Source organism: Aedes albopictus, chromosome 3 (genome assembly GCF_035046485.1).
Source record: "Aedes albopictus strain Foshan chromosome 3, AalbF5, whole genome shotgun sequence".
NCBI classification, from domain to species: Eukaryota; Metazoa; Arthropoda; class Insecta; order Diptera; family Culicidae; genus Aedes; species Aedes albopictus.
The window spans coordinates 222,592,795-222,736,973 of record NC_085138.1 but is presented as its reverse complement, the minus strand read 5'-3'; the positions used below and the strand labels follow the sequence as shown (position 1 = coordinate 222,736,973).

The following is a 144,179-nucleotide window of genomic DNA, read 5'->3' as shown; positions in this document are numbered from 1 at the left end:
GCCTTTGAATAACCCGCGAGCACCATGTGGATATAGTCCACAAGCAACGCGCGAAGGAAAATGGAAATTCCAGCACCAGTTACCATCAGTTCGAATCGCGATCGTGGCCCTCAAAGTTAAAAAAAAAATCTTTCAGCACAAAAACAAACACAACCTGTCGTTACGAACCTCGACCTCGCTTTGACAGCAGTGGAAACTGCAGGGGTGTATTTTTTTCAAAGTCGATTAAGTAGAGTTTTGAAATATTTCATATTTGTTTTTATTATTCGGTGAATCGTCAAATAAATGATAAAGTGATTGTAACACGAATAATTTGGTTAATTTTTTGTTCGTGAAAAAAGCCATTTTTTAATGGTAACTATACTTAACAACCCATTCGGTCTATCATTCAAATTCCGAATATGATAACTCTAATCATTGATATGATTCACGTTTATAATATTGTATGATTCATTTTATGTTACCCTGTATAATCAAAAAACGATACGCTTAATCACAACTTTATGATACCGTTTTATTCGGGAGCTCTTGTCCGGGACCGGGTTTGTCTCACGTTAGACTGAAGGCTCATCTCTATTCCGGTTAAAATCTTTGAGAAATCTGTGGCGAAGAGGGTTTTCGGAAATCCTGCAGCAGAAACTCACTTGTTGTGGGAGTTTAATCAGCTCAAAGCTGCAAGTAATGCATTTAATAAGTTAAAGTTCATCATATAAATTTCAAGCAAACTACTCACATTTTAGTATCCGATAGTATTTCTAACACAATTCGCCCACAGTAATCTATATAATTCTTACAATAGCTACAATAAAGTTCAATTTAAATTAACTGTAAATACATTTGTTTCAATAATTCTACCTTGCAAATTCACAATTTTCACGTTTTCCAGTCAATCCAGTATCTTCAAACCAAAACAATCTTCTTCTCAATCTCATCTTCGTCTATCGATGATCGCCTGTCCAGTTGTCCGTCAGGTAGTGGCTCACCATCTAGACAGTGGGCTGATGCGGCGAACAGATAGCAACCCGACTAAAATGGTTCTCGAGAGTCATCCGACCGGTACAAGAAGACGTGGGGCGCAGCGAGCTAGGTGGGTCGACCAAGTGGAGGACTATCTGCGGACCCTACGCAGAGTGCGGAACTGGAGACAAACTGCCATGGACCGAGTGGAATGGAGGCGGCTACTATGTACAGCAGAGGCCACCCCGGCCTTAGCCTGATTGGTAAGGTAAGTAAGGTATGTATGTCGCTTTTGCGGCACAGATACAGAAGGCTGGGAGCATTTGTTGTGTCGTTGTCCGGCAATTGCAGCTAAAAGAATAAGGTTCTTCGACTAGGTCTGGTAGTACAGTTCATCCGAACTGTAGCACCGGTTTGGGATCACTCTAACAGTCAAGGTTTGATTATTGCTAATACCAATGGTGGTATGTCAACTTGACATAGCAAAATGAAACTTGGGCATTTGCCACAATAGATGTGAAACTGGTCGCAGTGACTTATATACCCAACAAGGAATAAAAAAAAACTAGGAGTGGGTAATGTCTGAGACATAACCGCAATGTTGACGTAGGACAAAGGCTGGAACGACTTTTACAATACAATGTTTGTTGTTATGATAATACAAATGGGTGGACTGATGTGTTGAGTAAAGTTGTTGTGTGATCGATCGCTTTCCCTGAACGCATTCATAACCCAATAATCATTTTTGCTGTATAAGAGTAAAACAAATCACTCTTAAGCTAACTTAAGCTCAAGAAGCTGTTATTCAGCTTGTTCGGTTACTTGGGAAGATTTTGACTAGTTCAAGAGTTATTTCGTTTTGAAGAGAAATGATCAATTTACTCTTCTACGAGAGAATTTTCATCGAGCGGATAAAATTATTAGATAATTGAACGGCGTTAGATAGATCCTTTTAATTGAAGATTAACGTGAAACTCTTTTAATAATACGTTGTTTTCATCTGGGAAGAACATATTAGTGGGCGACTTCACTATTGCTGAACTACCAAGCTTTCAGTCTGTCGCTTTTAATTACCGAAACATAACTCTTGAGAAATCATTTTCGCTGATCCTGAAAAAGACCGTTTATAAAACGGAAGATTTTTGTAATTATTGCATGAATTCATCACGCAATGCGAGTTGATTTTACTCATACTGAATGCGGCCGTTTGCTGTCGTGGATGAGATTTCTGGTGCTGCCACCACGATAGCCGAGAGTCATCGCTGAGTTTGTGTGCAGCTGCCTAGCTGGGAGGTGACATCTCCCTTCTCCTTGACTGATCCAAGGAAAATGACGAAAGTTAACAGAGGAAACAGCTGTTATGCCCCTAGATTAGCAGATGCAGCTCCTCCCATTCGGCGGGCTTTCCAGTTTATTCCGTTTGCATGACCCGCCCACATTGTGTCAGACGCTTTAAACGACTAATCAACCGTTCTTTGAGACAATTTCTAATCGAACGGATGAACTAACCGAAGTATTGAAAAGTTAAGATCATTTTAATTCGATAAATATTAGAACGAAACAATGTTTCAGGCACAATTTGTCCGAATAAGATACTAGAACAATTAGAGCAATTAGAGGCCGGCTATACTGTTGCTAAGTTTTCAGTCTGTCGCTTTTAATTATCCGATTCATAATTCTGGAGGAATCATTTTCGATGGTCCTGAAAAAGACCTTTTAAATAATAGAAGATTTCGGCAAGAAAATTGAAAATTATCCGCACTGAATGCTGGAAGCCGTCGAAAACTGCCATCGCTTACTGCTGTGGATGAGATTCCTGGTTCTATCAGCTAAATAGCCGAGAGTCTTCGCAGGATTGGTGCGCAGCTGCGGAGGTGACATTCACTCCCTTTGACTGATCCTACGAAAATGACGGAAGAAAACAGAGGTCACTGCTTTTATTCCCCTTGATTAGCAGATAAGGCTCCTCCCATTTGGCTGGCTTTCCAGGTTATTTCGTTTGCATGACCCGTCTCGAATGCTCCAGACGCATCAAGTAACTAATCAACCGAGATATGAGCAAATTTTCATTGAACGGATAGAGTAACCAAAATATTGGATAGGTAATTTGGATCAGTTTAATTCGAAAAATGTTCAAACTAATTTTAATTAAACAATGTTTCACGCAAAATAGTCCGGATAGAATAATGCGCTGTTAAATTCCGGGTGGAACCATTAGGCCATTAGTGACCGGCTTCATCATTATTGCTGGGCCACCAAGTATTCAATCTTTCACTTTTCAGTTGCACTACACTTTTCTCGTTCGATGGAATGAAATAAGCTGATTCACAAACTCTTAAGGAATAATTAACGGTGGTCCTGAACATGACCACCTGAACATTTGACGAGTTTAGGAACGAAATGGCATGAATTTACCATGCCACGCAATGCGTGTTGGTTTTCTCCGTGCTGAATGATAAACGCCACCGAAAACTGGCCCGCCGCTTGCTGCCGTGGATTAGAATAATGACCAGTTTCACTATTGCTGGCAACGATGCTCTGTCTTTTGCTTTTTGGTTGCACTACATCTCGATTGATGTTGGAAATTATCCAATTAACTCTTGAAGAATCATTTTCGATGATCCTGAAAAGAACCGGTTTGAATAATGGACGATTTTAATTCATTCACCATGCCACGCAATGCGTGTTGGTTTTCTCTGCGGAATGCGGAGAATGCTGGACACCGTCGAAAATTGGCCCACCGCGCCGCTGCCATGGATGCGATTCCAAGTGCTATCATCAGCACGATAGCCGAGAGTAGTCGCTGGGTTGTTGTGCTGCTGCCTTGCTGGAGGTGACATCCACCTCCAATATCCTTGACTGATCCAACGAAAATGACGAAAGAAAACAGAGAACAATGCTTTTATACCCCTAGATTAGCAGATGAAGCACCTCCCATTTGGCTGGCTTTGCAGTTTATTCCGTTTGCATGCTACAGACGCTTCAAACGATTAATCAACCAAGAAATGAGAAAATTTTCATTGAACGGCTGAAGTAACCAAAATATTGGATGGTTGAACCACACTTTTCTCGTTCGATGGAATGAAATTATCTGATTCACAACTCTTGAGGAATAATCTTTGGTGTTTCTGTAAAAGACCGTTTGACTAATTGACGATTTTAGGGAAGAAGTGGCATGAATTAACCATGCCACGCAAGGTGTGTTGGTTTTCTCAGTGCTGAATGATGAACGCCACCTGAAACTGCCCCGCCACTTGCTGCCGTGGATGAGATTAATCACCGGCTTCACTCTTGCTGGCAACGAAGTACACCTTTCTCGATCGAGGGTGGAAATTTCTCCAATTAACTCTTGAGGAATCACTTTCGATGGTCCTGAAAAGGACCGTTTGAATAATGAACGAATTTGATGAATTCATCATGCCACGCAATGCGTGTTGGATTTCTTCGCGTCGAAAACTCGCCCGCCGCTTGCTGCCGTGGATTAGATTCAACCGAGAGTCATCGCAGTCGATGTGCGGCTGCTTGCTAGAGATGACATCCTACCTCCTTGGCCGATCCAACGTAAATGAAGACAGAAAACAGAGGACACAGCTTTTACACCCCTAGATTAGCATATGAAGCTCCTCCCATTCGGCTGGCTTTTCAGTTAATTTCGATTGCATGACCCGCCCCTCATGCTCCAGACGCATCAAACGATTACTCAACCGAGAAATGAGAAAATTTCCATTGAACGGATAAAGTAACCAAAATATTAGATGATTTAGATCATTTTAATTTGAAAAATGTTAAAATTGAAAAACTTTTCACGCAAAATGGTCCGGATATGATAATGCGTTGCCAAAGTCCGGGTGGAACAATTAGGCGTCATAATTGTTGCTGACTGAGTCACCAAGCATTCAATAATTCACTTTTCGGTTATACTACACTTTTCCCGTTCGTTGGAATGAAATTATCCGATTCACAGCTCTCGAAAAATCATTTTCGATGGTCCTTAAAAGGACCGTTTGGATAATGAATAATTCTAGGAAGAAAATTAAACGAATTCACTATGCCACTATGCGTGTTTGTTTTCTCCGCACTAAATGCTGAACGCCGTCGAAAACTGCCCCCCGCTTGCTGCCGTGGATGTGATTGATGACCGGCTTCACTCTTGCTGAGAAACGATGCTCTGTCCTTGCTTTGCACTACACCTTTCTCGATCGAGGGTGGAAACTTATCCAATTAACTCTTGAGAAATCATTTTCGATGGTCCTGAAAAGGACCGTTTGAATAATGGACGATTTTGATGAATTTACAATGCCACGCAATTCGTGTTGGCTTTCTCCGCGCTCAACGCTAGACGCCATCGAAAACTGGCCCGCCGCTTGCTGCCGTGAATGAGATTCCCGGTGCTATCAATACGATAGCCGAGTGTCGTCGCTGAGTCGATGTGCCGCTGCCCAGCTCGAGGTGTCACCTCGACGGTGGTCGAAATGGAACTGACGAACAGCTCTCGCATGATCGCATTCCTTCCTGCATCGTAGGTAGTTGCCCCCACGATGCGCACCAATCAGAGAGCGTTGGTAGACTGAACGAGAAAATTAGTCCGCTACCCATATTTATAGATTTCAGCGATTTCAATGTCTAACTTTAAAACAACTTTTCAACTATTTATCAATGATTTTTAGGTTCACCGAATATTATAAATTGAACGTGGGAGTTTCATCTCTCGGATAACGGGATTTGTTTATCATTTCATTCAGTGGGAAAGATACTGTGAGCGTTTAAAATCTTTCACTCAAACGTAACGCTCTTGGTTTCATAAATTTTGAAATGACACCGGGTATAGAAAACAGAGACGTAGTCCTACGTCAAAAATGTACGAATGATTTCGGCTCCTTTATGCCAATGAGGCGCCCGTGCCTTACAAATAAAACGAGTAAGTAAAAATCATAATGATTTCGGAAGTAGTTACTTATAGATCAATAATCTAAGAAACTCACTCCAACCGAATGGAGATCAAATTCCTCGAATATGAAACGTAATGCGAAACATCCTTCCCACCAGTTGTCATATAGCCGATTGTGCGATATTTGCCAGAAAACCGTTCGCCAGAAAACCATTCGCCAGAATGACAAACGCCAGAAAACCATTTGCCAGAAAGTACCATTTGCCAGAATACTATTTGCCCGAAAGTACCATTTGCCAGAATGTACCAATCCCCAGAATTTAATATTAAATATTAAGTTGTACCAATCCCCAGAATTTAATATTAAATATTAAGTTCTGGGGATTGGTACATTCTGGCAAAGGGTACTTTCGGGCAAATAGAAATTTTCTCTGTTTTCTAAGAATTAATTGAAACTAAAGATGTGATTGTGAGAATTTGGTGGATATAATTCAGTCCATTTAAATAAAAAAATGTCATAAGTTTCAATCGTTTACAATAATTCAATATAATCACTGCTAGGACACAGATAACAGACATCCAAGTCCAGTTCCGAAACTGTGTAAGGAATTTAACGGCCATTTGAAATCGGCAACACAAGTGGCAATAGCGTGGCGCTGCAATCGGTTAATTTCCCATACTAATTTAATTCACCACTTGAAATGTTTCAATTCACCACTGACTGTGGCGATTTGGTGTTTGGTGGCGTTAGTGTTGTCATCGTGTATTGGTTTGCAACCTTACTCAAGTAAAGATTCAAATCCTTACACAACTTTCCGAATGAAATTTGTTCTAGCCTAGATGTCTGTTCTCTGTGGCTAGGATGATCTCTTGGTTTGTTCCGAGAAAGGACGACTAGGGCTAGAACAACGAAAACAACAGGAAATGATTCACCGGTAGTTCTTGAGCAAAGAGAAAATCGATGAAGAGAAATCGATCATAGCAGATACGCCTGTATGATACTAAGCGCGAGACTTCGATGTAACTAGGCTATAAGTGCATATGTCCACAAATATCTGGTATGGTCAAAATACTGCTGACCGAAGTCCATTAGGCCGAATGTTCAATAGGTAGAATGGTGATCACGAATCGCAATTCAGTGATTATGGAACAGGAATTGGAACGGTTTCTTAAATTTGTTCGTTTTTCCAATAATTAGCTGATACTTATACAATATTAATATTGCCTTATTGTTTTACTGCAATCAGCAATTTATGCCAAAAACTAGTCTTACGATGAAACTAGAAAGAACAGCCTATGTTCAAAAGAAGGCAAAATTCACCAGTTGAACATCAACGGTTTCGGTGCAAAAAACTATTTTTCTACAATGAAACTATTCTCTCTAGTTCAAATAGTGAATCTTTCCTTCTTCTGAACACAGGCTGTTCTTTCTAGTTTCATCTAGTCTAGTTTTTGGCATAAATTGTTGATTATATTAGAATCGTAAAGCAATATTGATATTGCGGAACAAATAGTTAAATTATTGAAAAAAAAATAACAGATCTTAAACCCGTATATTGTTCCTATATTTAAAAGAAGGAAAGATTCATGGGTAAAATTCAGTAGCTCTAACTTCAACAATTGTTTTGACAGCATAAAAGAAGATAACGAAAAAAAAATATGGCCATTCGGCAAAATAACTTTTTGACTCAATGACATTCGACCCAATGGCCTTCAGCCGAATGCCCTTACACCATTGATAGTAAGATTCTATAACAGTAGCCGGAGCGCCATTAGATAAGCCCAAATATGTTAAGCTCACATGTTACAATCACCGTTATAAGGGAATATATTGGTTAGAAATGGCGCACATAAACTAAGAAGTTCATCTAGAAAGAACAGCAGATGATTAAAAGAAGGAATAAACTGCTGGAAATATTAGAATCAATTTCCTCAAGAACAAGCTTTTTAGGCCATATATTCGGCCTAATGGTACATTCAAGCTTGTGATATTGGGGGTACTGGCTTTCGGGCAGTGACAGTCAGGCTAATGGTATAGGTAAAACCGTCACTTAAGTTATTATTTCTGTGTATTTTACTTGTTGCTTCTATAAGGTTTTTGTGTATGGTATTCGATTGACTTCAGTGTGTGATCAACAATTCCGGGTAATTTTGCTGTTTGGCACCAAAATTATTATTTAAAGTGATCATGTTATTTTTATTGTCAAAAATAAGCTTTAAAATTACTATCAATTGAAAGAAGGGAATCTTTGAAAAATGTTAGTTATGCCAAAAATTCCATATCAGTAAAAGCTGGAAAGAACATCCTACGTGTTGAAGAAAGGAAAATTCTTCTATTGATCAAATTCCATCAAAATAATATTTGATCAATTGGATCCACATCCTGATCAACTTGTCCACAAAACAAATTTGTGGAAATGTTCTGGCTGTTGTTCGCAATAAAATATTAAATAACGTAAGAGATTTAATGTATTGTAAAGTTTGAAAGGTTTGAGTTCACATCAATTTATTGTTTCAGAGTGATTTGCCCTTCTTCAAACTATAGGCTTTTCTTTAAAAGTTACTCTAAAATTATTTAATGTTTGCTCTTACATCAGTTCCAATAATTTATTTAACTTTCGCATATAAATCTGAACAAAATTAAAATTTTACATTTTTACAATCGTTATTGTGGGCTAATCGGTCCAAAACAAATAAAAAACACGATTTATTTTTTCAATAAGAATGCTTTAAATTATCATTAGATTGCGACCACTTCTGAATTGAGAACTTCGGAAAATTTCTGGGAAATGGTACTTTCTGGAGAATGGTACATTCTGGCAAATGGTTTTCTGGGAAATGGTTCTTTCTGGCAAACGGTTTTCTGGGAAATGGTATTTTCTGGCAAATGTCATTCTGGCCAGTGGCATTCTGGCGAATGGTTTTCTGGCAAATATCGCACAATCCATATAGCCCTTTCGCAAAGATTTCTTATTCTGTAAAAGTTTCTCCAAACATCACAGCTCATCAATTTTACCAAGTGTTTGTATCGGTGCGCTTCAGTCCCTTCATAGTTTGCCGCTTATTATTATTCCATTGGGAGCTTCGCGTTTTCCCGATAAATGTAGATGGAGTATAAAATGTAATCCACACATCCATTCAACATCTGCCTGGAGTCACATGAAACTGATGGTGCACAGCAGCAGTCTCCTTTTATTGCAAAGAAGCTAACCGTTCTGTATTCGATCGGTGCACCTTCTAAGGAAGGCTGTCGTTGCATTTTAGGGTAGAGTAGTACATCGTTGACTTCTTTCGTTAAAGGTGATACATGGTTTCTTTGCACAGTTAATTAATCTTTCACTTAAATTTGTGCACAAAAATTAAGATTATGTAAATGTAAATTATGATTATAGGTCGCCCCTCCATCTGTGTGATTGTCTGATACTCACCACCTTCCAATGATGGCATGCAGGGTTGGAAAACGAGCAGGCATGATTCCTTGTTTAGGATGCAGAATATGTCCCATGGTTGCCGTAACCGGTGAGTTTGACTGGGGTTGGCCGGTGAGCTCAACTGGAAGATTTTTACTGTCCAGTCAGCGTGGCAGCCATGGTTATTGTTTATGTAGGTAGGTGTACAAGACAACACGAGAAGCCAGACACAGAACGGAATGGTAGTGTGGTGTTCGTTCCAAATTCAAAACATGTGCACCCCATGCATGGTTTATGGTACTATTGTCTTATCAAATATTTAAATAAAATGTATGGGTAAAGTCGAAGTGATCGTGGTGATGATTTAAGAGTGCAGTTCAACCTACAGCGAATTCAGTTGAAACTGATGAATGCTGTGTCGTACGATTTAATTTGCTAAAAATTGAAGAATCTATACGTGATTCAGAGACTACTAGAATAGATCAGAAATAAATCGTATTAAAAATGACTTATGTCGAATGCGTGTATGAACATGGGAAAGAATTGGATTAGTGAAAAAATGTGTGAACGAGCATACATCAAACAGATTTGGGAACATTAAAAAATTACGTCCAACATTTAGGGGAGGGAGGGGGTCTAGAAAAGTGTGACAGTACGTGTATTGGGTATAGGGAAATTGCGTGACAGAGGGGGGAGGGGGGGGTCTACAAATCCCGAAAAACGGTGGACGTAATTTTTGAATCATCCCTTTACAGACGAACCTGGATCAGATAAGAATTGTGCTGTGATCTGATAAAGTTCATACACAGATTTCTCCCAAAGTTCTTCTATGAATTTATCTGTTACTTATAGGATTTTTTTTTTGAGATTTACCAAGTCAGCATCGTGTTCGGGTCGCGCACGGTCGTTGGGATAGTTCCGATGGAAAAAGTACTTTTTTTTTTACTACAGTGCCAGCAGCAGCATGGCCATCGATTCGCCATCGCGTTCGGATCGATTGCAGTCGTTGGGAATGTTCGCGAATGTGTGATAGTATGGCTGCTAGAAAAGAGGAGACCAAGTGAGTGGTTTGAACGAGTGAACATGCAGTCGATAGTGAACACGAAGAGTGAGCTGAATGGGATCATCCGGTGAGTTTGTTCCTTGTTGTTTCCTTTTTGTATGTGAACTCCATTTTTATTAGTTGATTTACCATAGATGATAGCCTGTGTCTTTATTTTTAGTACATGTGTGTAATGTATCGTTCAATATTCTTTCACCGAATTTGTGTAGTTCATCACCATGAGTGTTGACTTAGGTTTTGGTTTTGTCATTGTCCAAGATTGCATCTAACAAATTATCTTCCACGGTATCTTTTTGTATATACTACCTATACCAATCTTTCGTGTATTTACGCAACAAGCATTTCAAAGTTCGTCACTTCGAGTGTCGGCCTAAATACAGCCCGCCACTATAAGCTGCTAGTCACAGTATTTTGTTTTAAGGTATGTTACAGTATTTTCCCCTAATTTGCGCGGTCTGACATAGATGGTTTCGGCACATATATTTGTTACAATATAGGGTAGCGAACTACTTGGGCAGCGGCCGGTATTTTGGGCACTCTTCGCTATAACTCAGTCAATTCCAAATCATTGACTTGAAATTTTGTACATGGCTGGATACTATACGCATCTCATCGCGTTCCAAAAATTGTGTCAATTGATTCAGAATTGGCATAGTTATAGCAGAAAAGTGCCCAAAATAGGACCCCTGCCGAGATGGTTCCACTTCCCTATCGAGTTCAAGGTACAAAAAGCGAGTACATAACATTGCACGTTGGTTCACCAGTCCTCTTAATTGCGAGGTGACGCAATATCTCTTTCGTTTCATAAGACAATATCTAAATTCCTACTTAGAGGTTTCAAGGTCTCACCATTCATCCAAACTGTGAGGTGGCACAATTGAATGTATGTGTTTTGTGTATGCTCACGGTTACATGGATCGCATCGCTTACCAAAGTGAACCCTGATCTATGTAACGATCCCACCCTACTATCAGAACTTCTTTCCCGTGACAACTGTGGAGGGTCCAGTAGTACATACAACCTCTAGAGCAACGGTTGTCAAACTAACATTCCTTCCCTTCCCCGGTTGACCGTAAGGACGTGACCGGCGCCGTTATTGACCCATAAAACATTGAGTTCTCGGAACGTGTACAACATTGAGGAAGGTGTGCTAATGCCAAGCCCCATACGTTGGTTCTCTGTGCAATTCCGCCAGCTCTGGTCAATCACGGAGTAGCAACTATGAAGTGCACGGTCACCAATGCTCATGGTCATGTTATTTAAGGATTTTTTTAGGTTTACGTTACCTTCCTCTGCTGTACATAGTAGACGACTCCGTTCTACCCAATCCATGGCTGTGTATCTCCAGTTCCGCACTCTGAGAAGGGTCCGCAAATCGTCCTCCACTTGATCGACCCATCAGCTCGCTGCGCACCTCGTCTTTTTGAAGGAAAAATTCCATCAAAAACTAAAGAAAGAATCATGTGAGACATCGCGCTAAGTTGTTACTATTTTTGGTTGTATGTGTCCATTTGTTGTAACGTTGTCCATTTATTCAAATCATAGTGCCGTTATAGTTATCCTTCTCTATAAAACAGGTTGCTCTTACGAGTTATACTGTAGTCATTCGTCTTAACCTGTAATATTTCAATCGGATAGTTTTGCTCTCGACGCATACTAATTAGACACCAGCAAAACAAACTGCCTGGTGGCTAGGTATGCGGAGTGCGAGAGTAAGTCTCAGCTTCATATAAATAATTCGCTCGCACTTGTAGTTAGTGGGCACAAACAGGAGTGTTGTGGATTGGCATTTAAGCCGAAAAGAGAGATGAGTTTGTGAAATAGGAATGTTCACGATGCGACTTCAGAGTCAGTTTGGCTTTCTATTCCGCAGAACCATTACCTGTTCTGTGGCTTAGTTGGTTAAAGCGCCGGTCTAGCGAATACGGAGTCGTGGGTTCGAATCCCACCAGAGCGCGATTTTTTTCGAAAAATTTCATCTCTCAATTTGTCAATTAGCAACATGTCGTGCCTTCTAATATTTACAAGTTTTCCAGATAGTTTCTATCTCCTTAGATTATGTTGTTTTTATTTCTTATTCAGTTGGGCTGATGACATTCAGAGCACTGACATTTAGGGTATTGATCGGCATTGTGTAATTCAACTCTTTAGTAGGGTCTTGTACCATTTGGGCAGGTGTATCTATTTTGGGCACTTGCCGCTATAACTATGTCAATTCCAAACCAATTGATTTGAATTTTTGTATAGTGTTAGGTACGTACAGAATCTAACTCTGTACAAGAATTCAAATCAATCGGTTTGAAATTGACTTAGTTATAGCGGAAAGTGCCCAAAATAGGTACACCTGCCCAAATGGTACAAGACCCTACTATAGGTTAAATTTCATTTCGATCATACATCCTTCTGCCAAACGTCTATTAGACCAAACATAACTAAACGAAACGCCGCTATGTAAAATGTGCTATAATAGTATTTTACCCATATTTAATAGTTTCTTTACATCCTGGAAAGTACTAGGTTGACCAAAATGTCATGGATGACAGCTCTTCAAGTCTCTAATTCATGTGGGTGTTCTGCAAGCCAGAGCGCTTATTCTCTAGGAGGAGTTCTTGATGTTAGGGGCAGCTGATCAAAGTCCGAGTACCAATGAAGGGCTGCTCTAAGCTTAACTTTACGCCATGGTTCTCCGCAAATAGGCTTTAACTATGACACCAGGTCCGCTCCGCAAGCACGAAGATACTCTATGCTCAATAAAGTAAAGGTAATTTACATTACGAAAAGTTCGTGAACCGATCGGGAATCGAACCCATCATGGACGAATGTACGGCTTATGCTGAAAAAGGCATCATTTTGCAACGCGGAAATATAACTTTAACATCTGGCATGGCTAGCAAAAGCACCACACAAAAATTTAAGCAATCGAACAATGAATCTGCCCGTTCGATGCCTCTTTTGTTCATTTTTCTCATTCCCCGCTGCAACGACTGCGATTGACAACTGAAAGTGCATCGGTGAACGGAAAGTGCACATAGATAATCTGCATACGGCAGAGACGACGAGTTTTAAAATCAGTTTTGTCAGCCACACTGCGAGTATTCTAGCAGTTCTGGTCGTTTCAAAACGCTCGACTGGTTCCTCCCCAACAGGGAGAAAAATCTATATGTATTGCACAATCGTTGAGTCTTACAACTCCGCAGTTCCGCAACGGGCGATGCAAAAAATTAAATCAAAGCTTTTCAACGTTTTTGTCAGATAAGAGTATTTTGTTTGTCGAAATATTATATATGTTCATTTATTTATTTTATTTTTTATCATTGATGGCATTTTATATCATATATTCATAAAACTGTAAACCATTACGGTACGAGCAGTTTGAGAAACAAATATTTGGAGCAGCAATAGCAATAGGGTTGAGGACCCCTTCGCAACCTTGGCCAGTAAAAAAAAGTCAGAGCACGGAACGGAACGATCTACGTGAAAGACGAAAATCAACCGCCCCAAATTGATGTGAACGCCTTTTGCATGTACCTTTCCTCCGGAAGTATTTTATTCAAGAATGTTTTCGCAAGTTAACACTTGAACTCCGAAATCGTCGTAATTCAATTCAAAACTGCTTGCTACTAGTCACGGTGCCACTGATGAGGGTGCTTCTTGGCAGTTTTTCGGTCTGGAAAATTAGTGCCTGTGCTGGATGTGTACGGGGTCTTCTGACGGTGGAGAATATTCACTGTCGCCACTTCAGTAGCGCTGTTAATAATGCCCATACTAATTATAGTTCGTTGTACATGAAGAATCTCTACGACCCCTTTGCTTAACAGTGGCCAATTTAAATTATTCAAAATGAACCTGTCGTTTTGGCTTCTCATTTATACCACATTTTGATGTATACTGAGCTACTTGACTTCACTGACCATTAACCGATGCTTCACCACGTCTACCGTCAGATAGTCACCACCGAGGATCTCCAAGGCGCTTAATGGACCGTGTATCTCGGAATGGCTCCAAAGAAGTGGGTCAACTATCATACAACAACAACAACTATAAGCATCCAATATAGCTCTGACCCTCACAATTCTTACTTCTGCTTCCTCGAGTCAGTCGATGCCAGTTTAAGGGATTATATATGTTGAGGTCGAGCACAAAATCGATTTTTTATTCTTTTATCTCCAAATATGGGTTCTTAAGTATGCTGTGTCAAATTTTAATAGAGATCCAAGCAGTACAAGCAAGGATATAGCGTTAAGTACTGTTCCTTTGAATTCCACTAAAAATTTGCATCCTTTGACAGATACGTATTTCGACCTCAACTGTAAGGTCGTCTTCAGTGTCTTGTACTTGACTCGACTGAAGACACTGAAGACGACCTTACAGTTGAGGTCGAAATACGTATCTGTCAAAGGATGCAAATTCTTAGTGGAATTTAAAGGAACAGTACTTAACGCGATTTTCTTTTTATTTACAGATATTCCCCTAACAAGCCCAGGTTAATCATCATCAAAGATATAGCGTTTTGCGCCTCGCTCCCTTACGGGCGCGTAGTGCAAACTTGAAGATTTAAACGCGATTATCTCGGAATTATTTTATTCCAAAAACGTCGATGCGGTGACTACGAATGCGAAAACAGTTCTCAAATGATTTGAACCAATTTTTTTGTTTAACGATCAATATTTTTAAAAAATCATATCAGTGTTATGATTTTTTTTTTATACATTTTTTTGCATAAAAAAGTGATTTTTTGGATAAAATCGTCCCCGTTTGAAAACTAAAAACATGTTTTAATATTCTGATCGTTCAAGGGCACCACAAGGTCCTCTAGTAACGGTTTTCTTTTGGATTTGTGCTTTCAATTGAGCCTTTAGACTGTAATCAGTCACAGCAAACCTCTTTAAAGAAAACACGTTTGACAGAAAATGTTATAACTTTGGTAAATAGTACTATTTTTCATGTTCTCAAGCTGATTTTATACATTAAATTTTGTACTATGTATGTGCTTAGCTCGTATGGGGCTCTTCATAAAGCACGTAGGGGCACAGTGGCTGGAAGCCGCGGACAAAACCTCAAAACTCGACTTCGATTTTTTTTTTTTCTTCCATTACTTCAACTATCTTTCATTGGTTTTGATCACCGTTTACTTTATTTGTTGGTTTTAATTGGTTTTTCTCGGTGATGTTGAATATCATTTATAAAACCATTTAACGTTTCAACCTACTTTTTTATTTTTTCGATCATCATCAGAAACTATTATAAACACATGAGAAAAAAAAAATCACACAACACTTACAATTCCGCCGCCCGTTCGTCTTCCACGGCGGTGTTCTTAATTCTAATTATCTAATCTATGTCACTTCTCTGTGAAGTGACATAGATTAGATAATTAGAATTAAGAACACCGCCGTGGAAGACGTACGGGCGGCAGAATTGTAAGTGTTGTGTGTTTCTTGTCAACTGTTTTGTGTTAATTTTTGAAATTTGAATTTGTTTGTAATTTTTGATTTTTTTTTTCATGTGGTCCTCATGTGATGACCGAAAAAATAAAAAGTAGGTTGAAACGTTAAATGGTTTTTTAAATGACATTCAACATCACCGAGAAAAACCAATTAAAACCAACAAAAAAAATACTTCAACTAAGAAAAACCGAAATTATCAAGTCATTTGGTAAAAATTGAGTCTTGTAGAAAGTTGAGGTTTTGTGTGGTACTTTACTAATGTTTATTGCCTTTACTTTATGAGCTTTCTTCTTGAGCTCGTTGTAAAACTAAGGAAGATTTGGTTAATGTGACAACATTTTTGGTTTTTTTTTTTGGTATGAATAACCGTTGCATTTCAGGATTTGTTTGGAATCCAATCACAAAATTATTATGTTTTTACAACATGCAAAAATATTGACTTTTATGAAATTTTGGAGAAAAACTTCGTATATTAGAGATCCAGTTTGTTTAGGAAACATCAGAAAACGACGCCGTGTCCCGGATCTGACGTGCAATTTTGTCTAATTTTTGGCTATATAGGTCACTGTTTGCGATAAGCGCGAAAAAAAGTTCTTTCTGTCAAGTTACAATGGAGCCGCATGGTTGTGGAGGAAGTGATATTGTTTGAAGATTAAATTTTATCTTAACATAATTCAAATGGATTTAAGAATATTAACAATTTAATGTAATCCTTATTCAAATATAAGAGGCCTTCACTAAGTCACGTGGGCATAGGGGGTGGGCAAGCGGAATGAGAGGAGGGGGGTTGATAACGTTATGGCCACAGCTCTAATTTTATTTTATTTTGTTTACAATATTATTTTTTTGACAGAAATCACAATAAGATGCTCCAGTTAAAAATACAGTGAGCTGGACTGGAGAGGAAGGGAGTGAGCATTGTTAAAGATGATGCTACTTCACCAAACACAACTAACTGTTTTAACTTCAAAAATAAAATAAAGACAAAAACAATCGTGAACAACATGTAACAATAGCTACAAACCATTGCTCATTGGTTTTCTAAAACTGGTCATTTCTTTGATTCATCCTAATCGTTAAAACTGCTCAAAAAGCTTGGGAGCAATCTATTCACTTTATTCAATTTATTTAAATTCAACTGACTTCGTATGTGTCTTATTAAATACCTTACTCTAATAATATACCACATTTCAATACAAACTATATCACATTCCATTACACAACAATCAACATATTTCGATTACACAAATCTATGTATTACAAATTATTTAATTAAACAGAGTTAATGATGAGTCATTCGAATGTTAGGCTTCCAAGTATCAGATTTTCGCAAAAATTCTCTAAACCGCACATTTTTTGGCCATTGGAAATGTTATAAGTTCGTTAGTGGAAAATGATCGTTTTAGCTAAGAAATGATCGTGTCAAAATTTGAAGTCCATTTCTCAAGGCTAAGTGGTCCCTCAAGGGGCCTAAAGTTGTCAAAAATGGTATGGGACCAAAAAATATGAAATTTTCTTCGACGACGCTATTCTACTAAAACCGGTGATTTTAGGATCCTCAAGGTCCGAAAATGTGCTTAGAATTGCGATATCTATACTCGTTTTTGAGTTATTGAACAAAATAGGGTAGGTTTTCTTCGGGATCTACTAAAAATGGTAAAAAATGCTGATTTTTCGGTTGTTTTTTGTCAATAACTCAGAAACGAGCCGAGATATCGAAAATCTAAGTACATTTTTGGCCCTTTAGGGTCCTAAAATCGCCGGTTTTTGTAGAATAGCGTATTTTTTCGTCGAAAAAAAATTCATGTTTTTTTGGACCCATACCATTTTTGACAACTTAAGGCCCCTTGAGGGACCACATAGCCTTGAGATATGGACTTCAAATTTTGACACGGTCATTTCTTAGCTAAAATGATCATTTTTCACTAACGAACTTATAACATTTCTATTTTTTGCAAAATAAGGGACGGCCTACTGCTCAGTGTTGTTGGTCGGTGATAAAGATAGGTACGGTTTTTGTCATCGAAGCAATATGGTGTCCATTATTCTAGCGACTGCGATCTTCAGTTCGCTCACATCTTTCCAGGCTCACATCAGCTTCGATCGATTTCGTTTTCTCAGCAGTCGAAGCTTAGGATGAGCTACCGTTCTTTGTACTAATGAAACTTGCCATGCAACAGACGCACATCCAGATGAGATTTCCTGTTAAATCGTTCATAGCCTTTCAATGCATACCTCGAATGCCAACACAGCTGCAATGGAATATACCAGCACATATTCCTTGCAGATGATGTAGTACTCGTCATTCGCTTCGACTCTCTTAGAGCATTTTTTGCACATTCTTTCACTTTCCATAGTTAAAGGCGAGAATGGTTACCGCAGCGGAAATTATCTTCGACAGCAGGATGATATTTTCACACGAAATATTCACTACTTGCCGAAACGACTGGGTTTTCTGATGCGCTTGATACGATTATCACGCTTTCACGGATCAATAAAACTACGTGGAGCTTCTATATGAAGAACGTAACAACACTTTATTCATATTCAAATATCGAGCACAAACAACGACGTGTATCTAATCGATACACAACTACCAACACTACCAATTCTTTTATAAAATACCTATAAAAGAAACTCAATAAACGGCGTAAAACGCTACGTTAAATCTTTTCTGTGTTAAGAACGCGATCACCAAGGCAATCTCCGATTATTTTAATCGGAATATTATGAAACGAAAATTTTACGCTTTTTAGTAAAACCCTTCATATTTTCATTTCAAGTTGAAGTTTTATTGTATGTTATTCATGCGTTTTAATAGAACACATTACCTAGGATCCTAGCACATTACTACTGAACAACACACAGAGTGATAAAAATTTTGAATATATTTTCAGGAGCTCGACTGTTCATCAATATGATTACCGATCTCTGATGATCGTTTATCAACAACTCCCGTCAATGTTGCGAATATGTATTGCCAAATCCTTATATATAGGGTTGCTTTGGTTACTTCGACAAGTAATAACAGAGATCACTGTATATTACAACCCAAACTCGGACGGGCATACACTGCCGTTCTACGCTCAAGTGTCCCATGTGGGAATCCCATATAACATGGGTCAATTATACATAGAATGGCAATATATGAAGTCGTTGAAACGAGTTTGATAAAAAGCAGTTCAAATTTTACGAAGCTTTCTCAAGGAGACTATCTAACCCCATTTTAAATCGTGGACTCACCTCCGTGAACCCACCATAAAACGTTACGTGGTCTATGGACGGTCCCTGAGAATAGACCACATCAACATTGGTGTGTATCTGAATTGATCCATTGAAAGAAACCGTAGGTAATCGATTTTTTTCCAATGATTTATGTAGTCTTAAATATTTTGGACCACCATAACAGCAAAAAATACTCAATTATAATAAATTCAATACCAATACATAGTTTAAGAACCCCCAAATTGAAAGGGATATCAAAATCAACGTTCAAAAACACATAGCAATTATTATTGATTACTTTTTACATGCTTCCCATAATCAGTAGATTTCAAAATTTTGAACCACCCTAATATAGTAAAATCAAAATCAAGCCTTTACCAAACACCGTATGTAACATATGGGTGATTCTCGCTGAGACCGGCCCACTATTTACACCTTGTCTTCAAAAATGTTTAAGGTGCCGATTTTCTGAAAGCCCTCGCCTAAAAAGAAAGAAAAATGCATTTGGTTACTCAAATTGATGGACCCCAGTTAGTTAGAGCCACAACAATTTTTGCAGACCCCTCGATTTTGGTCAAATGATGGCTCACTTAAACCGTTATAACTCGAAAGTTTCTCCAACAACCACCTCAAAACGAATTGTTGTTGAAAAGAGGATAGACAGAGCTACTATTTACAATAATAAAAAAATGGGTCGGCCATATTGGTTTTGGCCGCCATCTTGGATTTTTATACCAAAACATTTTTTTCACCATGAAGGCAACCACCGATTTTCAAAATTTTTGCATCAATTGAAAGCTGGTACATTTATACATAACATATAAAAAAATTAGAGATGTCTTTTTCTTCTTTCTGAAGTTATCTGCAGTTTTGTAAATTAAGCCACGTTTTCTCCATACATTTCCATGCGCACCGGCAACGACATGCAACAACATCCGAGTTTACGCCTGCATGTATACACAAAGGCGCGTGCCGCAAAATTTGGCCAAATCGGAGGTTCGTTTCCGTTTTTGACTGTTTCTCAATGATGCGGGCATTATTTTATAACTTTTTTAGTGTTTTGAAAAGCTTAAACATTCCGTTTTTCATTAGTGGGTTCAGAGTTTAAATTCGTGTTCGTAAACACTGCGAAATAACGCTGCATTTATGTAAACGGCCAGCACCGGGCCCAGTGCGCAAAAGTGGCATGATTTACAAAACGGCAGATAACTTTTGAAAGAAGAAAAATACATCTCTAATTTTTTGATATGTTATGTATAAATGTCGCAGCTTTAAATTGATGCAATAGTTTTGAAAATCGGTGGTTGCCCTCATGGTGAAAAAAATGTTTTGGTATAAAAATCCAAGATGGCGGCCAAAATCAATATGGCCGACCCACAAATTTCCCGAATGGAGGAGAACGTGCCTCTAGAGCCGACCTACTGATATGGCCGACCCAACTATTTATTATTGTAAATAGTAGCTCTATCTTTCCTCTTTTCAACAACAATTCGTTTTGAGGTGGTTGTTGGAGAAACTTTCGAGTTATAACGGTTTAAGTGAGCCACCATTTGACCCAAAATTGAGGGATCTGCAAAAACTGTTGTGGCTCTAACTAACGGGGGGTATATCAACTTGAGTAACCAAATGCATTTTTCTTTCTTTTTAGGCGAGGGCTTTCAGAAAATCGGCACCTTAAACATTTTTGAAGACAAGGTGTAAATAGTGGGCCGGTCTCAGCGAGAATTACCCATATGTTAACAAAACGCCTCATGTGAAAGAGACGCTGAATCTCGTTAAGGGCTACTTGTATCACTCATCTTTGGGGATGATTTGTGAAGCAATATCTGGATTTTTCACGTTCCAAAAAGGCTCAATAAATGAGTTGCTATGGGAACAGCGAACTTCCCCTCCGTTTTTCTCCGTTCGTGAATTTTGTTAGATACGATGTTTGGTAAAGTTAGGCTTGAAATATATGAAAAGTTGCATAGGGGACTAAAATCATCATAACCATGTTAATTTTAGCCAATTTGGTTAACATTTGAGGTTTTGTCCGACCTTTGTATGCAGGCCCGCCACTGTGGCGAGGGGGTCTGGCCAAAGTCTACGCTCCATACAAATTTTAAAATTTTTGTATGGAAAAAAGTCTACGGGGGGTTCTGAGATGGCCAAAATTTGGTCTACGTGGTTTATGAACAGCCCCTATTATGAGCGCCCATCAGCTGAAGTTCAGCAGCAAGACACTGCAAGCGTGCGTTAACTTCAGCGACACAGTATGCAAAAAAGTTCTTATCTTTACAGTTGTAAATTTATGATCTGAAATGCTGTGTTAAAACCAAAATTGCAAGAAAACGATAAAAGCTAGAAGTTTAATGTCATAAAGAATTGAAGTGCGAATCAGGAGCCACAACTTTGCTTAAGAAACCATTTTAATTTATTACGCATTTTCCAAACATAATTGATAAAAACAGCTTGAGCTTGAAAACCAGAATCACCAGAAAACCTTAATTGCAAGCACGAAAAACCGGAAGTTTCCAATTTTCATTGGGTGACCTAGCTTCTAGAAGAATGTTCGATGCAAACATATCTTGACACCATTCACCTATAGTAATGATCAAGTCCCATTCAGAAATGATTTTATGAGCTGGGTCATTTTACCCCATCTTGGCATTTTGGGCTCTGTTCCCCTACCATAAAAACCTCCCAAAATTTGACAAGTGTGCAAAGCGTTCGTTCAAATATTACATAACGCTAAAGGGGGAGGGAGGGGATCTAGCGCTGGCTGTTACGCTTCATACAAAATTCAAAAAATTCTCGTACAAGAGTTATGTAGGGTAGTATGCAATAATTGGTAAATCACAGTTTTTTTATGAAACGTTAGTTTCAAAACATCACAGTTCAGAATCGCACCACCCGAAATGTTATTGTATTTTCCAGTACGATTGGGGCATGGAAACGTGGATATTCCAGCCCGTCGAGGTTTTCCGCTACACGCATTGCACCCGGGGGTAGGGAACTGCTATTGCTTCTGGTTACACCGGTTTCTGCCACGGGAAATTCTATTCAACACGCTTGGGAAATAAAGTTGCTCTTTGCTTCGCTCCCAATAGCACAGTTCATTTATGGCAAAGTAGTGCGCATTATTTGCTTCTTTTGTACAGAAGCGGGAAATTTACCCGTGTCAAAAGTTTCCCTTACGATGCTAATGATGTGGGAGCGTAAAAACGGAGAAAACTCACGTTTCCCGCTCGCTCTGTGGCTCAGTCAGCGGCGTACAGACAGACACAGTCCAACCTACTCCAAACTAGAGCGACCCGGCATTCTGTTCCCCCTCTAGTTTGATTTGCCTGTGCATCCGCACAGAACACTTGGGACACGCAATCAGTCCTTCAAGGCATTTTCCCAATACAAAACTTCTTCAGTTTTTCCTGTACCGTGTCTGCTTACCGATTCGCAGCAACGGGCCAAGCAGAGAGCGATCATTGGATGGGCACCTTCGTATTTATACCGTCAGTTATCACCCCATAATTGGATTTGGATCTTAGTTCTATCATTTGTCAACAACATTCAAGTTTAGTGACAACACCTACAAATAAAATAAGACGAGGGAAAGTATATAACACGCCACCTTGTTCGGTGCTGAAGCTGAAGCAAGAATTCGTTGTCCTCTTCTCGTCATTGGCCTTGACTTGACTGTTTGAGTGCCGGAGCCAAGCCAGGTCACGCTGGCTGGTTGGCTGGCTGGTGATGAGATAGTGGGTAGTAGCTACCTACAAGTAGAAATGAGTAGGTCCTGTGTAGCTAGCAGCATGTCAGCGCAACCAACCTGATGAGAGAAGACGAAGGACGACGCACAATCAACCGTAGAAAGCGGAACCGTCTTATTCTTTGAGCAAATTGATTAATCCCCGCTTGTATTTGCTCAGTTCAATGGGGGCACTCTTATTGGATTACGGAAATGTTGATGAAGTTTACTATCATCGAAACGAGATTCACTCCCAACCAACAGCACTGTGTCTCTCTGGAAAAACGTTACGTTGTCCGCAGAAATCCAGTTACGTACTCGTCAGGTATCGATTACTTCGGACTGTGGAATTTAATGCCGTGGAACTTCATCAGATTAACAGAGTCATTTAAAATGAAATTGTTAACTGTTTTGTACAGGTAAACTGTTGCCTAAAAATATAAATCAATTCTTTTTCCTATCGTGAAGTTGTTCCAATTGAAACTAATCCTGTTTCTCAGCTTAGGCAGCACTTGCACAGTTATTAACTGACCTAACCTGAGCCAGAACTGACCCTGAATTGCAATGACCAACCGAACGAAAACGGATCCAGATCCGATCCCAAACTAGTAAATATGTAAACATTATGAAATTCAGCCCTACTTTAAGTTGCGTATTTTCTTTAAATTCTTTCTTGTAGTGATTATTTCAATGTTAAAATGTTATGTTAACACGCTAAGTATTTACCGACAGGTAACAAAATATGGAACTATTTTTTTGTGCACATCCATATTGTCGTGTATGTGGGAGTTTTCCGGTAGAAATAAGACGTCGCGAATTTACTTTCGATCGCGATTACATTTATTAAACGTTTAAAACAATTGCGAGATAAAAGAGTTTCTGTGTTTTCCTAACACGGCGGATGAAAACTGAACTTATCTTATTTAGATGTTTCATCTAGATCAGTAGTACACTGATATAAAAAGCTACATGAATATTAAGGATATCATACATAACACGTATCCCAGTAGTTAGCAAACCAAATTTCACCTAATGAGAACTCGAACCAGGCGAATACATTAGCTCCGCATTTTTAACTTCTTCCGGTTCCGTTTTGTTCCCAGATTGGCTATGAGTACCATGTCTTTGTAGCGAGTTCTCTCAGAACCCAGACAAGATAGCAACATTCTGTCTTCGGCGAAGTTGTTCGAAACAATTACCACTTCCTGGTGATGGATTTCATAGTTCCGAATTTCGCCACCACGTGGCGCTAATGTCCATAGTTACTTCTGGTACGACTTTGGCGAGATATAACACGAGATTGAAGCCAGATAGGAAGGTACGATTTTCGGCAAATTTGTCCAGGACTATGAGTACTCATGTACATCATGAAGAGCATTGTTCCGAATTTCACTATACCACGTGGCGCTAGTGTACATAGTGACTTCCGGTAGTTTTTTTTTTAGTTTTTTTGTATTTGTGAATTTTAACTTAATGCTAATTGACCATTTTACCCTTTGATTGCTTAAAAAATATATTTCCATGCCTTATGGCATGCAATCAAAAAAGCCCATAATCGCATATTTTGCGCTATAAATTGAGGTATAGCTCAAAATTGTGACGTGCTGGAGCAAATCTGAGCCCGGATTCGGATTCAGCGGCCCAAAATCTGTCGGAGACACATAAGTTTGCTCTTGAGACAGACCAATAGTAGATTTCCATGAGAAATTGGAATCACTGGGAGGATTCCCAAAGAAATATCTTGTGGAGTTTCCGAAGGGATCCCTAAAGGAATTCTCGATGAATATTTACAGAAATCCTTGGATGAGGAAATTCGTGAACGATATTTTGAACAATTCCTGAAAATTTTCCGGAGGACTTCCTCAAGACATAAGGCAGTTACAAATATTTATTTCACTTTTTGTCCTACCACTCTTTGGCTGGTCGATGGGGGGGATAAAAATAATAAAACATTTTATCTGAAAAAATACTAAAAGCTCATCGGATTTGTTAAAGAATTTTTGGCAAGACCCGATGTTTTGATAAATATTTTTTACCTGCCCCCTCAACATGCAAAATCCAGCCAAAATTTTTTAAAGGGGGGAGGGACAAAAAGTCGAAATAAAATATGTATCAGCCTAATGGGTAAATTCCAGAAGAATTCAGGAATAAATTACCCTAGTTTACAAAATAAAACGAAAGTCGTGAACTTCTGTCAACGACCAAAATTTTTGAAGCATAATTTAGCGCTGATTTCGAAACCGTGCTTTTGGGGACGATCTTCTTAAATTTCAGCAAAATTTTCAAAAATATATGAAGAAATGTATTTTTTTCAATGAGATAAAAACAATTTAAAAATTCTTTCTCAACGTTTATTTGACATATCATATGTAGGCGAGTTACAGTAAAAAAATTAGCTCAATCGGATCATTGATTACGGAGAATGAGATGCTTGAAGAGAGCGACATTGCTTAAAAATAGAACAACAATCGATTTCAAATCATCAACCTTGTATGGAAAGTCGAAAAAATTTCCGCTCTACTGTAATTTTTTTTCCTTCGCGTTTTCGAATTCGGGGCATGATTCTACACCAAAAACGATCATCAACTTACCGAGTTCAAAAATGCTGTAAACTAGTGTTATTGAAAAAGAACCCTAGGCCAAACCATGAGGGAATTCCCTGTAGGAATTTCTGTGAGAAACTCCCACAGAAATAGCTGGATAAATTGTCAGAGGAATCCTTCGAGTGAGTCAGAGAAGTCCCTATCTGGCCTGAATATCACTAGTATGTCTCACCAAAACCGTGCCTGGAGTTACTTTGTACACTGTCACGTGGTGGTGAAATTCGAAACCCGGTAAGTGCACGTAGTCCTGAACAATTTTGCTTTCCTACCAGACTTGAAGTTCGTGCAATATCTCAACAAATTCGTACCGGAAGTAGTGATGTTCACTAGAGCCGCGTTGTGATGACGTCCGGAACTGAAAGTACTCGTAGTCCTGAACAAATTTGGCGAAGACCGTATTATCTTATCTGGCTTCAATATCGTGCTATATCTCACCAAAGTCGTAACGGAAGTCACTATGTACACTGGCGCCACGTGGAGGTGAAATTCGGAACTATGCTCTTCATGACCTAGAAGTACTCGTAGTCCTGAATAACTTTGCCGATGATCGTACCTTCTTATCTGCCTCCAATTTCTTGATATATCTCTCCAAAGTCATACTGGAAGTAAATATGTACACTAGCGCCACGTGGTAGTAAAATTCGGAGCTATCCTCTTCTGAAAGTACTCATCATCACCTGGAAGTACTGCGAAGCTATGGAAGAGCTGTACCGCGCTAAGGAAACACGGATGTTCTACGTGAAGCTAAACTGCTCGCGCTGATGCTTCTACAGCGGAGCACTTGCCTTGTCTTTCGTCCCGTTCTTTCTCGTGTTTATCAAGGGGACTTAGTGAAAAACAAATAAAATGGCGTACACTAGTGTTCATGAATTAACGCGCACGACCGACCAGATGTTCGCCATCCACCAGGTGTTGCAAAAATGCCGCGAATACAAAGTGCCCACATAATAGTTGTATCACAGACAAACAGACGTATAGGGTGTCCCAGAAAGTATGGGCACAACTTTGCAGCTCTGCCATTTTGGAATGGATGCATAAACAAACTTTATTTTCACACATATCCTGCCTTAATATGTCAAAATCAAATGCCAATCATCAAAATTTGCATTTCACACTTCGTTTGATTGCGGTAGAACATTTCCTGAAGGACCTTTTAAAGCTTCTGCACAAATTGCTATATTTTTCAATAACATCGCTTAACAAATTGTTTTCCACGCATGAAATTAAGCTCGATAAAAATTTCAAAAAATATATCCGTGTATTTCTACATGCGCATCTATTATACAACCCTAAGTTCGAATTGAAAACATATACTTTTGAACCTGAAAAATGAATTGAAACACCAAAATCGATATCTTTGAAAACCTGTTTTTCTAATAGTAGAAAACAAGTTTCTGAATATATATCACAATATGCAGAATATTACATTTTTATTTCACTATAAGTTCAATAAATGCTCCATCTTTATAAAGCGTAGATTGAATTGTTTTTATGCTCGTCAAAACATGTTTTAAAACTCGAATGTCTGTGGGCATGTCTAATCCAGAAATAGAAAAGGCGAATTTTTCAGTTTTCTCAAAATTATGATTTGCCCGTATGCACAATCAAAACATATTTTTATAGAAAATTTCAATCAACCATCTGAGGAAACATGTTTTCGAATGTATCATGTGAAAAAAATTCGAAAAAAATGTTTTGAATTTGGATATTTGGCAAAACCGTAAAAAAGTAGTTTGTGCAGAAGTTTTAAAAGATGTTTTTCCATTTTAATCATTCTGCATATAGAAACCATTTTTAATGTATAAACTCTTCACAGGTATCAATTAAAATACTCTGAATAAAAATACAAAAATATAAAAATTGTTGTTTGTTAAGAAAAAGATTGTATTTTCGCTATACAAAGTTGTGCCCATACTTTCTGGGACACCCTATAACTCTTAGAGGAAATTCCTCAAAAACTTTTGCCCGGTATCATTTTCATGAGCACACTGTCACCTGTTGGTACAACCGGGCGCGACACTGTCGGCCATGATGGATTTTGATTTGACATTTTGCTGAGACGCACACTACTACACAAATTGCCTGTAATTTTCATTTGCATCATTCAGCAACGTGTACACTGGCAAACGTCAAAGCGATCGAACACTAACTCCTCTGGTGGAACAATCGCGCAAATCAAATTAAATGCATGTGCCAAGCCATTTTGAAGAGTGCTACGTCTGTTTGTCTGTGGTTGTATCGATTGTAAATCGGCATTTGATATAATCAATCGAAATCAGCTATGGCAGATTTTGCACGAACACGGATTCCCGGATATACTGACACGATAGATCAAGGCGATGATGGAGCGAGCGGAGTGCGTTATTCGAGTACCAGGGACCAGTGTCGGCAATCGTCAAATTGCGGTCGTCTGCACCAACACCAAGTGGCGCCAGCGTCGTTGATTTGTTTTTGTTTCGATAGTCGTCTTGACAACCCGAGCGGCATTCTCAGAAATGTGTGCTTTCAAAATTCTTTTGACTCGCTGTCTGCTGATCATCAACCACCTACTGATATTCAAAGTCAGTATTTTCAATTACAACTAATTCGATTTAATTAAGCACGGTGCAGAAGCAAAAAGTGCGATTGTTTTGCATCCTACTCACCAAAAGTAACTATAATGCATTGAATTAAGGTAACACCTTATCTAAGGATATTTGTAGGGCGCCCTCCACAGTATGTAGCCCTTACTGCGCTAACCGGAGCAATGGTGCAGTGGACCTTGTGTTTCTCCGAGACAATCAGCTACCCTTCTTTAGTCTCACTTGAGGCTAAATAAGGGTGGGATTATGAAGATGTTGTTAATTAGTTTAAATTTTCACCTATATGGTTTCGCATTATGCGATTTACACAGTGTAATCTGTGTATCCTCGCCTTTGGCGTTTTCCAATCGATACCGATTTGGTTTTATTGTTGCTGTTCTTTGTTGTGCTGTTGTTGCGAAGAGTTTAATCTTACCTAGTTTGGGTAGTGGCTACGGTTAAGATAGCTCAGATCAATCTTCAGCATAAAAGAACAGCAACGATCAATCTTTGCAGACTTATGCAAAATGGTACAGCCCAAGTGGCCTTGGTACAAGAACCTTACTTTCGTAAGGGAAATTTATATCTAGGAAACCTTGTGAACCCGGTGTTTGCCACTTTCAGTAAACATGAAATGGCAAACTCGCGTGTCATGCCTCGAGCCTGTGTACTTGTCAACAACGCAATAGTTGCTACACTCATCTCTGAACTAACCATCAGAGATGTATGTCCTATAACAATTGATGTATCTGTTGGAAACCTCAACAGGAAATACGTCTATTGTTCTGTGTATTTACCGCATGATGAACCATCCCCTACGGATGCTTTCAAACAAGTCATCGCATACTGCACTTCAAAAGGCCTTCCGCTAATTGTTGGCAGTGATGCTAATGCTCACCATATCATCTGGGGCAGCTCAGACATTAACTTGAGAGGCTCCAGTTTGATGGAGTACTTAAGTAGTACAGATCTTGCATTACTTAACATAGGCAACCGCCCAACCTTCATGGTATCTGCTAGAGAGGAAGTGTTAGATATGGGTCATTCCACGCCAAGTGACCGACCGCTTGCAACCGACCATCACGGATTTGAACCAAATTTGGCTGAAACATTTGTTTAGATGGAAAAAGAAAAAAATCCAAATTTTGGTGCCGATCGGATCACCCCTCGGCCCGTGGCAGCACCCCTCGTTTTGGCCGATATGAAAATTATCCTCTCTTTCTTTTATTTTTATCATTGAAACGATTGCACCTACACATTTTCAACCTTCGGCTTTTTTAAAGGAAATCGTTCAGGGAATCCAGAAAAAATATTATTTTTTTGGTACAGTGTTGCCAGATATCATATTTTTTAATTTTAAAACTAAAAATCGATTTTTCTCAAAATACGTATATTTTGATTTTAAAAATTTTGATTCCATCGTGTTTATCAGACGTTTTTCTATCGAAAAAGCTTAACTCCCCAAAGTAATTTGCGTCGTTCCTGAGATATAGCGTTTTTAAGAAAAAATATTCATTTTTTTCATATAAAGTATCATATAAAATCAGGTGCAGTTTATAAAATTCGTAAGAAAAACATTGTTCGATGCCATATAATCACGTTTTGTGCTGATTTGAACAATATCGAGTATAAAAAGGATTAAAAAATTGTAACAGTATTGCCAGTTTACCTTTTTTATTATACCTTGAAACCTAACCTTCAAGTGTTTGACAATGTACAGGTTATTCTGAAAATGCGCACCATGTGTGTTGCAAAATGTGTGAACAGGATAAAAACAATACACATCTTCTCTAACGACCCTGCTGTTGACATTTTCTTCACAGACAAACAGACGTAACACCTAGAAAAATTTTCGCGAAAATCCATCGCCTAGTTCACACTAGGTGAAACGTCTAACGCTTAGAAAAATGATGTGCGCACTGCAATTTTTTCCAATGTTACGTCTGTTTATCTGTGTTTTCTTGTTTATGGTCCTATCTGACAAAATGACCCGATAATTGACAGTTATTGTTAGTTTGATAGTTAGCATTAAAAAATCTGGTTTATTGGAAAAGATGAGGATAAATTGTTAAAATATAAAATGTATCTATTGTGAAATTCATTTCAATTGTCATTTTATTCATTTCAACGATGTTGTAGATGGAAGTGTTGCCACACATGCCATTTTTATTGTAAACATCTAATTTACACAAAAGCTTTCGGAAATAGATAACACCAAATAAAAACAAATGATTTCTATTTTTATACATAACGAGCACATTTGGCAACACTGCATGAGTATTAGCATAGATGGCAACACAATTCATAATTGCTACTCCATGATTAATCGCAGCGAACGATTGTCGCTTTAGTTTGTGTGTTTGCTTATCAGCGACGACAGCAGCCACTTCGATCACTCACCAGCATTCTTCACCATTCGCCATTCATTCATTCGCTTGCGATCAAAACTGCGACGAACGGCAACGAACATCCATGTCAAGCAACTTGCGCATGGCTTTCCACTGGTGATGGGGTTACGTGCTTGATCATGACAATCCGTTTGCTGCATCTTTCTCGATTCGATTCAGCAAAAAGGAGTGAATATGAATGGAGTGAGGCGAATATACCGATCCTTAATATGATACTATACATTGTCGATCTGGGAGTCATCTATAATTGATCGAACAATCGATTTGATTTATCGGAATTAACATTCGCGTACAACCGATCTCTTTTCCATGCAAAAAAAGCCTAAGAAAAGTAGGCTCTAGGGAGCAAACGCCACTAATCCATTTCGCCACGAAGAACAAACAAAAAGTCATACCATATGCAATCACATCAATAGACAACACAATACCCAACACTGTTCTTCACTTCTCTGCCTGGGACAATAAAAGACATGATCTATTATTCGGCAATCCAGTAAGAGTAAACGCAATACCCGCACCTATTGTTTGCGTTTTCGCTAATTACTAGCATACTTGGCAACACTGCCGTAAAAATCAATCAAAAGATATTTTTACAGGGATTTTTATAAGGAGTTGGACCTTCGAATATAAAATAAAAATACTGAAGTCTGAGCTACCAGTTGCGCGACGATGCGTAGTATCTAATATTATCTAATTCCAAAGGATATCATACTTTATATTTTATCATATTCCATATTTTCAGGTTCAGCTTCTGAAATTAGCTGTGAGTCATTGAATGTAGTTATATCGAAATTACATTTTCAGCACTGTTGCTTATAAATACACTCATCAAATGTTTTCCTGAATATATTTTACGTCGATGTTGCCAAATGTACTAAACCTAAATAAAAAAATAATACTTTTGGCTTGTTAATTAGATTTCATACTAGTGTTCTAGTAAAATTAAGATTTCTACAATAAATATTACATATTTGGCAGCACTTCTGTTCAGATAATGTTAAAATATATGAAATTTGTTTAGAATTGATGATCTCAATCTCAGATACATTTTTTTTAGTTCAACAGGTTATGCTTGTCCATTACGATAGACTCATAATTGATGAACTGGCAACACTGTAACATTTTTTTAATCCTTTTTATACTTGATATTGTTCAAATCAACATGTATGGCACCGAACATTTTTTTTTTCCGAAATTCATAAACTGCACCTGATTTTATATGATACTTTATATGAAAAAAATGAATATTTTTTTCTTAAAAACGCTATATCTCAGGAACGATGCAAATTACTTTGGGGAGTTAAGCTTTTTCGATAGAAAAACGTCTGATAAACACGATGGAATCAAAATTTTTAAAATCAAAATATACGTGTTTTGAGAAAAATCGATTTTTAGTTTTAAAATTAAAAAATATGATATCTGGCAACACTGTACCAAAAAATTAATATTTTTTCTGGATTCCCTGAACGATTTCCTTTAAAAAAGCCGAAGGTCGAAAATGTGTAGGTGCAATCGTTTCAATGATAAAAATGAAAGAAAGAGAGGATAATTTTCATATCGGCCAAAACGAGGGGTGCTGCCACGGGCCGAGGGGTGATCCGATCGGCACCAAAATTTGGATTTTTTCTTTTTCCATCTAAACAAATGTTTCAACCAAATTTGGTTCAAATCCGTGATGGTCGGTTGCAAGTTTTCACATTTTCTCGGTCACTTCATATGGAATGACCCATATAACGCTTTGCTCTAGCAGAATTAGTCACGAGCTGACCAATTGGCATGTGTCAGATGAAGAATCTCTATCTGACCATCGCTACATCTTTTTTGAACATTTAAATGTTACTTCGCAAACATTGCGTTTCAGGAATCCTCGGTCAACAAACTGGGATCTTTATACTGATTTGGTTGCAGCCAAATTTCATGGATACTCACCATCCATTGACACTCCAAGTGATTTAGATGATGCCGTTGATACTACAACGACCTTCATCATGGAAGCTTTTGAAGAAGCATGCCCTCTACGGTCTGTGAAGATCTTTCACTCCAAAAATTATGAAAATTGATCAATATTTCGAAAAGTTATGACAAAATGTTGGTTTTTGGTCAAAAAATTGTAACATCCGATGGCCCTTCCAACGCATGGAATGAAATTTTAATCAAATCGAATTCGATATTTTATTTTGGGGCGTAACTAGGTATATTTTGAAGATGCTCTAGCATGTATAACTTTTTGCAAAAAAGATTTGGAAATCGTATTTTACACATAGTGGGGCAAAAGTTCGAATTGTGGGGCAAAAGTTCGAGTCATGTGGCAACTTAGGGTATAAACCTAAAATTCTGCAAAGTGTACATATTATCTCTAAGAGTGATGGAATTAGTAAGAAAATTCGATTGAAGTTGAAAAAAAAGTTGTTTTATCTGAATTTGGCGGAAAACTACTAATTTTTGGTGTAGTAAATTTAACCCTGAATTGGGTAAAATCGAAATCGAATTTTAAAGTGTATTCCAGTTCTAACATCAAATATTAAGTGGTTCCAGGTATTCCTATTACCAAAGTGTCAAAATAGTGTGCTACGGTTAGCGAAATTCCACAAACACTAGATTCGAACTTTTGCCCCAGTGGTTGGGCAAGAGTTCGAATAAAACACACACATTCAAAAAGTGTTGTAACTCAAAATTGAAAAGACACTTGGCGTAACTTTGTTCAGCAAAATTTTAGCTCATGGATGGTAGAATCACCACACGGTATTTATTTGTTTTTATCTGTTTCGATTTTTTGAAATAGGTTGAATTTTCAACTAAGGCCGAACTTTTGCCCCACCTTACTCTATTCAGCACACACTTCCCTGGATGTGTAGATATTACATCTTCGGATGATCCTGATGTCTTTTCTTGTAGTTATGATTCTTTAGTTTCGGCTCGGAGTATTGTAACTATAGAATCGATTGAGTGGGCTCTTAATAGCTTTGCTCCTTTCAAATCTCCTGGGGCAGATGGGATTTATCCTATTTTGCTTCAGAAGGGATTTGATTATTTCAAACATGTTTTGAAAAAACTACTTGTTTGCAGTTTTGCTACAGGGTATATTCCCAAATCCTGGAGGGATATTACTGTAAAGTTTATTCCGAAAGTTGATCGTGCGTCGTATGAAGAAGCAAAAAGTTTCAGACCTATCAGTTTGACCTCTTTTCTTCTGAAATGCTTAGAACGCATTGTGGATCATCACATTCGTGATGTTCATCTGGCCAACGTGCCTCTTCATGTGAACCAACATGCCTACCAATCTGGTAAGTCCACTGTGACTCTTTTACACAAGGTTGTTTACGATATCGAGAAAGCATTCGCTCAAAAGCAATCTTGTTTGGGTGTTTTCTTAGATATCGAGGGTGCCTTTGACAACGTGCCTTTCGATGCCATATTGGAAGCCGCACGGAGTCATGGTATATCTCCAATGATTTCCAATTGGATTCACCAAATGCTCATAAACCGATATCTCTTCTCGACATTGCGTCTAGCAGGGATTAGGAAATTGAGTGTTTGTGGAATCTCATAGCAGATACGCTATTGAGGCAACTCAATAATAGCGGTTTTCCTACTTATGGTTTTGCCGACGACTACCTAACATTGTTAGTTGGTATGTGCATCAGCACCCTTTTCGACCTGATGCAAAACGCCGTTCAGGTAGTTGAGGGTTGGTGTCGCCAATATGGCCTTTCGGTTAATCCGGGTAAAACATCTATTGTTCTTTTCACGGAAAGGCGAACCCGTAATGGCGTTCGACCTTTGCGTCTCTTTGATTCTGAAATCGATGTGACTGAACAGGTAAAGTACGTTGGAGTCATTCTTGATTCCAAGCTTTCCTGGACACCTCACATTGAGTTCAGAATCAAGAAAGCTTGTATGGCCTTCGGGCAATGCCGGCGAACCTTTGGTACAACTTGGGGTCTAAAACCCAAGTATATCAAATTGATCTTCACAACTGTGGTTCGGCCAATATTGGCTTATGGATGTCTTGTGTGGTGGCAAAAGGGTGAAGTGAGAACGGTCCAATCAAAATTAGGCCATCTCCAAAGGATGTGCTTAATGGCGATGTCTGGAGCGTTCTCTTCAACTCCCACGGCAGCGCTCGAAGTTCTCTTTGACGTTGCCCCACTACACATTCATCTTAAACAAGAAGCACTTTCTTGCACTTACCGTCTATGGGTACTCGGTCTACTAGAGGAAACTCCTGTGAACCGCACATCAACACACACCTCGTTGTTTCCACTTTTGGTAAATTGAGACAAAATTGTGCTTGCTCCAAGTGATCTTGCAATTGCTTCTAATTTTCCATATAGGACATTTCCCACGAAATTCCCTTCCCGGGAAAAGTGGACATCTGGTTATCTAGAGAGAAGTATTTCAGACGGCATCGTATGTTATACTGATGGCTCCCTTCTCGAAGGTCGAACAAGTGCTGGTGTTAATTCTCGGGAGCTAAGGCTGTATCAGTCTTACTCACTTGGTAGACACTGCACCGTTTTTCAGGCTGAAATCTTTGCTCTTATGTGCGGAGTGCAATCAGCACTTCAGCAGCACGTAATGGGCAAAGTAATATACTTCTGTTCAGATAGCCAGGCTGCTATTAAAGCACTTGCTTCGGCCAACTCCAGGTCGAAAATAGTTATCGCTTGTCGAACTCAAATCGAGGAGCTGAATTCAGCAAACGCTGTTCACCTTGTATGGGTACCTGGCCATTCTTCCATCGCTGGAAATGAATTGGCTGATGAGTTAGCTCGCACTGGAGCATCACATGACTTCATTGGCCCTGAGCCAGCTATTCCGGTATCCAAGTGTTGGGTAAAGCTTCAGATTGACACCTGGGCTGCCACTCAGCACAAACAATACTGGAATAGTTTGGAGTCATGTCGTCAAACCAAATTGTATAGTGCTGAGCCATCTCTACGGGTGGCGAAGTATCTAACTAATCTGTCTAAGCAGAATTGCAGCATGTTGGTCAAAGCATTGACTGGCCACTGCCGACTCAGCTATCACATGGCGAATATTCAGCAAGCTGATTCATTTGCCTGTGATAGCTGTGAATCCGATTATGGAACTTCGTATCATTTGATATGTAACTGTCTAGTTTTCGCGCAACTGCGTTTCCGAGTATTCGGTAAACACTTATTAAGTGAAACTGACTTCAGAAACCTGAATATTCAGGATATTCTGTTGTTCTTAACCCGCTGTGGTAAAGAGCTATAGACTCTCTTTCGCTTTATGCGTTATTACAGTGCCCTTTTCAGGGCGCTGTTTGAACCCATTGTGGTACGCTTGTGCGTTAGTACCCTCTTCCAGGGTATTTTTCCTATTTCCCTACCTGTCCCTATCCCCATCCAAATCCTTTTTCCTTCCTTTTCCCTCAGGTAGATGATGAAATAGGCTGTTATTTTGGCGATGGCACAACTGTCCCAAATGGAGGATAACGTGCCTCTGGAGCCGGCCTTCTGATACCTGATACACTGGCAAACGTCAAAGCGATCGAACACTAACTCCTCTGGTGGAACAATCGCGCAAATCAAATTAAATGCATGTGCCAAGCCATTTTGAAGAGTGCTACGTCTGTTTGTCTGTGGTTGTATCGATTGTAAATTTGGCATTTGATATAATCAATCGAAATCAGCTATGGCAGATTTTGCACGAACACGGATTCCCGGATATACTGACACGATAGATCAAGGCGATGATGGAGCGAGCGGAGTGCGTTATTCGAGTACCAGGGACCAGTGTCGGCAATCGTCAAATTGCGGTCGTCTGCACCAACACCAAGTGGCGCCAGCGTCGTTGATTTGTTTTTGTTTCGATAGTCGTCTTGACAACCCGAGCGGCATTCTCAGAAATGTGTGCTTTCAAAATTCTTTTGACTCGCTGTCTGCTGATCATCAACCACCTACTGATATTCAAAGTCAGTATTTTCAATTACAACTAATTCGATTTAATTAAGCACGGTGCAGAAGCAAAACGTGCATCCTACTCACCAAAAGTAACTATAATGCATTGAATTAAGGTAACACCTTATCTAAGGATATCGGTATTTGCATGCCTAAAACCATAATAAGTCAATTCCAAATTGAAATATTTAGTTCAGCTGAACTGAACTGAAGCTACAGTGGATGCACATCTGTCACACTCCCTCGGGATTCTGCGTCGTACGTATTGATGACGGAGAGTTTTGAGCGAAGCTTGAGCATAACCAAGCAGTGATCAGATTTGCTGTTAGCGCTACGATAAATTATGACGTCCTATAATCTCGTAGAAGTGTCGTCAATCAACACTAATAATGGCCGTGGTCTTGGAGGTAACGAAATCCAAGGCGAAATCAATAAGTTATATGCCGTTTGGGGCTGTCCATAAACCACGTGGTCTTGAAGGGGGGTGGGGGGGTGGCGGGAGTTCGGCCAATGACCATTTTGTATGGACAAATAAAAATTTTTGTATGGACTAATGACCACGCGGGGGGGGGGGGGGGTTGAAAAGTCCCAAAAAATGACCACGTGGTTTATGGACAGCCCCTTTTCGCTTATCTTCCGTAGTGTAATTCTCCTTCTTTCTCCTGGTCTATCTGAGAATTTAGATCTCGTATCTTGACGGTGTGACTTGGTGCGTGGTTGTATTTGCATTCGAACTGGACATAGGATGCGTATTTCTCATCATATGTATGTTCCTATTCAGTGTGGGTTATACATGTTGATTACGCTAAAGTTGAAGAATCGACACTTGACTCATCGCCTGCAACTGACCTCATGTCTCTGTATATCGTCCATCATTATATATAAGGGATGGCCAAAATGTTTGGGATAGGCAACTTTTTTTCTTCCACAAAAAAATTCAACATGCTGTAACTTTTCATAGAGTGCATCAAAAAATCTCAAATTTTGACTGTTTGTCAACCTATTATATGTGCATCATTGGTACAAATTTGGGCTTGATTGATTAATATTTCGTGAAGTTAGAACCGTTCGGGTAAAACACTATTTTTCAGGCAACTCATTTTTGAGCTGTCATATCTCGGAAACCAGTGTACCGAATTGAATGATTTTTTTAACGTTTATCAACAATATACTAATACTTAATACGACGTTATAAAATGTAATATTTCCTCATGGCGAATTAAGTTATACCGGGTTGAATTTTTTACCCATATAGAAGAAAACAAGTCAAATTTACAATACCACACAAAAATTATCAAATGTGTTCTTCCTTCAATCTAAATAGGCTCTAATATATCTGATTAGAGATAATTTGAGAACAGAAAAGGAAAATCTTTGGATATCAACACTAAAATTTATTGACATTGATGTAAAAAACATACATTTTTTCGAGAAAAATCCAAAAAGTGTCAATCCATGATAACTTTTTTCAACGTTTAAAAAGTACCTATGTTTTAATAGTTTGTAAAGCATTTACATATTTTTAGTGTACGTTCAAAATTTCATTCAATTCGGTTCACTGGTTTCCGAGATATGACAGCTCAAAAATGAGTTGTCTGAAAAATAGTGTTTTACCCGAACGGTTCTAACTTTGCGAAAGATTAATCAATCGAGCCCAAATTTGTACCAATGATGCACATATAATAGGGTGACAAACAGTCAAAATTTGAGATTTTTTTTATGCACTCTATGAAAAGTTATAGCCTGTTGAACTTTTTTGTGATAGAAAAAAAGTTGCCTATCCCAAACATTTTGGCCATCCCCTGTAATACTTATGACACACATGTGATACAAGAATCACTGTAATTGCGCTTGAAATGAGTGCCATACTGAAAATTCCTTCAGTTCAAGTCAGTCTTGTCAAAATTTTCTTGACACTGCGTACCGTTGTACAGGAATCACACTCGTTTCACATGTCTGTCCGGGGTATAAGATGTTCCAGGCATACGTAATGATGCGGCATCCCTGATAGATAGCATGGAAACACAATGTATCCTATCCAACACAACTCCTCCATGCAGCATGCCAAACCCACGAATACATCGGCGAGTATGCCTCTCGACGAAATTGGAATAAAAGCAGTTCCAAGTACAGGACTTCCAATTGCAAGTCCTTTTTCGTAGCTGAGGTCGTCGCTATTGGTTTCGATTCGTTGTGCCTTGTTGAGTTTCCGTTACAATTGTTGCAGCCATCTCTAACACTGCACTGTTGTGGAGCCACTTTTAATATGGAGAACTAACACTCAGGTTTGCAGATCAAAAGTTTCCCTCGGAGTTGATTAATCAATCTTCCTGACTAGTTTCACTTCACGACAAGTACGGGATATGATTAGCTGGTCAAGAGTGAAAAGACCTCAATAGGGTCATTATTTTATTTCATTCAGATACGCGAAGTGGTACCATAATTTTAGGTGTACTATGCATAAGTATTGAATGCTTCGTATTTGTTTGAGGCTTCTTAGGCGCCGTCCACAAATTACGTAACGCTCTAGGGGGAGGGGGGAGTATGGCCGAGCGTTATGGTCCATACAACATTTTTAGGATTTTCATACAAAAATGCGTAACGGAGGGGGGAGGGGGTCTAAAAATATCGATTTTAGCGTTACGTAATAAATGGATGCTGCCTTATACAAATTAAACCATTCCCACTTCCACTGAATCACTGCGTGAATCCATTCAACTTCAGCATGTTCGTGCTTTGTCAATTACATGGATATCGTGCTGCTCATACCTTGAATTCAGTTTACTAAGGGTTCATCACTGGAGGAGCTACTCCGTACACAAAATGAGAATTATCTGCATTACGATGGAAAATTGAAGTTGCAATCCATAGTCGGTATGAACCATCTGAAACTAACTTGAATCGTCTAGAAGCGTTTCTCATCTACACCGTCATCTCCTGCATATGCTACGTTGAGGAACGAATAGGACGAAACCAAGAAACACAATTTAATCAAAGCATATCACTCACGTGGGATACGAGAAGTTATTTAGCAATGAAACCCACAGCGGGAGAATGGCAATGATGGCAAATACGGCGCCGTTGTCCGTTAGAGGTTTCACCACGCAAGACACCCTGGCGAAAATATCCACAACAAGCACGTTCCTGCTACTGGGACAGGCACTTATAAAACAACAACCGAAATAGGTACCACCGTTGCAGCGCACATGGTGTCGATTGAATTATGTGGAAATATGGTTATGCTACACACGATAGATGAAATTACAATTATTAAATTTTCTGCGAGTATTATTGTTGCCGCAGCACCGGATAGTTTCTCTCCGGCAATGCTTCTGCCAACAACGGGCGAAGCCAGATTCGATTGTTGTACTGTCCAGATATCGAATGTTGGCTGTACACGAATAAATTGAGGTTTATGGCTAATTTGGTATCAAGTGGATTTCGGCTTCTCAGTCTGCGATGGTGAATCGGTAAACCATGCTTACTCATGTATTACGAACAGTCCAAAACACGAAAAATATGCCATTTTTTGACTCGATATTTTTCAATTTGAATGAGATTTTGTTTATAATCTGGATTTTGTGAATTATTTACTTTTGCATCAGCACACCCTCTTCGAATGAGTGTAATCTGTCTACTTACTACTTACTTTCAGACCTGAGCCGTTAGCACCTATGGTGGTGCATAGGGCCGAATTTAAAGATCGCCATCCTGGGCGATTGCCAGCCTTCGCCTTCCCTGTGGCCAGATCAAATTTCTGTCGACTTTTATTACTTCCTTCTTGAGGCTGCGCCGCCATGAGCCTCGTGGTCTGCCTTTGCTGCGATGTCCTGCTGGGTTCCAATCTAACGCTTGCTTACAGATTTCGTTCCCGCCCCTGCGTAGAGTGTGGCGGCCGCTCCCGAAATTCTGTAGCTATCGGCTTTTGATGACATCGACGATGGAGCTCCACGTTGAAGATCCAATTGTAAGCCCACCATGCACGAAATGAAGTTGAGTGTTCTCCGCTGATACACACCAAGTTTCACTGGCGCACAGCAGCACAGATTTCACGTTCGAGTTGAAACTTCAGAATTTGGTGTGACGACTGATCTGATTGTTTTCCATACATTTTTTAAACTCGCAAAGGCAGTCCTCGCCTTCTTGATCAGTGCGCCTATGTTGATCTTGATGCCACCATTGGCCCCCATTTGGCTACCAAGATATTGGAAGCTTTCAACATTCTCCACTGCTTGCCCAGCTACCGTGAAGCTAGAATGATTGACCGTGTTTACATCCAACGATTTGGTCTTGTTGATGTTGATGGTGAGACATGCTGCCGAGGAGCGATCGGCACGATCATCGAGCTTACTTTGCATATCAGAGCGCCGTTGAGCTAAGAGTGCAACAGTATCAGTTAGAAGTCATTTAGGTGCTCCAAGGTAATGGGCTACCACAGCAACCCACGATTTGGTTCACGGTCAATCGCACCTACCAGGATCTCGTCGATTACGATGAGAAATAGTAGCGGTAGGGTGCCTGTACCAATTATGGCACTACCTAAGGAAAATTATTTGTATAAAAATAACAAGAAGACCAACGAATGTTATCAATATGTTAAAAGATAGCTTAGTTTCAATACTTTACAAGAAAAATATAGAAACCGACCCAAAACTACTTTTAGTATTTATTACAGCGTGTGCCAATGATAGGAACCCTGTACCAGTTATGGCTACGTTTTTTAACTTCGGTTCCTTTTCGCACTATTTGCATGCATTTCTTATGGGATTAGCCATAACACTAGTTTACAGCATTTTTGAACTCGGTAAGCTGATGATCATTTTTGGTGTAGAATCATGCCCTGAGTTCGAAAACGCGAAAGAAAAAAATTACAGTAGAGCGATTTTTTTTTCGACTTTCCATACAAGGCTGCCGATTTGAAATCGATTTTTGTTCTATTTTTAAGCAAAGTTGCTCACTTCACACATCTCATTCTCCGTAATCAATGCTCCGATTGTGCTGAATTTTTTACTGTAACTCGCCTACATATGGTGTGTCAAATAAACGGTGAGAAAGAATTTTTAAATTGTTTCTATCTTATTGAAAAAAATACATTTCTTCATATATTTTTGGAAGTTTTGCTAAAATTTTAGGAGATCGTCCCTCAAACTCGACAATATCTTGAATTTCATCAATCTGACGCAAAACCTGCATTCAGATGGTCGAATGGTATTGTATTCAGCTTCAAATTCATGGAAAAAGATTTAAAATTGGTTGAACAAAACGCAAGATATTCGAATTTCAATAAATTCCATATTTTAAAAAGTTGTATAATTCCATATTGAGCTGAACCTCAAAAACTGTTCTACTTAAATTTTTTTGAAGGTCGGTTTCGAAATCAGCGCTAAATTGTGCTTCAAAAATTTTGGTCGTTGACAGAAGTTCACGACTTTCGTTTTATTTTGTAAACTAGTGTAATTGGTACACTATGGCGAAAAAGGGTGCAAGGAAGCCGAAATTTTAAGGAAAATGATTTATTTCTACAATTTTTTGAGCAAAATGTGGAGTTTAAATGAATGCAACCATCTTTTGTGAACGTGATCTGTTGTTCCCAATTTTTTTTAATTGTTGATTTACATTGTTAAGGGGTGATAATCAACTATGGCGAATAATTGGTACTATAGCCATAATTGGTACACTTACCCTAATAGGGTACATCCTTCCCTCACTCCAGCAACGACCCGGATGAGATCGGATTATACACCGTTGTGCAGTACTCTGCACGAAAATGCCCCGTACTGTGCTACAACGAGGCCGATATTTTTCTCAGGGACAGGCTTGCGCATAAGGGCTCCCCTCATGTTTTCGTGATTGAGATGGTCGAAAGCTTTTCATTGTCTAGTCTAGTCTAGTCTAGTCTAGTCTACACTTACACAGCCATTCATTGAAAGAATCCTGGAAAATGATAGAATCGACTAATTCTACTATTTTTCTTGTCATTATTAATGTTTGCAGTACATTGGAAATGCATTACAAGCATTAAAGCGGCCAGGCCTACTGTGCAGCGTTATTGTTTTTACAATAAAGCCATTAAGTGGGGACATCTCGTACCAACCACTCAGCTTTTGAGAAAGCAAAATAAGTGAAAATCGATGGGGGTGACGATGCTAAGAAGGTTAATGTCACCCCTTGGTCCTTCGCTTCCTGGGATGGAACACAGGTATTTGGTCCGTGTCCTGGCCCTGATGCCTAGGCTTAAGCGCCTTTACTCGCTCTCTGAAACGAAACAAACTGGGTGCGAGGGAAACGTTGCGTAACTGAAAATTAGTTTTCGAAGTTTATAAATACCCCCTTAAGGAAAAAAAAAGAAAAATGTAGTTTGAAACGGTCTCACCGATTTATCTGAAAACTGCTGTTCCTCGGTGTTAAGGGGAATGTTATTACAGCGTAGTCAGGCTTGCTCCTCGTCTCACCACCGTCGCGCACGCAGTCAGTCATCATTGGAACACAAATCAGCACCGCGCCCGTCGAAACACAAATTCTCACACGATGATAAATATCCCAATTTTGAAGTAGTTTCACTTTAAGAACAACTCTCCCGGACAACTGAATTCAACACCGCTCAAACACGATAAATACAGAAAATGAAAAAGATTTGCAGGATTTTGGCACGAATAAACTTAATACTATCACGAATTATTCTTTTCAAAACGATACCCAAATCGACAGTCCAGACAAATGTCACGCGTACTTTCCAAACGAAACACTTCCGGATGGCGTAGCTCTACCAGTCCCCTACCACACGCGGAAAACGCGAACTTTTCGAAACTTTTACTTGTGGCACCGGAACTGCAATCACAGTATCTACGCAAACACGACTCGTAAACCTCGCCGGATGGCGTAGCACCACCAGCCGTTTCACGATTCGGAAGGGCAATTCCAAATAACGCGGAACCGAGAAAAACACGACAGACGGTTCGAAAACACAACCGCCCGCACCAGATGGTCGAAAGCTTTTCATTGATCAATAAACTCCAGATAGAGAGATTCTTGGAAATAATTAATTTGCTTCAAGATGATACGGAGCGTGACAATATGGTCCACACAGGATCGTCCGGCACGGAATCCTGCCTGCTGCCGCCAGAAAGATGCGTCAGTCTTCTCCAGTATCCGGTGAGGTTCATTCGCAGTCTCACATCTGTAAAGCACAATCGTAAAGCAAAGCGACGCGACCTGGTTTATCTCGGATTGGAAAGCAGTGTTTATGTGTAGTGATATAGAAACGTGTAGCGCTTCTTAATACAGCAAGCTGATATTTTTTGTATTGTTTTCTTACAGAAACTGGTAGAGAACCATAATGATATTATCTCAATTCTTGATAGGATTTCTTATTTTGGATGATACAATCTTGTCCAGAGGATGTGTAGAGGCGTGTTTGGTTGGAACACCGCTTAATCGACTATTGCCCATATCGTCTCAAAACTATAGAAATGATGTGATGCGTGGACTCGAGAAGTGACCATAGGTCAGCCTAAAGTTGTATGAAATTTAGTTATCGTGGATAACAGATATGGGGTCTCCAGTTAGCCTAGTGGTCAAGGCTATGGTTCGATTCCCGTTCCGGTCGGGAAAATTTTCTCGACTCCCTGGGCATAGTGTATCATTATACTTGCCTCACAAATCACAATATACAAATTCATGTAATGACAGGCAAAGAAAGCTCTTCAATTAATAACTGTGGAAGTGCTCAAAGAACACTAAGTTGAAGCGAGGCAGGCCAAGTCCCAGTGGAGACGTCGAGCCATAAAGAAGAAGAAGAAGAAGAAAAGAATAACAGATAGCATCATTAATTCTACCGGTTTTCTCACTGCGTCAGTTGCGTGTGTGTTGTATAAAAATAATTCGGATTCAGAAGCGTATTTTTTTTTTTGTTTTCAGGACTTTTCTCAGTTGGTTTGCTTTGCGGATGACATGAACAGTACGTCTCTAAATTGATTGATATAGCGATAGGTGGTAGTGGCTAAAGCTGTGTAACTCCGTCAGGTGGTATAAAAAATATTCATATTACCATTCTTCATCTTCTAGAGAAATGAGTCACAGAGTTCTATAACCTCATGGCCATATTTTTTCATTATCAACACCACCGTCAGCTGCCACCCACATTATTCCATCAGAAAAACTTCGGTACAAACAATTTTTCGAAGCAAGTCCCAACGCTCTGATCTTTCTCAATTCTCATCCTGTAGTGCACGTGCAGCAATATACAGTGCACCGCTCACCTCAATCTGAATTGCTAGGCAGCAAAAACTCGATTCAAGCTGCACACACCCTCAACTCTCGAACTACACAGCCTGTGAGAATCTAGTGTTTGAACGTTCCATATAGGTACGGTTGTTATTGGAAAGTGCAACGGTTTCATTTCCACTTTGGCACACATCAAACATCAGGATTGGAGAACGTGTCTTCTGGGAATCGCTGTGGTTCGTTTGGTTGTGTTTCTGGAATGGATGTGGTAGGCAAATACCAACCTCTCTTTCTCTTACTGCAACCGTCTGTTCAGTAATTTACAAAGTGACTTGAATTTATAGAGACTCGTTTTTATGACTAAGTTCATACACTGACTGCTGGGCGAAATCCTGTGCATTGTGAAATAAAGGAGACGAGAATCGTTTCAATCTAATCTGGATGCGATATACCGCTCCGCCTGCACCAGCTGCCGAATCGAGCTCGTAGGTAAGTGGAAATGCCCCTGTTAAGCTTCCAGAAATGTCCAATGCAGGCGAATGACGAACGCAGAAGACGAAGTGAACCTTCTAACCAGAATACCTTTGCTACTTTGCTATGCTGATCTTTTCCGAATGAAATTCAACGCTGTAGTGTGGTATGCGTAGAGGTACTGAACAATTTATTGTCTATCGTTATGCGGATCGAAGTAATAAAGAGTCACCTGTTGTTGGCGTCGTTTGGGGCAAGCAGGTTGGCATTATGTGCACTTCTGATTGCATGCGATTGGACGATAACGTCATGACTAGCGGCTGGTTCGGTTATATTCTTGATGCAATCGTTTTGTTGCCGTTCAGCATCAATCGATTTATTTACTCAATCTATAAATGTTTAGGCAAACACAAGTTTGTTGCAATGAAGCTGTTGGCAGAAAATAATCATCCACTCTCTTGTTTGCCGTGTGTACATCATATAAAGTACCGCAGTGGTGTCATTCGTACAGCAAAAGAAACGGCTGTATGTAGTAGTCCTGAACCGCCAGTAACTAACTGTTATCAACCATTTCCCTAGTGTGGAAACAATCCACGAATTATTTCATGTTCTGAAATTTGCGATTTTTCTATAAACTTTCGTTTAATTTCTACAAGTTTTTCTTCTATTGTTTTGATTTCTGCTATTTCCTGAATCGTAGTTACTCTCGTATATCTCGACAAATTGTATATCATTCGTAAGAATTTGTTTTGAATTATTTGTAACTTTTTCTTGTGTATTCTAGCACAACTGTCCCAGATTGGAGAGCCATATAATATTACCGGTAATACTATTTGTTTGTACACCGCAGATTTGTTAACAAGTGATAATCTTGAGTTCCTACTTATCATTGGATACATTTTTTTTTCAGAAGTATTTAACATTTTGTTCTTGTTTTGTCAATTTGTGTTCTAAATATTAGTTTTCTGTCAAAAGTGAGTCCTAAGTAAACTACTTCTTCTGGCCAGTCAACTGAGTTTTCTGCTATCTGTATTTTACAATTTTGTGGTGGATTTAGTCTTTCTGAGTTATTGTATGGAAACAAAATGGATTGTGTTTTATTGTTATTGATTTTGATCTTCCAGACTTGCATGTAGCTTATAATTGTGTTTAGGGACTGCAATGGATAATGGCAATCACGTAGAAGCTCTTTACACTGACTTTAGCAAGGCATTCGACCGCATTGATATTCCAATGCTACTCTTCAAATTGCAAAAATGGATATAGAACCCCGACTTCTTAAATGGCTTGAATCGTACCTTACAAACCGCCAACAAATAATAAAAGTCAAAGGAAAAACATCACATCCCGTTTGATGGATATCCATGCATTTGTTAAGGATGTTGGTCAGGTGGGTTAGGTTAGGTGGGTTCGATTACTCAAATGTTTCAAAACGATATTGAAAATTGAATTAAATCCTGGCGCTTTCATGTTTTTGTAGTTTTTAAGAGCTGTTTTAAAATCTTCCAGGGTAATTTTTTTGTTGTTTGGGACATAACAAGGTGTGTTGTTGATTCAGGTGTCATGGTTTCCTGGACCACAGGTTCCATGGGGCTAGCAAGAGTACTACCTAAGTTGTGTGAAGCTACAAAGTGTTGTGCAATGGCATTTGACTTATCACTTGGAGAGATTAGCAGATCATCGTTCATTTTTAACGGAGGAACTTGCTGGGGCTTAGATTTAAGGACTTTCGCCAGTTTCCAGAGGAGAGAGGATCGAGAGTCTAGCTTGTACAAATCACATTGAAACTTTTTGTTTTTCGAATTACTAATTCTGTCATGGATCAGTTTTGTCAATTTCGCAGCAAGATTTCTATCCCCAAGATTTCCAGACCTTTGGAATCTTCGCCTGATGGTGTTTCTCTTGGTGATCAATATTTTGGATACTGGGTCGATTTGTATAGGGTTATTTACGGATGTTGATGGAATACGTCGGACACATTCTTCCTCGGCCGCCGTGATGGCCGATTGGATACTCGCCAGTTCCCTGTCGATGTCCTCGGCGGTTGCCAACGGACCGCTGGTGTCGATGCGATGGTCCACCTTTCGTTGAAACTCGATCCAGTTTACTTGATGGTAGTCTTTACGATGCCCTCTCGGTCGACTTGATGGTGTCTTGCGAATCTTGAGCTCGACAGGGTAGGGATCGGAACTCAACTCACCTATCGTCTCCGGGATGTTGATGTAGCGTTCAGCATTCGTCAGGAAAATGTCTAGAGTTGATGGAATTGCGGCTGGCGAAATGTACGTTGGGTCCATAGGGGCGTTGACAGTGTAGTATCCTAGCTGCGAGTCCTCAAAAAGCAGCTCTCCGTTTCTGTTCCGTTGGTGATTCCTCAACGCCTCGTGACGAGCGTTAAGGTCGCCGGCGATAATAAACTTCTTCCTGGTTCGCGTCAGTTTCGCTAGATCGTCCTTGAACTTTCTGCTTAGCCCGTTGGTGCTGAAGCATTGCTTGGGACAGTAGGCAGCAATCAACAGTATCCCACCGATGTCCGTCGCAACTTCTACTCCTGGTGAATCCACAACTTAGCACAACTATTCCCCTTGACAATAGAAAAATCCGGGGTAAAATATTTTAAAACAAAGAAGATATTGCATTTCTACCGAAAGTAGATCGTCCCGGGTGTTTACGGGTTAAAACGGTTCGATTCGTTCCTCTCCCATTCATCGGGAGCTAACCCTAGAAGGTTCCTGCTAAGGTAAGTGCATGAGGGTGTTCCAGGATTCAAGACGGTGCAGTAGACGATCCTATGCTCAGAATAATCTTGCCCACAAACAGATTTATTCCCGTCGGAGTAGCCGAAGAGTTTACAGTAACGATCGATTTGCCTTTGGGATGGTTCCGGTCTGAATCACAACGCGCGACATACTCGCTGCTGACTATGGTGGCTTTTCCTTCATAGGTTTGTCCGCATCAGATCGTTGAAGCGAATCGTTGGCTACCACAGCGGTCTGGAACCCTTCCTGCAGGAATGCGGCACAATTTCAGCTGTGAGTGTAGCTCGGTCAACTGTTCAGGTGTTGGATCGGCGCGATTTTCGCAAAGCTTATTCCGGTGCTTGAGTTGTGAAAGTTGTGTTCGGGCTCAATATTTTGTGTGAAATAGACACCATTCAAGGTGCTGTCGCAGTGGTAGGTCAACGAGCAGTGGCACCTACGAGAGTACCGGGAGGCGGCAGCGCTGCGATTCGCCTACTGGAGGCAGGAGAAATCATTTCATCGATCGCGCCCTTGAATAATTCACTACTGAGGAGGTTCCCAGCTCCATTGAGCACCTCGTCGATGATCATCTGCTATGGCGCGTTGCAACTACACTTCCACACGAGCACGCTCCAACTGTTGTCGTTCCACCAGTTGGCCCAGGCAGACGGAGAACTTTAAAGTCGAACTGGAGCGACTTGAACCTCCTCTCTCCTCTTCTTGGCGTAACGTCCTCACTGGGACAAAGCCTGCTTCTCAGCTTAGTGTTCAATGAGCACTTCCACAGTTTTTAACTGAGAGCTTCCTCTGCCAATGACCATTTTGCATGTGTATATCGTGTGGCAGGCACGAAGATACTCTATGCTCAAGGAAGTCAAGGAAATTTCCTTTACGAAAAGATCCTGGACCGACCGGGAATCGAACCCGTCACCCTCAGCATGGTCATGCTGAATACCCGTGCGTTTACCGCCTCGGCTATATGGGCTCCTAACAGGCGACTTGAACCTGTTTGCACTGATTTGACGTCATCATAGTTTGCTGGGCAGTGTAGTCGCCACGCCACATACACTACGTAATGTAGTGGCCTGTGTATTTCAACGAACAACTTCTTAGAAAATCTTCTCTACAAACTAACTTCACTACACAGTAGAGTGGGTCATCGTTTATATGGAAAAAATAAAAATTCAATGGTTTCTCATCAGATCAAAGCTTTTTTGATCCCATTTCAGGAACCTAATAAGTGTGCAAAATTTGGGAACGATCGGTTATGTCTACGTTTTGCGCATCGCGTTTGAAGTTTGTATGGGGTTTTACATGGGAAAACACACTTTTTTGCATTTTTCTCATAACAAGCACGAATTTTTGTAAAATCGTGTAACCGATTAAGTCAAAAAACATAGCCTAGGGTGTCCTGAAAAACTTTGTCGAAGACCGCGAAGAGATCTGATGCTTATGAAAAAAGTTATAGCGTTGTCATTGCTTGGCGAAACAGCATGATTTTGTTGCTATTGTTATTCCTTTACATGTTAAAACATAAACACATGCATGCGGTTCGTTGGTTATAACTATTTTCACAAGCATCGGATCGCTTTGCGGTCTTCAACAAAGTTTTTCAGAACATCCTAGGCTATAATTTTACAGTATCGGTTAAAAAGTTTCAGACAAACTTTTTCAACTTATGGCTAAAATGCAAAAAAGTATGTTTTCTCATACAAAATCCCATACAAATTTCAATTGCAATGCGCAAAGTGTCGACGCAACCGATCGTGCTCAAATTTTGCACAGATGCTCAGGACCCGATACGGAACCAAAAAGCTTTGATCTGAGAAAACGGTTCCGATGACCCACACTACTACACAGGCGTACTTCTCACCCAATCAATAAACTCAAGTTTGACAATTTAACCCTCTACTTCCCATGGTTGCTCTAGAGCACCATCGATTGTCGACGAACTCCGGACAAACGGAATTAGATGAATATGATGCAATAATTTTTAGAATATGGTTATAACCTCATAAGGTTAACCCAACTACTACCTACTTGTTTCAATAGTTGAACTATTGATAAACAATCAAAAACCTATTGATTTACAACCAAAATTTTTTTCATTGATTTCGAAAAATTTAGCCAATTTGCAATAACTTTTGTTCTACCACTTTTTTCGGAAACACTTTTTTGGCATAGATATAGCCGTTCAAAATCGTGGGAAGGAAAGGGTTAACTCACGACACGACTGACATGGTACATTTACTTGTTGATTTTAGTCACTGCTAAACAGAACTTTTAGAGATTATCACCGATTTTCTTCTGGATATGATTCCCTAGTGGATTTTGCAACCACACTAATCCACTTCTTATTTCACAAACTGTGTATCGAAGCCCTGTCTGTAGACATTTTAACAGATTCCAATTAAAAAGGCAAATTGCAAGCACAAACTTGAAATTGTCCTTTGAAAAATAGAAGAAACCATAGTGAATTTGGAAATTTAATCAACTTCTGAACAGAAATATATCAACGATGTGGTACATTCCATTGAACAATGTGCCTGTGTGAGTAGATTACACAAATATTTGTGGGTGAAGCCCCTTGACTTGTAGGTAAGTTTAGATAATAATTAAGTTGATTCAATTACGTGCAGCAATTATTAGTTATATTTGTTCAATAGAGCCTACACCTTTTGCAATTGCGCCACCCACGAGTGAATAATGCTTTCGGAGCCAAGATGTGGAAAGCAATTTATTCTCCTTCTTCCGAATGGCCTGCAGATTCACGGGAAGGAAGACAAAAGTTCATTTGAGTTTACTAGGAATTGCCTCAAGCAGAGAGTGGCATTGTCAAACTTCGAGTGCAAAATCCTATGGTCCGCATATGTAGATTAGGCTGCTCTATAAGAGCTATACTAGCAGCACCCGGTTAGCCCAATGTTTGTGACGACGACCACGGTGGAAGGTGAGGGCGACTGAATGCTAGTAGAAAGAGACCAACTTTCTTTAAACAAAAAAGACAAATACTCCAAGTAGAACAAATTGAAATGTCATTTTCATTTACATTTTAGATTAAATTCTTCGTAGTATATTTGAACGAAAATGCACTCTGAACAAGCGAACTCCACATGCACTTCGGGTAGGACCTACAAGAAGAATAGCGCAACGGGCCACCAAGCAGATACGGAGAAGACTCGCTTCGAGCTAAATTTAAATATCGTTTTTCCTGTACCATCCGCTTTGTGTTCTTTGGCAACTGCGGAGCCTTTGTGGTGGTGTTGTGAAGCATTGAAGACATCCTCCGGTGTTAGTAGACATCTATAGTTCTATAGTTCTAAACGATATTTTATTCCTATGAAATCCTTCCAGCTGACAAGTAGAGACCCAATGCAGGAGATGGTTTTCACCGCATCACATGACAGGATTCCCGCAGGGAGATTGCATCTAAGATCTCGAAGCTAATAAGAGCTGGCTTATAAATTGAATGATTGACCTCTGCTTTGACATAAACATACCGACCTGCCCGCTCATACATTAGATTCATAACATCAGAGAGTCCTACTTTCAGTTCGATGGATGGGCTTCGATTGAATAAAACGTTTAATCACAATTACGTATTTGCATGAAGCTGTGCACGGAACTACAAATCAACCCAAATTTAAGTTCTTTTGACGCAATCCCGCACCTCCGTGGAATTACTCAAATTTGCGTCAAACAGCGATAGTGGTCACTAAGTAAATCTCATTTGATCGCTGCAAAAATTTTCACCCAGTGGTAAGTTATTTTCACCCAGCGGAGGCCTTATTTGACGCAAATTTGGGTTTAGTCAAGATAACCCAAATTTGACTTCTTCCACGGAGCCGCACGGATATGTCGGTGCTTCTCTCTTCGTTTTTGACAACATTCGTGTGGGGTGAGGGAGAAAACAACCCAATGCTGAGTAAAAACTATAAGCTGTTTAGTCAAATTTGAGTTTTTAGAACTTATTCTTTGGGTTTAAATATTTTTCAGTGTGGGGCAGTTACCTTGGGACAAAGCATTATACGAGTATGGTGTGTATATAATCAATGCTTGTCAGATTTTCGTCTGGTAACAATTTCAATCTTGCATACATTTAATGTACGGGCTTCGTCTTTTAAATAGGAGTAAGCAAACATTTCATTTCTTTTCGCGGCAACTTTTCTGCGTAGCGCCAGACTAGCGATACGGAGTCGAGGGATCAAATCCCACCATAACAAATGGTAAATTTTTCACAAATTCATCTCTCAATGTGCCAATTAAGCACATACTATGTCTTCGAAAAAATGAGCTACTCCTTTTGCCGTTGTTCCTTTGCATTTTTCTTGTAATTTTATTATGATTTATTTTGTAATTCCTTATGATTTTATTGTAATCATATTTATTACTTCCAAAATTGCTTCAGAAATTTGTTCATAAATTTAGACGGTTATTTTTTTTTCTTAATTTATATGCAATTTTTTTGTGATTTTTTGGCATTTTTTTTTTGCTATCCCTTGGTGAATTACTTCGATATTCAGTACTTTCTTTGAGAATTCCTTCAGTACCGTCGTGCGGGGCTTCTTTATACACTTTTTCATGGTTTTTAAACTTTATGACATTATAACTCCCAGAGTAGTGAATGGATTTCCACAATCGTGAGTATGTATGTTGGATTTAAATTTAATTAAATGCGATCACAGGAAATCTCTATTATTAAGTTGAATTGTATTGATTGAATTTGGGAAAATAAAACAGTTTACGTTGAGCGGTGCGATAGATCAGCGGTTGAGATCTGATCGTTGAAGTATAATCGGAGTAAAGAGATGAGTTTTCGTGTGCCATAATCCGAGAAAATGATAAACTGGGATGGTTCACCTGGGATCCCAACAAATTTGGGGGCTCGTCCGGGAATCCCAGACGGTGTACACTGGAATGCAGTTATCAAATCAGAGCGAAGTGATATGGAGCCGAACAACAATTACGATATCCAAGTTATCAATGGATGTGGAGAATTGATTTCGAACCACTTTGGTAGTTTTTGGGCTGTGTGGAGATGTTTGCGTTTAATACGACCAAACTAGCACAGGAAGTAGACGAGTTGATATCAGAACTTAATGATCTTAGATCAGAAACAACATCATTATGTTATAGCATCGACGACATCAAGATGCGTTCGAGTAATATGTGGTTCCGAATCAAAATGATACGCAATTAAACATTTGGATGGCGGCCAAAGCGGCGACGGTATAGTATGTAGTGCGCCCGGTCAACCGAAGACAACGAGCATTGCGGCAGTGATATCCGATGATACTACGAGTGAAGAGAGTTCAAACCGAGGCTCAAACATCACAAAGTACACCAACTTTGATCTTCTATCATACAAACATCGTCAGCAAAATAGATCCAGAGACTCTCGATATTTTCCATCATTTCGGTTTGAATTGAAGTCGGGCAAATACCGGAACAAAAAGAAGCAGTAAATATTGTTAGTTTGAGAACCGAATGAGCCCACTACCTTACTACACCCGATTTCAGCTAGTTCTGCGGTATAGAAAGTGTTTTGCAGGTGGGATAGAAAGGATGTTACTCTGGTAACAGCTGATCAGAACAACGAGGACCAAGATGACGATGATGGGGATAAAGGCGACATCCGAGCCGGATGTCGGTCAGGGTGGCCGAATGTTGGATTTAAATCTAGTTAAATGCGATCATAGGAAATCTCTATTATTAAGTTGAATTGCATTGATTGAATTTGGGGAAAATAAAACAGTTTACGTTGAGCGGTGCGACAGATCAGCGGTTGTGATCTGATCGCTGAAGTATAATCGGAGTTGTACTAACGCGACCGCTTCTGTCGGTAGTCGAACAATTCATGCCCCTTCTGCCTTCGCTCTCACTTACGATCGCCTATCGCATCCATGTGTGTATATGCTAGTGTGTATGTCATCGATGTCGTTAAACGGCCAAAGGCAAGGGATGGTGCAAGGTAGCTAATATCAAAGGTGTACTATACTACAACCCCCCCTTAGTATAAATAAAATGAATAATTGACAGTAGGATTTATATTCAGTGTAACAAATTTTATTTTAAAACATTCAGAAGATTTCAGAACTGTCGGTAGACTATAGTCTGTCGTATAGTCTAATGTGGAATATAATCCTTGTACTTCATGGGTGGTTGTCTAACTCGCTTTGTCAGATCAGGTGAAGATTGAAGAGGAACCGGAACGTGCAAATCACCAGGGTTAGCATCAACCGGCGGATCTGGTTGCAGGTCGCTACCAGGAGATGGGTTCGGGCGGTCTCCTATCTTCTTAAGATGGGCTGAGCTCCTTCGGTACTGCTTACCAGTTTCTTTTGATTGTATCAGCGTATCCGTGCCTTTCTTGTGACAAACGATAAATTCTTCATTACTGAAGTCCGCATCGAGCTTATTTGATTTCCTCATCCTTTTTGCCAGAACCAGATCACCTTCTTCAATAGAGCTCTTCATCGCCCCCCGTCGTTTGTCTGCGTATACCTTCCCTTTTTCCTTCATCAGCGCATCTCTCTCCCTTACTTCAGCATCTTCTTGAAAAGACGAAACAGTAGGCAGTTTGCTTTTGATACGTCGACCAAACATGATCTCTCCCGGAGATTTTCCCGTGGTGGGATGCTTTGTAGAATGGTAGGTTAGAAGGTACAAATAGAGTTCCTGACGCCAGTTCCGTCCGAGCTCTTGAGCTATGCGAAGTCGTTTCAAAATCGAACGGTTCTGTCGTTCTACTTCCCCGTTCGATTGAGGCCAGTACGGGATAGTGTTCATGAGTTTAACACCGTTCACGTCACAGAACTCTTTCATCTCAATGCATTCTCCACTAAGTTGAGGAGCGTTATCAGCCTTCATGGCGAAAGGGATACCGTAACGACTGAACATTATTGAAAGTTCCCTTATGACATCGCTGGTGGTTGTAGTTTCCATTTCACACACCTCCATGAAGCGACTGTAACAGTCAATCACTACCAGGAGGTATTGTCCGTCTGGCAAGGGACCGAGAAAGTCCAATGCTATTGTGTGCCAAGGAGAACAAGGTAGCTGACTTCGCTGCAACGGTTCCGGAGGTTCTGGAACACCGACCAAGGTGCAACCTCTACAGCGTTTCACAAACTGTTCAACCTGTGTGTCCATCTTAGGCCACCAAACATGAGACCTAAGATGGTTTTTCATCATCGTGGTGCCTGGGTGACCATCATGTGCGGTGGTCAGAACATTATTTCGAAGAAGATCCGGAACGACTATTCGATCTCCTCGAAGTAGAACTCCTTCCAGTTCGCACAGTTCATTAGCAATTACACGGTATGAAATCGGCAAATCCTGAACCTCTCCCTCAGCCAGTGATCCTAGAACTTCCTGAATTTCTCGATCCTCTTTGGTTCCTTCCTGAATATCCCGCCAACTCAGTGCAGAAGAGTTGGCTGCATGCAAAGCAACCTCTCTTACAAAAATCTCTTCAGATGGATCGAACGGTGTTGCTTCTTGTACAGGAAGCCGAGACAAGGCATCTGCCACGTTATTTTTTCCTGACATGAATACGATTCTATATTCGAAAGCCTGCAGGCGCAACACCCACCTCTCAATCCGCGAACATGGTTTGGACCGCTTTGAAAACAGAAAACTCAGTGCCTTACAGTCCGTGAAAATGTCAAATGATCGTCCCAGGAGATAGTACTGGAAGCGTTCCACTCCCCAAACTATTGCCAGAGCTTCCTTCTCTGTCTGGCAGTAGCGACGCTCCGTATCAGTTAGTGCCTTGGAAGCAAAACTAATAACGCGATGTTTTCCAGCTTCATCGAACTGAATTAAGATGGCCCCTAACCCGTATGGACTAGCGTCAGTGATCACACTTGTACGATCCTCAACTCGATAGAATCCCAAATTTTCAATTTTACCCATAGCATCCTTTATGGACTTGAATGACTGTGCATGCTCGGATGTCCATTCGAATTTAGTCTCCTTATGCAACAGTCTCCGCAACGGTTCATCCAGTGTAGCTAACATCGGCACAAACTTATTGAGATAATTTGCAAGTCCTAGGAAACTTCGCACTTCTGCCTCCGATTGAGGTTCCCGAAACGATTGAATTGCTAGTATTTTACTCTTGGACGGCATTATTCCATTCTGGGAAACGGTATGTCCCAAAAAGTCCAACTCAGTAACTCTTAATTGGCATTTCTCCCAGTTCAATTCAATGCCCCGGTTTTTCAATCGTTCCAGAACCTGTTGGTAAGACAGACAATGGCAATAATTCATTAAAGAAAAAGAAACAACAAAGATCAAGAGTGGGATTTGAGAATCCTAAATGAAATCGTTTTATTCAATTTCCAATTTTTATTTACGTCATTACCTGCTTCAGTCTTTCATCGTGTTCTTGCAGATTCGCGCCTTCAACAAGCACATCGTCGAGGTACCAGACCGTCCCCTCACAACCGGATAGCGTCTCGTCCATAGCCTTTTGGAACAGTTCGGGAGCTGTCACCAAACCAAACGGCAATCGTTTGAAGCGGTACAAGCCGCGTCGAGTTATAAAAGTTGTCGCATCTCTGGAGGCATCTTCCAACTCTATTTGAAGAAACGCCTCTTTGATGTCAAGCTTGCTCCATAGTTTTCCACGTCCCAGCTTAGCCATATAATCATCAACCGAGGGCATCGGATGGTGCTCTCTTAATACTGCTTCATTTACTCTTCGTAGGTCGAGACACAGGCGAGGCTCCCCATTTGACTTCCCGACTACGACCAATGGTGAAACCCATGTCGTTGGTCCTGTTTTAACTTCGATTATATCCCTTTTTAGCAGCTCGTCCAACTTTCTATCGACTGCTTCTTCCAGCGGTACGGGAATTCGTCGCATCGGTTGGTATACTGGAATTATCTCGGGGTTCATCTGAATCTTTGCTTGAATTCCATTCATTTTTGAGAACGGACTTGTCTCCACGCTGTTGATGTTCAAGCCGACCTTCAGCACACCTAGCTGCTTGGCCGCCTTATCGCCCAGCAAAGAGCGCTGTCCTCCGTCAACTACGAAGAATTCTGCCCGAATGCACTGCTCACCTACTGATATATCCGCAATGAACGATCCGAGAATTACAAGTGGTTTTTGACTTCCGTATGCGCGCAAGATCCGAGAACTTCCTTTGGTCGAAGAAACCACGACTACTTTTTCGTTTTTCAACTTTTGCCACATCTCTCCGCTAATCAAGTTGGCGTCTGCGCCGGAGTCAATCAGCATCTCCAAGGAAACTCCACCGACGACGCACGGAATCACATTCGATTCATTGCCCGAGTAGAACGCGTAGTACACTTTCGCTTCGGTACTTTCCGGTTCTGATTTCGTCGTTTCCGGGTTTGGCGTTTCCTCCACCGCTCTGATGATTCTTCCAGCATCTTTTCCCACCGGCCGCTTCGCCTTTCGACACAACTTTTCGAAATGTCCGTAGCACTTGCAATATCGACATTGCTTTCCTCGGGCAGGGCAACTGTGCGATGCGGCGAAATGGCCCAAACGACCGCAGTTGAAGCAAGACTTTCCGGATGGCTTCGGTCCTTCCATTGCGGGCTTTCCTTTGGCTCGCATTTGTTGCTCAATTTTGAAAACCTTCGCTGCTGGCTGACCAGTCGTTATCTCCTCAATTTGCTGATCGACGCCCTCTTGTGCGATACCCAGAGCCTCGATTTCCGGAAAGGTCAAATCCATCAACAAAACCCTCCGCCTGACTTCGTTAGAGGAGCATCCCTCAACTACTGCATCAATCATGTAGATATCGCTCAGAATGTGGCAAACTTCCGGTCCATACTTCTCAAATCCGCACTGCGACGCCTGCTGCTTCAGTCGAATTATGAAATCCGCGAAGCGTTCGCCTGACTTTTGCTTCATCATTCGGAGCTTACGTCGTTCCGATGTAGCCTGATGGCGAGGCTCGAAGAATTCGTCCAGCTTCTCTACAGCAGAATCGTACCACTTTGGCTCTAGAGTCACCAATGGAACGTGATCATGGTCCTTCAGATTCTTGAAGACAACCTGCAGTGCCGGGCCTCCCAAATGCAGAAGCTTGGCTCGTTTGGCATATTGGTCGGTAATGTCGTACGCGGCAAAATAACATTCCAACGCTTCCTTCCATGTCTTCCACTCCTTAGCGAGTTTGCCGGTTTCGATCTGGTCGCACCGGAATGCTGGAACTGGTCGTGAGTCTTGCATCTGAAAAGCAAGATAAAATAACTTTTAAGTTTTCTGCTCATTACAAGAAAAATTAAAATATTATTTTCGTAGTGTCCAACTTTCCGCGTGTTAACCACAGTAGCTATCCCGATAGAACTAGCTCTTTTTTACTTGGAATATCTGCATTCCATCGTTTCAGCAAATGTGCTTATAACTCCTGAAGAATTCACTAAATTCTCGCGCTTGTAGGGGGACATAAAACACTTCACCGTTAGAAAAATTATCAAAATTTCTGCCTTCCTGGGAAACTTACAGTTTCCACTACAAATACTCTAACCGTTCCCGGAGAACCCCAACAAATTCTCGCATCTCTAAAAGCATTGACTTCTCGGAGAAATTCCCAGGATTTCCGCCACTTTCGGAGAAATCCTCGCAATTTCCACCGCTTCCGGAGAAATCCTCGCAATTTCCGCCGCTTCCGGAGAAATCCTCGCGATTTCCGCCGCTTCCGGAGAAATCCTCGCGATTTCCGCCACTTCCGGAGAAATCCTCGCGATTTCCGCCGCTTTCAGAGAAATCCTCGTGATTTCCGCCGCTTCCGGAGAAATCCTCGTGATTTCCGCCGCTTCCGAAGAAATCCTCGCGATTTCCGCCGCTTCCGGAGAAATCCTCGCGATTTCCGCCGCTTCCGGAGAAATCCTCGTGATTTCCGCCGCTTCCGGAGAAATCCTCGTGATTTCCGCCACACATTGTTCCGCTACTGCTCAATACTTATAAAAGCATTCCGCCGTCAGCTCTAGCATGACCTTGAACAAAGCTGCATTTTCTTAGGCTGCAATCTGAACCGACGCTACTCATAACCTCTTTTTCCCCACAATTTCAAACAGCACTTTTACCAATCCGTTCCTCTTTCGCAAAAATAAAGTCACTATTTGTCAATTCCGCCATTGTTTCTGCTCGGTTTCAATGTCTTTTTCCGATCAATTTATGAAATCCGCCATTTCTTACCTTTCCACGCTTTTCAGAATTCGGATCCAAAATCCTCGTAGCCAGATTGTACTAACGCGACCGCTTCTGTCGGTAGTCGAACAATTCATGCCCCTTCTGCCTTCGCTCTCACTTACGATCGCCTATCGCATCCATGTGTGTATATGCTAGTGTGTATGTCATCGATGTCGTTAAACGGCCAAAGGCAAGGGATGGTGCAAGGTAGCTAATATCAAAGGTGTACTATACTACAGGAGTAAAGAGATGTGTTTTCGTGTGCCATAATCCGAGAAGATTATAAACTGGGATGGTTCACCTGGGATCTCAACAGGTATGTAGGATGTATGCAAAATTTGAGCTAAATCCATCAATAAACAAAAAAGTTGTTCTCATACACCTATCGGACACATCTCATATAGAACTGGATGGGGGCTACATTGGACATTTTTAACTATAACAAAACTGCATTTTTAATTCCAAGGTTATTTAGGAAACTACAGTGTATCAAACAATTGTCCGTGCAGCACTTTTTTCGGCAAACTTTTTTTTTCATTAAAATTTTCATAACTTTGTTATACGTGCATCAAAAGCGCTGAAATTTTGAACAATCATGAACAATGTATAAAAGCTCCATTCGTAAAGTTTTGAGCGAGATCCAATAAGTTTTCCGAAAATCATAGAACTTTTAGTAAAATTTATAAGATTTCTAAACAAATTTTTGAAACACTATACCTCAATATGTACTGCATGAAACTTTTTCATTTTTTGTTGTGTTACAGCTTATACCTAAGGCTTTCATATGCAGCTATGTTTAAAGTTTTATATTCACTACAAAAATATGAAAATTCTGGATTAGTTCAGAGTATAATTTGGAAATTTATCGTATTTTGATCAATAAGAGTGCCAATTGTTTTCAACTTCTTAACACTTTCCTAATGTACTTATTTTATACAGGACCTACTAAACCACAAATGCAGAGTAGGTCCCATGCATTTTTCGTTCAATTAATGCACTTTTATTAGTGGAAAACGTTTGGCAGATTATATGTGTAAAATATGGTAAATTTTTAAGCATCGGCAACTACATAAACAGATTTTTCATATTTTTTGTAGTGAACAAATCAACCCTTACAAGATTGCGTATTAAATGTTCATGTGTTAGTGTTCCCTCAAAAAAGTTGGTAAATATTTCACCCCAACATTATTCGAGATATAGAGCATTAAAATTTTGTTTCATATATGAACCTTCAAGATTTACTAAAAATTCTATAACTCTCTGGAAATTTATTCAATTTGCTGAAAATTGTACCAATGGAGCTTTAATATATGGTTTATGATTGGTCAAAATTTCAGCGTTTTTGATTGACGTACAAAAAAGTTTTGAACATTTGAATAAGCATATAATTTGACGAAAAATTTGCTGTACGGACAATTGGGTTTTTAAATTTAGAATAATGTATTGATTTTTTGATTTCATACGAAAGAGCACCTTTTTCTGAGCTATTATGATTTTTTCAGATTTTTAGAACTTTACTTTGATACCTAAAATCAATTACAGAGAGATTTTTTGAAATCACTTTTTGACAGCTGAGTAACTGCTTGACAGCTCCGCCCAGTACAAAATGCGACGAGGGGTGATTCGACAAATCACTCCCACACAAAATTCAAACTGTTTTTAAATAGGTTCCCGGGAACCAAAATTCATGAAAATTTGGATTTCGGCTCAGTTTTGCAGAATTCAGCTGCAGTTGCAGATTCAGAATATGGTATTATCTCAACATCGCTAAAGAAGCCAATTGTTTGATACACTGTACATTGTACCACAGAGAACAGACATCCAAGTGCAATCTGAATTGTGTGTAAAGAATTATTTCATCAGCAACACAAGTGGCAATCTGGTAGCGCTGCAATCGGCGAGTTTCTCATACTAATTTTATTCACCACTTGAAATGTTTCAATTCACCACTGACTGTGGCAATATGACGTTTGGCGGCGCTAGTGTTTTCGACGTATATTGGTTTGCAACCTTACTCAAGTAAGGATTCAAATCCTTACACAAGTTTCTGAACGAAATTTGTTCTAGCCTGGATGTCTGTTCTCTGTGATTGTACCAATACTGTAGTATACTATATCATGCATGATTTCAATAAAAATATGCGTTTTAGATGGCTCTGTGCTATCTTTAGTATTATGAGCAGCGTGATATTGTAATAAAGACACCCTTATAAAAGGGACCAACAATCCTTTTATTAGGTGAAATGGTAAATTATAATGTATAACGAAACAAATATTCGATTGTTTATGCTACGTTGATACATTTTGAATGAGTTGATCAACCATTTGAAATTTATGAACTGCAGCAAGTGTTCTGATACGTTATATTTATTTTTTGGTTTATGCGACGTAAGGGAAATTTTACGATTTTTAGACACCCCCACCTTGTAAGATTTTTTGTATGAGAACCCAAATATTTTTGTATGGCGCGTAAGATTTCTCAAACCCCCCCCCCCCCCCTCCCCCCATAAACCCTTACGTAATTAATGGGATTGTACGACATTTCCCCGAAAACCAGTTCCCCGAATGAAGTTTCCCCGAAAGTTTTTTCCCCGAAAAACGGTTCCCCGAACGAACCGTTTCCCCGAATGGACCGTTTCCCCGAAATATTTATTATACTATTTTTAGAACTGGTTTCTGATCATTTTCTTGATTATTTCCACTGTTCGACCTAGTTGTTGGAATGAAGTTGCGGAAAGTTAGCCTGAGTACAAAGAGGGCTGATATGCAAGCTTTAGGAAGACTGTTCAACATTTTTTACCTCCTCAGATTTGAGAAAATTTACGAATGGATGAAGACATCAAGATCATGGAAACTTTCGCATCTCATTGATGTTGTGCATCCCTTATGTCATGCATTTTACGAGATAAAATATAATTCATAAAGTTTGCTCTTCTTTTAAATATGGGTCGTCCTTTTCTGTTATACTGATTGAAAATGATATGGCACTCAACTAAGAACACGCTCATTATAATTTTCCCTTCTTTTATTCATAGGCTGTTCTTTCGTGTTATTGTTTAATATTCAATCGATGAAAACACCCTTTAGAAAAAAAATACCTTTAAAACGAGAAGTCGTAATTGTGGTAATCTAATAACGTTCATTATAAAAATTGTATACTAAGTATAACACACGCGCTCGCGATAATGTAAAGTATACTTGCTTACGAAAGAAGTCTATGATCTCAACTTTAATGTATTAACAGGCTTTGAAACGTAAGGTAATGATATTTGTTTGACAAATATATTTTAAACTAAGCACTCTTAGTTTAAGAATTTTTGTAAATCGATTCAAGTTTATCATGACCGAACTAACATTTGAAATTGCAATTTCTGCAGAAAATATTTGTGGTTAGACTGCTGCCAATATTTCGACAACATATTTTGAAAGAACAGTATACACACTCATTTTCGTTTTCTCTGTTCGGTAATTTATTTTACGGTTTTTGAACCGTAAAATACAAAAATTACTGAGTTTACTGCATTTTCATACAACGTTACTGATGTTCAGTAATATTTTTTGACATTTTACTGAATACGGTTATATTTTGTGCCGAGGGTTCAGCAAAGTTGAAGATTTACTGAGTTCAGTCGAATGTCAGTAAAAAAACAGTACCGACTTTTCAGCATCGATTCGTTTTTACTGAGTTTTCGTTAAAGTAAAATGTAAACAGTAATCCACGCGTGCTCAGCTGTCAAAGAAAAAAAAGCTTCGATCATCGCCGTGAACCTGCTCTCATCATGATTTAACATTTTCAACACCGATTCATGTGCCTTTGCCGCTTTTTTGGTAAGTATTCGGAAATCTACTGCACCTACAGAACTGGAACGGCCTCATTCGCTAGACAAATATTCAGGGACTTTGTTAGTGCAAGTGTTATAACACAGCAAATTGTACATTTGACGCATCTCCAGATAGAACAATACTCGACCGACTGGATTCTCCCGCACATCGAGCTTCGCCCTGAGGTCGTTCTGGTTCTGTCGGAGTTACTTTGTAGATTTTCAATCCTTCCAAAAGCGGTCGGCAGGGGCACATAAATCGGAAGCACCTAGACTGAAATGCAAAATGCATCGAAAGTGGGGCAGACCGGGAGGGAACAACATATTTTCCGGAACTGAAAAACTCAGCAAGACCATAATCAAATAAAATTTTAGATTACCGAAAAAGGCAGTAACATGTACATCAGATATTACTGACTACTTCAGTATTTGTTTGACAGATCGACATTTGAAGTGTTACCGACTTTTCGGTATTCACAATCGTTTACCGACTTAACTCTGCTGTTCAAAAACCCAGTAAAATTTTACCGACTTCGGTAATCAAATCTGAGTGTGTACACACTAAAACCTCGAATTCCACCTCGGTAATAATTTTTGCTGAGTTCAAACTGTAAAAGCTAATTTATGCTGAGGAATCAGTAAACTTTTGAACAATTATCCGATTTCAGTAATTAGTTTTGCCGATCACCTTCAAAACAAAATATTTTTTACAAATATCGGTAATAAAAACTACCGATTAACATTGTATATTGCGTTACTCGGTACTTCTAGTGAGCTCCGTAAATAAGAGTACCGTACAATCAGTAAAAAAGTGCTGAATACTCTTCAAAACCTTAACCGAGACCTCAGTTCCTGGAGTACTTGTGTGACGCCATTTGTATTTATGAATGATAGTCAAAGTGTGTCTCGGCGTGGTGCGCTTGGACGACATTCTTTTATCAGAGTTGTTGGCTTTTGGCTGTGATTTTGATCCAGAAAGTGTTATAAAGTAATAAAGAATCATTTGGTAAGTTTGCATAATCATTAATGCAAGTTAAAATATTGACTGTAAACCATCTTTGTTCAGTGCCAGGATTGCAGGTTGAATTAGACGTAGCTGCTATATAACGGGATACTGGAAAGTGCTACATCTGCAAAGATTGGAATTCTTTGAATGCCGCAGCTCCTTGCGCAATTCCTAAAATGCCACGTATATCTGTTGACCCGACCGAGGACCCTACGTTCTGCGGAGGGGTCCGAAAAACTCAAAACTTCCAGACTGAGTTCTCCGCCGGAAACTGGGATTTATATTATGTTGCACAGGATACTAATTTGTTTGGTTTTGTTTCATGGCATCAATTTAACTAAGCATAATTGATCGCTTTATGAGAATAAAAATGAAAATAACTTTGAATATTTATTTTTTGTTTTATTGTCCTCAAATTTTCCTTAATTTCGCAGCATCAAAAATTTGCGGAGATCTGTAAAACAAATACTGAGGTGCTCGGTAAATTATAAAATCGTTGAAATCAAAAATTACTGGGTACTCGGTACTTTTTCTACAAAGTATTCAGTAATAATATGACGAGCAGCTCAGTGATTTTTGACATTTCATCAGATAAAACGTAATACCGAGTAATCGGTAATTGAACTTGATTACCGAGGTGATCACCGAGAGCTCAGCTGTTGAGAATTCGGTAATTCGATAACTGAGCCCGGTAATAAAAATTAAGTGTGTATGATGAAAGAAGGGAGAATTTCTGATGAAGATTTCTACTACATCTATAGGCATTATAGATACTAGAACAGTTGTACACGAAAACAAAAAAAAAACATTAATAAATATAGCAGCACTTAAATTACTGATGCGCAGTTCATCTTAAAAGAACAGCCCATGTTTGAAAGAAGGGAAATTTTATTATAAGATTGGTTCAATTAGGCTAAAAAGTCGGTCATTAAGCAGAAGTATGTCAGGCCGAAGTTCGTTGGGCCGAAGTTCATTTAACCGAAAGGGCCGTGAAAGTGATGGGTCATCAGTCCGAAAACGTCAAAAAGCCGCCTATTTAAAAATGGAAACATCTGTGATAGAATAGCTGTTATGAAATGAAGAATAAAAAAAACCAGTTTGACCAACAATAAAACCCAATACTCAAAAGAATAGCCGACTTTTTAAAGAAGGTGAATCTGCCATGATGTAGTCAGTAGTTTAATAGACTATTACTTATAAACTATGCAAGGAGTCATCTATGAGAGAAAACGGAAAATGATAAAAGCATTCCATAAAATCATGGAAGTATGTCCCAGTATCTATATAATGCGCTAGATTCGAAGAATGTTAAAAAACTCAAGGGACTCAAAACATCTTCTAGGACTTCAAAACTAAATTTGAACATCGTTTGTAAAGAAAATTAGAAAAATAGCCAACTGACCCATTCGGCATTATGAACTTCAGCTGAACAACTCATTCGGCTTAACGTACTTCAGCCTGACGTAATTCGGCTAAGCGTACTCCGGCCTAATAACCAGACCCCTAGTTGTGCATTGTGGTCATTACGGCCCACGTGTACTGCGTCAGCGTGGTGAGCGTCAGCTGATGCTTGAAGAAGGTTAAATGGCAGATGCAATACTCTTTTCGGGGAAACGGTACATTCGGGGAAACGTTTTTCGGGGAAATGGTACATTCGGGGAAGAAACTTTCGGGGAAACTTCATTCGGGGAACTGGTTTTCGGGGAAATGTCGTACAATCAATTAATGGACATCCCCTAGCCCGTAACGTGGGTAGATCACCTTGAAATGGTGCGTTACGGCGTAAGATCTACCATACCATACCAAATTTTAATCTTGCTATTTCCAATCTAGTTAATTTTAATGCAGGATCAAGATTTGGTGTACTTTTTTTTACTGTTTTTTTTTGTTTAATAATTGTTTTTATTCTATTTTTGTAATTTGTTTTTCACTGCTAATAGGTATACCGTTTGTTTCAGAGGGATGCAGGTAAATTTGTCCTATGTGTAAATAACACAATTTACAAAAAAAAAAATATAACTGTTGTGAACGTATCACCATTTAATACTATTTTCTATTTCAGATTTACAAGCAGCGATCAAAGCGGCGAAGCATCTCCTTTTTAGAAAAATTAAGATTACCGTACGATTCAGTGGATGGTAGACCATGGTGTCCGCGTCGATTTCTTCGAGCCGAGTTTCGTAATTTTGCGTGTTCTGTTTCTTCGGATACAGTTTCGTAATTTCACGGGTGTTGATGTGTGTTTCTTCCGTTTCTTTTTTTCGCGAACCTGCTTTACGCGAACTATTTTTTATTTTAAAAAATGAAATGGCTGGAAGCCATCCGGTAGTTAAAATATAGTGATCGGGGCGTGAGGTGGTATCCGGGATCAGCCGTACGACGGTTTTGTTTTCAATTGATTGTGCGGTGGACATTATTCCCTGACATGTCGCGTAGGGGTAGGCGGGGCAATATGGACACCCTAAGGTTTTGCCAACTTTACCTGGCAAGATGTAAAAAAAGTTTAGTTTTTTGATACATGTAAAAGTCTATTTAGCATCTGAGACGAGACTCGCTAAGAGGAAAAAAAGCAACGTCAAGTGTAGCTCAACTGAGCTGTCAGTTGTAGCTCGTTTGATTACGTTACCTAAAACGAGGAAAGTATTGCTATCCGAGATAAATTTTGAAGCCAAAATTCACTCCGAGCAGCATTTTCTTCTCCTGTACTGTCAGAAATAAATTGAAAACAAAATATTCCAATGATTACTTTGCTTGGCGATTGTTGGCGATGCAAAATTTCACCTCAACATGATTTTGTGCGTGAATGGGATTCAGTCACACTGCATGTGAGGTGATGCGGTCACGTACGTGTTTGAACCACCAACCCAAAACATAATGTCAACACAGATAGGAAGAAGAAAAAAATAACAAAGTGGAGAGAAAGAAGACCGTCTTCGCGATACAGTCACTATATACACAGTCTGGCGGACTGTCACTTTCGACCGGAGCCAATCGAGCATGACGTCACGGTGTAGCATTTATCGGTGTGGACACTATGACGTCATGCTCGATTGGCTCCGGTCGAAAGTGACAGTCCGCCAGACTGTGTATATAGTGACTGTACTTCGCGAGTCTCGTCTCACACGCTCGTTGAAATCTACTCAAAAGTGAGTAGTTTTCTACTCAGTTGCTTACTTTTCTAAAAAATGTCAAAAGTGAGTGACAGTTGTTTTTGTAACTGAGTCGATTTCTACTCTGTTTACCAAAATTAGTCATCTACTCACTTTTGAGTAGCCTCAATATTTGTTCCACTCACTTTAACGGAAATATCTTAGAGAAATTTGGAAGAATCTTGCAAGCGGTTTGAACTTATTTCGAACTTAATCAGAAAAAAATGGAATTTTTCATCGCTAAAGTCTTCAAGCATCGATGGAAGGAGTAACATTGGAAAGTAAGTAAGAATTTCATTGTTTTCAAGTCGAAGTATCAACAAATATGTAGTCAACTTCTAAACTAGATTTTTTAAATTACCATTACCATCTAGGGCTACGCACACGCTAAGGTCAGTTTACCCATAAATAGGTAATTTATTTACCCATATTTGGGTTCTATATGCATTACCTATTTTATGCGTAAAATAAACTGATTAAAATCGGTAAAATTCACTCATATTATGAGTAAAGCCATTTTACCCAAATATGAGTAGCTGCAATTACCCATATTTGGATGAAAACTAAATAATTGACAACATTCATGTGAACAATGTCCGACAAACAAGAACGGAGACAAGTCGGGTGAGAACTTGCAATTATTGAAGTTTTGTGATAAGAGGAATCTGTTTTGATAGGTAAGTTAAGGAATTTGGATTGTTAATCATCAAATAGGGTTAAATTGATATTGATTATAATGTTCACTTTGTTCCTTTAAAGCTCCTTTGATGACGGAATCGATGCGCAGAACTTTTGGTAGAGCTGTTGTCAGGTACTCACACCTGGCCAAACGTGATGCCAAACTGTTCCGGAGAGCCACGGAGCTACTGCGGAAACAAGGTGGCAATAACGATGAGTTTAGGACGTAAGTGCTTCGACCGGAACACCGGAACTGAACAGTATGAGATCCACTGGCCCTGCACCGGCATGCGATTTTCAACAATGATTCCGACGATTTGGTACCAGTGCAACGCTTTCGCCAAGGAAATCCTTCGGAGAGGACGGCGTTAAAATTGATTCCGAATATTAGACGCGAGCATGGAGTTATGATTGTTCAGTTCACAGGCAAGCGCATCGCTTCCAGCTGTTGTGATAGGTGAATCTTTCGAGTGCTACGGGGAAGATCGAAAAAACATATTGTAGTGATCGTGAAGTGGTTTAAAATGGAACATAAATTGTACATTGCCTATATAAACAATAAATGATTTTTTTTATAGAATAATAATATTATGTATTAGCATTGCTATTTAATCTGATTCCCATAATCTGCATTCAATTAATAGCAAAAAATTACTCATATTTGAGTACTTTCAATTACCCATAATTCAATAAATGCAGCTTACTCATATATGGGTAATGCCCCATTACCCATAAAATGCGAATGTGCACTTTTTGGCGATTATGGGTAAACTTGACCCATATTTGGGTAAACTGACCTTAGCGTGCATCCCGGGGACTTTCTATCAGCTGATCGATGGGAGTGCTGGGGTGCTGTTGACCAGGGATCTTCCTGGTGCATCTAGCGAGTTAGCTGCCGATGAAGGCCAACAATCGCTGATCGGAAGAGGAATCCTCACATGGCGGAACTATGTGTTTTCCGAAGTGTTTCCATCCAGGTGAAACAGCATTTGTTCAACATTTATCATTTTTAATTTAGTTTTATTGTACATGTAGATCAACGTTATGTATTAATAAAATGTGTGTTTATTTCTTCATTCATTATGAATTTGCCATTTTTATACGAGAAAAATCTAAATAAATCTACAAAACTGAGTAAAATCGACTCAGTTTGCTAATTTCCTGCAAATTAAAAATGAGTAAGAGTAACTCTATTTTCAAGAAAATCCCATATTACTCTAAAGTGAGTAACTGCCATTTACTCTCTTATGAGCTGTTCCACTTTGTACCGAAGAGAGTCGAATTCTACTCACTTTTGAGTAGATTTCAACGAGCGTGCAGGGATCAAGAAAGAACGTTACAAATACAGTCACTATATACACAGTCTGGCGGACTGTCACTTTCGACCGGAGCCAATCGAGCATGACGTCACGGTGTAGCATTTATCGGTGTGGACACTATGACGTCATGCTCGATTGGCTCCGGTCGAAAGTGACAGTCCGCCAGACTGTGTATATAGTGACTGTAGTTACAAACCCATCAAAATCAATCAACAATGTTGTCACTTCGTAAAATGGCTCATAGTTTTTTTTCCGTGCATGAAATTCTTATGAGCACAAAAGATTTCGGACACGTTACGCATGACCGCTGCCTCGAGTTGACAGATGACATTTCGCTTCTCAACTCGAAAAAGAAAACACACCTCTGTCAGCTTGGCAGAATTTTTCTCAGCACCGTCGTGAGTTTTTTGGATGCCGTGAAAGAGTTTTATTTGCGATTATTTTGCTGCAATTTTCCACGAAAATAGTTAGTTCGGCCACTGGTAAGTATGAGCATTGTTTGATAAATGTTCGATACAATGATAGGCATTGGCGTATAACAAAATCTTTCCATTTGGTTTGGTTTTGTGTTGCGTTTTTCTTACGTAATGGCACTTCATAACAAAAGCTTTGCTCGTCTTTCTTTGATAAACAGATCCAGAATGTCCGGATTGTTCCGTATTGGCATTAGGTTTCTGAACCGATCGAATTCGGCGTCCGGATCGCTGCTGGACGCGAGGGTTACCTCGGCGCTGGTGGTTCCTGCCTGCAACATTTCCGGCAAAACATTGCGCGGTTCGAAGCTGAGCAAACCGAAACCATTCCCGTATCAGGAAAAAAGGTACACCGCCTTCCAAGCGTGCAAGGATGTGCTTTTTAAGAACACCACCAGCCGGTTCGACGAGAATACGAAGGTAAAATAATTGGGTGTTTTGAGTTTAGTTTAATAAAATCGTTAATTGCATCGAACAGGTCGTCGTCGTGGATGGGCCGATAGCTGCCGGCAAGTCCGCCTTCGCCAAAGAACTGGCGACCGAGTTGGAGATGAAGTACTTCCCGGAGGTGACAATGGATAACTATTACATCAACTCGTATGGGTACGATTTGCGCAAGTTGGACCCGCAGATGCCGCCGAACATGCAGAGCTTTGACGTGAGCAAGTTCCTGCAGAATCCAAACCACAGGAACGTGGCCAGCTTCCAGATCCGAATGCTGATGCAACGTTACTCGCAGTATATCGATGCCCTGGCTCACCTCTTTTCGACCGGTGAAGGAGTCGTGCTTGACCGGAGCGTCTATTCTGACTTCGTGTTCGTCGAGGCCATGTTCAAGAACGGCTATATTTCCAAGGGAGCTCGCTCGGTTTACTACGACCTGGTCAAGAATACTTTCTCGGAGCTGATGAAGCCCCATTTGGTCATCTACTTGGACGTTCCGGTCAGCGTTGTGAAGGATCGCATCAAGAAACGCGGTAACCCTGATGAGGCCAACTCCAAGGCCCTCACCGATAACTACCTGCAGGACATTGAGAACATCTACAAGCAGCAGTATCTAAAGGACATCAGCACCCACGCCGAACTGCTGGTTTACGATTGGTCCAACCACGGAGAAACCGAAGTCGTCGTCGAGGACATCGAGCGGATCGATTTTGATCGCTTCGACAAAGACGACACGCATATGCGTGACTGGCGTATGGAGAACGAGGAAGAGTGGACCGAAGCCCGGTGCCGTTACATGGAGAAGTCGGATCTGATGAACTACTTCAACGTGCCACGGTACGACGTCCCGGAGCTGATCGTCTCGCCCGAAGACTTCAAGGCGTGGTACGATTTGTGGTTCGAAGCCCCCGGAATGAAGTACCGCAAGGGTTACAATGAGGAATGCGGCGACGATGGCATTATGACCAAAAGCAAGATGTACACGCAGTAGGAAGGAGAGAATTTGTTAGAATTCCTAATTCGTTCGGGATAAAAATGTTTAAATGATCAATAAATTGGGATCTTATGCCGCGTATTCTTTTTTTTTTTTTTGTTCATAGAATGAATTAATCTGCCTATCAGATACCCAAAAGGAGCGTCCTCGGGCTATGTGGGGGTCGACTCGACTCATTAAAACCATATTCTCTCTCTTCCTTGCCTTCGCGGTACGCCCGTTAGGGATGACTTCCAGTAGGGGGGGGGCGTAAATTAGTATTCTCTATTGGTAACCGGATCAATTCAACTTGCTGTTGGTCGACCCGCCATGTTCTCTGTAATTCAAGTACGATTAGAGAGACCGTGGAAGGAACGGAATCCCACTTGTCCGTACACATCCTTTCAACAATGTTGTCCGGAGTGATAACTCTTGCATACTCGACCTTTTTTGCTCCACGAAGCGTGAGCACGATGACAGTGCCTTGTAATCTTGGAACTTGGTATTAATTCTATGTTCTTATAAATTAAAAATTTTCTAAGTGGCGCGCCATGGCGGCGGAACAGACGAATAAATACTAATGTCAAGCATGTAACCGTAAAATAACGGCCGCGGTTATAAGTTTCACTTCACGGTGAAAAAGCTGTGGGTAAATCAAACGTGAACCTTTTTAACCGTCCTTATTACCGGTGACGTGATTGGAAGTATAATCAGGAGTTACGCTCTATTTATATTCCTCAATCAAAATTGTCAGTAACAGAAAAATTAATGAATAAGTGAGAAAATTCATTCACCAACATGAATTTTATTTTGATGCCTCAGTTGAGAATTTTCAAAATTCACGTTGAATTTCACTCATTGAAAATGAAAATTTTAAACTCTGCTTCCACTATTGAAACAAGTAGTTGGCAGTTGGTTTTACCGAATGTGATTACAATCATATTCTTAAAACTATTGCATCATGTTCATCTAATTCCGTTTGTCTCCAGTTCGCCGAAGATCGATGGGAAGTAGAGGGTTAATAGTACATATACATACTACAGGGAAATTGAGAATGAAGACGATCCATTTTCGATCTCTATATTAATATTTTAAATTTTCTTACACTTACAAAAGCATATTTTGCATGAAGTAAAAATACACAAACAAAATCATTAACCTGATTCTCTTGCTGCCTTCCTCTCGTAGTATCTTTGCAGAGCCGCATCGAACGCTGGACCAACGGTTCGCTTCTTCCAGATGTCCACTTTAGGTTCCTTGGGTTTCTTCGTCTCCTTTACGGTAGGTTCCTCCACTTTAGCAACCGCCTCTTTACCATTTTCCTTGGCCGGTTTGTCCCCGTTGTCCAGTCCATTGGCAGGTGCTTCCGAGTCTTCCACTTTTGGTTTCTTCTTTTCCGGCGATGAGCTATTCCTTTCCTTGCTCCTCTCTTTGTCACCGCTCTTACGACCATGCTCAGCATCACTATCATCGCTGCTATTGTCGTTCTCACTGTGGCTGCTACTACTGTTCGAATCGATACTGAAATCTGAGTCAGCGTCCAAATTTGACTGCAGATGAACCTTCTTAGAGGAATCGTTCTTTTCCTCACTGTCGTCGTTCTGCTCATCCTCCGAGTTCCGCTTGCGATAACGCCGTACCTTGGAATGACTGACCTCTTTACTCTTGAGCGCCTCCATTCTGGCACTCTCTTCCTCATCAGATTCTTGGCGTTCCTTTTTATCTTCTTCCGATTCGCTAGAACGAACATCATCTTCCTTTTTGACATTTTCTTCGTTCTTCTCCTTTTTCTGTTCGCTCGCCTCTCCCATTTTTTGCGAATAAATGTGCCTGTAGAAGCCTCCCAAATCACTCTGCTTTGTAACGTCCCCAATGTTCTCTAGATACTCTTCTCGTTTCTCCTCGTCTTCGGCTTTCTTCATCTCCTCCAGCTTTGCCCTGTAAGCGGACGTAACAAACGATTCCTTGTCCTTGTACATTTCGCCTTCAGCCTCCCGCTCCTTCTGAACCTGCCGCTCGATTCGTCGCTCCTGCTCCTTCTTACGCTTCTCGGCCGTCTCCAGCAGCTTCCCAATGTACTTCGGCTTCTTTTCCTCCTGGGATTTGCTTTCCTTGGACTCCTTCCGCTTACTGTCGATCTCATCGTACAACTCGTCGTACTGATAGACGGTTGGATCTTCGGCCAGTGCTTTGGCCTGGGCAGCTCTCGCCTGACGCTTTTGACTTTCGCCCAGTTCGATGCTCAGGGACTTTTTCGGGTCCGCCGCCGAATCGGAATCATCGGAGTCGCTATCAAATGCCGCATGTTTTGTTAACGCGGGCTTTGAAGTGGCTTTGCTTGCCTTCGGATCTATCAAACCGTACCTGTGGATGAACGGTAAATGGTGTGAGATCTTGTAGACTATCTAGTGTTTATTAAAATACTTACTGTTTCGACATTATTTTATGGAAATTTCAATAAAACACTGCGCAGTGTTTCAAGGGTTTCAAGGTTTCGATTGTTTTGGCCTCTTTGCACTATTTGACAGCTTAGCATAAAAATCAAAAATCAAAACAGCAGCATAAACTAGCGTTACATATAAAATTGTCTAAAACATTAAACATAACACTACTTTATCGATTACACGCCAGTTGAAATCCACTGAGACTCAATCGTAAATATTTATTTAATAAAAAAAATGCAAAATAAGTTAGTTACAATAAATAAAAATGCAAAGGCTGAATCTCGGGCTGAATGGGACTTCGAAAGGGATTTAATTCTTTTCCAAAGGGAGCGACACTAGTTTTGCCAAGTCGAAATATCCCCGAATATCCCATAGAAAACGCAAAAAAAAACGATAAAACCCGCGGTGTCGCCCCCTATTGTAATGTACTCATTTTTTGTGTTGTTCTTCAGGGGTATCCGGATTATTTCATAATCGGATTCTCCGCCCAAACATTAGTCGAAATCCAAAATTTCATAATTTTTGGAGTCCGGGAACTATTTTTCAAATGCATTTAAAGTTTATATGGGGATTTTTTTTTTGTTCGGGTCGAACTGTCATTTTATCGATTGAAAACTGTAATTCTATCCACGGGAATTAAAACTGTTTCGTGAAAGGTATTGGAATTCAATAAAATCACGTTATACGCAGAAAAATGAGCTCATTCGAGGCTATATAAAATAACAATATTTTATGCACTAAACAACCCAATTTAGCTCAAAAATTAATGACTTATTATTTTTATTGTCGTGCAGAAAATACAACAATTCAAGCATAACTTTTCAATCCGACGTAACTCGAGAATGTAAACAAATCCGGGATAACTGCTGCATGCATGATTCATAAAGCAAATTGAAGAATCCACATCACTGTTTGATGATTTATTGCTTAATTTGTTTAACTAAGCATATTTTTCGAAACGACGTATCTAACTATTTTGATGTTTACAACTTTACTCATAGATACACCGTTTTGATATATATGAGAAAACCAAACGACGTATCTAGCCAAAATCCAAAGTAACACATACACCAAACTGGCACCATACAAAAGCGACGTATCTCGCATGACGTATCTCTAACCAACCCGGTGTATGTGTATTTTTGTCACAATTCATTGTGAAAATGATATGGAATGAGTAGGTTTTGTTTCTTACCTAGTGCGTGCTATATCCCTGGTGATGTAAAGCACGAAAAAACTTATGAAGTCTTTTTATAAAAAAAAACTATTTTAGTGAAATGGTCGTCAACATTGACCATGAATTTTCTCAGATCAGTGAAAAAGTTAGATACGTCGATTTGAAAACTTATGCTTGAATTTATGCGTGCGAGTAGTGTTGCCACAGGTACAGATTATTCTAGATTTTTTTCAACTTTTTGGTACAGATTCTGTACGGTACAGATTACAAATTTTCAGCAAAAGGTACAGAATGGTACAGATTTTTTTAATTTGAGATAAAATCATTAAAATTCAAATTAAAAACATTTTTAATACTGATATTTTTGTTTTTAAAGTTCAGAAATTCTCAAATTAATTGTTTTTCATAGTTTAGCCTGAATGTAAATCTCTTTTTTGTGTATTTCAAGCGATTTTAAATCAAATGTGGTACAAATTTGGTACAGATTTTGGGTACAGATTTTTAGAATGTCTGGTAAATAAAAAAGATTTTTGAGCCTTCGGTACAGATACAATGTGGCAACACTGCGGTGCGAGTCTGCATTATCTATTCGTCATCCCTATCGGAAAGTGCTACTGACAGTTTGTGCCCAAAAACTACACGAAAAAATGACATTGGTTGCTCGCAGTTTGACAGATTATGTAAGCCGAAAATCTTCGTAGTTCGAACGAGATCGAAAGGTTGGTCTGGTGCTGGAGTTTTTTCTCCTGGTGAAGTAATCTTATGTCTCACGGTTTTTAATCCTTCGGTTCATCCTGTAGGTGTATCAGCTGAGTAACTTCCGCACATTCAGTAACGATGGCCGCACGCAGAATCGCTCAGTCCAGCGTTAATTGGGCCGCCCTGGCCGAACGCGTTCCGCCGAACCAGAAAACTAACCTTACCGCATTCAAGTCGATGAGCGACAAGTATCTGCGAAGGTACGTATGAATTTAGTGGGATTCTATCAGAAAATGGGATGTTTGCGTAATCAATGATGGAGGCTATCGGTCGTAGTTTTCATTTGACACTAATTACTATGGCAATTAAGGCATAGTTTGGACTTTTCAAATTTGTTTAGATTATGTAAATATCCAGGGTCGGCACGTATAATTCAATGTCAATAATAGGGTAAATACCCCGATGTTGAACATAATATGTACTGCAAGAATATGTATCAAGAAGCTGCAGTCCATCTCATAAGATGGACCGTAATCAGAACATTCCATAAATATTATGTGCATCCTAGCTTAATCACTCGGATCCTGCTGATCTGAGTCAGCCGCCATAAGATTGCGCCCGTTTGATTTGCACACGGCGGCTGACAGCTCCATCCGGCGGCTGCCAAGGTGCACACCGTTGGAACCCTGCTCTGGAACTATTTCGTTGCGTAAATTCCTAAAAATAAGCAACTTATCGTTTATTATTTTTCGGGTCATTTTGTATAAAGTATTATAAAAGCGCATTTTTTTTTTCAATAATCGAAAAAAAATGATAATAGGGTGGGACGGGGCAAGATGGGTCGCGGGGCAAGATGGGTCAGTGCCATTTTCGGGCGCATTACTCATATTTTGTTTATGGTAATAATTTTGTTAGATGACCAGCATGAATATACAAAAGTTTGGAACATTGATTGAAAAAATATTCACTCATTGAAAATAAAAAATAAAATGGTTTTTAGCCATTTTTCTTATGCGATACATTCCATATAATCTCCATATAAACGGCCGTGGGGCAAGATGGGTCACCTTCAATTTTGAACGTATTTTTGGAGCATTCAAAAGTTATTTATTTTTTATTACAAGACTATCTCATAAATGACTTCAATCAAGCGGAATGAACGCTCAAAATTATAACATAAAATTATGATAATTTTTTAGTGAAAACATCGATTTTCAAGTCGCCTTAGGACCACTCAAATCGTAAAGTTTTTTATATTCCAAATAAATTTATAAAATGTTTACTAGTAGCTCTTGTTTACTCAGTATGGATATGGAGCATATATGAATGTGGAACAAAACTTATATTTTGACGTTTTTCGTTGAGAAAATGTGAATTACTTAAAAGGTGACCCATCTTGCCCCGCCTTTTTTTCACGGCGCAAAATCGATCACTTTTTAAAACTGCTTGTTAAACATCATTTTTTGTATTTAATGAACTTTTTATCGACTTTTAGCGTAGCTAACTAATGTATTAAAGAGTAGCGGACGAATACAAACCAATACGATTTGTATTGCTGTGTGCATTCAAAATGCAAATATCAAATGCGGGAGCACCAAATGCGGTAAGATTTTCTAACAAGTAACCCGATGTCAGTGGGAGCTTTCGAATCCTAGGAAGGCGGTGATATTGACTATGGTTGCTACGTTGCCTTTGGTAACATGTGTTACCGCATTTGAAGCGCATTTGGGCACCGTTTGCATCTTGAACGCACACAGCAATATTTACAAAGTTATGGTGATCCATCCTTAGGTGACCCATCTTGCCCCGCCCCACCCTATTAGAACATGCTACCATAGCTATAAACAAGGTTTACTATAAGGCTATCTGACGTTTGATCATCTTTCTCTGTTTCGCTGCCGAGGAGGATAGGTTTGTTTTCATACGGAAACGATTCCCTATGAAAATATTAAACACAAAATTGCTATCTTCTGTGGCTGCTTGAGAGAGAAGGGTGATGAACGCTAGATTGCCTTATATCAAATGGCCAATTTATTGTTAAAATATTGTGATTTTAACGAAGACCACATTATCAAGAAGACTTCACAGTTGACAGCTCGCTGTCGAGACGAACAGACGGCTCTGTTGCACGTGGATTTGTTTACATCCGAAAAACGATATCTTTCCAACTTTTCGCGTTCTATTTTTCCGTCGTCGCGATCCGTATCCTGAGGACCAATCTGCACCACCGTCCGGGTGTCAAGGTCTAAAGCGCATTCCGGTGCCGTGGACCGTTTTTCCGACGCGTTGTGGCTGGTTTTCTCCCGATATTAATCACCACCATACACCTGACAGACAGTTTTTCGTAGTGTGTGGGACATACCGTATAGTGAAGTTACATTGCACCGTCGCGCGTTTTATTGACAAATAATTGTGCTGAGGTCGCTTAACCGATAAATATTCACCGGGTGGCCAACGATGGCGTTGGCCCCGGATGAATTTCCCTCCATCGGTGATCCGGGAGGGGGATCATCAAACCTATTCGATGGAGATTTTGCTGGAGCACGACTACCGAGCTACATGGACCCGAATGGCACTTACGGAGCAGTCCAAGTCCTCCGTATGGAAGCCACCAGCGGAAGATTGCCAAATGACCCTTTTCTTCTACGTTCATCGGTTGAGAAGTGTGTGGGTGCAAAAATCGACGGTGCCTTTCCGGAAGGTAAAGATGGCATAACCTACGCTCTGAAAATCCGCAGTAGCAATCAGATCGCTAAGCTGATGAAAATGACCTCGTTAGCTGACGGAACCGGAATCAAAATCATCGAGCATCCAACCCTCAACGTCTGTCGCTGCGTTGTGAATTGTCAGTCGGTCGCCGGTCTTGATGACAGGACAATAGAAAATGGTCTCGCTGACCAGGGAGTGCGCAGCATCCGCCGCATCACAAGACGAAATGGGGACAAAGTCGAATACACGTCAACGATTATTCTCACCGTCAGCGGAACAGTCATCCCTCCGCACGTGGATTTTGGCTGGACACGCTGTAAAACTCGGCCGTATTATCCAGCACCCATGCTGTGTTATAATTGCTGGAATTTCGGCCACACCAGTAAACGCTGCCAACAATCTCATTCAACTTGTGGAACATGCTCTAAGGACCATGCAGTTAGTAGGGAGATTCGATGCACCGCAGAGGAATTCTGCAAGAGATGTGACAGGCACAATCACTCCTTATCGAGTCGCAAATGCCCAGTTTACATCAAGGAAAATGAAATCCAAAGACTTCGTGTCGACCTTGGCATATCCTACCCGCAGGCAAGGAGACGTTATGAGCAAGGGCGTGGACAAAACAGCTTCTCAAACGTAACTACAGCAGGTAAAGATCAGCAAATCACAGAACTATCCTCGAAGGTGGACCAGCTCCAGCAGGAGATGGAGAGGAAGGACAGACGAATCGAGACACTTGAATCCAGTCTAATGTCGTTTTCGTTTTTGCGGCAGTGCTACACCGCTTCGTGCTACACTTTCCACTACAAAAACGAACATTTTTGGCGCAGTTGCATTGGTGTGCGTGAATAAAAACCAAAATATTTACAATTTTGTAAACGCTGATTGGTGGACGCGGTGTACACATGCTACACTCCCGATTTTCTGAGTGCTGCACTATCTTGAGCGGTGCAGAAAAAGTGCTACACCGGTGCAGCACGAAAATAAAAAACGAACGTTTTCGGTGCAAAAGTGCTGCACCGGTGTAGCACCACCGCAAAAACGAAAACGACATAAGTCCCGGTAATAATAATATGATTGCCGATCTACTGCAGAAGGTTGAATTGTTAACCAGTGAGATGAGGAAGAAAGATGAACGCATCCAGGCTCTTGAAAGCGCTCTGCAGAACAACAGTCGTATGGGACTGGTTCGCAAACACGGTACCATAGAGGAGCTTGTTGCTAAGGTCACCAATCTAGAAGAGCAGCTCAATCACAAAGAGCGGGAGGTTCACGTCCTACGAACCATCGTCCAACGAAAAAATCAGCCAATCGATCAATCACCACCACATGACGCCCAAACAGTTATCGCAACAGCACTATCCCAGGACCAAAACCTGGCTATAGAAGCCTCATCGAAACCATTTCCTCATAAGAAGAATAAGAAGCAGCAGAAAGAATGGCAACCGACCCCTATGTATTTGAGCGACACCAGTCCAGTACCACTTCGCCAACTCTCCTCAGAGAGGACGCCTAAAAGAGATCGTTCTCTAACCGACTCCGATGACTCTATTGAGCGACCGAAAACCAAGTATCCACTCCGGATAGCGATTTCGCCAACGTCTCCTCCTTGGGCGGCGACGATGGCATGTCAGAATGAACCAAACATGCTCGACACACCCAGTACTCCTCTAACATCAAACAGCCTGATTCGGTGCACCACAGCTGGAAGCCCAATCATCGATCCTAATTCTCTCAATGAAAGACACCTAATCACAGTAGAGGAGTCTACTGGCACCACAAACCCTGACGAAAGCTCTACGACCTCCAACAAAAATCAGCCGATCAAAACCACGACATCTCGTATTTCCCGGAAGTCTCTCAGGACAGTCGAGGCCCCGTCGGTGCGGAAGCTACACCACCACCGGAACTGGCGGACAACCCTCGTCATCCTGAGAGCCCCGGAAGAGGGACGCACAAGGGCAGAAATGCCTATCCCCCTAAGGACAGCGTGGGAATCAAGACATCTTTAATTATGCAACCTGTCGTCAACGGGACGCACATGGGCACTCGTACCCATCCCCTGTCAAAGGACTTCGAGGGAGACAAGTTTTTTCAACCAAGGCGATCGGCCAGGTTAGCAGCCCTGAATTCAAATAGAAGCACATCATCTACCCAAGTCTCTACGGCAGCATCGGACCATCAAAGCCAACCATCATCATCATCCTCATCAAATATCCTTTCGGCGACGACATCTACAGGAATAACCGGAGTCCCCTGCTCGCCGAATGCTTCCGTCTCAACAAATGGTAGAACAACAGCCACTACAAGCGCCGGCCTTCCCAATAACGCAAATCGCACTGGCTTCGATAGGCAAACTTGTTTCGCGGTCCAATGGAATATGAATGGTTTCCATAATAACCTCAGCGACCTGGAATGCCTCGTACATAACCTCTCACCAGTCATCTTGGCTATCCAAGAGGTCCATCGAACTACAGAAGACAAAATGAACCGAATACTAGGAGGACGATACCGCTGGATATACAAAAGTAACCCAAATATATATCACTCGGTGGCTATTGGAGTATTAGAATCCGTTAAGTTTTCCACGATCCAATTAAATACAGATCTCCCCATAGTCTCCGTCAAAATCGATGATCCGTTTCCCGTATCGATTATCAGTATCTATCTTCCATGCGGCGATATTCCAAACCTGGAGAATCGATTGTCACAAGTTCTGGAATCCATACAAGGACCAAAGCTAATCCTCGGAGATATCAACGGACACCACATCGCATGGGGAAGCCCTAAAATAAACAATCGAGGAGCAGCTCTGTTAAACATCGTAGAAGCAATCGACCTGGTAATCCTGAACGACGCCACAGTGGCCGGAGGCCGGACAAAACCTCAAAAATTCATCTCAAAATTTCATTGCTTTGATATTTTTCATTTATTATAAATACTTCAACTAAGAGAAATCCAAATTTTCAAGTCAATTGAATCAAAATTGAGTCCAGGGGAAATTTTCAAAGGTGAACAATTATGTACTGAATAATTAGTTTTTATCATCATAATTTCAAACCATAATTTCAATGTCACAGTGTGTAACATATAGCTGATATTTAAATACATGAATTTTGGTATTGTTTTGGGATACATTTAACCTTGGCATTACAACATTCAATCTTAATCTTAGCTTACATTAGTTGTCTTTTAAGACCATTCAAAAAGTGTAACTTTTACTGTTTTTTTTGATTATAAATTCAGGCTACATTGATCTAGTACTTTTTAATGAAACAGTTCGGAACGATCAGGTGTGTTGCATCTAATCCCAAATCTTGTCTAGTTTTTGGGGATATACGTCACTGTCTGCGCAAAACTGCGCTAAGAACGAAAAATTTACTTTTTTGAAAAAAAGTTGTAATGGGGACGCATGGTTGCGGAACAGTCGAAAATTTATGAACTTTTTTTTCCGTACGTAAACTTATAAAATATCTTTTAAAATTCCCGTCTAGAATATAAAAGTCATTGTAGTATATTGATATGTTGCGTTATCACTTATGCAGAATGTACTGGGGAGGGGTTTTAACCTGTCATTCGATCTCTTGAGACAGCATTACGTTGGTACTGTATTCAACAAGTGCAGTTTTGAGCAAATACTACAGTGCGGATATTTAATGGTTTAGTGATAGACCGTATTTTTATCGATTATATTAGAGTAAGTAGCTATACGTAGTTTACCTTTTAATAAATATAATGAAATTACGGATTTCTTGTACATTTAAAAAAGAATGTACCTTACATATGCATATTTATTGTTTTATCAACTAATCATCCGAGGATTCATTTGCTAAAATACGTTCTCGGAAATTCGGCGGCATTAATTTCAATAATGATTAACTCAACAAAGCAACTAAAATGGTGACCACAGACCAACGCACAGACAAACAGACGTATCACTTCGAACAAATTGCGATTTAAATAATGGTCACGAGAACATATTTGCTCAATGCCAATCAAACCGTCAATCAATTCCAATGTTTCGCAATGTCATAACTAGGTGGCGGTAGTAAACAAACGTCAAACAGGAGCAAAAATTATGCGGGAGCCATGAGCGTACGATTTACGAACTACCGATTATTTGAACTAGCTGTTAATAAGAGGATCAACGGGAAGTGAGTAGCATGAGATGTCTGTTTGTCTGTGTTGTGAGTTTGTATTGTCGACTTTTGTTGCACCTAGATGTGGTATGAGGTATCGTCTTTGTTATTTTCGCTTTGTGACAAGCGGACATGATGAATAGAATGTAACCCTCACTTAATAAAAAGTGTATAGCAATTTTGCATTGTTAACTCGCATTTTTATACAATTTTGCATGCTTCATCAAATAAACTATGTCAATAAACATTTTATTCAATATTTTTTGCAACATAGAGCACTAAAACTATATTCCAAAAACAAATAAACATGATGCCGACTTATTTATTATGATCTTTTTATTATTATTATTAAAAATATAGTTATTTTAATACTTTAAACCTACTTTTATACAAAAATAATGCAAGTTATGTAAATTTTGATGCCAGAAATAGATTCAGCACACCCAAATTATCTAGACATGTGAATTTCAGCGCATTTGGAGAAAGTTTTAGGTTTTGTCCGGCATTTGTATGGAGCCCCGCCACTGTGCGACGGGTCCATTACGTATACTAAAGGTCAACATGAGTCGACCGTTGATGTTTCTTTGGCCAGCCCTAGTATCACCAATCGGCTGCTCTGGAGTGTTAGCGATGACCCACTGGGGAGCGATCATCATCCCATCACCATTTCCTTTTGCGAACACCCACCGGAAACATCCCGCCGTCCTCGCTGGATGTACGAGCAAGCTGACTGGAATTCATTCCAAACAGCCATTGACGAACGTCTCGACATTTCCGAACAAATCAATTTTGGCGACTTTCTAAGTGCTATCCAGCACGCAGCTGCAGCATCTATCCCGAAATCCAGCCCATACCCTGGCCGTAAAGCTTTACCTTGGTGGTCTTCCGAGACAAAAAAGGCTACCAAAGATAGGAGAAAGGCTTTACGGGCTATGAAGCGCCTTCCCGCTGACCACCCTGACAAAGAGGCAGCGATCTCTCTATATAGAACCAAGCGGAACTTATGCCGACAAACTATTCGAAATGCCAAAGATCGAAGTTGGGAAAGTTTTTTAGACGGAATAAACTCCAATCAAACTTCTGCTGAGATATGGGGAAGAGTAAATGCTCTTAGTGGAAAGCGTAAAGCTCGAGGAATAGCCATCCGACATGGGAGGGTTATCACTAGAGACCCTGGCATCATCGCCGACGAACTGGGTTCATACTTTGCATCTCTATCGGCCTTCGACAAATACGATGACAGCTTCATTCGCAGAAATCAGGCCAGTATGGATGACCTTGACCAGCTACAGATACCAGAAGATGCTGAAGGCCTAAGCATCAACGAACCATTCCGCCTCATCGAACTAGAAATGGCTTTAGCCAAGTGTAGTGGAAAATCCGCAGGGTCCGACGAAATAGGGTATCCAATGCTCAAGAATCTCACACCTACCGGGAAAGTCATCCTCCTACGGCTATTGAATAAGGAGTGGTCGGGAAATACACTACCACAAGAATGGAACAGCAGTTTGGTGATTCCAATCCCAAAACCAGGATCTTCTACTACTACACCGAAAGATTTTCGACCGATTTCCTTAACATGCTGCATCAGCAAAGTAATGGAGCGAATGGTAAATCGGCGTCTGATTCGCTTCTTGGAAGATAACGAACTCCTGGATCATAGGCAACACGCCTTCCGTCCTGGTCATGGTACGGGAACATACTTTGCCACACTTGGGCAAGTACTCAACGAAGCTAAAGACGACGACCAACACATCGAAATTGCCGCTTTGGACTTGGCGAAAGCTTACAACCGAGCCTGGACACCAGGTGTTATCCAGCAGCTCGGAAAATGGGGGCTATCAGGACACATCCTGCACTTCTTGCGAAACTTTCTCCGTAAGAGGTCCTTTCAAGTTTGTATTGGAAACCATCGTTCCAAAAACTTCCCGGAACAAACCGGTATATCTCAAGGATCAGTTATTGCTGTTACGATCTTCTTAGTGGCAATGAATGGAGTATTTGCAAACCTACCCAAAGAGATTTATACATTCGTGTACGCAGACGACATTATGCTTGTTGCTGTTGGGCGGACAGTGAAGGCTCTACGTCGTAAACTTCAAGCATCCGTAAATGCGGTTGCCAAATGGGCCAAATATGCAGGTTTTGACATATCGGCTGAAAAAAGTGCCATTATGCACCTTTGTGCTACTTCTCATCGCCCAATACGCTCAACTGTGTTTGCAAATGGCCTACCAATCCCTCTTAAGAAATCAGTGCGAGTGCTTGGAATTCTAATAGACCGTCATCTGACTTTCCTTGATCACTTCAAACTTGTAAAACACAACTGTAAAACTCGTTTAAACCTCCTACGAACCTTATCGAAGCGACATAAAACGAGTAATCGTGATGTTCGTCTCCGAGTTGCCAGTGCAATAATAGACAGCAGACTTCTATACGGAATCGAATTGACCTGCACAGCTACAGATGCACTAACGACCACCTTAGCCCCCGTCTACAACCAATCAATTCGAATTACTTCCGGCCTACTTCCATCTACACCTGCTGATACCGCGTGCATAGAGAGCGGTAGGTTGCCTTTTGAACGTTTGGTTACGGAGACTGTTTGTAAGAGAACAGTTGGCTTCCTAGAAAAAACGACTCCATGTAGTGGCGGAGTTCTTCTCCTTGATGAGGCGAACCGACTCCTCCAGAAACACGCCAACGAAGTACTCCCCCCAGTGGAGGAGATCCATTGGAATGGAGCCAGGAGTTGGAATTCGCCACGTTTGAAGTTGGAAATGTCGATAAAAAACCGCATCAGGGCAGGAGAAAACTCGCAAAAGGTTACGAGATGCGTTGCTGAGCTTCTTAATACTAAATACCATGGCTATACACTCCGTTACACGGATGGCTCCAAGGCTCTCGATAAAGTGGGCATAGGAGTGACCGATCATGAAATCAGCCACTTCTATCGCCTGCCAGATCCGTGCTCAATCTTCTCAGCAGAGGCTGCTGCTGTTCTTATCGCGTCTACTACTCCATCTGTAAATCCAATAGCCGTATTATCCGATTCAGCAAGCGTCATCACAGCTCTATCATCCGAAGCCGCACGCCACCCATGGATTCAGGCAATACAACTCCGTGCACATCCTGACACGGTTTTCATATGGATACCTGGTCACTGTGGAGTACGCGGAAACGAAGAAGCAGATCATCTAGCAGCGTCTGGCAGACGCGCAACGTTTTTCACCAGAAAAGTCCCTGCTCAGGACATAAAACGATGGATTACTACTTCCATCAGAAACCATTGGGCAGCGTGCTGGTTTAATATGCGAACGCCGTTCCTGCGAAAAATTAAAATCGATACATCACGCTGGGACGACCCAAAAAATCATCGCGACCAGAAGGTTCTCTCCAGGTTAAGAACAGGGCACACAAAAGCTTCGCATAATATGGGATCCAATGGACCGTTCAAGAAAATCTGTGCCGCATGTAACGTTCAGCATTCGGTAGAACATTTTCTTATAAATTGTCCGCAATATGAGGCAGCACGGTTTCAACACGGAATACCTGGAAGTGCCCGCACAGTACTCAACAACGATCCTGACAATACAGCTCGACTGTTGAACTTTCTGAAGGACATCGATTTATACGATAAAATCTGATCATTACCTATATCTAATAACGTGAACCACGCATCGACACTTGAAAACGAGAAAGGATCACTGAAATTCAACCACGCACTAGGAATACTCAACCATATTAACTTTGAATTGAACTCAAAACAATCATAAATGTAAAATTAACGTAACAGCCCAGGTGAGCCTCTCACTGTGACGCTCTCTTCTTACAGAGATGAACCAGCCACGGGCTGAAAGTCTCTTTAATAAAGATAATAAAAAAAAATTATCAAGAAGACTTGCAGCACTGCTGAAAATCGGGAGTCTCTGCTAGCAGCGCCACCCCGGATGAAGGTGGCACTATTCATGATAGTGTGTGCCAATTGTCATACTCGCACCACACAAAGGTACCACCTTAGCTCACCAGGCGGCGGTGCCGTCGGTGTCGCTTGCCGTTAGTATAGGAAAATAACAGAGTTGCATGTCTTCTTGATGAGGTAATCTTCGATTTTAATGAAGTGCTCTTCTTGCCCCGTAGCATGTTCGAACTGGCCATAAAACATCCTTTTTGTTTAGTCAAATAAATCATCCTTATTGTGAATTTTGAACCCTGCCATGTTTATGGGTGGTAGAAAACATGATATAGAAAAGAACTACTGAGAGGTACTTTGAAAAATTGTGTTAACTTTCAATAAACCAAACGTGATCCTAAGGGTGCTCATCTTGCCCCGCCATACCCTAATATGTAGGGTAATGACTTACCTATTTAGGGTACTACAAGACCACGCGGACAATTCGATAAAAGGCTTAATTGGGAATAATATATTTTCCAGAACTGAAGGGACATGTTTTCCGGGGTGACTGGCGAGTCGAAGAGGGTAGGACTGTCCGTTTGTTAAAATTGACAAAATAAACAATCGGGCGCTTTTACTTTCTATGACTTGCTTGGCATTTTGTGGATTATTGTTTTTTTTGGTTTTGGAAGGTATGCGATTCACTATTGAGCCCTACAATTAAGTATGTTGCATCTGAATAGCATTGATATTGTCAAGTTACCTTTTAAGTTATTCACATTTTCTCAACGAAAAACGTCAATATATAAGATTTGTTCCGCATTCATATATACTCCATATCCATACTGAGTAAACAAGAGCTACTAGTAAACATTTTATAAATTTATTTGGAATTTCAAAAACTTTACGATTTGAGTGGTCCTAAGGCGACTTGAAAATCGATGTTTTTACTAAAAAATTATCATAATTTAATGTTTACCGTAATGCCCTAATTTCGTGCGCGCCCAAATTTCGTTAACTTCTGACATCTGAGAGCATTATTATCTAATTAACAGCGGAATCATCAAAAATTTACTATAACCTCGAAACTGCATTTGATCTCAATACAATTCACACAAAAAGAAATGAAAAATTTGATTTATGTCAAAGATTGAAAAATAAATTGCAAATGGATGCAAATAGCAGATGCCATATTCAGAGATACGGGAAAATCAACACCCACGGAAGTCAACAAGTATTTGGATCTCTAACTAAAGTAAATATTCCAATTTATGTTTGGTTATTTCAATTCAATATGTTTTATTATAATACGCAATAAAATTACTTGAAAATGTTATTTTCTTATTTTGTTTCAACATTTATGTTGTTGGCGAAATTAGGAACCCACAATTTGTATGAGTCCCTAATTTCGTGCACTCTTTTTCATAACTCTGTTTTAGAGGTTCATGTGTACTTGTAGCCATCGCATGATTCGGTTATTAATAATAGTTCTAATAATTATTTTAGTTAGTAGTTTGGTTTAAAATTAGCTTGGGACTGCTCATAAACTACGTAGAAAGTGAAAAAAATAAACGATTTTTTAATTGTTGGAATACAAAGTAAGCTCGAAATGATTTTATTTATCCAAACAGTGTAGTAGCATACAGCAGCTAGTTTCATTCAAGCAAATTATTACCGTTAGCCTTATTGCCAGAACACAAATTTGGAAGACGACGCTTTACTAGAACTAACCTCCCGAGGAATGTGCCTATTAATGGCACATAATAGAAAGGTAAAATGCTATAATTACAAAAATGAATTGATTCACATTTCTGATCATCAGCAAAGTTAGTGAACATTTGATTCAAATAGCACTATATTGTTTAATTAAGATGTCAATTAAAGAGCAGAACAAACGTCAAAAATAATAACCCTTAAAACTACAGAAGGATTTTTGGAAATCTTAATGTAAACATTCGGGACGAACATGGGAAAAAGCAAATATTCACTCATATTTCGCCACAGGCATCGATTTTATCTATACGTTATGGTTTCATTGGTATTGTACGAGTATGCTACGTTTTGAAAGTTAACACATTTAAGTGAATTCTACGCCTTTTAGAGTGAGCGAAATTTGGACCCATTTTGAACGAAATTTGGCACTTTCAAACAAATCAAAACTAATGCTGTAACTAGCTTGTATAAAATGAAGTTGCCTAATCTATATTTTTCTTGGAAGCTACAGTGCCAGTACTAAATATTATGGAAGAAATTAATCTGATATACTTTATGGTAAAAATCCAGGCGTTCATCAAACTTTGAGAATTCTTAAGTGCACGAAATATGGGCACCACACGGTATAATTTTGAGCGTTCATTCCGCTTGATTAAAGTCATTTATGAGATAGTCTTGTAATAAAAAATAAATAACTTTTGGATGCTCCAAAAATACGTTCAAACTTCACATAGAGAAATCGATATGCTAGAATATAGAATAATGTTAAAAAGTACGTTTTAAAGGTTTAGTTGAACGAGATGGACTTTAACGCCTTCACTCTGGGTGTTTGGGATCTTTTTGCTGAATTTTTGCTACGATATTGAGTTTTCTATTTTTTCATCCATATTAGTTTCAATAGTTTCACAAATAGTTTTGTTGGTCTGTTAGTTATGCTGAGGTGGACGACTGTTTGAGCCCTATTGACCCGCCCAAACGAGTGTCTCAAGCCGGGCCTCCATAAAAAAGCAACTGCAGTCTCTCCGAAGGAGAGTGGCGCAAAAACTGCAGCTGTTACGTGCGAAAAGCTTTCGTTACATTTGGCCCCGCGGCCATTTATATGGAGATTATATGGAATGTATCGCATAAGAAAAATGGCTAAAAACCATTTTATTTTTTATTTCCAATGAGAGTGGATAATTTTTCAATCAATGCCCTAATATTGATGCTGGTCATCTAATAAAATTGTAATTGTAATTGTAATTGCTCAGTCCACACCCAGGCCGACAACTGTCAGCCCATCTGCTTGTAGGCAGATGTGGACCTACTAAGCCTCCCCCGTTAACCCTTTATAAGGCCGAGAAAACTAGAAGAGTTATCATCGCATACTATTATGCAAATGATTATATACATGATTACATGTACAAATCAATTTTTGTTTAAAAGAAACTCTCAAAAATTTAGGTGGCAATATAGTTGCCACTGCCCGTTTAGGCCAAAAACGCTGGTGGCAATATAGTTGCCACTGCCCGTTAACCCCAAAAACGAGCTTCGGAGGTGGCAATATAGTTGCCACTGCCCGTTTAGGCCACCAGCGCTGGTGGCAATATTCTTGCCACTGCCCGTTTAGGGTACTTTTCTTCTTTTGACTTCGACAAAAAGCCGGAAAAGAGATTTTGGACTGGATTGGGGCTTAACCCATAATATAAACTGTGTAGTTCAGCTCATATCAACCCAGAATTTGATTATATCTTAAAATATTTACCAAATCTATAATTTTACCTTAAGTTTGAGCTAATTTTCTTCACGCGGTCAAAATTAGCCATTTTTGAGACTACAAATGGCTCCTGAATTATTGTTAAAGCTTTGTTTAGTACCAAAAAAATACCAGGCGTTGTTAGTAGTCCCAATTTTGCGTAAACCAAAAAAAAAGTTCGAAATTAATTGTTATAAAACAGAAAAAAATACAAACAGTAGGTGGCAATATAGTTGCCACTGCCTTATAAAGGGTTAACATGTCCTACACCGAATTAGCACACCGGGATCTTCCACAGGCAGGCGCTGGCGTTACCAGTCCCAACAAGTGTCAGATACATTAAATAGATGGGGTAGAGGATATGGGAAGATGTGGGAATAGGATGGGAAGAGGCAGAAAATGAAGAGATAGTAGAGAGGTTTCGATTTTGTTGCTGAAACGAGAAAAAGAAAGAATGATAAAGAACATTAGCGATATGTTCATAGATTATGATTTGGTCGATAATTTCTCATCTATTTTGTTTCCATATCGTTGCATCGGTGACCATTTTCATCGCCTTTCTAGTTTTTGTTAGGGCCATCTCGCGTTTTTTTCGTCATGTCCTCTTTGCCGGTTGGCGACGCTCGGGATGTAAGTAGAAAAGCATGCATTTAATATGATTAGTACGACAGTAATTGTGATTTCTCAGTACTTCCAGCCCATTTCTAGATGAACATTTGAAAAGGGCCTATCTGCTTTTTGTAAACAAACATGTTTCTGTCTCTGTAGGGCCCATCTGCATCCACCCACGCACATCAACACCCTTAACAGATAGCTTGAAGAACACTCTTTCTGATAAGGGTGTTGATGTGCGTGGGTGGATGCAGATGGGCCCTACAGAGACAAAAACATGTTTGTTTACGCAAAGCAGATAGGCCCTTTTCAAATGTTTGTCCAGAATTTGTCCGCAGTACATATCAGGCATCCCGTTTTAACAAGTCCTACACAGAATTAGAAACCCGGATCTCCCACAGACAGTCCTAACTAGTGTCAGATAAGTTCAATTGAGGATAGGAAGCGGCAAAATGAGAAGACAGAAGAGAAAGTTTGGTACATTGGTAGCTGTGTTCATGTGATGTTTGTCTGATATTGAAAAGCTATTCTCCGTAAGTGTTTAACTCTCTACCCCAAGTGTAATACCGGAAAAATATCTGATCAGATGTATAGTTTGGCAATTCTATGTCCATACATCTTTTATCAAGAGGGAATAATGTTGTTTATTGTTTTGAAATAATTCAGTTAAAGGGCAGCTAATGAATTGTAATCCAGAATAAACCTACAGAAAATGTCTCAATATAAAGTTAACACTAGTTCAACTAACTACAGAAACTAAAAAGTGTTATTATATTTTACCAATGATTTCATCCTAATCTTGACCCTAACATAGTTATGCGCTTAGTGTAAGTGGACGCCGCTCATGATTTTGGTTGGACAATGACCAAAAATAGTGTTGTTTCGACAATAGTCACATACTCTATGCCCTACGACATTGACGATTCTAATGTCTATGGCTCACCTATTTAGCGCCACCCAGCAGGGACTTGGTCTGGTACCCAATTCAGTATATCCGCTCCACGTAATGTACCGTACCTCTTTCGATTTGTGATATATTACGCGGAACATTACTCTCTTCATTCGGATAGCGGCTATGTAACCCATTGGATTAAAAACCTCCATCAAACATGAAGCGATTAATCGGAGACTGAAGACTCTATACCAAATTTGGCTCAGAGACAGGTAATAAGTGAAGTCAGTTTTTCTCGTATGTCAGAGACGATTGATACGTATTAAGACAAACTTTCCATTGCATCTGCCAGCAATAATCGGTGATCGATCAACATTTCGAGTACCTACCCCAATTTACACAAGAATGCCAAGGATCACCGCTCATGCTTTACAATACAGTTGGAAAAACTTGAGCAACACCTGGCCACAATGATGCATAAAGCACTAAAGCGGACCGGAAGTGTCGGTGAGCCAGCCCCACCAGAATATTGATGCTGGTCATCTAATAAAATTATCAACATAATCAAAACTTGAGTAATGCGCCTGAAAATGGAACTGACCCGTCTTGCCCCGCGACCCATCTTGCCCCGCCCCACCCTATAGTGTATTCACTCGACAAAGCCTCGAGCTGAAAAAAACATCGTTTTCCACCTTTGCTTAAATAACTATTTTGATAAAATTCCTTTTTATTTCAGCGTAATGGCCAACCCGGAAGCCCCACCCAAGTTGGACTGGGCTTACTACCAGAAGAATGTGCCCATCGCCGGAATGGTGGATAAGTTCCAGAAGGCCTACGAAGCCCTGCAAGTCCCGTACCCGGTTGATAACGTGACGGCCCAGGTCGAAGCTCAGGAAAAACAGGTTCGCGATGAAATTGCCAAGTTCTGCAAGGAATCCGAGGGCAGAATTGCCGACTACCAAAGCCAGATCGCCGCCCTCAAGGCTCTGCTTCCGTTCGACCAGATGACCATGGAAGACTACCGCGATGCCTACCCCGATCAAGCTTTGGACCCCATCAACCGCCCAACGTTCTGGCCACACACCCCCGAGGAACAGGAAGTTGGTGCTCCCAATGCTGAGCCTCATCATTAAGGGGAGGAGTTTTCGAAGCGATTAGGCAGAAAATATTATGCTTTCTAGAAAAGCTGCCGTTAGAACATCAAATTGGTCAAATTTAATTGAATAAAAGCTACCGTATGAACTAAATTCTTTGCTTAATTATGAGAACACAGTTACCTGATCAGTTGTAGCTTAGGTGGACATCCGTTGCGACGACTGTGATGAGCCTTCTTCCCCTTCCAACAAGTCACGTTTTCGCTTGCGATGATTCGTAACCAACTCGGTCGATTTGATGTTCACCGATTTCTCCTGCAGCCAGTCAGAGAACTTTCTGTGGGTCCGGCTTCCCTCTTCATACAGCATCCGTTCCAAATGGTCCAGCTTCTTGTTGTCCATCAAGTTTTCGCTGCTGACGTTGTTGCACATGTCCTTGATTCCTTTCACGCGTTCCTGCGCCGTGGTGAACAGCATATCGGCCAGGTCATCTCCGGTGCCGAATTTACACAGATACAGCCCCAGCTCGTAATAGAACTTGTTCAGCTTACCCAGTTCGACGTAGCTGGCATCGGCTTTGTAAATCTCTTTGTAGGCCGGAGTGAAAATTTCCGGAACAATTATCCTGCAGAAGGTGAAGATATTTCGTTACTATAAACGGTGAAAAGGCAGTTGGATTTTCAACATCTTATACTAATTCTACTTACGAATAATAACGACTGCGGTCATCTAGATTCATTAAATACCAAAGAGGAAGCTCAAGCTGCTGATTGGGCATTAGGTTGCCAGTTTTTTCACTAGATGAATCCAGGAATCCTAACAAAAGTTGTAAGAATACACGTAAACAAATATCACAAATGTATTTGAACTAGTTCAGCTCGTCAGGGTGGAAAACAAGGAAAACTTTTTGAAGTTGAAATACAACCCTAGTGAAATATCTGAAGCCTATGGAGGCGAGCCTTGAACTAGTTGAAGGAATTCCCACATGTTATTTTTTTTTAGAATTAAGTTTTTTGACGAAATAGGCTGACACAAATTTTGATTTTCTCTTATGTCACCGCCCCCTCGGAAAATTTTGGTCGGAATTCAACATTTTGAGGGGGCACAAATAAAATGTTCAAGAAATTTAAAAAAAAATGAAAGTGTAATTAGAGTTCCCCAGAAAATTTCCTAATAAATCCGAATAATTCCTTTATTTAACAGCATTCTGAAGGCAATATTAGGCACTTCCCGTTACAATTCAATCAATTCCATTCCAATTCATTTTCGTTTACAGCAATAATACTGTACTATCTCATTGCGTACGAAAAATAATCAATTCTGGTGTTCGATTTGAATAGGTCGAATCTGCATAGGAATAACAGCAAACATACGACGTATTCAAATCGAACGCCAGAATCATATATATAAAAGCCCAGAGTTGTCTGTCCTTCCGTCACGCTTCGAAATGTTTCATTGAAATGTTTCACCATAGTTGTATCAGTTCAGAAATAATAAGAAGAACTTTTTGGAATGATCTGGAACATCAATATTCTGAAAATTCCAAGAACTTCCTGGAAGTTACAGAAGAACAGAGCTCCAGAAGAACAGAAGGAGAAGGTTCTGGAATTTTCCGGAGAATTGAATTTCTTAAATATTCGAGACCTTTCAGAAGTTTCTGGACGCTCCAGAAAGAAGATGCAATATTATGAAACATCTTCTTCTTCTTCTTCTTGGCATAATGTTCCAATTGGAACAAAGCATGCTTCTCAGCGCTAATTTTGTGGAAATTACTAAAAGTTTTAGAATAGAAAGAACGTTTTGGAATGTTCTGAATTATTAAACTAATTTAATTTTCGAGAACTTAGCATAATTTTGCTAAATACCCGCGAGTTTACTGCTCGGCTGTATGCACTCCGAACATTCATTCACGGTGACTGAAATGAAATGAAAAATTCGCAGTTCCTGAGAAGTTTCTAGAAGTTTCTTAGGGGCTGTCCATAAACCACGTGGTCATGAGAGGGGGGGGGGGTTCGCCCAATGACCATTTTGTGTGGACGAAAAAAAAAATTTGTATGAACTAATGACCACGCGGGGGGGGGGGGGGGTGAGAAGTCCCAAAAAAATGACCACGTGGTTTATGGACAGCCCCTTACCATTTCAAAGGTCAGAACTCTGTAACAGTTAAAGGTGTGTACTTGGAAGAATACTTTCTGGCGTTTTTCATTTCTGAATACATAATAGTATACCTTCTGGCGCTTCTGATGAATCCATTGCTGAGTGAAATGTTTCGCATATCAACAATGGCTTCTGAGGAAACTTCTGGAAATTTTTATTCCAGAATGCTCAAGAATTTCCTTGAGGGATGAACATTTTCTAAATCTAAATTAAGGAGATCAAAAACGGCATGTGAATCCAGGTGTTGTCTATCTGTCCTCCCGTCACGCTTAGCAAAGTTCGACTGAAATATTTCACGTATATTTCGGTGGGGCCAGCATGTTATGATCTGAGTGTTCGAGATTGAAGTCGAATCGAAGTGGAAGAATTGAATTCGAAGAAACTCCTTTTCTACCAGAACGTCAATGTTATCGAGAGGTTTCTGTTTCAAATATGAAGACATTTTTCTAACTTTTCTGGGCAAAGAGGAAGAAGTAGAAGAGAAGAACAATATTCTATAACATTGTGTTAACCCGGAGGGATGAAAATAGTATTTATACAAATGTTCAAGAGTTTTCCAAACATAATGAAAATTCTCGACTTGGAATACAAAAAAAAACTTCACCAAGAAGAAAAATAAGTTTCTGGGTCATCCTAGAATATTCTTTGAAGGAATCAATATGCTTTTTTTCTTTATTGGAAAAAAAAATTCCGGAACTAAAATAAGGAAAAGAATATATTCTAGAACATATTTCGAAGGAAGGACTGGCGTATTCCAAAACTTTTCATAATAAATTAAATATTCGTAAAATTTTTGTTTCGAAACTTTCCTGGGCGAAGAAGTTGGAGAAGAGGAGCGAGAAGAAGATAAAGATACGCATGTTTTTGGAATATTCTAGAACATTCTCTGATGCAGGAAATACTAAAAATAATCGTGAATTTTCGATAAATAATGGAAAATTTAGAAGCTTTCTGTTTCCAATTCTAAAAATTAGGAACATTCCTGAGAGAATCAGGAGATGAAATCAGTAACAAATTTTGAAAATGACGTATAATCAATGCTACACCATTGATTATACGTCGTTTTCAAAATTTGTTACTGAAATCGAAGATTCATGAACATTCTCGAACATTCTTCGTAGGAATCAAACCAATAACATACATGTTCGAGTATTTTTCACAAATAATAGCATATTTAAAAATTTTCTGTTTAGAATTCGGAGATGTTTTCGGAGCCTTACATTGCAAAGAGATTAAGAAGAAGGAAATTCTAGAACACTTCAGAGAAATAAATATGGTTTCTGAATAAAGTTGTAGATAAGCAAAAAATGCATACATTTTAAGCCATCGTCCTAATTCTCGGGATTGTGAAAACGTGGCTAGCCACGTCGGGTCAGCTAGTTGGTTTATAATTTGCAGAGTTATAGCGAAATACCCGAACATCCCCTGGCCCCTGCCCAAATGGCGCCAAACCCTAATGTGATTTCACTTACCCATTTGGAAAAGTTCCTGCTGTGTGCGACAAGGAATCCGCTCCTGCGTTGCCATCACGTCATCAATTGAATAGTAATTTGGATAATAACTCGATTTATTCATAGTTGACTTTTTTTACTTAACTTGGCAAACAAATAATTATTAAAATATACTAAAAACTTCACCCGCTTCAACAAAATTTAAAAGGAGACAAAATAAATAAAATTGATAAACAAACGACCAGCAAAAACGGCGCAATACACTGAAACGAAAAGTTTTGAAAAATTTAAGCAGAAGGAACATATATTAGGGTGAGTCAAAATAAAATAAAATTGAGAGGCCCAGATGCATTTTGTCGATCCTGAGCTGAGAATATTAAAATCAGGGGACTGTTGTGGTCTTCTTGTTTTCTTACCCAGCATTAAAATTATGCTGCTGTGTTAAAAGATAGGTTGTCCGCTTGAGCCGCAGTTATGTTGGCTACGAAAACATTGCATTGGATGCCAATTCCTTGATTAAAATATGCTTCAGATTTCAAGCTTTCAGCAACTTAATTTTAAGTTTTTTTTAAATTTTGTTTTAACGATGATTACAAAAATTACAATTATGGAAAATTGGGTCGATTTCGAAACTACATGCACTTTGTATGAGATGAAAAATAGGTGAATCATTAAAAACATATGGCATTCTTATCTAATAATCATATATATAAAATCCCAGAGTTGTCTGTCCTTCCGTCACGCTTTGAAATGTTTCATCGAAATGTTTCACAGAATGAAAGCTACAATAATCATTGCTCTGTAGCATTGTACCTGTGTTATTTACAGTCACTATATACACAGTCTGGCGGACTGTCACTTTCGACCGGAGCCAATCGAGCATGACGTCATAGTGTCCACACCGATAAATGCTACACCGTGACGTCATGCTCGATTGGCTCCGGTCGAAAGTGACAGTCCGCCAGACTGTGTATATAGTGACTGTAGTGTTATTGCGTCGTTGCATTGGTACATTGTAGCATAATTGCATCGGTACATCGTTGCATAGATGCATCGTTGCATTGGTGCATAGTTGAATTGGTGCATCATTGCATTGGTGCATTGGTGCATCGTTGCATTGATGCATCGTTACATTGCATGCCTTAGAAGTTTCTAGAATTTCTTTCCCTACAACAGTTACTTAAAGTCAAAAAGGTGGATGCTTGGAAGTATACCTTCTGGCGCATCTCAATGAGATTCCCAATGTTGTGAAATATTTCACATATGCATCATGCATATAAAAACCCCAGCGTTGTATGTCTGTCTGTCCGTAACGCTTTGCAATGTTTCACCATAGTTGAAGCACTTCAGAAACAATAAAAAGAAAAACTTTTTGGAATGATCTGGAACATCAATATTCTGAAAATTCCAAGAACTTTCTAGAAGTTACTGAAAGCTCCAGAAGAAAAGAAGAAGGTTCTGGAATGATCCAGAGTATTGAATTTCTTAAATATTCCAGACCTTCTAGAAGTTTCTGGACGCTTCAGAAGGAAGATGCAATATTATTAAACATCTTCTTATTTTTGGCATAACGTCCCAATTGGAACAAAGCATGCTTCTCAGAATTTTGTGGAAATTGCTGAAAGTTTCAGAAAAAATGAACGTTCTGGAATGTTCTGAAATATTGAACTACTTTAATTTTCGAGGACTTTCCGGAAGTTCTCGCACCCTCAGCATAATTTTGCTAAATACCCGCGAGTTTACTGCTCGGCTGTATGCACTCCGGACATTCATTCACGATGGCTGAAATAAAATGAAAAATTCGCAATTCCTTAGAAGCTTCTAGAAGTTTCTTACCATTTCAGGGTTTGGAACCCTGTAACAGTATACTTTCTGGCGTTTTTCATTTCTGAATACATGATTGTATGCCTTCTGATATATTGCTGAGTGAAATGTTTCGCATTCTCTGCATTCTCCTGTGAGTATCAGGAGATGAAATCGAAGACTTATGAACATTCTCTAACATTCTTCGTAGGAATGAAACCAGTAACATGCATGTTCGAGTATTTTTCACAAATTATAGAATATTTAAAATCTTTCTGTATAGAATTCAGGGAGGGTGCAGGCACGTCAAACTCGAACAAATTACGCCTACCTAACATGCATCGAGCGGGCCTTCCCAAACAACACAATGCGATTTCGCGGGCCAGCCCCATCGACAAAACAAACCGATTTCCAAGCAGGATTCGACCAGGCTTCTGGTCGCGTTGCCAGTCACACTAACACACTCGCAAAAGATGAGCAGTAGGCCTACCTCGCCGCATGCGGGTCCCCTGATAGAATTCGGAGAAGTTTTTGGAGCCTTACATGGCAAAGAGATTAAGTACATAGGAAATTTCTTGAACACTTCAGAGGAACAAATTCTTCTTCTTCTTGGCGTAACGTCCTCACTGGGACAAAGCCTGCTTCTCAGCTTAGTGTTCTATGAGCACTTCCACAGTTATTAACTGAGAACTTCCTCTGCCAATGACCATTTTGCATGCGTATATCGTGTGGCAGGCACGAAGATACTCTATGCCCAAGGAAGTCAAGGAAATTTCCTTTACGAAAAGATCCTGGACCGACCGGGAATCGAACCCGTCACCCTCAGCATGGTCATGCTGAATACCCGTGCGTTTACCGCCTCGGCTATATGGGCCCTAGAGGAACAAATATGGTTGCTGAATAAAGTTGTAGATAAGCAAAAAATGCATACAAACATTTTTAAGCCATCGTCACATTTCTCGGGATTGTGAAAACGTGGCTAGCCACGTCGGGTCAGCTAGTAGTTTAATAATATTCGTATTATAATTGCTTTGTCGTATTTTTTTACGATACAGTGAATAACGAGAAACGAGAATAAGAAAGTTAGAATTCCAAAATAACATTGTGGGCAAAGGAAGCGCAGCGGACGAACCGACCACAGACACCGAAGCGGACACGAGAACCGGAACGTGGAACAATCGGACAAAGAAAATGAATAAAAACGAGAGCTACTCTTTAGCACGTTTAATAACAACAAAAGTCGCGTTACAATGAATAGCGGAAACGGAATTTATTTTGCAGCAGTTGCCGCTCTGGTTTTCTACTGTCAAAGTTCGTCGGCCCACTGTTAGTATGATGGATGGGCCATGGTGTGGTTAAGGTGCATCGGTGCAGCATCCCACACTCCTCCTCAATGATGACCTTAGCCATCAACTAGTCCAAACTGTCCCAGCAGTTGCCGGAACTTGGTCCCTCCAAGAGGCTTGGTTAGTGCGTCCGCCGTCATCTCTTCCGAAGGGCGGTACTCGAGATTCACTTCTCCTCGCTCACATTGATCCTTAATGAAGTGCCGCCTGGTGTCAATGTGCTTTGAACGTTTAGATGTTCGCTCTGCCTGCACGAAACTGAGGCAGCTTTGATTGTCGTCGTATACAGTCGTCGGACCGGCAGGCTTCTCCCCCAGATCGGTCATTAATCGCCGCAGCCAAAACAGCTCTTGGCAAGCATCGCTGAGGGCGACATATTCAGCCTCCATTGAGGAAAGGCTGACGCAGGACTGCTTGCGGCTCGTCCAGACAATGGAGCCGCTTCCGAAGAGAAACACGAAGCCTGTTGTTGATCGCCTACTTTCCTGGTCGCCGGCCCAGTCCGCGTCGGAGTAGCCGGTGAGCTTCCAGCCATCTCCGGGACCGAACACTAGCCGCATCTCCTTTGTTCCCTTGAGGTACTTGACTATACGCCTGGCTGCCTTCCAGTCCATGTCCGTTGGTGCACTCACTCTGCGGCCCAGTATTGAGACACTGACTGCCACATCCGGACGAGCAGTAACGGCCACATAGAGGAGCGCACCCAGTAAACTCCTGTACTGCGTCGTGTCGTCGAAAGGTTGACCAAGAACATCCGCTTTCATATAGCCGGCCTCCATCGGCGTCTTCGCAGTTTTGCAATCGTCGAGTCCGAAACGCTTGACGAGTGCCTCGATATAGCTGGTAAGCTGCATACTGTAGATTCCTTTTTCACAACGAATGTTGAAACCCAGGAAGTACTTCACCGCTCCGAGATTTGTCACGTCCAACACTTTCGCCAGAGCTTCGTACACCTCCGCTATAATCGCCGGGCTGCGGCATCCCACCAGCATATCGTCGACATACACCAATAACAGCACCCTGTCCTGACCATGTCCGCGCGTGTACAAGCAGTAGTCCGACTGGCATTGCCGGAAACCCATCTTCACTAGAACCGCATGAAGCGCCCGGTTCCAGCAACGCGCCGATTGCTTGAGGCCATAAATACTCTTTTGTAGTTTGCAAACATACTCCTCCTTTCCCGCTGCGACGTATCCTGGGGCTTGGCGCATATAGATATCCTCCTCAACTATTCCGTGAAGATATGCGGTTCGCACATCAAAGTGACTCAGGTGCATATTGTTCTTCGATGCTACCGCTAGCATTGCTCGCAGCGTCTCGTGCCGCGTCACCGGAGCAAAGACTTCGCAGTAATCCACTCCCCAGCGCTGGCTAAAGCCTTGAGCCACAAGCCTGGCTTTGTGCTTGACAATCCGGCCTGCTTCGTCCCGCTTCAGTTGAAACACCCAACGTGACCCGACGGCTTTCCTCCCATCTGGCAATTTTGCAAGCGTCCACGTTGCATTCTGCGCATGCGACTGCATCTCTGCATCCATCGCTTGTTTCCAATCCTCGTTGCGCAGTGCTTCACGGTAATCGGTGGGTTCCATTCCAGTTTCGACCGCAACTCCAACGACGAAATCTTCCAATCGGCTCGGCAGTACTCCTCGTGTACGCCGCTGCTCTCGCCGCAGTTCAGGCTCGTGAGGTGGTTCAGACTCGTTATCCGCAGTGTCCCATCCGTCCGATGACTCGCCGTCTTCCGGAGCTCCGCTTGCTACGGAATCTCCGTGGGATGTGTTTCCACCTTCCGTTGCCTCGCCGTCCTCAAGTACACCGCTGGCTTCGGGATCCCTCCAAATTGGAAGCTCGATATCGTTGAGTGAACCCTCGGGAATCAACTCCTTGTCATGTGGGCTAACTTGCTCGGATCCATCACCAAGTTCCATGAACCTGGCATCTCTGCTGATGGTCACGCGGTTCGTCTCGGGATCCAGGAACCGGTATCCCTTATGTTCGTCCGAGTAACCCACAAAGATTAGCTTAACCGCTTTCTGATCGAGCTTTGAGCGCTTTGAGGCTGGAATTTGTACGTATGCGGAGGATCCGAAAACCTTAATATGGGATAAATCGGGCTTCGAACCGCTCCATAGCTCAAAGGGGGTTTTGCCTATCACTCTAGATGGCAATCGGTTTTGCAAATAAACTGCGGTAAGCACAGCTTCCCCCCAGTACAATTTGTCCATACTGGCATCCGCCAGCATGCAGATCGCCATTTCTTGGATCGATCTATTTTTACGCTCAGCCACGCCATTTTGCTGAGGCGTATATGGCGTGGTGAACTGCGCTTTTATGCCCTCGGCCTCAAAAAATTCCCGCAATTCACGGTTCTGATATTCACCGCCGCCGTCGGAGCGAATAACGAGCGGCTTACGTCCGAACAAGTTCTGAACCCACCTCACGTACTGTTTGATTCTCCCTGCCGCCTCGCTTTTGTGTTTCAGGAGGAAAACAACAGTAAAGCGACTGTAATCGTCGATTAGAGTCATTAGGTATCGATTGCCAGATGGGGTAGTGGTCTCCATGGGCCCACAGAGGTCAGTGTGGACCAAGTCGAGGGGGCGTTTCGATTTGCGTTCGACCACTGGGGGAAAGGGCTTTCGAGAAAGTTTCCCCTTCAGACAACATTCACATGTCATTCGGACACCACAATCAGAAAGCTTAAATCCACTTACCAAGTCGTCGGCGTCCATCTTCTTGAGCACGTCGGGGTCACGATGGCCTACCCGGCGGTGCCAGGTGTGTTGACAGCGCTCGTGATGCCTTCCGGTTACCTTCAGCGAAGACTGCTGAACGCGCAGCCGATAGAGACTGCCTACCTTGTCCCCGATCACTACCGTTTCACCGATCGAGTTCTTGATGTCGCACTTCTTCGCACCGAAACACACAGTGAATCCCTTAGCAGCCAATCGGCTCACGGAGAGTAGTCCGCCGTCAAGGCCAGGCACAAAGAGCACGTCTTTTAGTGTTACCTCGACACGATTACCACTGCTGTTTTCACCGTACACTATACCGTCACCAATACCACTTGCTTTGGTTTTATTACCGTCCGCGAGAGTAACGGTCGACTCGAAATCGGTGCGCAACGACGAAAAGAAAGCGGAATCACTTGTCATATGGCTCGTGGCTCCGCTGTCGATCACCCAGCCTTCAGAGCCCTCAGCACTTGCCAAAAAACAGACTGCACCGCCCATTCCCTTGGCTTGTTTTGCCTTCTGGCCTTCACCATCTGATTTTCCACTTTTCTTCTTCCCGGAATCACTCGCATTTTTCTTCGCCAACCACTTCTTACACTCGGCCTTGAAATGACCCGCCTGCTTGCAGTAAAAGCAGATCTTCTTCTTTTCACTCACTGCATCCAACTTCAGGGCACGCATCTCGTGCGAGAGCGAGTCACTTCTCTGCAGCCGCTGGCGATACTCGTCGAGCAAACGCGTTTTGACCAACGCCACCGTCCAATCCTCATCGGCCCGGCTTTGCAGACTTTGCACCAGCGTGTGGTACGATGGTGGCACGCTGCGAAAAATCATCGCTATCTGCAAAGGCTCCTCGATGGTTTGACCGGCTGCCACTAACTTGTCAAAAAGATCTTCCATCTTCGAGAGATGCACTTCCATATCTTCCCCTTCTGACATATTAGCACTACACAACTGCCCGAGAAAGTACACTATGGTCGACATCGTCGCCTTTTCGTGGTGGTCGCGAAGAGCACGCCACATTTCCCTCGCACTGTCAGCATTTTTCACCAGCTTAAACTGGCTTTCCTCCAGAAAAAGCCCAATGTTCGCACGAGCTTTTCTGTCGGCCACTTTCCACTCATCGTCGATTTCGTCGTCTTCCGGCTTAGCCTCGCTAATAACCTCCCACAAGCCTTCCCGCTCCAGCAGCCATTCCATTCGCTGCTTCCAGGAGCACCAATTATTGGCGTTCAGCTTGGGGAAAGAAATTTTCGCACTTTCGGCCATCTTGCTCTTCTTTGCAGGCCACGCGCACACCAGCGAACCGATCAGAAATCACACACGACGAGACCCGCGATCTTTCTCACTATTTTCCCGACCGAAATCGTCACAATTTCCGCGTTCTCCGGACACTGGCGCCCATAACCTGTGGGCAAAGGAAGCGCAGCGGACGAACCGACCACAGACACCGAAGCGGACACGAGAACCGGAACGTGGAACAATCGGACAAAGAAAATGAATAAAAACGAGAGCTACTCTTTAGCACGTTTAATAACAACAAAAGTCGCGTTACAATGAATAGCGGAAACGGAATTTATTTTGCAGCAGTTGCCGCTCTGGTTTTCTACTGTCAAAGTTCGTCGGCCCACTGTTAGTATGATGGATGGGCCATGGTGTGGTTAAGGTGCATCGGTGCAGCATCCCACAAACATTACACTATTGTTGGTTGTTTACATCTTGAGATTTGTGCATTTTCTAAAGTTGTGGAGCAATATTAAACTGGGATTTTAGGACGTTTGTCCTTATTCTAATAGAAAACTTTACTGGTATCCCAGCTGGTATCCATATTGTGTATCCATATCTATGGATATCTATGGGTATCCATATTTACCGGCTATTTATAGTGTAATTGTATTCCTCCGGTCACTTTAGTCGAGTTCAGTAGGTCCTCAAAAGTAGCCGTTTTATAAAAAGAAGGATAAATCGATAAATGATCTCTAACAATTTTAGTAAATGTGCGATCTTGTGTGCGATTCCTCGAGGATTTGTTACCTATAGATATAGTATAGTATAGTAGTATACTACTCAATGATATTCGTTTTTGGACTTGATTATTTATTTTAAAAATAACTATATATTTATATTGAATTTTATTAATAAATAATATTTTATATATTTTATTTATTAAAGAATATTCTTTTCCATGCAGCACACGTGTAACAAATTTCTGTCACCCTTTAACAAATTTCTGGCAACACAGTCTTATGCGTGTTTTGTTTCAAAATATAAACACAGAAACAAAAGTGTTCTTTGTAAACGTAAATGTTTGTGTCAAAACCTTCTGATTACCGATATCGTTGATATCGCGGATATCTGTTTGTAACAAAATACCTGGCAAAATACTATAAAAATAGTCAATATTTTTTAACAACGATGGATTCCAGGAAGAATAAAAGATCATCAAGCAGTAAGGTAAGAACTCAATATCCACGATGAACATTTAACGTAAGTAGTAATATTGCTCGTTCAGAAAAATGTTTCCAAACAGGAATCCAAGGGTTCCGCAAGTAAACCACTTCCGGACGGAAGCGGATCTCAACCAAGAATCCTGCTGAAACCCAAGGAAAACGCTGATGTCCAGAAGAAGCCGGAACTCACAATCACGATTGCTACCAAAAACCCTCCTCCGGTGAAACCAGAACAGCAGCAACCTGCAGCCAAAGAAGCAGCTGCTATCAAGCAGAGACCAGTGCAGGAAATTCCACAAGCCATCACGATCGTGAACAGTATGGTCAAGTCGGTGAATCTGGTCAATGGCAACAATGCTCTGAACACGCACGCATTCGACTATCTGCATGAGAACAATTCGGATTTTTTTGTGATCGGCGCCATCGGTATGCAGGGATGCGGAAAATCTACCGTTCTGAATCTGTTGGCTGCGGAACCCACGGAGGAAGCCATTCGGCAAGCGGCCTTCCACGTTGGAGGTGGTGTGTTTCCTGTTGCGAGCGTTTTCAACCGCAATGAAGCGGCAGAGTTCGAGGATGGTATGAATAGTAGCATAAATATGGTAAAAAAAATGATATTAACATTTTGATCCCAGCAGAGATTCGAATGCATATCACAAAGGATCGGATAATTTTTCTGGACAGTGCGCCGGTGCTTTCCAACCGAGGAAACAAAGATTTTGTATTGAGCGAACTGGATGATATTCGACGGATTATCCTGTTGCTGAGTGCATGCCACATCCTCTTGGTTCTACAGGAAGATTACTTCAACATCAATTTCATAAGGTAAAATACATATGAACATATCTACCATGGTTAACCCTTATGTGGCCGACAGGGTACCCGGGTACCCAGAGCCCATTTAAAAAGTACGGTGTAGATAAAAGCAAAAAGTTTGTCAGACACATAACGGTTAAACTAACACTTCCGGAAATGTTACGGTTGATTGAATCAAAAACACAGTTGTTCCATACTTATGTCGTTTTCGTTTTTGCAGTGGTGCTACACCGGTGCAGCACTTTTGCACCGAAAGTGTTCGTTTTTGATTTTCGTGCTACACCGGTGTAGCACTTTTTCTGCACCGCTCAAGATAGTGCAGCACTCAAAAATTCGAGAGTGTAGCAGGTGCGCACCGTGTCCACCAATCAGCGTTTGCAAAGTTGTCAATATTTTGGTTTTTATTCACGCACACCAACGCAACTGCACCGAAAATGTTCGTGTTTTCAGTGGAAAGTGTAGCACGAAGCGGTGTAGCACCGCCGCAAAAACGAAAACGACATTAGTATAGATAGGGTATTGGTTCCCTTGTTAAGCATGTGGCTCCCATTTTCATCCTACGAAAAACAAAGGATTGAAGCGCTGTTTGTTTTGTTTCTTATTTTTGTATTTTTTGTTAGAAGTGAGCACCCATGAAAACAAAAAGAACGGAATCAATCGGTGCCGTAATCGCTTGTTTTCGAATGAGATGAAAATGGGAGCGTGAGATTACTGATGGAACACATACCCTAGTAGAGTAAACATAGATCCGCTAAGATGAATCCTTTGTATCCAAACGAACTGTCAAAATCTGTACCCAAACGAGCATGACGTCACGATTTGGACAACATCAATGGAACGCATGACGTCATATTCAATCGTCGCACTTTTGAAAATTACTACTCACACGCTTGAAACATTTTAGTCAGCGGTGTCCAGGGAGGGTGCAAGCACGTCAAACTCGAACAAACTACGCCTACCTAACATGCATCGAGCGGGCCTTCCCAAACAACACACTGCGATTTCGCGGGCCATCCCCATCGGCAAAACAAACCGATATCCAAGCAGGATTCGACCAGGCTTCAGGTCGCATTGCCAGTCGACACTAACACACTTGCAAAAGATCAGCAGTAGGCCTACCTTGCCGCTTGCGGGTCTCCTGGCGGTGTCCGCGGATCTATGTTTACTCTACTATCTATAATACTTAGTATTTCCCATATCCCTTTCGTGACGAACCAGCACAATTGTGCTGGTAAGCAATAACAGTTTTGCATATTTTTTTCAGCTGTTAAGCTGTTTTATGTAATGTAAACTGTTTTAATAATTGACCCATTATGTATACTTGCATATGTGCATTTAAACTTTGTATGTGAGATTTACCACAAGTTGAACAAAAACCGTAAAACATGAAAAAAAATATCTGTCGCATATTTATTCCCAAATGAGGAACAACAATTGTTGTTTTGTTGGGGAGTTCTGGGGAGTCAACAGTCAAAGTTTATTTTATTTCTCTTTTTTGCGCTCCGTCCCGAAGGGATATCAACTTTGAAGACCTTGTGCAGTTCAATTATTATCCAAATTAAGGGAGGAAGTATAGAATGTGGCTACAAAACGAACAAACGGTGTGGAGTAGAATAATTATATGTATGCAACGAGTTGCAAAATGAAGTTTTTTACAGCACGGGTCGTACATTTACCCAACGAGGCTTGTCTCTTCCTTACCTTCGCGGTACGCCTATTAGGAGTGACTTCGAATACATGAGCACTCTCTATTGGTTAGCGTTTCACCGCTACCGCTTCAAGTTGTCCTCTATCCCCTTTAAGCTTGAGTCCTAGCTAGTACTACATAGCTAGTACTACATACCCGTTGGACTTAAGCTCCCGGATTGGGTGGGGCCAACTCAACTTGCTGTTGGTCAGCTCGCCGTTTTCTCTGTAGTTCAAGTACGATTTGGGAGACCGTGGCAGTAACGAAATCCCACTTATCCGCCCCCGTACTCATCCTTTCAACAATGTTCTCCAGAGTGATATCTCTTCCGCATAGCTCCTGCATATTCAACCTTTGCTCCACGAAGCGTTGGCTTTCAAAGAGCACATCGTGGTAGTCTGCGCATTCTGGAAATGTGGGGGAGCCTTCTCACAGATACCACCTAAAAATAGAGTTAATAAACTATAGAGGTCGAATGTCGCTGCTGTTCCTTTTGTTCTCGCTTGCAAACATGCCGGGTATCTATCTGCCAAACTGCATACTTTTTCGCTTTGACACATTATTTGGAGGATGTTAGCTTTCTGAGAATATTTGGACACCCTATTTAATATCTTTACTACAATGAATTAATTACGTTACAGAAAAACGTGCACCGCCAGAGTATGAACAAAATGTGAGATTCGATTGTTGAGCTACATTACCTACATTTTATTTTAGATTATTACGATGTGCAGAAATGATGATCCAACGAGATCAGAAAGATACGCAATATTTGAATCCTCGGATAGTTTTCCTGAAGAACAAATGCAACCGCAATAGTTTTACGACACAAGAAAAGGCATTACACGAAACAATCTACAAGCAAATGTTGAAGGATACAAAGCTAAAAATCCACTCAAACGAGGATATCAAGGAGAAAATCAATGCAATGTATCTGCCCAAGCTGAGCTATGGTAAGCATCATAAAGATTTCATTTATAAAGATAACACATGTATTGTTTGATGTTTTAGATAATTTCTTGTTCACCGATGACGAAAGCAGTTTTTCCTGTGTTCTCAAATTGCGACAGCGTGTATTTATGACACCAACTCATGACGCGGTGGAAGGACGAGAGAATTTGACGGAAAAATCATGGTCGCAGATCGTACATCACGTATTGGAAGGCCACAACAATAACTACTTTTTGCGAAAGTATGAAAACCTCAAGGAGAAGTACAACTTGCACAATCACGTCAATGTGGTGGAAAATGCAGCGAAGGAGAAAAGTTATTTAAACTTTATAGATACTTAAATAAAGATGTTATTTAAGATGCAAGAATCTACCAATGTAATGCATTAATTAGCTTCAATTGATTTTTTATATCTTGTGTTGGCTCCGTAACACGGACTTTTATTAACTGCGTCGCCCTGTAATTGACCAAAGTTTTCTCACATTCGGATTATTTTCATTGCTATGAACAAAAAGTGCTCGAACAAAAGTTGTTAGAGATCACTTAAATTTATCGAAATCGTAATAGTTATTTATGTAACGAGTTGCAAAAAGTTGATTTTTTCAGCACGAGTCGTACATTTATTCAACGAGGCTTGCCAAGTTGGATAAATACGAAGAGTGCTGAAAAAATCGAGTTTTGTAACGAGTTCCATACAAAATTTTATGCAATTCAGTAATATAATTTCTATTTTATACTACTCATTTCAGTATCATAATGACTTACTTTTCCGTACCGGTTCATTATGCTGTTGTCGTTGCGTCGGTTTGGTTGTGCGCGTCGTCGTTTTCCATGTTTTCGGCGTGGTCAGTGATACTGTACTTGCTACTGGAAGTATTTTGCACGAACAAAAAAAACTAGATGCGCAGGGCATTCTCGCAGGATGTAGCTTGCCCTTATTGTATTTTGCGTTCAAGAAGTGCTCTGACTTCTGGAAGTGGTTCGGCGATTTTGAGGCGTTCTGACATCAGGAATGGCATTGTGTGTCTTCACAGGAGACAAATTTGGTGAGATCTACCTTTACCTTTAATTGTTTATTTATTATACAACTGTACAATTTCCATTTCATATTACGGGGTTTATACATACTTACACGGAGGGGTAGCCTAAGGGGGTTAATTGAACTGATGACCAGACTTAAGTTTGTGGAGTAGCCAGTCTTTTGTCATGAGCTAGCAACTTTATGTTGACTACCGAAGGAATTCAGCGATTTTAACTCACCCTGCTACAACAAACCATCAGGTAGATCATTCCCTTTCGGTATGACTCTGCAGCCATAGGTAATCCTTGCGCTGATGGTGGGTACACAATCATCATCATCAACTCGTTGCAAAACTCATTTTTTTCAGCACTCTTCGTATTTATCCAACTCGGCAAGCCTCGTTGGATAAATGTACGACTCGTGCTGAAAAAATCAACTTTTTGCAACTCGTTACATAAAAAACTATTATGCAATGATATTTTTATAATGCAACCCATTTGAGTTGCATAATGTTCATAATGCAACTCAAATGAGTTGCATTATGAACATTATACAACTATTTTTCATTATGCAACTCATTTCAGTTGCATAATGAACCAGTTCGGAAAAATTGGCCATTATGATACCAAAATGAGTTATATAAAATGTAAATTATGATACTGAATTGCATAATAGTTATTTATGTAACGAGTTTCAAAATGATGATTTTTACAGCACGAGTCGTACATTTATCCAACGAGGCTTGCCGAGTTGGATAAATACGAAGAGTGCTGAAAAAAATGAGTTTTGCAACGAGTTGATGATGATGATGAGCCCTGGCCAAGTTCGCAGGGGTTGACGGTATTAAAGTGAAGGAGTTTCATTTTGATTATTGTAATATAGTGTTCTTTAGTGAAACATATCACCTTTTTAACACTTTAATGCGCCTCCAACGGTTCATCACGAACCGGCTGCTGCAGATGGAGTATGGCTGATCATATGCATCAGACATGCTCGATAAACACGGAGGATCCGCTGGGGCTTAGTAGAGTCTATTCCCCAGCAACAGTTCCAAGTCGGTTGGATTTGAGAAGGTTTTGATGATCGTTACAAATCCTAATAAAAGCATTATAGGGTTTGTGACAGGTTTTGAAACCTTTTACAGCCAGCTGACTTCAAAATGTTGTTTGGGCTCTATTTCTCACGTCTCTCGGTTGATTTTAATTAGTAATTTATTGATGTCATAGTTGCTTTTTCGAATTTTTACAATGTTAGTTGGTCTTATTTTCTTTAAATAAAGCAATTAAAACCGACAGCAGAATTAATAGTGGGAAGGAGATTTTTTTTTTCTTCTAAACCATAGGGGGATAATCTGCTCAACAGACACCCTAACAGAAGGTTAGGGTAGTGTAGGTCTGACAGGCCGTCTTCTACAACAAAAGTAAAATCCAGGACTACTCTCTCCTCGTACCCACTAAACCATTCCTATGGTCGCCAAACCCTACGTCTCTCCGGAACCACCAAGAAGGTATTGCTTCGGAGAGGGGCTAGTGCACATCGCACCCACAAGGTTAGCTGCGTAGCCTGCAGCAACGAACATCGATGACTCGCTTTGGAGAGTCCATCACGGTAGCATGCTGGCGCTTAGCCAGTTTCCCGAGTGGTCCTCGCCACTCCCTTTGTCCTCGGAAGGCGGGCAGGGTCAACCCCGCCCGCGCCCTACTGCTGAGCGGACATCAAGAACTGATGCCCACGTGCAACCCGATCTGACCTGCCCGTAAGGAAGGGTATCACTACCCTTCAGGCCCTATCAGATGCAAGGAGATTTGCAGCACTTAATTGTGCTGATAGACTCGAAGCTAACGTGCGAACACTTGAACGCATTGTTGACGTCAATGCGTTCGACGTGACATTTTGGACAAAAACTGACTGCTTTTTATTAGCTGAACAACGTTACTTGTGTATGACTAGGTTGACATTCTAGGCCACGCTTGAGAAAATGACATGCTTTATCGAGGTACCTAGGACCGATAGGATATCTGAACGAACTTGAATATTTTTCATAGTATTTGTAGGGGGATGAACACATAATAGGTGACAAGCAATCTTTATTATTTAAAATTTTATTGCAATCAACTAACCCACTAGGCGCATTTTTGTTTACCTTTTAGATGATATCATGACACTAACAGAAAAATATCAGAAGTTCAGTTACATGTTTCTGTGGGTTTTGGACCGATGTCAATTTAAGGACACAAGAGATGAACACAGAGAAGTAGGAAACGATTAGTGAAATCAATTAGGAAAACAATTTGACGCAGGATTTGACTATATTTAAACATACGGGGTTCAACTGATCCGATGAAACATACGACAACTGACTTAACGAGGAGAAAAACATATTGAACCATACTATACACTCCCGTTCAAAAGTTTGGGGTCACCCCCTCAAAAACATGTCTTATTTTTAGGCCCATATCTCCGTTAATTCGCGTCCGATTTCAAAACCCTAGGTTTCATTCAAAAGATAATAAGTCAAGAAACTTTGAACATGATTTAAAAGAAACTTTTTCAAAAAAATTTGTATGTAAACTTAACCCAAAGTTGCCAAATTTTCTAAAAAATGAATATAAACTTACGGCAGTGTCGCTGGAAGTTGGGTCGACCAAATTTTAAGATAAGAGCGGTAATATGACCCATTTTCTATTAGCTTTCAACTGCTTTTTACAGAACTTAGCTAAAAAATCTAGAAAAAAAGTTATTAAGTAAATTAATCCTTGATGTCATCGACCAAAAGTTTGAGGTCACCCCTCAATATGATGTATCGGCCAAAAGTTTGGGGTCACTTTCGTAAAACATGGAAAAGTGATTTGTTGATATCTTTGTCATCTTTCGTTCAATTTTAATCATTTTTGGATCATTTCAAAGATAATTAACTAAATTTACGTTTGATGTGTTCAACTTAACGTATTTAACGATTTTTGTATATAAAAATGTTATGTAAAGTTAACACATTTCACCACACTTGAAAAAATGAGGCAACTTTACGTTAAGTTTTAGTATGTAAATTTCAACAGATATGTGTGGTTCAATGTCTATGCAGTAAGTATCATTCATTTTGTTTCAAATAAACCAAAAAGAATTAAAATTGAACGAAAGATGACAAAGATATCAACAAATCACTTTTCCATGTTTTACGATAGTGACCCCAAACTTTTGGCCGATACAGCATTTTGAGGGGTGACCCCAAACTTTTGGTCGATGACATCAAGGATTAATTTACTTAATAACTTTTTTTCTAGATTTTTTAGCTAAGTTCTGTAAAAAGCAGTTGAAAGCTAATAGAAAATGGGTCATATTACCGCTCTCATCTTAAAATTTGGTCGACCCAACTTCCAGCGACACTGCCGTAAGTTTATATTCATTTTTTAGAAAATTTGGCAACTTTGAGTTAAGTTTACATACAATTTTTTTTGAAAAAGTTTCTTTTAAATCATGTTCAAAGTTTCTTTGACTTATTATCTTTTGAATGAAACCTAGGGTTTTGAAATCGGACGCAAATTGGCGGGGATATGGGCCTAAAAAAATGACATGTTTTTGAGGGGGTGACCCCAAACTTTTGAACGGGAGTGTAAATCCAAACAAGAAGGCAAATACAAACCGTGTGACCATAACACTACAAAGGAAAATCCTGACTGACTGACCAATTGAAAACTTTCCAATCTTCTACCGTAACTTTCTGAGTCAGTTGCAACAGTGTCTTAATGGATATCATTTTCCGCGTACGGCTGGCAAACTGCTTCTGAAAGATTACGTACTCTTTTCTATCTTCGGGTCTAGTGTAGAGGTTTCAACTCTATTCAGAGTGCAGCTAGAAACCTAGCAAAAAAAAAAAAAAAGTTGATGATGATGATGATGATGATTGTGACATTTTTTGCAATGAGAAAAAATAATTACTTCAATATGATCATTTCTATCAGTATCATCATACTTCCTGGTGGTTGAACGGGGTCACCCACGTGTTCCATCAAGCTAGACGCAAAATTTGAATCAAGCAAGCTGGGCTATATAATCGTCACAGTTTTTCAAGCTCTTGAGTTGCATTATGAATCATAATGCAACTGCTTTTTATAGTGAGGCCGTAGTGACACTAAAACGGCACGTATAAAATGCAATATTATAGTGCCAAGTTGCAAAAAAAAAGTTTTTAATTAGTTATCAATAGTTATTGATTGTTTATCAATAGTTTCACTATTGAACCACTAATTAAAGTGTACAAGTACTCTAATAAGCTTATAACCTCTTCCCGAACGCTTTTATAACATATTAGAGTGAGCTGGTTTAGGTCGGATTCGCCAAAAAGGGATGGTGCTCTACAGACACCATGAGCGTTAAAGGGTTAATATATCAGGTATCAGAAGGCCGGCTCCAGATGCACGTTATCCTCAATTTTGGGACATTTGTGCCATCACCAAAATAATAGCCTATTTCATCATCTACCTGAGGGAAAAGGAAGGAAATAAGGATAGGGATAGGGATAAGGACAGGTAGGGAAACAGGAAAAGTACCCTGGAAGAGGATACTAACGCATAAGCGTACCACAATGGGTTCAAACAGCGCCCTGAAAAGGGCACTGTAACAACGCATAAAGCGAAAGAGAGCCTATAGCTCTTTACCACAGCGGGTTAAGAACAACGTAATATCCTGAATATTCAGGTCTCTGAAGTCAGTTTCACTTAATAAGTGTTTACCGAATACTCGGAAACGCAGTTGCGCAAAAACTGGACAGTTACCTATCATATGATACGAAGTTTCATAATCGGATTCACAGCTATCACAGGCAAATGAATCAGCTTGCTGAATATTCGCTATGTGATAGCTGAGTCGGCAGTGGTCAATGCTTTGACCAGAATGCTGCAATTCTGCTTTGACAGATTTGTAAGATACTTCGCCACCCTTGGAGATGGCTCAGTACAATACAATTTGGTTTGACGGCATGACTCCAAACTATTCCAGTATTGTCTGTGTTGAGTAGCAGCCCAGGTGTGAATCTGAAGCTTTACCCAACAGTTCGATACGTGGAATGTGTCATGTGATACTCCAGTGCGAGCTAACTCATCAGCCAATTTAATTCCAGCGATGAAAGAATGGCCAGGCACCCATACAAGGTGAACAGCGTTTGCTGAATTCAGCTCCTCGATTTGAGTTCGACAAGCGATAACTATCTTCGACCTGGAGTTGGCCGAAGCAAGTGCTTTAATAGCAGCCTGGCTATCTGAAGAGAAGTATATCACTTTGCCCATTACGTGCTGCTGAAGTGCTGATTGTAATCCGCACATAAGAGCAAAGATTTCGGCCTGAAAAACGGTGCAGTGTCTACCGAGTGAATAAGACTGATGCAGCCTTAGCTCACGAGAATAAACACCAGCACCTGCTCGACCTTCGAGAAGGGAGCCATCAGTGTAACATACGATGCCGTCTGAAATACTTCTTTCCAGTTTTTTTTTATTCCTTGTTGGGTATATAAGTCACTGCGGATATCCAGATGTCCACTCTTCCCGGGAAGGGAATAGTCTATTTTATGAGGCTAGTCAAACGACAGAACTCCGCGCTCTGATGTTTACGTTTTCAATCATCATCCGGTTGATGATGGTTAATGACTGAGCGCAAGTCAAGCGTAGTTTTTGAAACTGGCTTATACAATAATTAGAAATTTTTATTTAAATTCTTTTCGGCAAGTTAACGAGTCAATCGCAACGAAAAAAATACCTGATTAATTTATGAGATTTGTATTGCTTCTGCGACTGCTTTTGAGCCTTTTTTGGCACCAATTTCTCATATCTCCAATTTGTCGCATAAGTACCTTTTCAAAAATTACACGAGATTCCAGCAAAACAAACGTGCGTGGAATTCTGTCAGTTGACGCCGCTGCTGCGATCAGCTGTTCTGAAACGTCTCGTAAAATGGCTTATTTCGTGGAAAATGTCCTCCTCTCCTCCTCTTCTTGGCGTAACGTCCTCACTGGGACAAAGCCTGCTTCTCAGCTTAGTGTTCAATGAGCACTTCCACAGCTTTTAACTGAGAGCTTCCTCTGCCAATGACCATTTTGCATGTGTATATCGTGTGGCAGGCACGAAGATACTCTATGCCCAAGGAAGTCAAGGAAATTTCCTTTTACGAAAAGATCCTGGACCGACCGGGAATCGAACCCGTCACCCTCAGCATGGTCATGCCGAATACCCGTGCGTTTACCCCCTCGGCTATATGGGCCCTCTAGTGGAAAATGTCCTATATGGAAAATTACAAGCAATTTTAAGATCACTTGGAGCAAGGACAATTTTGTCCCAATTCACCAAACGTGGAAACAACGAGGTGTGTGTTGATGTGCGGTTCACAGGAGTTTCCTCTAGCAGACCGAGTACCCATAGACGGTAAGTGCAAGAAAGTGCTTCTTGTTTGAGATGAATGTGTAGTGAAGCAACGTCAAAGAGAACTTCGAGCGCTGCCGTGGGAGTTGAATAGAATGCTCCAGACATCGCCATTAAGCACATCCTTTGGAGATGGCCTAACTTTGATTGAACCGTTCTCATTTCGCCCTTTTGCCATCTCACAAGACATCCATAAGCCAATATCGGCCGAACAACAGTTGTGTACAAAGATCCATTTGATATACTTGGGTTTTAGACCCCAAGTTGTACCAAAGGTTCGCCGGCATTGCCCGAAGGCCATACAAGCTTTCTTGATTTTGAACTCAAAGGAAAGCTTGAAATCAAGAATGACTCCAACGTACTTTACCTGTTCAGTTACATCGATTTCAGAATCAAAGAGACGCAAAGGTCGAACGCCAAAACGGTTTCGCCTTTCCGTGAAAAGAACAATAGTTGTTTTTCCTCTAGCGTGCGCAGCTTTTTCTTTTTTCTCACTCACTCTCGTAAACAAACATGCGAAAGAAACAGATAATAGAGGGGGCACTTTGCCCCCTGTTTTATCTCACTCTTTCTTGTGTTCAACCAAATGAACGAGCGAGAAAAAAGAAAAGGCTGCGCACGCAAGTGTGTTTTACTCGGATTAACCGAAAGGCTACACCTTTCGTGGAAGTATTCCGGGTGCGCTACCCGGGTAGAGGAAAAGAGCTCGATAATAGTATATTTTGATATTGAGATCAAAATGTGATATTAGTTTGATTGATATAAGAGATAAAAGATCTGAAAATAATATCTAAAATTTACTCCTGAAACATCATCATCAGATCATAATTAGATCTTGTAAGATCTAACCAATAGCAGCAAGCTATTCGCCTGATCTTGGAATATCAAATTTTGATATTGTTCAGATGTTCCAGGAACATTTTTCAGATATTATTTTCAGATCTTTTATCTCTTATATCAATCAAACCAATATCACGTTTTGATCGTCAGTATTTCACCTCTACCCGGGTATTATTCACGCTTAAATGTCTACGCATGCGGAAAAATGAAAAAGTTTCAGCAAGTACATACTGAGGAAGTTTTAAAAATGTGTTCAAAAATCTTATAACTTTTACTAAAAGTTCTATAACTTTCAGAAAACTTATTCGATCTCACTGAAAAATTTACTAATAGAGCTTTAATATATGATTCATGATTGGTAGAAAATTCAGCGTTTTTGATTGACGTATAAAAAAAGTTATGAACATTTGAATGAAAAATTATTTTGACCAAAAATTGCTGTACGGACAATTGTTTGATACACTGTAGTTCCAATAGTATGCTAGGCATAATGCGAATAGGAGTTGTTATCTTTTTTAGTCCGACGAGCGTCAGTGAGTGCGGACAGCAAGCGTTTCCCCGATATATAGCAAACGTAGTTGTTCGGCCAACTATCTGGCCTTTCTATCATTATGTGCTGCCGTTATAAGCATATTATTCCATATTCTGTATAATTATCACTATACATGTCACATTTGTAGACAACAGTACAAACTTCCAAAGAGATTTGAGTAAAATGAATTTATGTTGAACAATATTTATTTGCTTAAATGTTTTTTTTTGTGGCAAAAAGAATGAAAAGGAAAGGATTAAGCACAGACAAACAGACGTATCACTTGGAATAAATTGCGATAAAAATCATCGTCACGAAAACATAATCGCCCAATGCTAACCAGGCTGTGTTACGCAAATCACTCAGTAGGTGGCAGTAGTGAGCAAACGTCAAACAGGAGCAAAAACGATGCGAGCGCTGTGACCGAGCGATTTGCGAACTACAAAATATTTGAACTAATCGTTAAAAAGAGTAACGATGAGAAGTGAGTAGAGTGAGACGTCTGTTTGTCTGTGGATTAAGTAATAAAATTACCACTTTTGTAATTCGGCCTTTCGTGCCCTTCGGCCTTTCGTTACCTTCGGCCTTTTGTTGCCTTCGGCCTTTTGTGATTCGGCCTTCCGTAGTAGTCCCTTATACAGAAAATGTTTGATATTTTACAAAAATGTGACCGTACGAACAGTTAAAAAAAAAAATGTGCGAATGTTACTCGTGCTATGTGTGGCATTGGATCAACTTCAAAGTGAGTAAGTGAGTATTCTAGAGAGTGGTCATTCTATTAAGGCCAACCTGGATTTTATTTGATTTAAGACTATTTAAGCGTATTTGATTTAAAACTATTTGTGCTGTCAGATTGATACTGTCAGTTCGAAGGATTGCCTACCAATGAAATATAAACACTAAAACGCTGAAGCTCATGTGAAACGGAAGCCCTGACTAAAACCATTATGTTCAACAGTAAAACACTCAGGTAAATGGAATGATCTGAGCCTTTCAGCATTCGATCATGCATAAAATGGCAACAGGAAAGTGATACGAGAAGCAATTAATAAACAAGCCTTAGATTAGAATATGTAGTTTCAATATAATTTATTATGATCAAAAGTACATTATTTGCGCTACAAGTTTCACAGATTTGCTAAATAAGATCCAAACCGGTCTATTGGTACACCGTTTTCAGCAGTGGGTATTTCCGCTTCTCAGCTGGTTTATACGCATGCTGATAAACGCTCACCAAACGCCAATAGTCAGGATAACCGGAACCTTTTTTCCAGAACGCAAACGGCGGTGCAAGGGTGTCTATAATATAGTTTTTCTTACTATACGGTTCACGAGGTTTGGGAATCGTGAGTTTTTTCGGTTCATTCTTTTGGGAACAATTAGATATTCCACTGTCGAAACTGGCAACGGTTCCAGATGAGTTACTCTGTGGAATTCCGGCCTTAAAAGCGCATCTAAATTCGTGTTGTACCTTGTAGGTTACTTCATCCGATGGAGCATTGTGACACAAACGTGGTATTTTATTGTCTTTGTGTTTGTCAGCAGGCGATCTTTGTCTTGAGCTTTGTGATCGAATTTCTTGGTCCGTAAGCTGAGCCAAGTTCGGTGAACCCTTCGCTCGTTGGTGAGCCAGATCAGGAAGTTCGGCACCATCTGCTTTGTTATGGTCTTCGCTTCCATTTCCACTTTTAGACCGTTCCAAACGCTCTGCTTTTGCAGACTTATTGGACTTTTTGGAATTTGCACTACCATTACATTTGCACCGGTTGGCACTGTTGTAGTTCTTAGCATATTCTTCATGCTGACGAATGATGTCGCGGTCAAAGAAATCTTCTTCCCCAAGAGTATTGGAAAATACCCCTCCAGTGTGAACCACTAAAAAGAAACACTCTAGATTAGGAGGATACGTTACATACCATACGTCCTTACCATTTGGTAAATTCAACTCCTTCGGTGGCTCAACAACTTCAAAGATTGGCGGAGCAACAGATGGTTTGGATCCATCCATGTAGATTGCACGCCTTGGTTCCCTTTTGGTTCTGTAGTCCCATCCTATCGCCAAATCCATTGCTCCGACCTTTTCTCGTTTCTTGAAATCAGGAATTCTCTCATTCATGCCAGATGCGCTCAGTGGTTTCGGAATGACACCACAAGTTTTCGGCCGATATACCCTGTACTTAGTGCATTTCGTGGGTCCTGCTTTGTAATTTTTGCAACCAACCCCTGCATAGAAATAAAACAATAAGCTTCCACAAGTCTTGATTACTAAATTTTAAAGTACCTGTTGCATATGGGCCCACCTCCAAAGCTGCCCCAGGGTTTGCAGATCCAGCAACCTGGGCCTTTCTGAATGCGATGTCCATGACAGCATCCGGTAACGGTTGGTGTTCCAGATTTTCCTGAGCCATTTTCCGAGCGGTTTCGAAGTTACATATGGCTGGTATAAATGAAGACTTCGGCCGATGGTTATTAATTTGTGGTCTGGTAATGTCCAAAATTTGCTCAGGCGTCAGTTTCCCATACTCAGGTTCGTTGCGGGTTTTGGGACGCAGGTTCATACTATTGAACTTGTTTATTATCTCCGCTGAATAGGCCGTATCCATTGTGATTCTATTGATATGAATTTCGTTGCTTTGTAAAAATTGTACTATCAGTGGATTAGTCATACTTAAAATATGTGTAATAAGACCTGCTAAAAACACACACAGAGAAATATTTCTACTCAGTGGCTGAGCTGGTCTTACTCAGAAATCGAGAAATCCTTTGATTTCTTACTCAGTTTCCGTTAAAAGTGGGACAACCCATAGGCAATTGCTGCCGAAAATCAGCAACGACATTTGAAGTTTGCAAACTCGTTTCTATGTAAAACTTTGAAAAAAAGCTTGTGGCAAACTGTTAGTGAAAACATATTAGTTATGTTTACTACAAAATTGTTCAATTTTGTGTTACAGGATACACATACAGGGGATAGACAAAATGATCGGGACAGGCAAAATCAAGACCAACAATTGAAAAGGCCGCAACAACATTTTGTAAACAAACATGTTTCTATCGACTTGAGGCCTTTTGAACTCCACCCACACACCTCACCACCACTAACAGAAAGCGCAAACAACAAGCTTTCCGATAGTGGTGGTGAGATGCGTGGGTGGATCTCAGAAGGCCTCAAGTCGACAGAAACGTGTTTGTTTACGCAATGTTGATGTGGCCTTTTCAATTGTTGGTCTGGAAATGTTTCCTTCTCAAAAAAATATCAAATAGCTGTAACTTTTCGAAAAGTGCATTAAATATTTTAAAATTTTCACTGTAATTCAACGTTTCTCAAACTATGGGTCGCGACCCACTGGTGGGTCGCGGGTTGATTTTTGGTGGGTCGCGAGGGCTTGAGTGATATTGTAATAAATGGCTTAATTAACTTATGTCAAATGATATTGCTAGCCATTTTTCATTATAAAAATACTCCCTTAGAGAAGCGTCAGAGTTCTAGGAATTCGGGTTCTCCTTAATTCTGTTTAAACTTTTTTATTATAGGTCTTAATCGGGAGTACTTTGAATATTGAATTGTCTGCATTTTAAAATTGATTCTGAAACTGAAAGTAGTTAATCAAAAAGTTCAAGATCAGGGTAACATTTCAGAATTCAACCTGAGTGGTGAAAAAAAGCTTTAAGTTTTTGCTTGCAGTTTGTGTTTCACGTTGAACAATTCGTCATTGAAATCATCATCATCATCAAACATTTGAAAGCAGTTTTTTTGTTCAAAACAAAAGTCTCTGCTATGAAAATATATTCACTGTACTCCACACCACATGAGGAATATAATGCAGTGAATATGTTTACATGATCGATGTTTTGATTTACAGCAAGAAAACTGCTTTTTTTTTCCGAAAAATGATGACGGATGCTTGAGCCTTCAGTTAGATTTACATTCTTGCACAGAGAACAGACATCCAGGCTAGAACAAATTTCATTCGGAAAGTTGTGTAAGGATTTGAATCTTTACTTGAGTAAGGTTGCAAACCAATACACGATGACAACACTAACGCCACCAAACACCATATTGCCACAGTCAGTGGTGAATTGAAACATTTCAAGTGGTGAATTAAATTAGTATGGGAAATTAACCGATTGCAGCGCCACGCTATTGCCACTTGTGTTGCCGATTTCAAATGGCCGTTAAATTCCTTACACAGTTTCGGAACTGGACTTGGATGTCTGTTCTCTGTGATTCTTGTATTGACTTTTCCAAACTTCTACGCAGAATACCCTTTTCGAATGAGTGTAGATTAACACGCTGAGTTCAGCAGTTAAAATATCAAAAATACAAAAGAAATACCAAAAATCAGCAAAAGGAGAAAATAACAAACTTCGACAAGAAACCACAGAGAAACAGACGTCACTCTCTCATCGCTTCCCATCGATCACCTTTTTAACGGTTGATTCAAATATTCAGTAGTAGGTCGATCGACCACTCGCGGCGCTGGTATCGTTTTTGCTCCTGTTTGACGTTTGCTCACTACCTCCATCTAGTGGCGGCCCGGCCAAACACAGTATGTTTAGCATTGGGCGATTACGCTTTCGTGACGATTTTTTTTAATGAAATTGTTTCTAAGTGTTACGTCTGTTTCTCTGTGAAGAAACCTTACTTTTACCGACCTACAATAAAGCTAAGCTTCGGTAAAATTCTGTTAATATCAATAATTTAAATTTTTACGGATATCAGAACAACTGAAAAGTGATTTCAACGAATAACAGAAAAAATACGTGTGTATGAAGGAAAAGATTAGAAGTTTCATGAAGATTCATCTGACCATCCAGCAACGCTATAATTGTAAAAACTTTGAAATTTCACAGAAGTCTAAAACTGCCACTAAATCTTCAAAGACTTTGTAAAAAATATATTTTTTTTTGTTTTTTTTTCTAGAATGTGTGATCTAAGACATGTTCTATAGTGTTGCAATGGAGCCAGACTGGTTAAATATATTAGAAACTTGGTAACCTATCTCAAATTCTTAAGACAACCCAAGAGTTTACTGAAGCTGAACTTTAGAGCACCTTACTCTTACTCAGACTTTTTTTAAATTTAACAAAAAAAAACACTGTAAATTAAACAAAAACATTATTTTAGTTTGATTGCTACGTAACGAACGTTATTTAAAAAGTTAGGTCGAACCAAGGGTCAAATTTGCAGAAAAAATACGTATTTTTTGAAAATGCGTGCTGGTGGGTCGCCAACTCTAATAAAAATCAAAAGTGGGTCGCAAGCTGAAAAAGTTTGAGAACCCCTGAAGTTGAACAACTAGTTGTGTATCAATGAACAACATTTAGAAAAGATCGGACTCTTCTGCACGAAGTTATAAAGATTCTAAAAAAAGGTATAACAAGCCGATAGCCAACTTTGAGCTGTTATATCTCCGGATTTAGTGAACCGCATGCAATGCAATTTTGACCATTTATGACTTATATAATGAGCTTTGAAAAAAATTTTGACTTACCTTAAAATTCTTTACACGGAAGGAAATTATAACGATTAGATTATTCTTCTAATAAAACACCAAATTTTCTAAAATTTCAACATCGTTTCAAAATTTAAGATGCTAATTATAGCTGGAATTATAGTTCATTTAAATTCCCTATAATTGAATATACTGATATGTTTTGAAAGAAAGTAACAACGTAGGCGGCACTTCATTGAAAAAGTAATGGGATGCATATTAAAAAATATACTAATTTACTAAAAAATCATAAAATTAATGAAATCGCTATAACTTTTTCTCTTGTTAATAATTTCTAGTTTAGTCAAACGTTTTTCAGAGCTCATTATATAAGTCATAAATGGACAAAATTTCATTGCATTCGGTTCATTGAATCCAGAGATATAACAGCTCAAAGTTGGCTATTGGATAATTCTACCTTTTTCTAATATGTTTATAACTTCGTGCAGAACAGCCCGATATTTTCCAAATGTTGTCCACTGATACACAACTAGTTGATCTACTTACAGTGAAAATTTGAGAATATTTGATTCACTTTTAGAAAAGTTGTAGCTAATTGGACATTTTTTGAAAAGTGAAAATTTTGCCTGTCCGGATCATTTTGTCTATCTCAAAGCTCAAAGCAAGAGCAAAGGAGAGGATTCGACGGAATAAATGTTTCGACAAGGAATGCAAAGTAATTTTGGGAAAGAAGAACGCAGTGCAGGCAGTAATGTTGCAGCATGGAACCCGGCTGAACGTGGTACAAACAAGCAAATAGCAAACCCGTACCTATGTTTCAAGAGAGAGAACGTCGCCTGGAAGAAGTGGAATGCGATGAAATGGAACTCAGTGCCATGCCGTTCACAAGAAACACGGAAGCTCTACTAGAAGCTTAATGCATCCCGCAACGACTTCGTGAGCCGAAATCTGTAAGGATGAAGACGGGAGCCTCTTGACAGACGGATGTGTGGTGATTGAAAGGTGGAAGCAAAACTTCAATGTGCACCTAAATGGCACAGAATATCAGGATAACGGAGGAAACGACTACGTTAGTGCAGCCGAGGACGCAACTAATCGAACTCTCACGCTCCCACATTTAAAAAATGCATTTTGCATGGTATTTCTTACAATAAAATTAACACCAATATTCTCTAATGAAAAGTTGACTGAAGCTGACTTTATTCAACACCGGATGCTTAACACAAGTTACATCCATTATACCCTATATATGAGTAGGTGGGGCATAATGAGCACCTTGTGTTTTCACTGTATATTTCCAAATGTTCAAAACAAATTGTTTGATTTGATGTTTGAAATCCAATAAACTCATGACGAAATATTAATCAAAAAAAGCCGTTTGCCTTGAAAAAAATTATTAAAATGCGTGAAGTGGTCATGTACTAGAGAAATATTATGAGAATCAGCTGCCTTAAAATTACTCCTTGGAAACCCACAGTTGCCTATACAAATTAAACCCCGTCAAGTTTTCATTGGTTGTTGCAGGTATGCTTTATCATAGAAAAGAATAGTTAATAAGATTGTGTACAGTACAAAACAGGGATTGGTCATCCTGACCAAATGAACACCCAAACACCTACGCCAATCCCAGTTGAAAAGCCGTTTCCCTTCCTTCCAACTTTCACAGCACAGAGTCAATCTATCAGATAACGCCTACAAGTTATGCAATCAAGCGAACTGTGCCGCTTTCGCTTCATAATAATCGCACTAATCTATCACTTTACGCCTGGCATCCACGCACCAAAGTGTAAGCCCTCTGCCAACCATATCCCACCCACACTCAAACATCCGCATGAGTTTATGCAGAAGCAGAGGTATATTCGGTCTGATGTGGATACAAACGATTGCAATCATCACTTCCTTCCCCTTCCCCACATTGACCAGCAACCTGACGTGGCAGGCGCCATTGTCGCCTAAAAATAGAAGATCACCAACGCTCACACACTGAAGATGCCTGCTAGTCCCCGGCAGATAATCTCATTGGCTCCTTGTGTGAGAGTAGCTGGTCTGGCGATACTGGTGTAGCATCTACGGGCGGTCAATCAAGCTCAAGCTCACTCGAAATCAATCAAAATGTCACATGCACTGAACAATCCGATTCGAGTATCACTTGAATTCCTTCATGCATAAGCCCTAAGATATGTATAGGGCCAATGTTCTGCCAGAAATTCTTCTAGCGATTCATATAAAAATTTCACCTACAGTTTAAACAATTAGTTTTTTTTTATTTTTTCTTGTTGTTTTTTTATTCTAGCTTTCTACCAAGATTGAAATTGTGTTGCTTTAAATGAATTTGCACCTGCAAATATTTACTAACACCTGCAAAAGTCAGAGAATTTGATTCTCGTAAACGAATGCAGTGACACGGTGACACCCTGATAATGTTGTTTGGTTCTCAGCACATCTCATCATTTACATACCACGAATGACATCAAAAATGCATGAAGCTTCTTCGTACCAATTATCACTCAATTTCAATTTGTGAAAATGTAATCATAGCCACAGCAAGTGTGCGGAGAACGTTTGCACGGCAGCAGTGCGTCCTTAACAATTTGGTGATTAGGCTAATTAAGATTGAATGCTGCCAAGCGTGCGAAACGTCGTTACGCTTTCGCCACCAGCTTCGCCACCCAGAATCAACACGTGTTGCGGCAACAAAAGACACAACATATTGTTATTATTCACCCCAATAGCCTCTCATGTTTACCGTAGCAGCTAAGCATACCAAACAACATATCACTGCAAACACACCAGACACTCGGAAAAGGCAAAGAGTCTGTCCAAATCTCCTCCGATGGATACGCCCCTTTTATCCATGGTTTATTGAGGGATGTAATTTTCATCTGTCTGAATTCTTTCCTGAGATACATGTGTTCAAACAACTGAAGGGTGTTTGCACTAAGTATCCTGGGAGCAATTTATCACAATTTAATTCGTTTACCGAAACCGTTTTGCATTATTAACAACGAGTGTCCATGGTAATGCGCGGATGATGCTTCCAGTAGAGATTAGTTCAGATAAACAGAGTTTTCAATGTTTTAATGTTTTCGGACTGGCGTATGTTTGAAAATGCACTTTTACGTCGTTGGTAAGTAAAACTGGTAAATTGGCGAAAAGAAAGGATTTTTTCAACATTTAATATTTCTCAGAGCAAGAGTCATGTAGTATGTAGTAAATGGCGTTATGTTAAAAAAAAACTTGCAACTTTCAAAATTGCTATTCATATATAGTACTACTAGTTCTTTGGATTCATCAATTCACACCCGATCTGAGTATTCACAACAAAAACAATAATACCTAAAGTTGACAATTAGTCTCTTTCTTCAGTCATATCATCTCACTGTCACTGAGTACTGAGTATTTTCCGATTGAGAAACATTTTGAAAAAATATATTGCGACATTTGCACCCATTTAGACTCGCCCGAAATTCATTATCATCACAGTCGAATTTCGCACACGACTTCGCAGTGGCTGGCAAGTTCGGTTGAGTTCGTGACAGGGACGTCGGATACACAACAGGTAAACAAAATAAGTTTGATTAGTGTGAAATGCCGCTGGAAAATGATGATTCAGTGGATTCTCAAATTATCACAGTAATCTAAACATTGGCGAGAAACCCAATAATCTAAGATTGACATCAAACATACTACATTACTCTCTTAGAACACTAAGCTGAGTAGCAGGCTTTATCCCAGTGAGAACGTCACGCCAAGAAGAAGAAGATACAACATCATTGGTGCCTAGAACTGAATTCTTCACAGTTCAGCAGTTTTTGAAATGTTTTCAAATATTTATTGGCGATCATGCCGAGGATCATGCCTAAGTTCTAGGTGTTGCTGTAAAAATGTCTCAGAAACTGAAAAACAAACTTTGCCGAAAAAAAACTAAAAGAGGTGGATTTTGGATGTTTAATATCCTTCTGAGGCAGTCTATCCTTTCCGAAATAACACAGAAATCTTCAGGGGGTGATGAGTGTCTATTTAATTTCATACTACTGTAGGTTACCAGCAAACCGAAGGGGATGAAACGAAATTCCCCTAAGCGACGTCAAAGCGTGTGCAAGCAAAAAAGACCACGTGCGTTGGTTTGGCTTTTGGAATGAGGGTAAGGACGTGGATAAATAACATTCCGGATTAGAAGCAGGACAATTGGAACAAGTGTTACTTTTTGATTGATTTTAAATAACACCCTTAACAAGTGAATTACTGTGAAGAGGCGTGTAATGATTGGTGATACGATTCAATGCCGTTGTACAGAGTTAGGATGTTGTCTGATAACACACTTTTGAATAAACGTGATTAAAATGTAAAAAATGTATAACAAACAATTTTTAAAATCTTGTTCCGACTTTTCGGGCCCTCTAAGCAGAATACCCTCTTCGAACGAGTGTAATCAGTTTTGTATCATTTAACTCACGTACCTGTTAAAGGATAAGCAAAAAAAGGCGGAATTAAATGGTACAAAACTGATAACATTCATTCGAAAAAAAAAAAATTGCAAGAACAATTTCATTTGTAAAACTTCCTCAGATATGGTTGAGTAACAAAACTTCAAAAGACAATATTTCATTTTTTCGAAAAAAAAAACGAAAATTGTAAGACACAGAATGATGATTAATTAGCAAATTTAAAAATGAAATTGTAAATAAAAGCGTTCGGGTGGGATTTGAACCAACTTTCGCTAGACCGGCGCGGCGCATTGACAAGCTAAGCCAGACAGCTCCGAGTCCACACCATTGAGTTGTCCAAAAAATGTCTCACGAAACCTAATGCAAGCCTATCCATATACGCGAAAACAAAAGATGTTTACAAAGTTCTTACAGTTTTTTATACACGTGAAATTTGAACACAAATCATTACCACAGAGGTTTTTGGATTGGTCCATGAATATTCCTGTTTTTCACAATTCCATCTCTTTCAATACGCTCGCCGTTGTGCATTCGTCGTTTTGTCCCTAAGCTCTTAGATATAAAGACTGGACTCAAAAAAAATGAGACACAAAATAATGTATAACTTCTGATTGCATGCCCAAAAATAGCTGATTTTTTACCCAGGAATAGTATGTGTAGTTGATGTTAATCGGTTTAGTATTTAAACAGATATTGTCGATTAAAAAAATGCGGTTTTGAAAAAATTGGGCATCCAGCACAAAAAATAAGTTTTTTTTTAATGCTTGGCACTTTTTAACATTTTCAAATCAGTGTTGCTATTTTGACTGAATTTCAGCCATTTTGGCTGAAGACGGGCTTGGTAGTCTAGTGGCTACCGCTTCTGATTCATACGCAGAAGGTCCTGGGTTCAATTCCTGGTCCGTCCTTTCCTTCTACTTTGTATCTTTCTATCCACAGAAGAAGAAGACGTATATTCAAATGTTCATAGCCATTTCCCTTGCTTACAACTTGCACAGCACAGTGTCAATCTATCGGAAAACGCCTAGGGTATTGGTTCCCTTATTAAGCATGTGGCTCCCATTTTCATCCTACAAAAAACAAAGGATTGAAGCGCTATTTGTTTTGTTTCTTATTTTTGTATTTTTTGTTAGAAGTGAGCACGCATGAAAACAAAAGGAACGGAACCAATCGGTGCCGTAATCGCTTGTTTTCGAATAGGATTAATATGGGAGCATAAGATTACAGATGGCACACATACCTTACAAATTATGCAACCGTGCCGCTTTAGCTTCATAGTAATAATCGCACTAGTCTATCACTTTACGCCTGGCATACACGCACCAATGTGTGAGCCCTCTGCCAACCATATCCCACCCACACTCCGACATCCGCATGAGTTTGTGCAGACGCAGAGGTATATTCGGTCTGATGTGGAACAAACGATTGCAATCATCACTTCCTTCCCCTTCCCCACATTGACCTGCAGCCTGACGTGGCAGGCGCCATTGTTGCCTAAAAATAGTAGATCGCCAAAGTTCACACTCTGAAGGCATCCCCGGCAGATAATCTCATTGGTTCCTCGTGTGAGTGTAGCTGGTTTGGCGATACTGGAGTAGCATCTACGGGCGCTCAATCAAGCTCAAGTTCAAGCTAAAAATTTCAGCCATTTCGGTTGAATACTTTCAAAGTTGTGTGTATGGCATAGTCGTCTACTGCGCAAAAGTTAATCAAAGGCTTGATTATTGTGAAATGTAGCTGGGATATGATAAGTCAGTGAATTTCCAAAATATCACAGAAGTTGAAACATAAATGAAAAACCGTATATATGGCTATAATCTTTTAATGGTTTTAAATTGAATGAATTTTTACACAATACTTCTACATACATACATTACGTTCAAAAACATTTTCATTGAAATCGGTTCAGTATTTTTGGTTCTACTGTTTTAGGTAAAAAACTGATATTTTTAAGTGTTCATTTGCCCAAGGTTCTCAAATGGTAAGTCTCTTGTTTTGACGATATCTCAACCAACTCATTTTGATGAAATTTTATAGCATTAGCTACACATAATGCACTAATCCAGGTCAAAAACTCAGCTATTTTTTGTCTTTTTTCGAGTCCAGTCTTTATAGATTTTTTATTGAAGGTACAGTAAAATTTTCTTCATTAAACCAATTCAAGCATAACTTTTCAATCCGACGTAACTCGAGAATGTAAACAAATCCGGGTTAGCTGCTGCATACATGATTCATAAAGCAAATTGAAGAATCCACATCACTGTTTGTTGATTTATTGCTTAATTTGTTTAACTAAGCATATTATTCGAAACGATGTATCTAACTATTTTGATGTTTACAACTTTACTAATAGATACACCGTTTTGATATATGAGAAAACCAAACGACGTATCTAGCCAAAATCAAAAGTAACAGATACACCAAACTGGCACCATACAAAAGCGACGTATCTGGCATGACGTAACTCTAACCAACCCGGTGAATGTGTATTTTTGCCAAAATTCATTGTGAAAATGATATGGAATTAGTAGGTTTTGTTTCTTACCAAGTGCGTGCTATATCCCTGGTGATGTTAACCGTTATGTGTCCGACAAAATGTTTGCTTTTTTCTACACCGTGCTTTTTCAATGGACGCTGGGTACCCGGGTACCCTGTCGGTCACATAAGGGTTAAGCACGAAAAAACTTATGAAAAGTTTTTTTTATAAAAAACTATTTTAGTGAAATGGTCGTCAACATTGACCATGAATTTATTCAGATCAAGTTAGATACGTCGATTTGAAAAATTATGCTTGAATTGTACAAATTATGCTCACAAAATCAATCAGTGATCGAAACATGTTTTAATGTTAATAGAACAATTTTTTGTAATAGAAAGTATATGTACAAATTTGCATAACAGAAAATATACAGAAATAATCAATCAGTGATTGAAACATGTTTTAATGTTAATAGAACATTTTTTTTTTTGTAATAGAAAGTATATGTACAAATTTGCATAACTGAAAATATACAGTCAGGATTTTTTTTAAGCGGTTTTCATTTACGAGGTTTTTTTATGCGGATTTTTGAATTAACGCGGTTTATTTTTACGCGGTTTTTTGAATTAAAGCGGTTTTCATTAACGTGGATTTTTAATTTTAAGCCGGAATTTTTCCAAGCATTATTATAGAGTTTTTTCTACATATTTCTGTAGTTTTGGTGCTTAACAGCATTAAAAAGGTAGAATATGATGCAGAGTAATTTTCTGGATATCCAAGGACATCCAAACTGTTCTGAGTTTAGATCCTAAAGTCTACGTCTGTAACGGTAACTTCTTGCATTATACAAAGCAACGATTTGTAATCTATTATACCCAGTAAGTCTTTTAAAAGTTCAATAGACAGTTTCAGATCAGTCGGGATATCCCAACTATATTGCCACCTCAAAAGCTCGTTTTTGGGGTAAACGGGCAGTGGCAACTATATTGCCACCAGCGTTTTTGGGCTGAACGGGCAGTGGCAACTATATTGCCACCTAGATTTTTGAGAGTTTCTTTCAAACAAAAATTGTTTTGTACATGTAATCATGAGTATAATTATTTCCATAATAGTATGCGTTGATTACTCTTCTAGTTTTCTCGGCCTTATAAAGGGTTAATAGCACAAATTTCCCAAATGGAGGAAAACGTACATCTAGAGTCGATCTACTGCTATAATGAGACTTAGACGTGCGACGCTTGATGGATCAAAATCTGGTGTACGGATCGCATGTGGTCCAAGAATTTTGGCTATGATGAGGTCATCATAACGATGTATTTTAAATCTCGCTTATGTACCCAACAGCTTCTAAACAGCTCTCTTGTTTTGAATCAATTGTAGGTATTATGGATTTTTTTACAAACACACACTGAAAGCTGACTCTTTTGCACAGTCTTAATTTTGCTAAAACAACAAAACTACAGACCACAGGAAGAAATTCGAAAGTTGCAAAATTAAACTAATAATCATTAAAATAAAAAAAAAGACATCGTAATTTTAAATCCCAAATGCGCTCACATGATTTGATCAAGGTTTCTCTGTCCACGTGGTATCTCATTCGAGTAACAGAACCGTAAGGCTAAACACGTCATAATGTATCTAATAAAGCATGCCATCATTCCATTACATTCCCGTATTAGATTCTTGTTGTATTATTTATGAATAGAATGCCAACGAGCTTACACAGGCATTATATACCTCAGTTTGCAAAACAAACAACGTGGCACCCGCTATAGCAACGAAATCGTCCCATTAATTGGTAAACTGTTATACGTCTCAAGGCTGTTACCGTTTTTGCTTCAGTATCGTAGCAATAAACGTAATTGAATAAATAAACGATGCAGTATCACAGATATGACGCAAAAATATTAGATATCTTTAATGCTTTTCGCTAGAATAATCATTTCCGTTTTTTTTTTCAAAACTTGAAATACACTCTTTGTCGATTAAGTAATCCCCGATTGATAGTTATCTAATACTACTTATTAGATTCATCTCAAAATACAATAAAATCCCTTGTTGAAACATTGCGAAAAGTATCATTCATGTACAGTCCAATCAATACTAACCAGAAACTCAGTCAATAGAATGGGATGTTCGTGCTATTTCACTTTCTACATTTACTATCAATTTCCATCTGGTGAAAACTGAACGAAACGATATTAATCCTTTGCAATTTACTTATCTAGGGTAAGTTTTCCTTCACATTCCAACAGAACATACACCGAATCGCAATACTTGAAAGCACTTCTGGACACAGGAATCAGTAAGAAATAACTGAGCCTCTAGAATGATATCAACAGTCTTGAAATTGCCATGGTGAATTGGATGTCGTACAGCGTTCGAGGTGGACGTTTCAAAGGGCTGGCTCATGTTTTCATAAATAATTCTGCGGACTCTTAATTTCCTTGATTTGTTCTAGAATGGGTACTTTCTAATTTGTCTAAAGGGCAGATGATTAAAAATAAATTAAATAGATAAAAAAATTAACAATTTCAGGTTTTTAAAGAAACTTTTTTAGATAGAATTTCAAAATTATTATTGGCTTTATTGATGAGACTTTCAGTCCTTGGTTAGTTCACCTCAGCGTTTTGAACATGTTCTTACACCAGGGAGCTTTGATACTTCAATGTATAGTATATATAGTATCTACTACTACTACTACTACTAGTTTGTATTATGTGCTCGAAAAACGAAAATAATTAGATAAATTAGTTTTTTGTTCGGAAATCACATTCTAATCTAAATTATAGATAGTAGAGTAAACAGAGTTCAAAGAGAGTTTACTCTATTATCTAACTATCTTAACTTATCTCAACTAAATACTTGAAAAAACTTGAGATGAATGATTTTTTTCTTTTTTTAAACAATTTTAAAAACTGTCATGTTTTTTGGAAAAGTTACGTGTATCTAATTATGTAGGCTCAGTGTACCAGATATGGCTAATGTTCCTCAAATTCGCCATAGGGCACTGCATGAAATTCTCTCCTTCTCTTTCACTCTTACAGAAATTTTGTAAACAACAAGGGCACGAAACGTCTAAATCCCATACAAAATCAAAACAGTGCAGTGCCCTATAGTCGATTTTCAACCTTTAGTGATGCAAATCAAGAAGAAAAAATGTGAACACTAGATCTCGTTCACAAAAGATGGTTGCAGTAATTCAAACTTCACAATTTGCTTTATGTTAGAAATAAATTATTTTCCTTAATTTTTCGGCTTCCTTGCACCCTATTTCGCCATAGTGTACCAGTTATGTCTAATCCCATAAGAAATATACCGTGGAGGGCCCATATTCTGCGCACCTAAAGTTCTAAAGTGTGTCTTTGTTCCTAATTCTGCACACCCTTTTTTAGAATGTTCCTTATTCTGCGCACTAGTGTTCCTAATTCTGCGCACATGGGAAAAACTCTAAAAAGAGAACACATTGTAATGAGAACATGGTTCATAGATCAAAATTCAACCGAATTCTTCATTTTCAACTTTTATACGACATTACGACCATATTGGAACTTTGCATGTACCCAACATTGATACTACCCACTTTGATTACTAAGCAAAGTGAATTTTCATCATGATACACAAAAGTATTTGGTAGCATTAACGAATACTAGTATATAAAGCTTTTCAGTTATCCGCATAATATGTACACTCATTAAATTTTAGTAAAATTTACTTTAAAGTGCTTTTATAAAGGCAATATAAACTTTTTTGCCATGACAAGGTGGCACAATCTTTGTTTACAAACTGAGACTTCTTTCTTGTCAAACTCCAGGGTTTCCTCTGTTTAAGAAAATTCCATATGAACTCGCATTATATGTCGCATTTGACGAATGTTTGCATGAATACATAAATTTTCCTCCGAGGTTGATAGCAAATGTTTAAAACAAGTGAGACTAACCACTCGAACTATCGGATCAAAAATTCAAGAAGCATAAATTAGCCCTTAAAGTTTCTAAACTAACTTGTTAAAACGTAATTACATTCACCGGATTGCTGGAAACAGAATATCCTAGTTATGGCAAATTATGGTGGCATTTATATGACGTTTGTTTATTAATTATATGTTTAAAACGTAGTGTTGAAATGTCTGCGCAGAATTAGGACCACCATTTAATACCGGTTCCTAATTCTGCGCACCTAAGAAGAACAAGAAGATTCAGAAAAGAAGAAGAAAACTCAAATGTTTTTGTTGATTCTGATTCCTCGAACACAGCAGTACATGATGCACAAGAAAAAGCAGACATTATCTTCATTATTTATGTCGCAAAATGCTTCAGTTGATGAGGCAACTTCTTAGCAGCTTCGCTAACGGACACAGATTTCAGGCAATTTCCAGTACTTGCAACACCATTTTATTTTTTAACAAAATAATGGTCGTTAGATTGAAACATTTTTCTTCACAAACTATTTTATTACTATTGAAACAATATTCAAAAAATATATTTGAAGCTAATATTGAACTAGCGTCCATGATTTTGTTGTATATATGAGAAAGTGCGCCGAATTAGGGACTGCGCAGAATTAGGGCCGGTCACGGTACATGCAAATTGTTACACTAAAATAGAAACGAATGTTTGATTATTTGAATTTAAAGCAAGTATATTTCAGTGTAAACGCAAAATGAAAAACAATGATTTTTTCCGTGTATGCGATAGGAGTTGGTTGTGTAGAGTTTGAGGAGATTTGGCTCAGCGCGAGCGGAAACCGATAGGAAAGAGATAGAAGAGTAGGAAGAAGGAAAATTCAAAAAGTAATAAAAACGCGCCGTGTTCAGACGTGTTTCAGTTTGCTAAATAAATTTCGTTTAATTAATACAGTCCACTTGCTTTCCCATCCTGAGTATCCGAAGAAACATTTTGGTCCGATCGTGCCGGATGTCGGATTAGTGGATGGAAGCATTTTAGATTCTCGGTTCGTGCGCGGAACGAGAAAGAATCGACGCGAGTTTCGGTTGTTGCGACGGTCGGAAATCGCGAAGTGAATCCGGTTGCATGCATTGCATCGGATAGTTCCGGACACTGCGGTTTACGGAAAGTGAAAGTGATCGGTTGAGCGGCAGATGGAAGAATACGGGGACTTGCGAGTTCCGGACAAGTGCTGTTGCTAGCCGGAAATTAGAACAGAAAACAGTGGAGGTCAAACCTCAAAGAAGAAAAAGAACAAGAAGAACAATTTTGGGTGATGTTTTTGCGGTCTGGTAAACTGAAGAAAGTATTGTTTCCGTCGTCGCCATTTTTAACTCCGACCGGCGATTTGAGTGTGGTTCGTAGTGTGCGTGAGCAAAAGGACGAAGCTGAAAATCGCCTGAAAGAAAAGAAGATGGCGGAAAGTGTGCAAGCATTGGAGCAGTGTTGCAGTGCGGCTCGGTCGAAAGTGGAGCGGATCAGGTCGGCCATTTTGAATGCTGATCAGGATCCCGAAAAGTTCACCCACCATGGCTTGAAGCTCTACATGAAGACTGTCGATGCTGCCTATGAGGAGTACAACAATTTCCAGAACCGTATCTACCTCGCCGACCCTCTAAGGAGAGAAGAATTCGAACCGAAGTTTATTGAGTTCGAAGAGCTTTACGAGTTCGTTCGGATCGCGTTGAGCGAAATGATCCAGCACTACGTGGACATCGAAAAGGCGATAGCGGATGAAGCAACTTCTCGCTATGAAGTTTTCTGGAAATGCTGTAGCAGTGGGTGAGCGTGGCGGGAATAGTGGCGTGCAGGAAAGCATTGTGCCGTACCGCATGCCGCCGTCCCTGCTGTTGCAGCAAACACCGTTGCCGACGTTTGACGGCCGGTATGAGCACTGGCACAAATTCAAGGCTCGATTCTGCGATATTGTGGACCGGTGCACACAGGATTCTCCAGCAACGAAGCTCCATTATTTGGATAAGGCGTTAGTCGGAGAGGCAAAGGGAGCAATTGATGAGCAGACACTCAACGACAACAACTACGATGGCGCCTGGAGGATTCTGGTAGAACGCTATGAGAACCTCCCGATGGTGATTCACGGCCACGTCACGAGGTTGCTGAACATGAAACCGATGGCCAAGGAGTCGTCAGCAGAACTGCGAACGTTGATTGACGACTGCACAAAACGCGTGGAATCCTTGGAGTTCCACAAACTGAAGATGGATAAGATGTCCGAAGCTATTGTGATCACGTTGCTGGCGTCGAAGCTTGATCCGAGTACCCGCAGAAGCTGGGAGGCATCTGTTGAGCATGGTAAGTTACCAGTGTTTAAAGATACGATCGCATTCCTGCGTAAACACTCTCACGTCTTGGAGAGGTGTGAGCAGAACGTCACGACAGTCAAGAACAAGGTCGTGTCGATAAGAAGTCAGCCGTCTACAGTCACTAGTAAGACGCACACTGTGACGGTTTCGAAGGCGAATGATGGATGCCCCCTGTGCGGATCTGCCCATCCGGTGGATACATGTGGAGCGTTCAAAAGGATGAATGTTGACGAGCGGTACACGAAGGCGAAGCAGCTGGGATTATGCTTCAGCTGTTTGCAGCGAGGGCATCGAACCGCTGCGTGCAAGCACAGCAAAACGTGCCCATCATGTACGAAAAAACATCATGCGTTGATGCATCCGGAAGAGAAGAAGCCTGTAGCAGCTGAGAGCCCGCAGCCACCTGCGGCAGTGCAGGAGAACTCCAATCAGCCGATGACCGCGGCGAAGTGTACGATTCCAGTCGTGCCAATGCAGACGAAACAAGTTCTTTTGGCGACCGCTGTGGTGATGGCGTACGATTCCAACGGTGAGGCGCACAAATGCCGTGTGTTACTTGACTCCGGAGCGATGGCGAACTTCATGTCAACCAGAATGGCAGAGTTACTGCGATTGCGGAAGGAGAGTGCCAATGTCCCGATCGACGGCGTAAACGGGATGAAGACCATCGTGAAGCATAAAGTGAGTGCTAAAATGGTATCCAGAACAACCGGTTTTGAATCATCGTTGGATTATCTGGTTGTCCCCCGAGTGACCGGTGCATTGCCGGCAACGAAGATCGACCCGCATAGCTGGCAGATTCCAGAGTCGGTACAGCTGGCCGACCCGAACTTCTACGAACCTGGTCGCATTGACATGCTTGTCGGTGCGGAATTATTTTTCGATGTGCTGCAAGAAGGTAAGATCAAGTTGTCTCCTAATCTGCCATTATTGCAAGAGAGTCAACTGGGCTGGCTCGTTTCCGGACCGGTGGCCGATACTGCGCCGATCGGTACTGTGAAAGTGTGTCAAACTGGCACATCGGAGGCAATTGATGAACAACTGTGTCAACTACTTCGGCGGTTTTGGACCATCGACGAGCTTGGAGGTGATACATCCCCTGATCCAGACGATAAGTGTGAGCTGAGCTTCCAGGAGACTCACAGCAGAAACAAGGATGGCCGGTACGTGGTGATGCTACCATTCCGTGATAACGTTGGCGAGCTCGGTGAATCCCGGAAGCAAGCGATGCGGCGATTTGTTGCACTTGAGAGCCGTCTAGAAAGGCAGCCGGAGTTGAAGCAGGCGTACGCTGAGTTCATCAACGAGTACCTAGCGTTGGGTCACTGCCGAGTGGTCACAAGCGCCGAATGTGAGAAGAACGATTTTGCTCATTATCTGCCACACCATTGCGTGATAAAGCCGGACAGTTCTACGACCAAGCTGAGAGTGGTGTTCGATGCGTCGGCGAAGAGCAGCACAGATCTGTCGTTGAACGACGTGATGGAGATTGGTCCAACAGTGCAGGATTCACTCTTCAACGTGATTTTGAGATTTCGCTTGCACAAGTACGTCTTCACCGCCGACATCCCGAAAATGTATCGGCAGGTGATGGTTCACGAGTCTCATCGGAAGTACCAACGGATTCTGTGGAGAGAGAATAAGGATCAGACAGTGAAGGAGTTGGAGCTGAATACGGTTACTTACGGTACAGCAGCCGCGCCTTTCCTGGCGACACGGTCCATCGTTCAACTGGCTAAAGATGAGCAGGAGGACTTTCCGGCGGCGAGCGAGGCTGTTGTGAAGTGCTTCTACGTTGATGACGTGATGACTGGTGCTGATACCCTGAGCGGTGCTAGGCAGCTTCAGAAAAACTTGATCACACTCCTGGCCAGGGGTGGATTCCAGCTCCATAAATGGTGCGCCAATGATGAAGCATTGCTCGAAGACATCCCTATTGACGCCAGGGAGAAGCAGCTGAACTTCGAGGACAGTGATATCAACGGAGTCATTAAAACGCTTGGTGTCCTGTGGGATCCCTCTAGTGATGATTTCCTGTTCCACGTGAAACCAATCGGTGAGGGTTCCGAAATACCCACGAAGCGAATGGTGCTGTCGGACATGTCAAAGCTGTTCGATCCTCATGGCCTACTAGCACCGATCATACTCATTGCCAAACTCGTGATGCAACAACTGTGGCAGCAGAACGTGGAATGGGATGAAGCGATTCCGAAGGAGCAACTACGAACGTGGAACCGGTTCAGGTCCGAGCTTTCGTCTTTGAATTCTCTGCGGATCAACCGGCGGATTACTGTTGATGATGCGGTTACTGTCGAGCTGCATGGATTTGCTGACGCCTCCAAGGTGGCGTATGGGTGTTGCATATACCTGAGAAGTGTGAAGAGTGATGGGGTTGCCGAGATGCGATTGATTTGTGGCAAGTCACGGGTTGCCCCAATGAAGGAGATTCAACGAGACATCAAGTTGGACGCCACACCTGATGAGATGACGATCCCGCGGCTGGAGCTGTGTGCTGCATTGCTGTTAGCGGAACAAGTGGAAAAAGTGCGCGAAACCTTAGCATTAACAACCGCAAAGGTGGTGCTTTGGTCGGACTCTAAAATAGTGTTGAACTGGTTGAAACAAATGAAGACAAACACTCCAGTGTTCGTACAAAACCGCGTAGTGAAAATTAGAAAACTTTTTGCTTCCAACATGTGGCACTATACAGGGTGTTGGGTTCCTTACCCAGAATATTTTAGGGGGTGATTAAGGATGATATTTGATGAAAAAAATTGTTCTACGCATATGGTCAAATCTCAACCATTACGGAGTTATTGAACTTTTCATGATTTTGACAATGCTTTCAATAAAATGGCTAAAACATGAAAACGGTTAAACTTATTTAAGATCTCTCAGCACCGTTCGAAAGATTGTGAAATTTGCTATTGAACGTCATCTTCGAACATGCAAGTTTTTCTTACTTACTCACTTTTTAAGAGCAAATAAGTGGAAAGTAAGTGGATTTTTAGCAGTTTTTGTCGATTTACTCGGAAAAATGCGTAATTAACTTATTTTTTTCCTTAGACAAAGTTGTGCGCCTTGAAATGCTCTACAATTCGTTCTTTGGCACCAAACTCCTAACTCTTGTCATTTTCCCGCAATTTTGATTTGAATGCACTGTTTTGCATCATAAATTTGCTTCAGCAAGTGCATCAGATATTAGCTCTCTTGACCACGGTGCTCCATTTACCGTTATTATAAAATAAAATATACCATCAAAACCTGAAACGCCATTCTCTTTAGTTATCTATCCTACACCTCTGGGCAAATTTTTAAAATCATCGTTGGGCGAAATTTTGAGTTACGCCCTTTTAAAGGGCCTAACCTCTAAAAAATCGTGTTTTCTATAGAATAACACCAGATTTCATAACAGAATCATGAATTAAAGGCATCAATAACAAAAATTGTCATGAATAATATTGAAATTTGGTAGTATGCATCCATATAAATATTAGTGGAGTGCATTTTCTATCAAAATTGGTCATTACGTCAATATACGGTAGATGTTCTTAGGGCCTATAGAAAACAAACAGTTCATCGGTGTAACAATTCAATTAAAAGTATATTGCGCATTGCGCGGTTATAAGTGCGACGATGAAGTGCGGAATCTCAAATAAAAGTGCGATTTTGCGTCAGATCGTTCCGGTGTCTTCACCGCACTTATTCAGTAGCTCGTGATGAACAAGTGCGGTGAAGACACCGGAACGATTTGATGCAATATCGCACTTTTATTGGAGATTCCGCACTTTGTCGCAGTCCAGTTAGCAATGCAAAAACTATATTGATTTGTGATTCCATATGTCTATAGATGTTCATATTACTCTCAGTCAATGCGATAGTATTCACATGCATCCAGTATCAACATTTCAAGAGGACGTAACTGATCTTCAACACAATATCTTCTCCCATAGCTCTAGATCGTATCTCATCTTTCCCAGGACACCAACAACCACTATCGGAAAGAATTGCATTTTCCCTGTCCAGTAGTGGTTGTACATTGCGTCGGAGAGATACAGGTTTGGTTTCGGCAACCAGTTTCGCCTTTTCGAAATGTTATCACCGATTGAGTTTATATAAGGGCGAAAGTAACATTATCGATTTCTCTTCATCGACTCTCTCTTCTGCAAATTAAAGTGGCAAGATGCAAATCAATCGATTTTTTCACACTTAGACGCTAGATTGCATCGCAAGCTAGCGACTTATGACCAAAAACTGCAACCATACTTGCATCTTGTCACTTTAATTTGAAGAAGAGAGAGTCGATAAAGAGAAGTCGTTCATGTTACTTTCGCCCTTATTTAACCCGGGAGCGGTCGCGTCGTGTACTGAGTACACGCACCATGAAAAATGCACGCTTGTGATACACAGTGTGAACGTAGTGCCGTTGTAGGTAGCCGAAGACGCGACTGCTCGAGGGTTAAACTCAATCTAGATTATATTACCATTTGAAAAGTGCGTAACAACCATTGCAAATTTTTGCTTCTTCAGGTCCTCCTGAGCGTATTTCCCATTATTCACGTAAACTCTAACCAGTAACAGGTAGAGAAGTCTCCCCTCTATCTTATAACAGGATAAATTTGCATGAATGAATTGAAACACGCCTAGGAAAGACGGAAGAAGTTGAGGCGTTTAACGGTTGTTCCGTCCTTTTCACATGCGTACACTCTCTATACAGCACATCTGCTTTAAAAACAATAGTCAAATACGGGCAACCATAAATTAAACAAAAAGAAATATGTCTGTGTGCCAAATATCTTAAGTTATAACTTATTAGAATAGAACAAGGCTAAAAGACAAAAAGTCGAAACAGGCTTCCAATAATGAAACATAAAATGCTGCATGAATATTCTCTCTTTTTTTAATATGTAGGTAAGACCTTTTGATCCTACTAATTTTACTTTTATCGACCTATTATATATTGCAAGAAAAAATATTGCGCAAAGTTTTGCAAAAATGTAAATAGATATGCGCGGTTGCATTTAACTGTTTCAGTGTCTTCTGCGCGATATTGAACACGATATGATGTACTGGCGACCATCTATTAGCGGTTTTGAACATTTTTGCGCGATAATCTACGGTTAAACGCGCAATATTGTCTTTTGATTTTTTCTTCATTTTTACGTTTCGTCTTCTCAGCCTCAGCATTTCAAAAGGGCGTATCAAAAAGCAGTTACGCCCTTCTGAAATGCTGAAGTTGATGAAGGCAAAACGTACAAATGAGAAAATTGAAAGACAAAAGATCGAATAAAAGTTAAAATGATAAGGACAAAAGGTCTTACCTACATATTATGAAAGAAGAAAAAAAAATTCACTCTGCAAATTATGCTTGATTATTTGTTGCCTGTTCCAACTTTTTGTCTTTTGGCCTTTCCAAATTTTGTTTTTCTATTCTTATAACTCAAGAATTTTGGCACACTGACATATTTCTTTTTGTTTAATTTATGGTTGCCCATATTTTTGACTATTGTTTTTAAAGCAGATTTGCTGACAGTGTACGCTCTTAATATATCGGTGCTAACATTTCAAAAAGGCGAAACTGCTAGCAGAAACCAAACCTTTTTCTCTCCGACGCAATGTACAGCCACTACTGGACGGAGAAAATGCAATTCTTTCCGATAGTGGTTGTTGGTGTCCTGGGAAAGATGAGATACGATCTAGAGCTATGGGAGAAGATATTGTGTTGAAGATCAGTTACGTCCTTTTGAAATGTTGGTGCTGGATGCATGTGAATACTATCACCTTGACTGAGAGTAATATGAACATCTATAGACATATGGAATCACAAAACATTATACTTTTAATTGAATTGTTGCACCGATGAACTGTTTGTTTTCTATAGGCCCTAAGAACATCTACCGTATATTGACGTAATGACCAATTTTGATAGAAAATGCACTCCACTAATATTTATATGGATGCATACTACCAAATTTCAATATTATTCATGATAATTTTTGTTATTGATGCCTTTAATTCATGATTCTGTTATGAAATCTGGTGTTATTCTATAGAAAACACGATTTTTTAGAGGTTAGGCCCTTTAAATGGGCGTAACTCAAAATTTCGCCCAACGATGATTTTAAAAATTTGCCCAGAGGTGTAGGATAGGTAAATAAAGAGAATGGCGTTTCAGGTTTTGATGGTATATTTTATTTTATAATAACGGTAAATGGAGCACCGTGTTGACCCCACTGTGACTGCGAAACAAGCGTCATGTTTACTTCGCGCACACGGCTACTTGATTCCCAGCGCCGAACAACAACAACAGGATGGCGCGCTGGCGCATGAGCGAAAAGAACGACACCGCTGCGTGCTCGGCAAGGTGTTCAGTTGAATGCTTTTTGTAGTCCCAATGATTCTGGGATGCTCATGATAATCCCGGGAAGAGGGTTGGATTTTGGTAGACAGTAACTGGGGCTATCAGCCTGAGAGGCTTGGTTAGGGTGCTTTATTATTCCGGCATCGTTTTGGGGGATGGGAAACACCAGAATAAAACTGTTGTTGTCGATATCTGGAGGTTCGCGATGATTTTAAAATTTAGCTGGTGATCCCGGAAGTAACCTTGTCGGCTATAAAGTAACTAATGAAGCTTTGAGCGTATAGTACAGCACAATCTTCGTCGGGTTTGGACGCTGTTCCTCCTGGTTTTCCAAACATTTCATATTCTCATGTCTTTTTCAACCACGTGTAGCCAGCGTGTTCGCAGACGTCCATGAAGTCACCGACCATTAAACCTGGTTCCATGCTGAATATTGTTTTCGTTATTATTCTTTCTTTTGATATTCGCACTACGTGCCCAGCCCACTGAAGGCTGCCGTAATTTATTCGTTTCAAAAAAGTGTTTTTTGACGAAGTAGGTTGACGTTGATCGATGTTTGCTGCTTCCTGCTCTTACTCATTCGCCAACAAATAGGTAAGAGCAGGATTTAGTAACTTCGATCATGTTAAATCTATCTCATTGAACATGACTGATATTCACAGCACTTTGTGCTCTGTCTCTGTCTCCACTCGGGAGCTTGTAGTTTTGTAAAGTTTCGAAAGCAACAACGCCATACTCAATTAGGATTTCTGAATGAAATTAAGATTTTGTGAGTAATTCGTCCAGAGATTTCCATAAGAATTTTTCCATCGATTCCTCCAAAATTACTTCGAAGATTCTTCTAGACTTCTTCCAGAGATTGCTCCAGGAACTCCTCCAGAGATTTCTCTATGGATTCCTCTAAGAATTTCTCAAAGGACTCCAAAGGACCGGCCATTTGTCCAGGGATAATTACAGGAATTACTGCAGAATTTCCTCCAGGAATACGTCTAGAGATTCCTCCATAATTCCTCTAAAAGCTCCTCCAGGAATACCTCTAGGAATTCCTCCAAGGATTCCTCCAGTAAATTCTTTAGGGATTTCAACATGAGTTCCGGTAGTATTTCCTGCAGGAATTCCTCTAGAATTGCCCTTACAGTTCCTCCAGGAATGTCTTTAGGGAATCCTCCAGAAATTCATCCAGGGACTTTTCCAGAAATACCTTCAAAAATTTCGTAAGAGATTCCTCCAGGAATACCTGCATGAATTCTTCAATAAATTCTCTTTCCAGGAATTCTTCAGAAATTTCTCTAAGGGCTCCCGCGAGGATTGCTCCAGAAATTCTTCATTGATTTTTCAGCAATTCCTACATTAATTTCTCCAGTGATGCCTCCAGAGATTTTGTTAGTAATTCCTGCAGGCATTTTTCAAGAAATTCCTTTAAAGATTTCTCCAGGAACTTTTCCATGGATTACTTGAGGAGTACCCTTAGGAATTCCTCTGGCGATTTCTATAAGAATTTCTCTAAGAATTCCTTCAGGATATCTACCAAGAATTGCTCCAGGAATTCCTTCAGAGTTTCCTCCAGAAATTTCTCCAGGGATTTCAACTAAAAATCGTCCAAAGGGATTCAATCAGGAATTTCTTCAAGGATTCCTCCAGAGATTCTTTTACTAGTTTTTCCATGGATCCCCCAAAGAAATCCCCCAGGAATTCCTCCAGGGATTCACTGAGGAATTCCTTCAGTTTCTTTTTGCCATTGTTATCTCTGAAGGAATTCTTGGAGAAATCCCAAGAGAAGTTCTTCGAGGTATCCCTGGAGAAAACTCTGAAAGAATTCCTTGAAGAATCTCTGAAGGAATTTCTGGAAGAATTTCTTCTGGAGGAATAACCGAAGTAATCTAGTAATCCCTGGAGCATTTCCTAGAAGAACCCCTGAAAAAACTCCTGAAGAAACCCCAGAAGGAATTCCTGAAGATTTCCTTGATGAAATCTTAGAAGTAATCCCTGGATGAATCTCTGGAGAAATCCTTGGAGGAATCTCTGAAGGAATTCTTGCTGAAATTATTGCAAGAGCCTCTGGAGAAATTGATAGCACAATTGCTTGAGGATTTTTTTAAGAATCCTTGGAAGAATGCGTCGAAGTACGTTTGAAACGAACATTTCCTGGAGCAATTCTTGGACGCAGCTCTAGAGGAGTCTCTGGAGGAGTCTCTGAAGAATTCCTGGAATAATCCCTGACAGAATCCTTGAGGGAATTCTGGAGAAATCCGTGGAGGAATCCTAGAAGTAATCCATGCAAGTATTCTTGGAGGAATCCCTAGAGAGATTTCTGAAGGATTTTTTGTTTAAATTCCTGAAGAAATTTGTGAGGACAACTTTGAAGGAAACCTTGGAAGAATCCCTGGAGGAATCCAAAGAGAAATTTCTAGTGTAATCACAGGAGGAATGCCTGAAGAAATCTCTAAAGAAATTCCTACACGAATCCTTGAAGGAATTCCTAGAGGAATCCTGAAGTAATACCGTGAGCATTCTCTAAAAGAATACTTAGAGGAGTTCCTAAAGGAATCCCTGGAAGAATCTCTGGAGGATTCCCTGAATTAATTCATGGAGGAATTCGTAGAGGAAATCTTGGAGGAATCCCTGAAGAAATCTCTGGAGGAATCCCAGGTGAAGTTCTGGAAGTATGCTTGGAGGAGCTCCTGGAGAAATTAATTGAAGAATTCGTGGAGGAATCTCTTGACAAATTAATGGAGGAACCCCTGAAGGTATTAATCAAGGAATCCTGGAAGGAAACCAGGAAGAATCCCTGGAAAACCTTCTGGAGGTATCCCTGAAAAATCCTTGGAGGAATTCTGGAGAAATCCCTGGAATCCTAAAAGCAATCTCTGGAGCAATTCTTGGAGGAATCCCTGCGGGAGATATTCCTGAAGGATTTTGTGAACCCAACTTTGAAGGAAACCTTGGGGGCTGTCCATAAACCACGTGGTCATTTTTTTGGGACTTCTCAACCCCCCCCCCCCCGCGAGGTATTAGTCCATACAAATTTTTTTATTCGTCCATACAAAATGCTCATTGGCCGAACCACCCCCCCCCCCTCATGACCACGTGGTTTATGGACAGCCCCTTGGAAGAATCCTTGGAGGAATTTGTGATGTAATCACCTGGAACATCCTCCTGAAGTAATTCAGCAT

The 144,179-nt window shown here is 40.2% G+C and overlaps 7 protein-coding genes across 9 annotated transcripts; 4 read left to right on the top strand and 3 right to left on the bottom strand.

The window, feature by feature from the left end:
- The first annotated feature begins 69,121 nt into the window (after positions 1–69,121).
- LOC109428775 (NADH dehydrogenase [ubiquinone] 1 alpha subcomplex subunit 10, mitochondrial) lies at positions 69,122–70,791 on the top strand. Its single transcript, XM_019704615.3, has 3 exons — positions 69,122–69,281; positions 69,434–69,692; positions 69,751–70,791. Exons 2-3 carry the CDS (start codon positions 69,441–69,443, stop codon positions 70,705–70,707), a joined length of 1,209 nt encoding a protein of 402 aa, XP_019560160.3. The 5' UTR covers positions 69,122–69,281; positions 69,434–69,440; the 3' UTR covers positions 70,708–70,791.
- A 962-nt stretch (positions 70,792–71,753) lies between these two features.
- LOC109428774 (nuclear speckle splicing regulatory protein 1) lies at positions 71,754–73,260 on the bottom strand. Its single transcript, XM_019704614.3, has 2 exons — positions 73,118–73,260; positions 71,754–73,053 (listed from the first exon to the last, which is right to left on the bottom strand). Exons 1-2 carry the CDS (start codon positions 73,126–73,128, stop codon positions 71,844–71,846), a joined length of 1,221 nt encoding a protein of 406 aa, XP_019560159.3. The 5' UTR covers positions 73,129–73,260; the 3' UTR covers positions 71,754–71,843.
- Positions 73,261–74,904: 1,644 nt separating this feature from the next.
- On the top strand, positions 74,905–91,951 carry LOC115269424 (ATP synthase subunit d, mitochondrial). Its single transcript, XM_029878144.2, has 3 exons — positions 74,905–75,029; positions 75,111–75,269; positions 91,441–91,951. Exons 2-3 carry the CDS (start codon positions 75,148–75,150, stop codon positions 91,835–91,837), a joined length of 519 nt encoding a protein of 172 aa, XP_029734004.2. The 5' UTR covers positions 74,905–75,029; positions 75,111–75,147; the 3' UTR covers positions 91,838–91,951.
- On the bottom strand, positions 91,892–95,664 carry LOC109424520 (DNA replication complex GINS protein PSF3). Its single transcript, XM_029878143.2, has 3 exons — positions 95,428–95,664; positions 92,506–92,614; positions 91,892–92,423 (listed from the first exon to the last, which is right to left on the bottom strand). Exons 1-3 carry the CDS (start codon positions 95,528–95,530, stop codon positions 91,997–91,999), a joined length of 639 nt encoding a protein of 212 aa, XP_029734003.1. The 5' UTR covers positions 95,531–95,664; the 3' UTR covers positions 91,892–91,996.
- Positions 95,665–103,555: 7,891 nt separating this feature from the next.
- On the top strand, positions 103,556–107,575 carry LOC109424523 (nonsense-mediated mRNA decay factor SMG9). Of its 3 annotated transcripts, none has more exons than XM_019699695.3 (5): positions 103,556–103,744; positions 103,821–104,319; positions 104,376–104,565; positions 106,961–107,196; positions 107,255–107,575. In XM_019699695.3, exons 1-5 carry the CDS (start codon positions 103,706–103,708, stop codon positions 107,533–107,535), a joined length of 1,245 nt encoding a protein of 414 aa, XP_019555240.3. In that variant the 5' UTR covers positions 103,556–103,705; the 3' UTR covers positions 107,536–107,575. The 3 variants fall into 3 exon arrangements, with proteins under 3 accessions (XP_019555240.3, XP_019555237.3, XP_019555239.3); XM_019699692.3 differs by having other exon boundaries at positions 103,559–103,744; positions 103,803–104,319; XM_019699694.3 differs by having other exon boundaries at positions 103,561–103,744; positions 103,803–104,319; positions 104,379–104,565.
- A 9,478-nt stretch (positions 107,576–117,053) lies between these two features.
- Positions 117,054–130,746, bottom strand: LOC109428767 (uncharacterized). The gene is made up of 4 exons (XM_029878145.2): positions 130,483–130,746; positions 118,276–118,625; positions 117,924–118,217; positions 117,054–117,869 (listed from the first exon to the last, which is right to left on the bottom strand). Exons 2-4 carry the CDS (start codon positions 118,595–118,597, stop codon positions 117,154–117,156), a joined length of 1,332 nt encoding a protein of 443 aa, XP_029734005.2. The 5' UTR covers positions 118,598–118,625; positions 130,483–130,746; the 3' UTR covers positions 117,054–117,153.
- A 3,407-nt stretch (positions 130,747–134,153) lies between these two features.
- Positions 134,154–141,021, top strand: LOC134290628 (uncharacterized). Its single transcript, XM_062857802.1, has 2 exons — positions 134,154–137,290; positions 140,937–141,021. The coding sequence occupies exons 1-2, from the start codon at positions 134,154–134,156 to the stop codon at positions 141,019–141,021; spliced, it is 3,222 nt and encodes a 1,073-aa protein (XP_062713786.1).
- The last annotated feature ends 3,158 nt before the right edge of the window (positions 141,022–144,179 follow it).

Bases quoted from the DNA above. Each gene is read 5' to 3' on its own strand.
- LOC109424520 (XM_029878143.2), bottom strand. From the start codon at position 95,530: ATGAATAAATCGAGTTATTATCCAAATTACTATTCAATTGATGACGTG. The intron at 92,615-95,427 runs GTAAGTGAAATC...AACTTTTGTTAG, and splicing joins GCAGGAACTTTTCCAAATGG to GATTCCTGGATTCATCTAGT. The intron at 92,424-92,505 runs GTAAGTAGAATT...CACCTTCTGCAG, and splicing joins GACCGCAGTCGTTATTATTC to GATAATTGTTCCGGAAATTT.
- LOC109424523 (XM_019699692.3), top strand. From the start codon at position 103,706: ATGGATTCCAGGAAGAATAAAAGATCATCAAGCAGTAAG. The intron at 103,745-103,802 runs GTAAGAACTCAA...TTGCTCGTTCAG, and splicing joins AAAGATCATCAAGCAGTAAG to AAAAATGTTTCCAAACAGGA. The intron at 104,566-106,960 runs GTAAAATACATA...ATTTTATTTTAG, and splicing joins TTCAACATCAATTTCATAAG to ATTATTACGATGTGCAGAAA.
- LOC134290628 (XM_062857802.1), top strand. From the start codon at position 134,154: ATGCCGCCGTCCCTGCTGTTGCAGCAAACACCGTTGCCGACGTTTGAC. The intron at 137,291-140,936 runs GTTCGTACAAAA...CTTGATTCCCAG, and splicing joins ATGAAGACAAACACTCCAGT to CGCCGAACAACAACAACAGG.
- LOC109428767 (XM_029878145.2), bottom strand. From the start codon at position 118,597: ATGGATACGGCCTATTCAGCGGAGATAATAAACAAGTTCAATAGTATG. The intron at 118,218-118,275 runs GTACTTTAAAAT...ATTTCTATGCAG, and splicing joins GGTGGGCCCATATGCAACAG to GGGTTGGTTGCAAAAATTAC. The intron at 117,870-117,923 runs GTAAGGACGTAT...GTTTCTTTTTAG, and splicing joins GGAGTTGAATTTACCAAATG to TGGTTCACACTGGAGGGGTA.
- LOC109428775 (XM_019704615.3), top strand. From the start codon at position 69,441: ATGTCCGGATTGTTCCGTATTGGCATTAGGTTTCTGAACCGATCGAAT. The intron at 69,693-69,750 runs GTAAAATAATTG...TGCATCGAACAG, and splicing joins GGTTCGACGAGAATACGAAG to GTCGTCGTCGTGGATGGGCC.
- LOC115269424 (XM_029878144.2), top strand. From the start codon at position 75,148: ATGGCCGCACGCAGAATCGCTCAGTCCAGCGTTAATTGGGCCGCCCTG. The intron at 75,270-91,440 runs GTACGTATGAAT...TTTTTATTTCAG, and splicing joins AGCGACAAGTATCTGCGAAG to CGTAATGGCCAACCCGGAAG.